The sequence below is a fragment of the Nicotiana sylvestris genome, chromosome 1 (genome assembly GCF_000393655.2).
Source record: "Nicotiana sylvestris chromosome 1, ASM39365v2, whole genome shotgun sequence".
Classification (NCBI taxonomy): Eukaryota; Viridiplantae; Streptophyta; class Magnoliopsida; order Solanales; family Solanaceae; genus Nicotiana; species Nicotiana sylvestris.
In genome coordinates, this window is record NC_091057.1 from 170,809,387 (window position 1) to 170,941,746 (window position 132,360).

A 132,360-nucleotide genomic window follows, 5' to 3' on the forward strand; every position below is an offset into this window, starting at 1 on the left:
AAAAATATCAAACATAATATATAATTATTTGATCATTTTTATTTGGTCATAGGCAATTGGTTACAAAGTTATAATCTATATCTATATTATATTAAAGGAGAGCATATAAATATTATTAAAAGAATAATCTATTTGTTGGATTCTATTTACTTAAATTTTGAAAAATATTATTAATAAATATTTTGTTTAATTTATGGTAAAAGTACTATTTTAAATCGTAAGATACAATATTATATTATAGAATTCTCTAACAAAACTTTAACCCAATGTTAAGAAAAAACCACTTTGCACTTTTAGAATAAAATCTAAAAATAGTTTTAATAAATTCAATTTATATATTTATATATCAATATCTATAGATATATAGACCCACTCATCATTTTATCTTCTGTATTCACTAGAAATATTGATGTGACATATCAAATACAAAATTATAATATAAAAAATAAAAATTAAAGAAAGATGTTGATTAAGAATACTTATGATTATGTGTACTTTGGGGTAAGTTACAATATAAAATAAAGTAAATTAATTTATTTAACATTTTAAAGATTTGATGACTTTGAAAATTTTAAAATTTGCAAGCAACAAAACAAAATCTTAAATAAAATATCTATATTATAGAAATAATGTGAGAATATTTTAGTAATACTCAAAAATATGACTACTTTAAATAAATACCTGAATATTTTTAGCAATAAAATTACAGCGAATAAATTAAATTTTCAGGAGTAGAAAAATTGTATTATACTTTTTTATATTTAACAAGGATATTTTACCAAATGGTAAATTATTAAAATATCACATGAAAATGTAAAAATAGTAAATAGTGAATAATGCAATAATGACAAGTAGTAATAAAAAAAGAGAAAAAAAATAAAACAAATATAGAAGGAAGAGACTTATTTAAATTTCAGATGAGGAAGCGTCTTTCCAATTATGATAAGAAACGTCATGTAATAGATAATAGCACATAACTGAAATATTCATAAACTCAATATCGAAAAATATTTAACAGTGAAAGTATTTCAAGCAACGAGTAAATAAGCGCACTCACAAAAAAAATTATAAATATATAAAGTTAAGATTTATTTGAATTTGAGATGAGAAAGCATCTTTTGAATTATGATGAGAAAATTCATAACTAAAATCATAATAGATAAATTCAAAAAAAAAAAATAGAACAATGAAAGAAGTGGAAAGCCGTTGGAGATACTAGCAAAGCCAAATGCGTTGGTTGATTTTTCGCTTGATGAAAAAAATTTAATTTTTTGAGGTTAATTGTTCTTTTTCTCTAGCAATAATTTTATATAGACAACTCGATTAAATTTATTTATTAATTTTTTAGTTTAATTCTTTTGATGCGATTGCTAAATTTAATATGCAATATATATATATTTTTTATTAATTCTCTCCGCTCTTTTTTTATATTTAAAAGATTTGCGTATCGCGCGGGTACATATACGAGTGTTTGTTGTACTAAAAAGAAAAAGAAACTGTCATCCATTTAACTGGGAGTCGGATTTCCTCGTTCAGTTACTTTTCCTTTGCGTCTGCTGCTATTGTTGATTTCTATGAGATAATAAACCATGGAATCCACATCATTTTCACATATAATTTAAGCCTCAATTATTTGTGGATTGCTGAAACCGATAGCAACATAAATCTGGATGCATTTGCTGAAGGCAGAATCTGATAAGCAAAGCTCGTGCAACTTCCTGCCATTTCTCACTTCACGAAGGGAGAAGAAGAGGGAAGGAAAATGAGTAAAATTGTAATCTAATACAATATTTTGTATATAAAATGATAAATTATAAATGTTATTGTAATTAAGTGATTATCTCTCTAGCAGGGGTAAATAAGTTTATAATATAATATAGATGGGTAAATGTTCCTTGAGCTCTTGCTAAATGTACAAAAATATATACTGATTTTGTATAAAACATGTGTATTTTATGTATCTTATATATTAATATTAAAAAAAAAATTGTGGGTATTTTAGGGGACGGCGATACTGTATAACAATCTTTTTTTTTTTAATTGACGTTATTCTCTTCCCATTCAATTTTACTTATTTTATGAATGGTTAATTATATCCCAATTATAATAAGAGTGAGTTTTGGTTATAGAATATAAATATTTTCTGTTACACAGTTGTAATATTGGGATTTAGGCTAAAAATTTGTAATCTTTGTTTAGAATTTGTGTAGTTACGAAAGTTTTTGTGATGTTTTAGAAACAAATTCAGTGTTCCGAGGCCTAAAAAAACCTCCCTTTTACCTCATCTGGATTTGCATGCATGGTCCGGAATTAAATTCGGAAAACCTTATATGTGAAAAGATGAGAAATAGAAAATGTCTAGAGTTAAAAATTTGATTTTGGTTGACTTTGGTCAATATTTTCAGCAAACAGACCCGAATCCGTGTTCCGACGATCCCGGGAGGTCCGAGTAAAATATGGGACTTGGGCGTATGCCCGGAAATGAATTCCGAGGTCCCAAGCCTTAGAAATCAATTTTTGAAAGAAATTGTTTTGCTGAATTATCTAAGAAATAAAGAAAAGAATTAATGTTTGAAACCACTGGTATCGGGCCTGTATTTTGGTTCCGGAGCCCGGTACAAACTTGTTACAGTATTTGAATGATAACTGTGAAATTTGGTGAAGAATGGAATCTATTTGACGTGAGTTGAACTTCCGGTTGAAGAGTTATGAACTTTAAGTGTTCTTGATGAAAATGATGAGTTTTGAGGTTTAATTCATGGTTAAAACATGTTATTTTGATGATGTGATCGCACGAGTAGGTCCATATGATGTTTTTGAGTTAGTATGCACATTTGGTTTGAAGTCCTGAGGGCTCGGGTGAGTTTCAGGTAGGTTACAAGATGTTTTAGGCTTAAAACATAGCTGTTGCAGGTTCAGAGATGTTGCAGATCTCTGAACACGCCTTTGCGGCTGCACTATATTTAAACGGGATTTTCAGTTATTTTTCATTTTTCAAAACTCCAAAAACATAAGAGGCGATTTTTCAAACAACCTTTCTTATCCAAAACATTAGTAAGTGATTTCTAACTCATTTTCTCTACTCCTTAACTTCTTTTTACAAGATTTCATCCTAGAATTTAGGGTTTTCATGGTGGAATTGAGAATTTTGGGTAAAACTTAAGAATATTGAAATTTGGGGATTTAGACCTCAAATTGAGGTCGGATTCCAAAACCAATTATATATCCGGGCTCAAGGTTCAATGGGTAATCGGGTTTTGGTCCGAATTTCGGGTTTGGGCCAAGCAGGCCCGGCGTCGATTTTTGACATTTTGAAAACAACACTTTAGAAAACTTATTTCCAAACATTAGAATTGATTTATTAAGCATTTATTAATATAATTAAGTAACTTGTGGCTAGATACGAGTGAGTTGGTGGTGGAATCAATAGGTAAAGCGATAGTTGAGGCTTTAATTGTGTTCGTGGCATCAAGGTAAGTGTTTGGTCTAACCTTAGCTTGAGGGATTAGGAGTTGCGTCCTATTTGCTATGTGTTATTTGTTGAGTACGACGTATAGGCATGGTGACGAGTATCTATACGTTGGTGTCAATCATGCCTGTGAGTCTAATATTATGATTAATGTGACTCTGTTTGTATTGTTCATGCCTTTTGTGATGATTTCTATTATTGGGCAAGTCTCGTAGAAGTGATATTGGTATTTAACATTTATTGTTCATGCCTTTTGTGATGATTTCTATTATTGGGCAAGTCTCGTAGAAGTGATATTGGTATTTAACATTGAAGAGCATTGGCTCAAATTGTAAAATAAATTGTGGAAGTATAATTGGCAATTGAACCTTATAGAGCATTGGCTCAAGTTGTGAAGTGAGTTGTGAAGTAAATGTGAAAAGGAAAAGAGAAGAGGATTTTTTATATTGTTCCCTCGCCGGGATTCGATTGTTGTACTGTTGTTCCCTTGCCGGGATTTTATTGTGATTTCATTTATTTCCTTTCCCTTATTTCTTGTGATTATTATTTTGGTAAGAGAGTGTTAAAGCACGAAGGGTGATGTCGTGCACTTGTCCTTGATTTTCCTAAATCTTGCTGATAATTGGGTTATGTTGTCCTTTACGTTTATTTACTGATTTTCTGTTGTTACCTGATTTTATTATGATGTTATTGATTCCCTTGCCGGGATATTGTTGTTCCCTTATTGTTCCCTTGCCGGGGCTCCTTTGTGATTGATGTTGAATTGTATATTGGGATCGGGTTGCATGCCGCAACAATATTATATTTGGATCGGATTGTACGCCGCAACTATATTATATTTGGATCGGGTTGCACGCTGCAACAATATTATATTTGGATCAGGTTGCACACCGCAACAATATTATATTTCGATCGGGTTACACGCCACAACAATATTATGATTGGATCGGTTGCACGCCGCAAAAATATTATGATTGGATCAGGTTGTACGCCGCAATAATGTTTTATGATTTGGATCGAGTTGCACGCCGCAACTATGTTTTATGATTTGGATCGGGTTGCGTTCCGCAACAATAAAGGATAAAAGTGGATATTGATTTGGTTACTGTTTACTTATTCTTTCTGCTGCGAATTTTAAATTGTTCTTTATGCTTTTCTCCTGAGTTACTGTTGGTAAATGATATCCCCCACAGCATGTCCCCTTCCCCTCTTTAACTGCTAGATTCCTTTATTATTACTTGTTATATATATGCTTTAACTACACAGGTTTAGTTGGTAGTCTTTTCCTAGCCTCGTCACTACTTCGCTGAGGTTAGACTGGACACTTACCAGCACTTGGGGTCGGTTATGTTGATACTACATTATGCACTCTTTTGTGTAGATCTTCGTGCTGTAGATTTCGGACCGTAGTGAGATTGTTGTTTCTTGTTCATCAGGCGACCCGAGGTAGTCCTGCAGGCGTCCGCAGGCCTTGGCGTCTCTTTTTATCTACTATTCCTGTTTCTTTCATGTATTTCCAGAGGCAGTGTTGTATTTATTTATTTCAGACCTTTATTTGTAGTACTTCTTGATAGTGTGTAAAGTTGTGACACCAGTCTTGGGTAGATTTGTTATGGATTGGTATTAGTAGTATGATTAAAACTTTATAATGCATCCTTCTACTTATTCAATTATGTTGTTATCTAATTGTTGGCTCTTAACTGTTATCGGACTAAAAATGGAAACAAGGTAAATAGTTCAGTTGGTTGGCTTGCCTAGCTTTCAAAAGTAGGAGTCATCACGACTCGCGAAGGTGGGAAATACGGGGCGAGACTAGTTGATATCAGAGCCCTAGGTTACATAGGTCTCACAACTCACAGACAAGTTTAGTAGAGTATGAGGGATTGGTGTGGAGACGTCTGTATTTTTCTCCAGAGGCTACGGAGTTAGGAAAAGTTTCACTTCTATTCTTCTCTATCATGCGATTTTGTTCTCTCAATGCTAAATTGAAACCTCTACTCTTGTCCTTTCGCTAATGGTGAGTCACGTGCCACTTCTTCAGCCAAGCAGCGGCATATACCGGTGATAGATCCGCTCTGTCTTCGGAGGCTTTGTGGAGGTTGGATAAGTTTCACCAAGCTCTTCACTACCACTTTCAGCGGTGCATCTTCTGAGGATCCCTAGGATTATTTAGACAGTTGTCACGAGGTTCTTAGTAATATGGGGATAGTGGAGACCAATGGGGTCGACTTTGCTACTTTCTACTTGTTTGGATCCGCCAATACTTGTTGGAGAGATTATTGTTTGGCTAGACCAGTTGGGTCACCAACTTTGACTTGGGATCGGTTTCTTCAGCTATTTTTGGAGAAGTTTCGTCCTGTCACTCAGAGAGAGATCTATCCAAGACAGTTTGAGCGTCTCCAGCAGAGTTCTATGACTGTTACTCAGTACGAGACCAGGTTTATTGATTTGACCTGTCATGCTCTTGTTATACTTCCCACTTAGAGAGAGAGTGAGGAGGTTCATTGACGGACTCGTTCAGCCCGCTCAGCCAGCTGGAGGTGGAGGTAGAGGTATTAGAGATGGAGGTAGAGGTGGAGGTAGAGGTATTAGAGGTGGAGGTACAGGTACTGTTCTAGTTTGTAGCAGAGATGCTTCAGTTTTATTTGATCCATGATCTACATACTCCTGTATGTCATCTTATTTTGCACCGTATCTGCTCATGTCTAGTAATTCTTTGAGTGCTCATGTTTATGTGTCTACACCGGTGGGTGAGTCTATTGTGGTAGATCGAGTCCATCGTTCGTGTATAGTTGTGATTGGGGGTCTTGAGAATCGTGTAAGATTTGCTACTTCTGGACATGGTTGATTTTGATGTCATATTGGGAATGGACTGGCTATCACCTTACCACGCTATCTTGGACTGTCATGCCAAGACTTTGACCTTAGCCTTGCCGGGGTTGCCTCGTCTTGAGTTGAGAGGGACTCCTGGTCATCCTACCTGTAGTGTTATCTCTTATGTGTAGGGTCGAGAGGGGTGTTTAGCCTATTTGGCATATGTTCATGATTTTAATACCGAGGTTCCTTCTATTGATTTTGTGCCTGTTGTTTGTGAATTTCCTGAGGTATTTTCTTCAGCCCTGTCGGGTATGTCACCCGACAGAGATATTGACTTCTGCATTGATTTGGCTCCCAGCACTCAGCCCATTTCTATCCTGATGTATCGTATGGTATCACCTGAGTTGAAAGAGTTGAAGGAGCAGTTGCAAGACTTGCTTGAAAAAGGTTTCATTAGACCTAGTGTTTCGCCTTGGGGTGCACTGGTGTTGTTTGTTAAGAAGAAGGATGGATCAATGAGAATGTGTATAGATTACCGGCAGTTGAACAAGGTTAAAATCAAGAATAAGTATCTACTGCGGAGGATTGATGATTTGTTTGATCAGCTTCAGGGTGCCAAGGTATTTTCGAAGATTGTCTTAAGATCTGGCATTATGAGTTCTTGGTGACGTCATTTGGGTTGACAAATGCCCCAGCAACTTTTATGGATTTGATGAACCGAGTGTTCAGGTCTTACTTGGATTCGTTCATGATAGTCTTCTTTGATGATATTTTGATCTATTCCTGCAGCCGGGAGTAGCACAAGTATCATTTAAGAGTGGTTCTTCAGACTTTGAGAGATAGTCAGTTATATGCTAAGTTTTCGAAGTGTGAGTTCTGGCTGAGTTCAGTTGCTTTCTTGGGTCATGTTGTTTCAGCAGAGGGTATTCAGATAGATCCAAAGAAGATAGTGGCAGTCAAGGACTGGCCTAGACCCGCATCAGCTACAGAGATCCGAAGTTTCTTGGGGTTGGCAGGCTATTATCTTTGGTTTGTGGAGGGGATTTCATCTATCGTAGCCCCTATAACTAGGTTGACCTAGAAGGGTGCCCAGTTCAGGTGGTCAGACGAGTGTGAGGCAAGCTTTCAGAATCTTATGACAGCTTTAACTACGGCACCAGTATTGGTTTTCGCTACAGTTTCAGGGCCATATACAGTTTATTATGATGCATCTATTGGACTAGGTGTTGTGTTGATGCAGGATGGCAAGGTCATTGCTTATGCTTCGCGTAGGTTGAAGATTAATGAGAAGAACTATCCAATTCATTATTTGGAGTTAGAAGTCATTGTTCACGCGTTGAAGATTTGGAGACATTATTTGTATGTTGTGGCATGTGAGGTGTTCAAGGATCACAAGAGTCTGCAGTACTTGTTCAAGCAAAAGGAGCTAAACTTGAGGCAGAGAAGGTGGTTGGAGCTGTTGAAAGACTATGATATCACCATCTTATATCATCCGGGAAAGGCCAATGTGGTGGCTAATGCTTTGAGTAGGAAGTCAGTCAGCATGGGCAGTCTTGCTTATATTCCAATCGGTAAGAGACCGCTTGCTTTGGATGTTCAGGCTTTGGCCAATCAGTTCGTGAGGTTGGATGTTTCTGAGCCCAGCCGTGTATTAGCTTGCACAGTCGCTCGTTCTTCATTATTGAAGCGTATCCGAGATCGACAGTTTGATGATCCTTATTTGTGTATCCTTAGAGACACGGTGCAGCACGGAGGTGCCAAGTAGGTTACCCTAGGTGATGATGTAGTTTTGAGATTGCAGGGTCGAGTTTTTATGCTTAATGTGTATGAGCTCCGAGAGTTGATTTTAGAGGATGCACATAGTTCCAGGTACTCTATTCATTTGGGCGTCGCTAAGATGTATTAGGATTTGCGTTAACACTATTGGTGGTGGAGAATGAAGAAGGACATTGTTGCACATGTGGCTCGGTATTTGAACTGTCAGCAGGTTAAGTACGAGCATCAGAGGCCCGGTGGTTTGTTCCAGAAGATTAAGATTCCTAAATGAAAGTGGGAGCGTATAACTATGGACTTTGTTGTTGGACTCAGAGGAAGTTCGATGCAGTGTGGGTTATTGTTGATAGGCTGACCAAGTCGGCACATTTCATTTCTATGGCATTCTCATATTCATTCGAGAAGTTAACTGAGATCTATATCTGAGAGATTGTTCGTCTTCATAGTGTGCCCGTGTATATCATTTCGGATCGAGGTACGCAATTTACCTCACATTTCTGAAGAGCAGTTCAGCGAGAGTTGGGCACACGGGTTGAGTTGAGCACAACATTTCATCCTCAGATAGACGGGCAGTCCGAGCGGACCATTCATATTTTGGAGGATATGCTCTGAGTTTGTGTCACTAACTTTGGAGGCTCATGGGATCAGTTCTTGCCTTTAGTAGAGTTTGCCTACAACAACGCTACCAATCGAGTATCCAGATGGCTCCTTATGAGGCTTTTTATGGTAGGCAGTGTCGGTCGCCGGTTGGATGTTTTGAGCCGGAAGAGGCTCAGTTATTGAGTACGGATCTGGTGCAGGATGCCTTGGACAAGGTCAGGATCATTCGGGATAGGCTTCGTACAGCTCAGTCCAGGCAAAAGAGTAATGCTGACCGTAAAGCTCGTGATTTGGCATTCATGGTCGGTGAGCGGGTATTACTTTGGGTGTCTATGAAGGGCGTGATGAGATTTGGAAATAGGGGCAAGCTTAGCCCTAGGTTCATTGGCCCGTTTGAGATTCTTGATCGAGTAGGGGAGGTGGCTTACAGACTTGCATTGCCGCTGAGCTTATCAGTCGTGCATCCAGTGTTTCATGTGTCCATGCTTCGGCAGTATCACGATGATCCATCCCATGTGTTAGACTTCAGCACTGTCCAGTTGGACAAGGACTTGTCATACGAGGAGGATCCGGTAGCTATTCTAGACCAGCAGGTTCGTCAGTTGAGGTCGAAGAGTTTTCCTTCTGTTTGTGTTCAGTGGAGTGGTCAACCTGCTGAGGCATCGACCTGGGAGTCCGAGTCCGATATGTGGAGCCGTTATCCCCATCTTTTTCCCGACTAAGGTATTTCCTTCTTATGTTCGTTCGAAGACGAACAATTGTTTTAGAGGTGGAGGATGTGATGATCCAAAAGGTCAACACTTGTTTTAGAAACAAATTAAGTGTTCTGAGGCCTAAAAACCCTCCTTTTTACCTCACCTGGATTTGCGTGCATGGTCCGGACCAATATTCGGAAAGCCTTCTATGTGAAAAGATTAGAAATAGAAAATGTCTAGAGTTAAAATTTATTTTTGGTTAACTTTGGTCAATATTTTGAGCAAACGGGCCCGGATCTGTGTTCCGACAATCCCGGGAGTCCGCAGTAAAATATGGGACTTGGGCGTATGTCCAGAAATTAATTTCGAGGTCCCAAGCCTTAGAAATCAATTTTTGAAAGAAATTATTTTGCTGAATTATCTAAGAAATGAAGAAAAGAATTAATGTTTGAAACTATTGGTATCAGGCCCGAATTTTGGTTCCGGAGCCCGGTACAAACTTGTTATAGTATTTGAATGATAACTGTGAAATTTGGTGAAGAATGGAGTCTATTTGACGTGAGTTGAACTTCCGATTGAAAAGTTATGAACTTTAAGTGTTCTTGATGAAAATGATGAGTTTTGAGGTTCAATTCATGGTTACATGTTATTTTGATGATATGATCGCACGAGTAGGTCCATATGATGTTTTTGAGTTAGTATGCACATTTGGTTTGAAGTCCCGAAGGCTCGGATGAGTTTCAGGTAGGTTCCAGATGTTTTAGGCTTAAAACATAGTTGTTGCAGGTTTAGAGATGTTGCAGATCTCTGAACCCGCCTTTGCGGCCGCACTCAATTTTGTGCGGTCCGCACAGATTCACTGGTTTGACTTCGAAAGCCTCTATATCTACAAGGGATTTTGTGATGATTCAACAACGAAAGTTGTAGCCCTTCGTGTCTATTTTCCAGAAAGGTAAAGAAATTAAAATTTGGACATCTGTAGAGAAAGTTATGGCCAAAATACTAAAGCATGTTACTGCAGTCAACATTGTGAGCTCCGAGACCGCACTCCTTTTTGTGCGGTCCGCACAGAGGGTCTAAGCGGGGTATATTTAAACAGGATTTTCAGTTATTTTTCATTTTCAAAACCCCAAAAACATAAGAGGCGATTTTTTAAACAACCTTTCTTCTCCAAAACATTAGTAAGTGATTTCTAACTCATTTTCTTTACTTCTTAACTTCTTTTTACAAGATTTCATCCAAGAATCTAGGGTTTTCATGGTGGAATTGGGAATTTTGGGTAAAACCTAAAAATATTGAAATTTGGGGATTTAGACCTCAAATTGAGGTCGGATTCCAAAACCAATTATATATCCGGGCTCAGAGTGAACGGGTAATCGTGTTTTGGTCTGACTTTCGGGTTTAGACCAAGCGGGCTCGGGGTCGATTTTTGATTTTTTTGTAAAACAAACTTTAGAAAACTTATTTCCAAGGATTAGAATTGATTCATTAAGTATTTATAAATATAATTAAGTAACTTGTGGCTAGATACAAGCGAGTTGGTGATGGAATCAAGAGGTAAAGCGATAGTTGAGGCTTTAGTTGTGTTCGTGGCATCGAGGTAAGTGTTTGGTCTAACCTTAGCTTGAGGGATTAGGAGTTGCGTCCTATTTTCTACGTGTTATTTGGTAAGAGAGTGTTAAAGCATGAAGGGTGATACTGTGCACTTGTCCTTAATTTTCTTGAATCTTGCTGATAATTGAGTTATGTTGTCCTTTACGTTTATTTACTGATTTTCTGTTATTACCTAATTTTATTATGATGTTATTGATTCCCTTGCCGGGATAATGTTGTTCCCTTGTCGGGGCTCCTTTGTGATTGGTGTTGAATTGTATATTGGGATCGGGTTGCACGCCGCAACAATATTATATTTAGATCGGGTTGCATGCCGCAATAATATTATATTTAGATCGGGTTGCACGCCGCAATAATATTATATTTGGATCGGGTTGCATGACGCAACAATATTATATTTGTATCGGGTTGCACGCTGCAACAATATTATATTTGGATCGGGTTGCACGCCGCAACAATATTATATTTGGATTGGGTTACACGCCGCAACAATATTATGATTGGATCGGTTGCACGCCGCAAAAATATTATGATTGGATCAGGTTGCACGCCGCAATAATGTTTTATGATTTGGATCGAGTTGCACGCCGCAACTATGTTTTATGATTTGGATCGGGTCGCGTTCCGCAACAATAAAGGATAAAAGTGGATATTGATTTGGTTACTGTTTACTTATTCTTTCTGCTGCGAATTTTAAATTGTTCTTTATGCTTTTCTCCTGAGTTACTGTTGGTAAATGATATCCCCCATAGCATGTCCCCTTTCCCTCTTTAACTGCTAGATTTCTTTATTATTACTTGTTATATATATGCTTTAATTGCACAGGTTTAGTTGGTAGTCTTTCCTAGCCTCGTCACTACTTCGTCGAGGTTAGGCTAGGCACTTACCAGCACATGGGGTCGGTTATGTTGATACTACATTCTGCACTCTTTTGTGTAGATCTTCGTGCTGTAGATTTCGGACCATAGTGAGATTGTTGTTTTTGTTCATCAAGCGACCTGAGGAAGTCCTGCAGGCGTCCGCAGGCCTTGGCGTCTCTTTCTATCTACTATTCCTATTTCTTTCATGTATTTCCAGAGGCAGTGTTGTATTTATTTATTTCAGACCTTTATTTGTAGTACTCCTTGATAGTGTGTGATGTTGTGACACCAGTCTTGGGTAGATTTGTTATGGATTGGTATTAGTAGTATGATTAAAACTTTACAATGCATCCTTCTGCTTATTCAATTCTGTTGTTATCTAATTGTTGGCTCTTAACTGTTATCGGACTAAAAATGGAAACAAGGTAAATAGTTCAGTTTGTTGGCTTGTCTAGCTTTCAAAAGTAGGAGCCATCACGACTCGCGAGGGTGGGAAATACGGGTCGAGACTAGTTGATATCAGAGCCCTAGGTTACGTAGGTCTCACAACTCACAGACAAGTTTAGTAGAGTATGAGGGATCGGTACGGAGACGTCTATATTTTTCCCAGAGGCTACGGAGTTAGGAAAAGTTTCACTTCTATTCTTCTCTATCTTGCGATTTTGTTCTCTCAATGCTAAATTGAAACCTCTACTCTTGTCCTTTCGCTAATGGAGAGGTAACGTGCCGCTTCTTCACCCGAGCAGCGGCACATACCGGTGATAGATCAGCTTTGTCTTCGGAGGCTTTGTGGAGGTTGGATAAGTTTCACCATGCTTTTCACTACCACTTTTAGCGGTGCATCTTCTGAGGATCCCTAGGATTATATAGACAGTTGTCACGAGGTTCTTAGGAATATGGGGATAGTGGAGACCAATGGGGTCGACTTTGCTACTTTCTACTTGTTTGGATCCGCCAAGACTTGTTGGAGAGATTATTTTTTGGCTAGACCAGTTGGGTCACCAGCTTTGACTTGGGATCGGTTTCTTCAGCTATTTTTGGAGAAGTTTCGTCCTGTCACTCAGAGAGAGATCTATCCAAGGCAGTTTGAGCGTCTCCAACAGAGTTCTATGACTGTTACTCAGTACGAGACCAGGTTTATTGATTTGACCTGTCATGCTCTTGTTATACTTCCCACTTAGAGAGAGAATGAGGAGGTTCATTGACAGACTCGTTCAGCCCGCTCAGCCAGCTAGAGGTGGAGGTAAAGGTATTAGAGATGGAGGTAGAGGTGGAGGTAGAGGTACAGGTACTGTTCTAGTTTGTAGAAGAGATGCTTCAGTTTTATTTGATCCATGATCTACAAACTCCTATATATCATCTTATTTTGCATCGTATCTGCTCATGTCTAGTAATTCTTTGAGTGTTCATGTTTATGTGTCTACACCTGTGGCTGATTCTATTGTGGTAGATTGAGTCCATCGTTCGTGTATAGTTATGATTGGGGGTCTTGAGAATCGTGTAAGATTTGTTACTTCTAGACATGGTTGATTTTGATGTCATATTGGGAATGGACTGGCTATCACCTTACCACGCTATCTTGGACTGTCATGCCAAGACTGTGACCTTAGCCTTGTCGGGGTTGCCTCGTCTTGAGTTGAGAGGGACTCCTGGTCATCCTACTCGTACTGTTATCTCTTATGTGAAGGCTCGGTGTAGGGTCGAGAGGGGTGTTTAGCCTATTTGCCATATGATCACGATTCTAATACCGAGGTTCCTTATATTGATTTTGTGCCTGTTATTTGTGAATTTCCTGAGGTATTTCCTTCAGACCTGTTGGGTATGCCACCCGACATGGATATTGACTTCTGCATTGATTTGGCTCCCGACACTCAGCCCATTTCTATCATGCCGTATCATATGGTATCACCTAAGTTGAAAGAGTTGAAGGAGCAGTTGCAAGACTTGCTTGAAAAAGGTTTCATTAGACCTAGTGTTTCGCCTTGGGGTGCACTGGTGTTGTTTGTTAAGAAGAAGGATGGATCGATGCGAATGTGTATAGATTACCAACAGTTGAACAAGGTTACAATCAAGAATAAGTATCTACTACCAAGGATTGATGATTTGTTTGATCAGCTTCAGGGTGCCAAGGTATTTTCGAAGATTGACTTAAGATCTGGCTACCATCAGTTGAGGATTAGGGTATCCGATGTCCTTAATACAGCTTTCAGCACTCGGTACGGGCATTATGAGTTCTTGGTGACGTCATTTGGGTTGACAAATACCCCAATAGCTTTTATGGATTTGATGAACCGAGTGTTCAGGTCTTACATAGATTCGTTCGTGATAGTCTTCTTTGATGATATTTTGATCTATTCCCGCAGCCAGGAGTAGCACTAGTATTATTTGAGAGTGGTTCTTCAGACTTTGACAGATAGTTAGTTATATGCTAAGTTTTCGAAGTGTGAGTTCTGGCTGAGTTCAGTTGCTTTCAAAGGTCATGTTGTTTCAACAGAGGGTATTCAGATAGATACAAAGAAGATAGAGGCAGTCAAGGACTGGCCTAGACCCGCATTAGCTACAGAGATCCGGAGTTTCTTGGGGTTGGCAGGCTATTATCTTTGGTTTGTGGAGGGGTTTTCATCTATTGTAGCCCCTATAACTAGGTTGAACTAGAAGGGTGCCCCGTTCAAGTGGTCAGACGAGTGTGAGGCAAGCTTTCAGAATCTTATGACAGCTTTGACTATGGCACCAGTATTGGTTTTGCCTACAGATTCAGGGCCATATACAGTTTATTATGATGCATCTATTGGACTAGGTGTTATGTTGATGCAGGATGGCAAGGTCATTGCTTATGCTTCGTGGCGGTTGAAGATTCATGAGAAGAACTATCCAATTCATGATTTGGAGTTAGCAGCCATTGTTCACGCGTTGAAGATTTGGAGACATTATCTGTATGTCGTGGCATGTGAAGTGTTCACGGATCACAAGAGTCTGTAGTATTTGTTCAAGCAGAAGGAGCTAAACTTGAGGCGGAGAAGGTGGATAGAGCTGTTGAAAGACTATGATATCACCATCTTATATCATCCGGGAAAGGCCAATGTGGTGGCTGATGCTTTGAGTAGGAAGTCAGCCAGTATGGGCAGTCTTGCTTATATTCCGGTCGGTGAGAGACCGCTTGCTTTGGATTTTAGGCTTTGGCCAACCAGTTCGTGCGGTTGGATGTTTCTGAGACTAGCCATGTATTAGCTTGCACAGTCGCACGTTCTTCATTATTGAAGCATATCCGAGATCGACAGTTTGATGATCCTTATTTGTGTGTCCTTAGAGACACGGTGCAGCACGGAGGTGCCAAGTAGGTTACCCTAGGTGATGATGGAGTTTTGAGATTGCAGGGTCGAGTTTGTATAGTTAATGTGGATGAGCTCCGAGAGTTGATTTTAGAGGATGCCCATAGTTCCAGGTACACTATTCATTTGGGCGCCGCTAAGATGTATCAGGATTTGCGTTAACACTATTGGTGGCGGAGAATGAAGAAGGACATTATAACTATGGACTTTGTTGTTGGACTCCCACAGACTCAGAGGAAGTTTGATGTAGTGTGGGTTATTTTTGATAGGCTGACCAAGTCAGCACATTTCATTTCTATGGCATTCTCATATTCATTCGAGAAGTTAACTGAGATCTATATCTGAGAGATTGTTCGTCTTCATAGTGTGCCCGTGTATATCATTTCGGATCGAGGTACGTAGTTTACCTCACATTTCTGAAGAGCAGTTCAGCGAGAGTTGGGCACATGGGTTGAGTTGAGCACAACATTTCATCCTCAGACGGACGGGCAGTCCGAGCGGACCATTCATATTTTGGAGGATATGCTCCGAGTTTGTGTCACTGACTTTGGAGGCTTATGGGATCAGTTCTTGCCTTTAGTAGAGTTTGCCTATAACAACAGCTACCAATCGAGTATCCAGATGGCTCCTTATGAGGCTTTGTATGGTAGGCAGTGTCGGTCGCCGGTTGGATGGTTTGAGCCGGAAGAGGCTCAGTTATTGAGTACGGATATGGTGCAGGATGCCTTGGACAAGGTCACGATCATTCAGGATAGGCTTCGTACAGCTCAGTCCAGGAAAAAGAGTAATGCCGACCGTAAGGCTCGTGATTTGGCATTCATGGTCGGTGAGCGGGTATTACTTCGGGGGTCTATGAAGGGCATGATGAGATTTGGAAATAGGGGCAAGCTTAGCCCTAGGTTCATTGTCCCGTTTGAGATTCTTGATCGAGTAGGGGAGGTGGCTTATAGACTTGCATTGCCGCCGAGCTTATCAGCTGTGCATCCAGTGTTTTATGTGTCCATGCTTCGGCAGTATCACGATGATCCATCCCATGTGTTAGACTTCAGCACTGTCCAGTTGGACAAGGACTTGTCATACGAGGAGGATCATGTAGCTATTCTAGACCGGTAGGTTCATCAGTTGAGGTCGAAGAGTTTTCCTTCTGTTCGTGTTCAGTAGAGAGGTCAGCTTGCTGAGGCATCGACCTGGGAGTCCGAGTCCGATATGTGGAGCCGTTATCCCCATCTTTTTCCCGACTCATGTACTTCCTTCTTATGTTCGTTCGAAGATGAACAATTGTTTTAGAGGTGAAGGATGTGATGACCCAAAAGGTCAACACTTCTTTTAGAAACAAATTCAGTGTTTTGAGGCCTAAAACACCTCCTTTTTACCTCACCTGGATTTGCGTGCATGGTCCGGACCAATATTCGGAAAGCCTTCTATGTGAAAAGATGAGAAATAGAAAATGTCTAGAGTTAAAAATTTATTTTTGGTTAACTTTGGTCAACATTTTGAGCAAACGGACCCGGATCTGTGTTCCGACAATCCCGGGAGGTCCGCAGTAAAATATGGGACTTGGGCGTATGCTCAGAAATGAATTTCGAGGTCCCAAGCCTTAGAAATCAATTTTTGAAAGAAATTATTTTGCTGAATTATCTAAGAAATAAAGAAAAGAATTAATGTTTGAAACCATTGGTATCGGACCCGAATTTTGGTTCCGGAGCCTGGTACAAACTTGTTATAGTATTTGAATGATAACTGTGAAATTTGGTGAAGAATGGAGTCTATTTGACGTAAGTTGAACTTCCGGTTGAAGAGTTATGAAAATGATGAGTTTTGAGGTTTAATTCATGGTTACATGTTAATTTGATGATATGATCGCACGAGAAGGTCCATATGATGTTTTTGAGTTAGTATGCACATTTGGTTTGAAGTCCCGAAGGCTCGGGTGAGTTTCAGGTAGGTTCCAGATGTTTAAGGCTTAAAACATAGTTGTTGCAGGTTCAGAGATGTTGCAGATCTCTGAACCCGCCTTTGCGGCCGCACTCAATTTTGTGCGGTCCGCACAGATTCACTGGTCTGACTTCGAAAGCCTCTAGATCTACAAGGGATTTTGAGATGATTCAACAACAAAAGTTGTAGCCCTTCGTGTCTATTTTCTAGAAAGGTAAAGAAATTAAAATTTGGACATCTGTAGAGAAAGTTATGGCCAAAATACTAAAGCATATCACTGCAGTCAATATTGTGAGCTCCGCGGCCGCACTCCTTTTTGTGCGGTCTGCACAGAGGGTCTAAGCGGGGTATATTTAAATGAGATTTTCAGTTATTTTTCATTTTCAAAACCCCAAAAACATAAGAGGCGATTTTTTAAACAACCTTTCTTCTCCAAAACATTAGTAAGTGATTTCTAACTCATTTTCTTTACTCCTTAACTTCTTTTTATAAGATTTCATCCAAGAATCTAGGGTTTTCGTGGTGGAATTGGGAATTTTGGGTAAAACCTAAAAATATTGAAATTTGGGGATTTAGACCTCAAATTGAGGTCGGATTCCAAAACTAATTATATATCCGGGCTCGGGGTGAACAGGTAATCGGTTTTTTGTCTGAATTTCGGGTTTAGACCAAGCGGGCTCGGGGTCGATTTTTGATTTTTTTGGAAAACAAACTTTAGAAAACTTATTTCCAAGCATTAGAATTGATTCATTAAGTATTTATTAATATAATTAAGTAACTTGTGGCTAGATACAAGCGAGTTGTTGATGGAATCAAGAGGTAAAGCGATAGTTGAGGCTTTAGTTGTGTTCGTGGCTTCGAGGTAAGTGTTTGGTCTAACCTTAGCTTGAGGGATTAGGAGTTGCGTCATATTTGCTATGTGTTATTTGTTGAGTACGAAGTATAAAGCATGGTGACGAGTATCTATACGTTGGTGTCAAGCATGCCCGTGAGGCTTATATTATGATTAATGCGACTCCGTTTGTATTGTTCATGCCTTTTGTGATGATTTCTATTGTTGAGCAATTCACTTGGAAGTGATATTGGTATTTGAACATTGAAGAGTATTGGCTCAAGTTGTAAAATGAATTGTGGAAGTATAATTGGCAATTGAACCTTATAGAGCATTTGCTCAAGTTGTGAAGTAAATGTGAAAAGGAAAAGAGAAGAGGATTTTTGATATTGTTCCCTCGTCGATATTCGATTGTTCTACTGTTGTTCCCTTGCTGGGATTTTATTGTTGTGAGCACGAGATTTTTGCCCTATACGAGAATTACACCCAAAAAATTCAAAATAAAATAATTTTCTTTTGTGTGCAATGTTGGAATTTTCGTGGCACTTTTGGATAATTATTTGTATTTTTGTCAGTGCATGTTAATGTGTTAAAATTAATAACAATAAAAATATATATATAAAAATATGTTGCATTTGCATTTGATATTTAATTAAGTTTGTTTTACAAAATGAAAAAAATTCATAAAAATAATGTACGTTGCATTTTTAGCATTTAATGTCCAAATTTTGTGATTTTATCGTTAATCGCTATTTAATTGTGTGTTAATTGTTATTAAGAGTTAATTAGTATTTCCAGATAATTTTGGGATTTATAATTTATTCTTAGCATTTTAGCTTTATTATTTAGGAAATTGAATAAATAGAAAAGGACAAAAATAGAAGAGATCGGATTGGGCCTTTTCTTCAATTTTAAGTCACAGGCCCAAAGATAACCAACCTTCCCCTACGACCCGGTTCATTTCAAAATGGGTCGACCCAGTTCATAACCCAAAACCACACCCCACCCTTTCTATTTTCATTCTTGAACAAAAAAACAAAACCCTAAAGCTACCCGCCCCCCCCCCTCTCTTCTTCTTTTCCAAGCTTCACCAAGAACCCCTCCCATAGCTGCCTTCCCCCCGTCTTCCTCATTAAACCACGACTACCCCTTCACCACCTTCATCACCACGCTGCCATGGCTGCCCCCCCCCCTCGTGCTTCATCGTCCAACTCCACCACGATAAGCATCCATCGTTGTTGTTTCGCCTTCGTCGACGTCCAGCTCTTCTAGCAACGGACTGCCCAGCGTCACCACCTGCTGGTGCCATTGCTTCATCATCTTTCTTCGGCACCAGCGAACCAGTCCAAACGACGAGCAGTTCCGTCAAACTAAAATAGTCCATCGTCGACGACCATCCTCGCACCATGGACGACCCAACAGCCAGCTCGCTTCTGCTGCTTCTGCTACGTCCAACCATGGACAACCACCAAACGACCCTCAGTAACGTCAACCAGCAGCTTCCTCGACATCCATGGCTTCTCTACTGCTTCGCCTTCTTAATCGCACATCACCCTCACCTATCGTCCTCACTAAACAAGATCTTCCAGTCATGAATCGTCCGTTCGTGGTCGTCTTCGTCGTCGAATTATTTTTGGTGCGATAATTGTTTCCGGGCAGATTTGTTTTCGTTCGAGTTCATCGTCGTTCCGATCCGGTTAGCGGGTTTAAGTTTCGTTTCTGTCCGTATTTTGTTTGATATTCTGGAATTTGAAATTAGTAGATGTTTGATTCTTGTTTTTGTTCGTGTTTATCGTTTCTTGATTATTGCTTCAGGTTGTTTCATTTGTTCTAGTTTATTTTAAATATAGAAATTGTTAGTTTAATTATAATATTGTTAGATTTAAGTTGAAGTTCAATTAATTATTTCTTTAGTTTGTTTTTATTCATTTAAAAGGATTTAGTTTTAATATAGAAATATGCTAGTTTGATAACTTGAATCCTTCATCTTGACTCTAATATTGTTAGATTCAGTTTGAGGTTCAATTGGTTATTTAGTTCAGTGATTTGAATTTGTTATTTGTTCCATTTAAGTTTAATTTGAATTTGAACTCAGTAATTTGAATATGATTGTTTGATATTGTTGTTGAATCTGAAAGTAGGCTTGTTGTTTAAAGATATTGTTTAGTCAAAATAATTCCAGTTATTTTTTTGTTGTTCATCATTTAGTTTGAATTTGTTGATTGAATTTAATTAAGAATTTGTTATAGTTGCTATATTTTGGTTAATTGATTAGGTGAATTGGTTATAGCTGTTAATTTGATTTTAGTTCTTAGATAATTTTTGAAGTTTGAATAGATTTTTGAATCAGGCCAGTAACAGTAGTTTTAGGGGTAATACGGGAATTAATCAATTGTAGATTTATTTAATTTGAAGTGCTCCGTCCACTATGCTTAATAATATTAAAATGTTATAGTGATGGACAAGACAAAATGATGTAAAGCAAAAAGAGGGGGTTAATGATGATGTCTTCTTTGACCATTCAAAAAGGAGGAACCATGGGGTCCGTGTTGACTACTTTTACTTAAATAAAAATCAGAAATAGTATAGGTAATAATAAAAAGTTAAAAGTTATACATAGTAGAAGAATATTGGGAAAAAAATAGAGAGGTAAAAAAGAAAAAGGGAGTCTTGCTTTGGGTATAAGAGGACTCATTTAACACTTAGAAAAAAGAAGAAGAAAAATGGAAGAAAAGGACTGAATTTGGAGATAGAAATTTCAGAACCGAAAAGAGATAAAAACAAACTTTTAATCTTGAGAGTGTTCGACTTCGAATCTTAAAAGAACAAAAATCAGAATTATCCCAGAGCCTCTTCGGTCTTTTTGGGTTGATTCTATCTTGTCTGTGAAAGTTATTGAGATTTTCGGGTCTTTGCTTGGTTTTCCTAAGTCTTGTTGGTTTTTGGGTTACTGCTCCACCGGTTTGCAAACTCTGTTCCTGGGCTATTACTGTTGCTAGACTGTTGTTGTGTTGTATTGTTACTACTGCTGTTGATTCTCATCTTCCTCTTCTCTTGTATTCAATACCAGGTACATGGCTGTAACCTTGTCGATATTGTAAGCTAAAAATGTGAAAGCATCAATACATATGAAGAATGGAGCTTTGAAGTTTTAATTTTTCTTTTTCTTCGTTTCTTTTACTGATTGTATTTAGGCTATTTCATGTATTACTATTTAATAATTGGAATAAGAGAAAAATAACATAAGTTGGTCTTTAGTGAATCAGCTTGGCAAAATGGGTTAATTCACTAGCTATGAAGGTTTTAATATGGTCAACAGTAGGTTAATCATGAATGGGTAGCTAAATTTAGTAGGATCCCTAGTAGGAACGCTTATCTGCATCATGTGCATTTTTGACTTAGGGTACTCAACACAGGGGTTGGGTCCGTCTAGGAATAGCAACCTGAAACAGAAAAGACCATCCTGATGCATCCTACTTACACTCTGTGCATTTATTTGTTTCGAACCCGCATGTTGACCGGCTTCTGAATCTAGGGGAATGTTAGAAAATTTTGGGAAAAAAAATTGAGAAAAAGAGAAAAATAGTAAGTGGAGAGTTAGATGATTAATTTAGAAAAACCAGTGTCCAAGTACTGTCAGAACTCTGCCAAAATTTTGAAAAAAAAATAGTTTACTTCTAAAAATTGTTTGTTTACCCAAAAAGCAGAAGTGTGTAGGAAAGAGTCCTTTATTTTAGTTTGCTTTGTTTTCAAAAAAAACGGAAAGAAAAAATAGTTTCTTCTGCTATAAAAGAAAAAGGAAAAAATATGTTTGTTTTCAAAAATTAGTTAGTTTATTTGCCCAAACTACGTCGGTTTAATTCTCACCGGATGTGAGATACGTAGGCAACCCTCATCGGGTCCAACTTCCCCTTTTTGCAAAAGATAAGCCGAAAATATCGAAAAATGTTATTATAAGTCGGGCGACGCCGTTATTGTCAAAAATAGCCAGGTTGTCCCGAAAGGGACTCCAAAAGGTTGACTTTTGCATAAACGGCCACTTTGGGTCATCTTTTGAATTTTAACTAGTTAGCCCATACAGCCTTATAACCCTCGTCCTCGAGGCTCTGTAGGGCCGTATTTTCAAATGACGGGATGATATTTTGGGAAAAATGGGAAAAAAGCCTTAAAAATAATCGGGTGATGCTATTTTGTTAAGAGTAGCCAAATGTTCCCAAAAGGGGCGCCGGAAGGCTAAAATTTACATCAAGCGGTCATTTTTGTTTTTTTGAATTTTTCTGACCAGTCAACCCTCACAGCCTTGAAATCTTTGTTCATGAAGCACTGAAAGGCCGTGCTCGGAAAACCAGTCTTTCTTTTTCTTTAAAATTGGAAAAAATGGAAAAGAAGTTTTGTTTTATATTTGAGTCAAATATAGGTTTTCCCTTTTGTCTAAATCACCTTAATAAATGTGCAGGATGAGCACGACCGAAAATAAACCCTTCACGGCCCTTAAAGACATCCCTCTGCAGCTCCACATGTGGTGGAATGATATAGAAGCCGATAGCAGAAAGGCAGTGATAAAAATTTTAGGTGGACTCGTCGGTTTATTGGATGTTGAGCCGAAGGTGGATGTTATTGAGGCGCTGGTACCTTTTTGGGATCCTAGACACAACATATTCCGGTTTTCTGATTTTGAACTTACACCCACCTTGGAGGAAATAGCGGGTTATGCAGGTCTCAGCCCAAATTTCAGAACTCTTTATCCTTTGGCACCAAGGCCGGTAATGCCACACAAATTCTTGGACTTGTTAAGTATCAGCCGGAGTGCCTAGGAAGAGAAGTTAGCAGCCGGGTATTGCGCATTTCAGTTTTTGTATCGGCGCTATGGTAACCCTCGAGGCTTTGAAGAGCCCAAACTTAGTTTGACTCACGCTGGAAACAAAGACAAATGGGAGGCCAGGCGGGTTCTGGCTTTTATGGTAACTTTCATGGGAGTTGTGGTTTGTCCTCTGGAAGACGGTCACATAGATATCGGCCTTGCTGGAATGTTGGATGTTGCGACCAAACGAGTCAATGGCAGAGTGGTTCCTTTAATCGTAGCTGAAATCTATCGAGCTTTAACTATATGCCGAGAGGGAGGGAAGTTCTTTCAAGGTTGCAACTTGTTGCTGCAATTGTGGATGAAGGAACACCTTTGCCATCGAGTTGGGTACATAAATTATGGACTGACGGGATTGAGCTGTATTGAAAAATTTGGGACTCAGTTAACAGGCATTGAGTTCCCCGAAGGAACAGAGGCTTGGCTATCGCTTTTGAGATCATTAACTGCTGACAAAATCGAGTGGACCTTAGGGTGGCTTCCTGATACAGAAATTATATATACTTCAGTTGAAGTTCCCTACATCCTCTTAATGGGAGTTCGAAGTATCCAACCTTATGCCCCTTACAGGGTCTTGCGTCAACTGGGAAGGTTTCAAACTATGCACAATGACGAAAATCTAAGCAAGCAAGTGATTGAACTAGGCCCAAAAGATGTCTTTCTTGAAGGAAAAATCCGTGAAATCCGGAATCGATGTAGGTTCCTCGAGCCCAAAACCATAGTGCGAGATCGGGCTAAGGACGAGGTAGACCCTAAGTATAATGCTTGGTTTGGAAAAAGGTTCTTGATTCCGTAGAGGCCTGCCAAAAGGCCCCACGTCCAAGATTTCACTGAATCATCTCAAGCACAATGGGATTGGCTGGCAAGAGAAGAAGGTTATCGAGCAGAAATTAGTAAGTTGAAGCAACAGGTTGAAAGTCTAAAATTCGAGAACGGCACGCAAATTGATGAGGATCGGGGTGAAAAAAATAGATTGACCCGGGAAAATGAAACACTTAGGGCCCAAATCTGGAAATCTAGAATGGCCGTTGATAAACGACCGAGGAGTCGATCAGATGAGCAATTGATAAAAGGGCTAAAAAATGAAGTCAGGGGATACCGGGATAGGTTGGAAAGGTCTAAAAATGTCAGGGCAGAACTCAAAGCACAGTGGGCTATGAGAGCACGTAAACGTTTCCGATACTTGAATCAATTGAAACGGGACCACGAGAAAACTGTTGCCAATATGGAGAGAAAGGTGGCTACACTTGAGGGTAAAGCAGTTAAGCAGGCTGAGGATTATCAAATGGAGAGCGGACACTGTTACAACCTGTTGGCCCAAATGGAAGTAGAAGTGCAGCAACTACAGAATCAGCATATGTAGGATTCTCAGGCGTTAAAGACATGCAGTAATCAGATAAAACGTTTGCTTATAGAAAAGAAGCAAGCAAGGGACAGGATTGGAGTCATTGCTCGCGCCATTTTCAGAAGATGTCGAGCTTGTGAGGACATGACCCCTACTACTTTTGTCTCAGCAGTGCTAATCTATGTGAAGTGGACCATGAATGAATTAGAGCAACTCAAAAAGGATTTGGAACCGAGGCCCGCGGCGAGGTCGAGCGATGCCCCGCGGACACCCATATTTGAAACTTTAGAGTATGCGTAGTTCGTGTCTGTATTTCTCTAAATTTGTTTTAGCCTGTGGTTTGTCTGTCCGTTGTCTTTTCGCGCCAAAGTATTTCTGTAGTATTGGAACTTGTATTTGACCTTAGTTTGTATTTGTTATTTTCTTTCTGCAAAAAGGGTTTTAGTTTGTAATAGTTTGTTTTAAGTAATGAAAAAAATTTCTTGCACGAACTACGCCTGGTCTGATTCGTGCGGGGTCACAATACGTAGGCAATCTCTATAGGATTCGACCGTAATTGAAAAAAGGGAGAGAGAGAAGAATAAAAGAGAGGTCTCTGAAACACTCGAGAGAAGCACAAATAAAATAAGCCGGGATGATGCATGCGGTCAGAGCAAAAGCATATTAGAAATGGTTAACTGCCTAAGAACATTGCATCCCCCAACGTGCAATTATAATATCTGTTAAGACTCTAACACTGACAAGTTTCTTGTTTTTCCAATCAATACCAGTTAGTTTGTTAAAGTTTACTGGCACCGTACCATTATCAAACAAGATCAAAAGGGCCCATACCAGAAAGCATGACTGGCTCAGACAACAGTGTTGAGTCGTAAAAGACGACAAATCAGGTGTTGAAGGAGGCCACGGAAAAAATGGAAAAGATGAGGCTGGAAATGAATGAAATGCAGATAGTCTTAGCTAGAGAACAAAAGGGGCATGAACTACCCGTTACTCCTACTCTCCTACCAGGACACACGCCGGAATACCCCTCCACCGGCCCTTCAACGAGTTTCCAAGCCATCACTACTATAAGCGAAGAGAGGCCTATGATCCCCAAGTTCCACCACCCAATCAGAATCCTCCTCCACCAAATGTTCCCGTCTTTATGGCGCCTGCCCCAGCCCTATTGCATAGATCGTCTAGTGAGTCATTGTTTCAGGCTCACGATACACAATATTACCCCCCTGAACTCACATTCAAAGCACCCGAGCCAAATACCTATAATCCCCACATTGAAGTCCTGGCGGAGATTGAAAAGCCAGCTAAGAGCCCAGAGCAGGACGAGGTGATGCGGAAATTTAAAAGCCTGGAACAGTCCTTCAGGAACATGCACGGGTTAGGCAACCAGGTCAGCGTGGCTTACAAGGATCTATGCCCTTTCCCTGACGTCCAATTACAAGCAGGGTTCAAAATTCCCAAATTCGATTTATACGAAGGGCATGGCGATCCTATGCCACATCTACGGGCTTTTGTAGCAATATGAGGGGATCGAGGGCAAAGATGAGCTACTAATAGCTTGCTTTGGCCAGAGTTTGAGCGGGTCGGCACTGGAGTGGTATACAAGACAAGATCCGAGCAGGTGGTACACCTGGGATGATCTGGCACAGGCTTTCGCAGGACACTTCCAATACAACCTTGAGATAGTCCCAGACCGTCTCACATTGCTAAAGCTTGAGAAGAAACCCGGGGAGAGCTTCCGGGAATTTGGGTTCCGATGGAGAGAACAGGCAGCCAGAGTTGATCCTCCAATGAGAGAGGGAGAAATGGTAGATTACTTTATACAAACTCTAGAGCCAACTTACTTCGGTCAATTGGTGACGTTAGTTGGCAAATCCTTCAACGAAGTGGTGAAAATGGGAGGTATAATAGAAGAGGGACTTAAGTCCAATAAGATCCTGAGTTACTCGGCAATTAAGGCAACAACTCAGGCCATTCAGAGCGGCACAGGAGGTGCGCTCGGAAAGAAAAGGAGAGAAGAGGTCACGACAATAGAGGCAAGCAATTGGTCCAGATCTAGAGGTCCTTCCCCTCGTTACCAACCCAAACCCCATCATCCAAACTACCCACACATTCCAAATTACCATCCACAACCCTACTACCCACCACAAGAACAACACTTCTCTGTAATGGCGCTTGCCAGCTCCCCACAATACATACCCACCACCTCAAAACACCTATCCACCTCCAAGAGCCTACAGGAACCCTCCAACGACGGGTTTCAAGGGAAATCCATCTTCCAGAAATGAAAGACTGCAGAGGCAAAGAACCTTTACTAAGTTGGGAGTAACCTATACTTCCTTGTTCCACAAATTAAGGCAGTTGGGTTTATTAAATCCTGTTGAGCCTAGGTTGCCAAATCCCTTACCCCAAAATATGGATCACTCGGTAAGATGTGAATATTGTTCGGGAGCTCCCGGACATGATACTGAGAAATGTTGGAGGTTGAAACATGCGATACAAAATCTTATTGATGCCAACAAGATCGAGGTACAGGCACCGTAGGCACCCAACATTAACCAGAACCCATTGCCAGCGCACCACGAAGCCCACATGATCGAGCTTGTGCACGAAGGAGGGAAGCCAAAGAAACCCTCACAGATAGTGATGATGATCCGTGCCACTCCGAAAGAAAAATCGATCGGTGGGGAAGCAGGGGTACAGTTGAAGGGGGAAGATGTCAAGCCAGTGGTGATATTAGGGAAGAATTCATCCACCGCTACAAAGAAACCAGAGCCAGCCAAATTGGTAGTATCGGGAGCATCATCTGCACCCATAGTTGTTGTGAAAGGGGTCTGCAGGGAACCGGTCATCATAAAGCCGGTAGTCAAATTGCCAGTGATTGATAACAAGGTCGTGCCTTGGAAGTATGAAAAATTAGTGGTAATGTACAAGGGAAAGCAAGTGGAGGAGGATAGTTGTGAGGCGCAGGGACTGACTCGATCGGGACGGTGTTTTACTCCCATGGAATTGAGAAGGTCCAACCCAGTAGTAACAAAGAAACCCGTGTCAGAAGAAGAGGTGGAGGAATTCCTGAAAAAGATGAAAGTGCAGGATTACTCCGTTGTCGAACAATTGAAGAAAACACCGGCCCAGATCTCGTTGTTATCACTATTGATCCATTCGGATGAGCATCGTCGGGCCCTGATGAAGATACTAAATGAAGCTCATGTGCCCAATGAGATTTCAGTGAACCACCTTGAAACGATTTCCAACAAAATTTGTGAGGTAAACAGGGTAACATTCTCTGATGACGATTTGCCAATGGAGGGCACGGAACATAATGAAGCTCTCTACTTGACTGTCAAATATGAAGATTCGGCAGTTACTCGAGCGTTGGTGGATAACGGTTCAAGTGCCAATATTTGTCCATTATCCACACTGAACCAGTTAAAGATTGACGATGATAGGATCCACAAAAATAGCGTTTGCGTCCGAGGATTTGACGGAAGTGGAACAGACACCGTGGGGGATATACTCGAGTTGACCATCAGCCCGGTCGAGTTTACTATGGAGTTCCAGGTATTGGATGTCGCGGTATCTTATAACCTTTTGTTGGGACAACCGTGGATCCACGCGGCAAAAGCAGTGCCATCCACATTGCATCAAATGGTCAAGTTTGAATGGGACAGACAAGATGTCGTACTGCATGGGGAAGACACTGCGTGCACCATGGGAGGTGCCGTTGTGCCATTCATAGAAACTAACGATGACAAAGGTCTCTAGGTTTACTAGGTTTTTGATGCAGTGTCAGCAAACAAGATTCCCGAGGGTAAAAGCATTGCACAGCCCAGGATAGCTTCCGCAACCGTCATGATAGTTTCAGAGATGCTAAGTAATGGGTTCGTGCCAGGAAAAGGTCTGGGGGCTGAGCTCCAGGGAATTGTTCAACCTGTTTCTTTGCCCAAGAATTTAGAGACTTTCGGATTGGGATTCAAACCAACTGCAGCAGATGTAAAGCAGGCTCGAAAAATGAAGAAGAAAGTTTGGGTTCTTCCTAAGCCAATCCCACGCCTGTCCAGATCATTCGTCAAAGCAGGGTGCAGAAAGTTGCCAGTACCGGAAGTTCTTGGACCCTTGATCGGGCCAGATGGAGATTTGAATGAGGGTTTAGAAAGAATGTTCGTAGACGTCAACACAATAGAAGCTGGAGAGGGTTCCAGTAAGGCAGACATACAGTTTGTGGGGCCTAGGGCCAATGTCAACAATTGGACAACTACTCCTCTTCCTACTCGGAGGGAGTCCTGGTAGTTGGCTCTGATTTTCTTTTTTGTTTTCTGGATTATTCCAGGTTTGTAATCCAGATTCCTTTTTATTTCTATTACTGCTCAACAAAGTGTGAAACCTTGTTATCCCATAATTCAATAAAACGAAAAAGTTTCTTCTTTATTCCTTATTTTATATGTTATTTTTTAATTTTGTTTCCTTCATTTCTTTTTCTGGACAGTTCTTTTCATACTGGTTCTAACGATATGGCATGCACAACGGATCTTTAACCTAGTCTAAAAGATCAATCTGATTCCGAACTAACTATACAAGAGGTCGATTATGATAATGCATCGGAATACGATGAGGATGAAACCTTCGAGGAGATAAACAGGGAGTTAAGCCAGTTTGAAGAAAAATCCAAGCCCAACTTAAATAACACAGAAGCCATCAATTTAGGGGATGCAGGCGATATCAGGGAAACTAAAATAAGCATCCACGTTGCACCAAATATCAGGGAGGAATTGATCAAAGCACTTATTGAATTCAAAGATGTTTTTGCATGGTCATATGATGACATGCCGGGGTTAAGCACGGATTTAGTAGTTCATAAATTACCTACCGACCCGGCATGCCCTCCCGTTAAGCATAAATTGAGGAAGTTCAAAACGGATATGAGTGTGAAGATTAAAGAAGAAGTAACCAAGAAGCTGCAAGCAAAGGTTATTCGTGTCACTCGATATCCTGATTGGTTGGCTAATGTGGTGCCGGTGCCGAAGAAAGATGGGAAGATCATAGTGTGTGTCGATTACCGCAATCTGAACAGGGCGAGTCCAAAGGACAACTTTCCTTTACCCAACATCCATATCTTGATCGACAATTGTGTCAAACGTGAGATTGGATGTTTTGTAGATTGCTATGCTGGGTATCATCAGATTCAGATGGATGAATAAGATGCGGAAAAGACGGCATTCATTACGCCATGGGGAACTTATTGCTACCGGGTAATGCCATTTGGTTTGAAAAATGCTGGGGCAACATACATGAGAGCGATGACCACTATGTTTTATGACATGATCCACAAATAAATTGAGGTATACATGGACGATGTGATCATAAAATCCAAGCATCAGGAAAATCACGTAGCAGACTTGAGGAAGTTTTTTCAAAGACTTTGAAGGTATGATATTAAGCTCAACCCAGCCAAATGTGCATTTGGTGTTCCATCTGCGAAGCTTTTGGGATTCATCGCCAGTCGGCGAGGTATTGAGTTGGACCCGTCAAAGATCAAATCTATCCAAGATTTGCCACCGCCGAAGAACAAGACAGAAGTAATGAGTCTGTTGGGAAGGTTGAACTACATCAGCAGATTTATTGCTCAACTCACAGCGACTTGTGAACCCATCTTTCGACTACTGAAGAAAGATGCTGCGATAGAATGAATGGCAGAATGTCAGAAGGCATTTGACCAGATCAAAGGATATTTATCAAATCCACCTGTGTTGGTTCCACCTGAGCCGGGGAGACCATTAATCCTTTATCTAACGGTCTTGGAGAATTCGTTTGGCTGCGTATTGGGGCAACACGACATCACAAGAAGGAAAGAGGAAGCCATCTATTATCTCAGCAAGAAGTTTACAGTCTATGAGGTTAAGTACACTCAACTTGAGAAGACATGTTGTGCTCTAACTTGGGTAGCACAGAAGTTTAAGCATTATCTGTCGTCACATACTACTTAACTTATTTCACGCCTGGATCCATTGAAGTATATTTTCCAGAAGCCTATGCCCACAGGAAGATTGGCAAAATGGCAGATACTACTCACAGAGTTCGACATTGTCTATGTGACGAGGACGGCCATAAAAGCCCAAGCATTGGCCGATCACTTGGCTGAGAATCCTATTGATGAAGAATACGAGCCTTTGAGGACGTATTTTACAGATGAAGAAGTGATACATATAGAGGAGTTAGAACTGACTGAGGAACCAGGGTGGAAGCTTTTCTTCGATGGGGCTGCGAATGCGAAAGGAGTTGGAATAGGAGCGGTACTTATTTCTGAAACAGGACATCACTATCCTGTTATAGCTCAGCTACGTTTCTATTGTACCAACAACATGGTTGAGTATGAGGCATGCATTCTGGGCTTACGTTTAGCTGCGGACATGGATGTCCAGGACGTCTTGGTCTTAGAAGACTCGGACCTTTTGGTACATCAGATCCAGGGTGAATGGGAAACACGGGATTTAAAACTCATACCATATCGGCAATTCTTGCACGATCTGAGCAAGCGATTTCGATCAGTGGAGTTCAGACACATCCCAAGAATTCACAATGAGGTTGCCGATGCTTTGGCCACTTTAGCATAAATGTTACACCATCCAGACAAGATCCATGTTGACATGTTGCATATTCAGGTTCGTGATCAACATGCCTATTACAACATGATAGAGGAAGAAATGGATGGCGAACCATGGTTTTATGATGTCAAGGAATACCTCAGGATGGGGATATATCCGGAGCAGGCAACCGGAGATCAAACGAGAGCCATTAGATGATTGGCAAATGCATTTTTCCTCAGTGGAGGAGCATTGTACAAAAGAACCCCAGATCTGGGATTATTGAGGTGTATAGATGCGGGTCAAGCCACGATAGTGATGACAGAGGTACATGCTAGAGTCTGTGGGGCCCATATGAGCGGATATGTATTGGCAAAGAAGATTCTATGAGCGGGATATTATTGGCTCACCATGGAACATGATTGTATCAGTTTCGTGTAAAAATGCCATCAGTGTCAGATACACGGAGATCTGATTCATTCTCCACCAACGGAATTGCACACAATGTCAGCACCATGGCCATTTGTGGCATGGGGCATGGATGTCATTGGGCCTATTGAGCCGGCAGCTTCAAACGGTCACAGGTTCATTCTGGTAACCATCGATTATTTCACCAAATGGGTGGAGGCCAAGACTTTCAAGTCAGTGACCAAAAAGGCGGTGGTGGATTTTGTCCATTCCCATATCATCTGTAGATTTAGGATCCCGAAAGTGATCATCACGGACAACGGTGCTAATCTTAACAGCAGTTTAATGAAGGAAGTATGTCAACAGTTCAAGATTACACATCGTAATTCCACCCCGTATCGTCCCAAGGCGAATGGTGCAGTTGAGGCAGCCAACAAGAACATAAAAAAGATTTTGAGGAAGATGGTAGAAGGGTCCAGACAGTGGCATGAAAAGCTACCGTTTGCATTGTTGGGTTATCGCACTACTGTTTGTACATCAGTAGGTGTCACTCCTTATTTGCTGGTATACGGAACTGAAGCAGTGATACCAGCAGAAGTTGAAATTCCATCCCTTTGGATTGTCGTTGAGGCCGGGATTGATGATGATGAATGGGTCAAAGCCCGACTGGAGCAGTTGAGCTTAATTGATGAAAAATGATTGGCAGCAGTATGCCATGGCCAGTTATATCAGAAGAGAATGGCAAGAGCATACAATAAGAAGGTGCGCCCTAGGAAATTTGAAGTAGGGCAGCAAGTATTGAAACGGATCCTCCCACATCAGATTGAGGCAAAAGGCAAGTTCGCCCCGAATTGGCAAGGGTCGTATATTGTGACCAGAGTATTATCCAACGGCGCTTTACGTCTGACAGATGTCGAAGGAAGATGCATCGACATGGCTATCAATTCTGATGCAGTCAAGAGATATTATGTGTAATTTCTTTTGTTGTTTATTTGTTTGTTTGTACTTGGTGCTTATCGGATAATGAAATGACGGAGGAAATTCTCTCTTCTATCCAAACACTTTTAACCTTTGCTTTACCCCTTTGAGCCTTACTTATTCTTTTATACGCCTCTCTTGGAATCATTAATGAAAAAGGAAAAATGAAAAAGAGAAAAAAAAAAGAAGGTCGCAAGAAAAACAAAGGAATCAAGTGAACTACGTTCGACCTGATTCCTCAAAGAGGATATGTAGGCGCCTCACGGCTCGGTCATAATGTAACAAAAATCAAAAATTCCCCAAGCAAGAAAACTGGGGCAGGAGTTATGTTTTTAAATTTTGAAAAAAAAAGGGTTTGATTCCAAGAGTTGTAATGTTGTACCCATCAAAGTTATTTTGAATTTTTATATCCTTTTCTTTTAAGCCCCACATAAAACCCATATTGATGTCCAAAAAAGACCTCCCGATCAGTGTCCGAGAGGTGCCAAGATAGGCAAATGAAAGCCGAGAATAACACGCTGGTCCGCGACTGAATGAGGATCATGAGCTGAAAGAATTGATAGCCATAAGAATTCCCAGCAGAGATAATCTTACCGGTAACATTCCAATCCCCAGCGGAGAAAATAAGATGAGAGAGTCTTATCGGTGAAAACCTTCACAGGCACCATAAGGCAACGTAAGCTGAGAGAAGCAAAATGAGAGAGTCTTATCGGTGAAAACCTTCACAAGCGCCATGAGACGACGTAAGCTGAGAGAAGCAAAATGAGAGAGTCTTATCGGTGAAAACCTTCACAGGCACCCAAAGACGACGAGAACTGAGAGAAATGAGAGAGTCTTATTAGTGAAAACCCCGCGAATGACACTATGAGGCGACAAGATAGATTGGCGGAAAGGATTTGCATGTTGCGAAGAGGTGGGCACCTATTTATCCCCAGCAAGTGAAGACATCAGAAAGATTGATCGACACAAATAGACTGGGTTGATAAATCCGGAATGCACGACATGATCGTTGGAATCGGTTATACCACCCAGATAAGTTCATTCCTTTTCTTTTCCCCAGCATTTGTTCAGAAAGATTTTCTTTTTTTCCATATTTTCATTTCTTTGTTTAAAAGACTTTTTCCAGAAATTTATTTTTGAGAAAGGTCTTTCAGAGCTTACTACCAGTTGCCAAAAATGGTACAACACAAAATGTGAAGAGGACAGGCCAGAGACAAGGCAATAAGACAAAAGACGTTAGTTGCAAGGCCGAATAATATTGGTCTAAAATGGCAAGGAAAGTACAGGGAAGAACCCGAAAAACAGCATGTTGAGGAAATTGTGGGCCAAGTTCCAAGAGGATCCCCAGCAGAACCCCGACCGATTATCGACCAAGTTTCGAGGTGGTCGGACAACACAGAATGGGAAAGGAAGAAAGGAAAATCCATCTTCAGCAAAATGACCCCCAGCAAGTTTTGAGACACAGAATGGGGAAGGGATAAATGGAAAAACCATCCCCAGCAGAATAGCAAATAACGTCATCCCCAACAGGTTTTGGGAACGCCAAACAGGAATAAGGGGAAGGGAACAATCATCCCCCATCAGGAGTGACATGACCACTCGCCATATTTTAAAAAAACTAACTAAATTTTCTTTGATTTGAACAGGAAAATAAAGTGTTGATGATGGCCGAAAGACACGCCATAAGAAAGATCGCCAGAACTGGGGCAGAAAATTTTCTGCCACAGTTGAAAATTTTCTCGGAGAATCGAGGAAATAAATTCAAGTTATTATCTAGCAAATAGGCGCCCACCTGTATAACAAGGGAATACTTTTCATGTCTTTACCAATTAGGCGCCCACATGTATAAGAAGGGAATACATTTCATGTCTTTACCAATTAGGCGCCCACCTGTATAACAAGGGAATACTTTTCATGTTTTTAGCAATTAGGCGCCCACCTGTATAACAAGGGAATACATTTCATGTCTTTACCAATTAGGCGCCCACCTGTATAACAAGGGAATACTTTTCAGTCTTAGCATTAGGCGCCCACCTGTATAACAAGGGAATACATTTCATGTCTTTACCAATTAGGCGCCCACCTGTATAACAAGGGAATAGATTTCATGTCTTTAGCAATTAGGCGCCCAACTGTATAACAAGGGAATATATTTCATGTCTTTACCAATTAGGCGCCCACCTATATAACAAGGAAATACTTTTCAGTCTTAGCATTAGGCGCCCACCTATATAACAAGGGAATACATTTCATTTCTTTAGCAATTAGGCGCCCACCTGTATAACAAGGGAATACATTTCATGTCTTAGCATTAGGCATCCACCTGTATAACAAGGGAATACATTTCATGTCTTTACCAATTAGGCGCCCACCTGTATAACAAGGGAATACATTTCATATCTATACCAATTAGGCGCCCACCTGTATAACAAGGGAATACATTTCATGTCTTTACCAATTAGGCGCCCACCTGTATAACAATGGAATACTTTTCATGTCTTTAGCAATTAGGCACCTACCTGTATAACAAGGGAATACATTTCATGTCTTTACCAATTAGGCGTCCACCTGTATAACAAGGGAATACATTTCATGTCTTTACCAATTAGGCGCCCACCTGCATAGCAAGGGAATACATTTCATGTCTTTACCAATTAGGCGCCCACCTGTATAACAAGGGAATACATTTCATGTATTTACCATTAGGCGCCCACCTGTATAACAAGGGAATACTTTCATGTCTTTAGCAGTTAGGCGTCCACCTGTATAACGAGGGAATATTTTTCATGTCTTAGCATTAGGCTCCCACCTGTATAACGAGGTAATATTTTTTTAGTCTTTACATTTCAGGTCTTGAAATCCGTAACCCACCGAAAGCCAGAAGGTTACAACAAAAGATCCACATCATAATGCAGGAAGTCGCATCCTCAAGCGGACAGAATAAAATGATGCAAATTGGTGTTCAGGAAAGCAAGAGGCCGGTGTCATCCCCGTCATTTCTCGTAAGAAAGAAGCACCGGGATAGACGCAAGCCGACAAGAAAGCAGGGCATCAAGAACAAATGGAAGATAGATGGGATCTTGTAATCCGTAGTCTAGCCTAGACTCTTGATTTTTCTTTTAATCACGGTGTAATAAGGAGATCGGTAAGTAGTAATAACAGCATGCAGCAACAGTAACAACAAATTGCAGTCTCCTGGTAGTCCCAGCTACCAAAACTTTCCGAACTACATTAACCTGATTCCTCTTTAGCCAGGGATATGTAGGAAGCCTTCGAAGCAAAGGTTCGGTTAAATCTTTCAAAAATGCTTCACACGGAGTACCCAAACGGGCAAAAATCGCTCGTATCCGCTCACTTTATCTTTGCATGAAAACTCTTTGTGTTTTCGGGCAAAGAGGGGCAGCTGTGAGCACGTGATTTTTTCCCCTATACGAGAATTACTCCCAAAAAATTCAAAATAAAACAATTTTCCTTTGTGTGCAATGTTGGAATTTTCGTGGCACATTTGTATAATTATTTGTATTTTTGCCTGTCCATGTTAATGTGTTAAAATTAATAATAAAAATATATATATAAAAATATGCCGCATTTGCATTTGATATTTAATTAAGTTTATTTTATAAAATGAAAAACAAATCATAAAAATAATGTACGTTGCATTTTTAGCATTTAATGTCCAAATTGTGTGATTTTATCGTTAATCATTATTTAATTGTGTGTTAATTGTTATTAAGAGTTAATTAGTATTTCCATATAATTTTGGGATTTATAATTTAATCTTAGCATTTTAGCTTTATTATTTAGGAAATTGAATAAATAGAAAAGGACAAAAATAGAAGAGATCGGATTGGGCCTTTTCTTCAATTTTAAGTCACAGGCCCAAAGATAACCAACCTTCCCCTACGACCCGGTTCATTTCAAAACGGGTCAACCCAGTCCATAACCCAAAACCACACCCCACCCTTTCTATTTTCATTCTTGAACAAAAAAACAAAATCCTAAAGCTACCCCCCCCCTCTCTTCTTCTTCTCCGAGCTTCACCAAGAACCCCTCCTATGGCTGCCTTCCCCCCGTCTTCCTCCTTCAACCACGACCACCCCTTCACCACCTTCATCACCACGTTGCCATAGCTGCCCCCCCCCCCATCATGCTTCATCGTCCAACTCCACCACGACAAGCAGTCATCGTTGTTGCTTCGCCTTCGTCAACGTCCAGCTCTTCCAGCAACAGACTGCCCAACGTCACCACCTGCTGTTGCCGTTGCTTCGTAATCTTTCTTCGGCACCAGCGAACCAGTCCAAACGACGAGCAGTTCTGTTAAACTAAAACAGTCCATCGTCGACGACCATCCCCGCACCATGGACGACCCAACAGCCAGCTCGCTTCTGCTGCTTCTGCTACATCCAGCCATGGACAACCACCAAACGACCCTCAGTAACGTCGACCAGCAGCTTCCTCGACATCCATGGCTACTCTACTGCTTCGCCTTCTTCATCGCACATCACCCTCACCTATCGTCCTCACTAGACGAGATCTTCCAGTCATGAATCGTCCGTTCGTGGTCGTCTTCGTCGTCGAATTATTTTTGGTGCGATAATTGTTTCTGGGCAGATTTGTTTTCGTTCGAGTTCATCGTCGTTCTGATCCGGTTAGTGGGTTTAAGTTTCGTTTCTGTCCGTATTTTGTTTGATATTCTCTTATTTGAAATTAGTAGATGTTTGATTCTTGTTTTTGTTCGTGTTTATCATTTCTTGATTATTGTTTCAGGTTGTTTCATTTGTTCTAGTTTATTTTTAATATAGAAATTATTAGTTTAATTATAATATTGTTAGATTTAAGTTGAAGTTCAATTAATTATTTCTTTAGTTTGTTTTTATTCATTTAAAAGGATTTAGTTTTAATATAAAAATATGTTAGTTTGATAACTTGAATCCTTCATCTTGACTCTAATATTATTAGATTCAGTTTGAGGTTCAATTGGTTATTTAGTTCAGTGATTTGAATTTGTTTATTTGTTCCGTTTAAGCTTAATTTTAATTTGAACTCAGTAATTTGAATATGATTGTTTGATATTGTTGTTGAATCTGAAAGTAGGCTTGTTGTTTAAAGATATTGTTTAGTCAAAATAATTCCAATTATTTCTTTGTTGTTCATCATTTAGTTTGAATTTGTTGATTGAATTTGATTAAGAATTTGTTATAGTTGCTATATTTTGGTTAATTGATTAGGTGAATTGGTTATAGCTGTTAATTTGATTTTAGTTCTTAGATAATTTTTGAAGTTTGAATAGATTTTTGAATCAGGCCAGTAACAGTAGTTTTAGGGGTAATACGGGAATTAATCAATTGTAGATTTATTTAATTTGAAGTGCTCCGTCCACTAGGCTTAATAATATTAAAATGTTATAGTGATGGACAAGACAAAATGATGTAAAGCAAAAAGAGGGGGTTAATGATGATGTCTTCTTTGACCATTCAAAAAGGAGGAACCATGGGGTCCGTGTTGACTACTTTTACTTAAATAAAAATCAGAAATAGTATAGGTAATAATAAAAAGTTAAAAGTTATACATAGTAGAAGAATATTGGGGGAAAAGTAGAGAGGTAAAAAGAAAAAGGGAGTCTTGTTTTGGGTATAAGAGGACTCATTTAACACTTAGAAAAAAAGAAGAAGGAAAAAGGAAGAAAATGACTGAATTTGGAGATAGAAATTTCAGAACCAAAAAGAGATAAAAACAGACTTTTAATCTTGAGAGTGTTCGACTGCGAATCTTAAATGAACAAAAATCAGAATTATCTCAGAACCTCTTCGGTCTTTTTGGGTTGATTCTATCTTGTCTGTGAAAGTTATTGAGATTTTCGGGTCTTTACTTGGTTTTCCTAAGTCTGGTTGGTTTTTGGGTTACTGCTCCACCGGTTTGCAAACTCTGTTCCTGGCTATTACTGTTGCTAGACTGTTGTTGTTGTGCTGTATTGTTACTACTGCTGCTGATTCTCATCTTCCTTTTCTCTTGTATTCAATATCAGGTACATGGCTGTAACCTTGTCGATATTGTAAACTAAAAATGTGAAAGCATCAATACATATGAAGAATGGAGCTTTGAAGTTTTAATTTTGCTTTTTCTTCGTTTCTTTTACTGATTGTATTTAGGTTATTTCATGTATTACTGTTTAATAATTGGAATAAGAGAAAAATAACATAAGTTGGTCTTTAGTGAATCAGCTTGGCAAAATGGGTTAATTCACTAGCTATGAAGGTTTTAATATGGTCAACAGTAGGTTAATCATGAATGGGTAGCTAAATTTAGTTAAGGCCAAACAAGACTAGATAATGTTTAAGTTTAATAAACTTTCTAATAAGCTTTAGTAATTATGGTTAAATCTAGTTTCAAATGGTTGTGAATAATTAATTCCAATAGTTTTTTTATATATAACAATGCGAGCTTCAATCTAGCTATATTTGATTTCTTTTGAATATTAGTTGTCGAATTTCTTATTTTATTTATAATTTTGATTTTTTTTTAATAAAATTCCTTTCCATTAATATTTGTCTTAATCTAGCAATTAGTATGTTACGATTTTCTTAATTTATTAAAAGCTCCTAATTAATTAGGATTTTTTTCTTTATTTTAGAGACTAATTTTAATAGAAAAATGTAGTCATTTTAGGATTGTCCATTTAAAAAATAAATGAGATGAGCCTCGCCTAGCAAAACGTATAGATTGTGGGACCCTCACAAATGTATGTATTAATTACTTAGAACTCGGGATCGGCCGCTTAGCGAAATTCACGGCTTTTTCCAAAAAATAACCACGCGCTAGTCGTTTTAGGCACGCATTCTAATAATCTTACCTTCTTAAACTCGGGTGTGCATTTCATGCGACCCAAATCCAAATCCCAAAACATTGAATAAAATGTGTTCCGGATTGCGGGTGCATTTCATGTGACGCAATCCAAAGACATGTTTTAAACGATGTTCACATTCTAAAATAATAATAATGCTAAAAGTTAAAATTTGCACATAAGTTCATAATCGTATAAAAACCAGATATTTAAGCCAAATATGACAGTGGAGCGACCGTGCTAGAACCACGGAACTTGGGAATGCCTAACACCTTCTCCCAGGTTAACAGAATTCCTTATCCGAATTTCTGGTTCGCAGACTGTTAACAGAGTCATTCTTTTCCTCGATTCGGGATTAAATCGGTGACTTGGGACACCATAAATCTCCCAAGTGGCGACTCTGAATTAAATAAATAAATCCCGTTTCGATTGTCCTTTAATCGGAAAAACTCCCTCTGCACCCTTGCGGCGCGGGTAAAAAGGAGGTGTGACAATTGTGATTTTATTTATTTCCTTGCCCTTATTTCTTGTGATTATTGTTTTGATAAGAGAGTGTTAAAGCATGAAGGGTGATATTGTGCACTTGTTCTTGATTTTCTTGAATCTTGCTGATAATTGAGTTATGTTGTCCTTTACGTTTATTTACTGATTTTCTGATGTTACCTGATTTTATTATGATGTTATTGATTCCCTTGTCGGGATATTGTTGTTCCCTTATTGTTCCCTTGTCGGGGCTCCTTTGTGATTGGTGTTGAATTGTATATTGGGATCGGGTTGCACGCCACAACAATATTATATTTGGATAGGGTTGCACGCCGCAATAATATTATATTTGGATCGGGTTGCATGCCGCAGCAATATTATATTTGGATCGGGTAGCACGCCGCAACAATATTATGATTGGATCGGGTTGCACGCCGCAAAAATATTATGATTGGATCGGGTTGCACGACGCAACAGTGTTTTATGATTTGGATCGGGTTGCACGCTGCAACAGTGTTTTATGATTTGGATCGGGTTGCGCGCCGCAACAATAAAGGATAAAAGTGGATATTGATTTGGTTACTGTTTCCTATTTCTTTCTGCTGTGAATTTTAAATTGCTCTTTATACTTTTCTCCTGAGTTACTGTTGGTAAATGATATCCCTCCACAGCATGTCCCCTACCCCTCTTTAACTGCTAGTTTCCTTTATTATTACTTGCTATATATATGTTTTAACTGCATAGGTTTAGTTGGTAGTTTTGTCCTAGCCTCGTTACTAGCTCGCCGAGGTTAGGCTAGGCACTTACCAGCACATGGGGTCGTTTGTGTTGATACTATACTCTGTACTCTTTTGTGCAGATTCATGTGTTGTAGACTTCGGACCGCAGTGAGATTGTTGTTTCTTGTTCACCAGGCGACCCGATGTAGTCTTGCAGGCGTCCGCAGGCCTTGGCGTCTCTTTCTATCTACTATTCATGTTTCTTTCATGTATTTCTAGAGGCAATGTTGTATTTATTTCTTTCAGACCTTTATTTGTAGTACTTCTAGATAGTCTGTGAAGTTGTGACACCAATCTTGGGTAAATTTGTTATGGATTGGTATTAGTAGTATGATTAAAACTTTACAATGCAGCCTTCCGCTTATTCAATTCTGTTGTTATCTAATTGTTGGATCTTACCTGTTATCGGACTAAAAATAGAAACAAGGTAAATAGTTCAGTTAGTTGGCTTGCCTAGCTTTCACTAGTAGGCGCCATCACGACTCCCGAGGATAGAAAATCCGGATCGTGACAGTTTCCGTGTAGTATATATTGGTCTAAGAAAGAGAGTTGTGAGCGGATCAACACGCGTATTGGTTGCTTTTTGTAAATTTCTCCATTGATATATAACAGATTTTAAACAAAATATACTTTAATGGGACTAAACAAAAACTTTACAAAGAAAATGAAAATACAAATTACTGTACAAAGGGAAAAGCAAAAAAGGATGAATCGGATTAAGTTGCACCAAACTTCATTAATTAGGGTGTTTTTTTTTATCATTATTAAATTCCATAGGATAAACCAAAGTAAACAGAAGAGAAACCTCAGGCCTCATTTCATTTTTCTAAGAGTAGAGTAAATCACAACAGTAAAAGTTACTGATACAAGGTATTTGCACCAATCCAATGAATATTAACACATTCATCACAGATATGATTATTATTAAATTATAGTTGATTAATACACATTGTCACCTCAGTTTATAAAGTAATTTTGGTGGGTGGTCATTCAAAATAATACGCAAAAAGTTATTTTTTCTTCTTTTTGTTACGTAAAAATCATTTAATTTTGTATTCATCACCCAAAAATTATTATTTTTCCGTTTGTTACACAAAAATTATTTTACTTTTCGTTATTTATCATAAAAGTCATTTTGGCCAAATTTTATAATACGTTTACTTGATAAGTCTATTATGCCCTTGACATTATAAATTCTCTCATTTATGTAATACCCTCTATATTATATACTATATAATATATTCTTATCTAAGTATTTTACTTATAACTAAAATAACTTTATAAGTATCATTTTATTTATTTTTTGATATATCCATACATTTAGTCTTTCCATGATACTTAATTTTATTAATCATATTCAAACATGAACATATTTTAAATATAAAAATAATAAAAAATATTTATTTTTAATATTTATTTGAAATAATAAAAATATATTTATTTAACAAATGATATTTTAGTAGCCAATAAAAATTTTAAAAGAAGTTTCAAAGATATTTGTGTTTAATATTAAGTTTTTTAAAACTTTATCTGTTAATATTATTTATTTAAAGTATTAATCTGATATGTCATTTTGCTAAATGTGGGTATTTTACTTATTGGATTAATGGGTATGGCTTGGCAGATAAATTAATGAGCTTTGATTTTATAATTTCCATTAGAAATATTTCATTAAGCATAGATAAGAATGTGGACTTGATATTTGTTCATGGTAATGTTACCAATAAATTTAATAATTCTACTTATATATCTTGAAATTAACGTAAAGAAAAAAAAATGTGCGAATTTATTATAATTTAATAAATAAAATATTATTAAATTATTTTAATTGTAAGTAAAATACCCAGATAAAAGTATATTATATAGCATATAATATAGAAGATCTTACATAAATAGGAGGATTTATAATGCCAGGGACATAATAAACATTTCAGGTGAAAGGTTGTAAAATCTGATCAAAGTGACTAATGTGATAACTAGATCATAGTAAAATGATTTTGGCGTGACAAAAGAAAAAAAAGTAATTTTTGGGTAATGAACACAAAGTTAAATGATCGCATATGAATGAACACAAAGTTAAATGATAGTCCAGTAAATTTACTCCAATTTGTAGTATACTTTAGTGTAAACGTTACATGTGGTTCCAATGGGAACATAGGAGGGATTAGATTCCCGAAAATGACATCCATTTTCCACTAATCACGAGGTCCTTTATTACAAAGCAAATGCACCTCCTATTTTCATACCCTTTCGTCTTCTTAATTTTCCTCTTCAAAGGCCGTCTAAGTTCTGGCTGATCACATAATAAAAATTTCAATAAACTTCACAACAACTCAAAGCTGCGAAAATTGAAGGAATATAAATAAAGAAAAAAGAAAGATTTTCTCAAATGGGTCTTGTCACTCTAACTCTTCAATGCATGGATTTTCTAGCTTGGTAATTCATTCTTCTTAATTTCTCCATGCTTTTTGTTGTTGCTTCAGAAATTGAAACTGAGCATACAAAATCTTATAAATTAAGTTGGAAATAAGAAGGGAATTTTTCAAGTACATGTTGCGTGTATAGTATACAAGTATGTATTTTGCATCTATCTTTGATTGCATATATACTCATAGTCTTTACTTCGTTTTTTCCTGCTTTTAATTTTTTGCAGGCCGATACTTGCTCTAGGATATCCTCTGTAAGACTCGAAATTCTTCATTACAACAATTGATTTTTCTTTTCTTCTCGATATACCAATTTGCGCAATACCCACAATTTTTTAACGATTAAATTAAGCTGTGCACTTTTCGGTAATGTTAACAAATCTTTTGTGTGGTACTATTTCAGATATGTGTCTATTCGAACCATTGAGACTGGCTCCAACTATGACTTGAAGAAGCTAGTAACATATTGGATCATCTTTTCTTTTATTTATCTGTTCGAGCAAGTTTTTGAGAATCTTATTAAATGGTAAGTTGGTTTACTCTATATATAGCTAGTAATATATAATAAAAAAAAAGAATTAAATTTATTCTATAAATCGTACTCTATATATTTCCGCAATTATATATACACTAACAATATAAAGAATTTACATTACAAGTGGCCATATACTGATGTTTCTTATCTGCCATTGCAGGGTGCCTCTGTGGCCATATATAAGATTAGTTGCTATCTTTTGGTTGGTGATACCTCAGTTCAATGGGGCATTCTACATTTACCAAAATATTATTCTTCCATGTTCGAAAGTAAAACTGCTTGATGTCAACCTATATAATGTCACTGAATGGTTTAATGAGCTAAAGAAAGATTCATTTATCAAGAAAGAGAAGTTTCTGGCTGCAGCAGACAGGTCTTTTGAAGAGAATGAATCTGAACGTCTGGCAAAACTTACTGCAAGCAAGGTGATTTATGTTATATACATTGACATTATAGAGAATTATTACAACTTTGTGTACTTTGACCGGTAACGTGTCTCATTTTCTAGGTTACTAATCTCACTTATTAATGCTTACGGATCCTTTGCACTGTAAGCTTAGTGCTATTTGGTAAGAAAAGTCGGTTCATTGTCAAATCAGATATTCATTTGTTCTAATAAGTACATTAACTGGCTAATTTATTTGACAAGTGAGATTGCCAATAACTTTCAGTTATCAAAAATTGGACTCTTTCTGGTGCAGATTTTAAAAATACACATATGTAAATATATCTCCTGGGAGACGAATTAGGAACTTTCAACTTGTATTCAGTATATAATATACTCGTAGCGATGATTTTCTCTTTAATTAGCAGTCCAAGTACAAGATTTTTGACTTTTTGCTTTGGTTAGATCATACATCATTCTTTTACTTTGTGAATACGAATTTTTCTGTCTGCGTATACATACAATCCTGAAAATCCACCAACTAATAATCTTATGGCCTATACAGCCCGAGTGCAATGGGGATGGCCTGGTTTTGGGAGAGATCGAGGTAATGGAGTGCACAGCAAAAGGTGATGCAGCTGAACCAAACCAGGTTATGTTTTTTAATCCTTTGAAGAAATCCCCAAGTTTAATTTGATACTCCCTTATTTTCCTCAAGCTCTCTCTCATTAGATTCCAGATTTCTTATCGCTATTTTTGTTCATAAACCGAGCATGTAATCAGCAACTTGGTGATTAACATGTCCACTGCAAAATTGCAGGTTGGAACTATGGTTGAAAAACTAGTTCAGATTGAGAAGAAAGCAAGTTTAGCTATACAGGTCTATGAACCAACCATTCCAGTAAGTGCTGAATTGATCAAAATCCCAGAGACTCCTTTTGTACAAAAATTCCAGGATAAGTGGACTTGTGCAATATGTCAAGTGACAACCAGCTCTGTGTTTACACTACAATCTCATATTCGTGGGAGAAGACATCGAGCTGAGGCTAAGCTATGGTGCCATTTCTGTAACTTGAGGTGCTCTGGAGAGATTGATATGATTGCACATCTTAAGGGGAGGAAGCACTTGGCAAAAATTCAAGAAACTTTTGCTGGTGCTAATGCAGGAGCTTCTTAGAGTATTTCCTTATTTGGCTTTTGGTTCAAATTAGGGCATGCCTATAGACAGATTTGTTCTGGTGGTCTATGTCAATAGGTGACATATCAATTTAGTATATGGATCAGTTATATTCACTGACAGTTTAAGAATTTTACACCATCAATATAATATAACTAGCTGACTATAGCTAGTTATTACTACTATATTTTCAAGATAGTGGTCATAGCAGGTTTGCTATGAAAAGTTACCTATTGTCATAGGTAGACTTAATCTATGATGGTGAAAAAATTCCAAACTGTCAGTGCATAGAACTCAAGCTTTTAATATGTATTATCTGGTAGCATCTAAAGCTTCTTAATGCTACTTAGTCAGCCTTCTGTTATTCTATTTCAGTTTTATTTTATCAACTTTTATGCATCTGAAAACTGTTGAAATGTGCAACCAGCCCTTATAAGTCTCAAAAGCCTCCAAGTTGCTCACTAATTAATCTCCATGTGTTTTGAGAGAATCACGTGGCTTATGGAGAATTTGAGTGTTAAAAGAGTTATTTACATATAAACTCACACCTTGACTATTTCTCTGGGGTACCTATTACCTCCCACCAGCACTGATACTGAGAAAATTATGCCTACCAAGGCTTCGACAGAAAAAATTGGTCTGCATTGTTTGTCTCTACCGGATCTAAACCCTGATCTCCTGTAGTTGGTGTTCTGATTGTATCCCTTTCTAAGGGCATCACACAAACATACAAAAGGGGAGGAGAGGGAAACTGAGCACTTTCAGCCGGAGGAATTGAAAATCCGGTAACAGAAAATAACACAGGGGACATGAGGGGGCTAGTTTGAGAGAGAGAATATCGGTAAAAGTTTTTTTATTGCACTCTAGAAAAGGTATTCTGAAGTTAATCAATACATTTTTTATTACTTCTGAGAAGTTGGCATTGCTAGAGAGACACCAGAGCCAGCTGGCAAATCCTTCCATTGCTGTGTTATTGTCTTAATCTGCGTGTAAAACTGAACTCCAGCCTTGCCTACAATGCACATCCCAAACAATAAAATGAAATTGAGTACCATTTCCTGAGCAGGACGCGGATACATATAAAGACTAGAATGAATATCTTTGTTCCTTACCATAGAAATTGAGGTCACCAGCGAAAGAAGCCTTAGATCCGGTAAAGGAGAAGAATGGTAGTGGAACTGGAATAGGAACATTGATCCCAACCTTCAAAAGGAAGCACAAGAAAAACACAACAATTTTATCAGCAAGCAGAAACACACAAAAACTACACGACGGACATGTTGCTTTATTGCATTATGCAACACCTAAAATGGTATGTCAAATGATACATAAATGGATTACAGACAGGCAGAAACAGAGTGAAGCACAATTCTCTATCCAATAATTCTTACGTTTTTAAGTGAGGATTTTATCACCATAGTTGTTTTTTCTTTCCAAATAGGTTACCAAGTTTATGCAGCGAAATATCATACCTGGCCAGCCTCAATCTCTGTTTGGAACTTCCTTGCTGCTACACCAGAAGTAGTAAAGATAGCAGCACCATTACCCCACCTGCAAAAGCAGGATGACATTGGTATAGGACGCAAACACACTTCAACGGAACATGAGTTTGAGGGTGGGAGGGAAAGAAAGCAGAACAGGGTACAGGACTTACTTATTCTTGTTAACAATGTTAATGGCCTCGTCTAAGCTGTTGGCCTGAGAGCAGCACAATGACAATTCTAGCTTAGTACATCACTTGATAAGTATTGGTAATGCGACATGGAGAATGGTTAACAACTAACCTGCATGCAAATAAGAACTGGGCCAAAGATCTCCTCCTACAAAAAAGGCATATACTCTCTGTGGTTAATATGCCATAATCTGAAATTCAAGAGGGAGATTGGAGAATGTAGGACGGCTACCTTGTAACATTCCATATCAGGAGTGACATCAGACAAGATTGTGGGACCAACAAAATTGCCTTTTTCATATCCCGGGACCTATTAGGCATCAGGGTGAAACAAGTTAAACTTTACAGACACAGCTCATGTCATAATGAAAAACAGAAACTGCTACTGATTAGGGGTGGCAAAATGGTTAAGAGAAAACAGTTAACCACTCATATTATCCACTAAAAAATGGGTCGGATAATGAACTTTTTCAAAATGGGTCAAATATGGGTAAGAACCATATTATCCATTTAGAAAATGGATAACCAATGGGTCTTAACTTTTACATTTGTAAACCTCAAATTGGGGGTTCCTCAAGTTAGGGAGACTAAGAATCCTCCCAAGAAGTCATGGATAATATGGTATCGGTTAACCCGTTTTTTATCAGTATTAAAAATGAATCGGGTCGGATAATTTATCCGATTTTTCATTACTCGTGTTCGACCCGAACCACATCCGACCCGCCCGTTTGCCACTCCTACTAATGATGCAAGAAAAAGAAGCTATTTTTTCTTTTCTTGTTTGACAACTAACTTCTTTTTTGCTGATAAGTAGTAATTTTTTTCCCTTTATATCAGGGCATAAAGGGACTGTACTCAATATTTAGCTAAAATGCAGTTTAATTCCAAATCAACCTATCCTATCAAGTATCAACTTTGCCATGTCGATCAGTTTTGGGGACATAGCATAATGCACCTCCTCGTTGCTTTGCCTTATGTCAGATTTATAACTCAAACACGTCTTATGCAAATAAATCCAAAAGTAGCACAAGAATAAGATCAATTTTGCTGAACGGAATAAAGGGCATTGAAATAGGATTGGACTTGCCAAACATTACCCCGTTTGATTGTTAAGAAGCTCCATTACTTCTAAAATTATGATGACTATCTGAATATTGAACTCCAGCAACCATTTGAACTAATAAACTGATTAACTTACACACTGAATTTAAGCGGATATTGACAAATGTCCGATATGTATTTCAGATATTCATTTCTCCTACTTTTATCATTTTCAAGTAATTATTTCCTAGAGCCTCTTTATCATTGATTATTCACCCCTTTGCACACATCCATATGAAAAAGAACATCTCAATGGAAATTTGGGTGCTATCAGAACACAAATAAGAAGACAAACAGGATAAAAGCAGATACCACAATATCTCTTCCATCAAGCAACAATCTCGCTCCACTATCAACGCCGCTTTGAACCAATCGGCATACTCGTTCTTTAGCCTGTGGTCTCCGAAAAATCCAGAATCATAAACATGGAAATTTGCAAGCAGCAGAAGTCATTGTGTAACATGTTTGTGCAATCTTGAACCATGCACCCACCTGCTTGCTAATTACTGGACCTAAGTCTGCATCAGGTTCTGTTCCACCACTGACCTTTAGGGCTTTTGCACGTTCCAACAACTTTTCTTCCCTGCAAGATAAAATAGTAATACCATACCTCAAAGGTGTCAATGGTAAACTAAAAGATAAAAGAGAAGTAGAGTACTAATAAGCAAGGTGAAACGTATTACCAAGGTTTTGAGTCCCCAACAAAGACCACTGTGCTTAATGCCATGCATCTTTGTCCTGCTGCACCAAAACCAGCCGCCACTAGAGCATTTATCGTGGAATCTATGTTTGCATCAGGCATGACAACGCCATGGTTTTTGGCTCCCATATTGGACTAAGGCATTTTCAGATGGTTAGTCATGTCTTTAACCAAATAAGTGAGAGGGGTTTGGTAATATTGCACTAACCTGAACACGTTTTCCTTTAGCTGATGCTCTAGCATATATATGCATACCAGCCTGGGAGGTAATAGTAAAGCACGGAATGCTCAATATACCACATGGTGAACAAGATAATACAAAATAGATGAAAAATCTATTGACAACTGATTTCATTCGAAAAAGAAACCAGGATTTCATTCATTGATGTGTTAAACTTTTAGTATAGACAACCATCCACCCTGGCCTTTGTGATGTGTCAAAACCTTACTGATGACCTACGGGTGAAAGCCATAAGAGGCAGAGACAAATGGGAGAGACTTGACCAACCAACTATAAAGCATAAAAACTAAGCATGAGACATCAGACAACTACCAAAATATTAAGCGTAAAAGAAAATGTAGAATTCCACTAAGCGAATCTTTAAAGATAAAATATGGAGCATCTAGGGCATGTTTGGGATGACGGAAAACATTTTTTAGAGAATAAGTCATTTCCTGGCACCAAACACCAGAAAATATTTTCCATTAAAAGGGGCAAACTTTCTTTGCTCATGTTCCCTGATAAATGATAACGCGTTTGAAATAGTTTCTAAATTTATAGAGTAACAGCACCTTTTTGGGTATTTAACTAAAAATTCCAAAACCAGAAAACATAGATAGCGGCTGATCATGACTAGAAAAAAGCATACAGAGACAAGCTATGCTCAACCCAAAAACCAAACCAAAAAAAATATGCAAAACAAAAAAACAAAAAGAAGAAGAAAGAAGACACCCACAAATAGTTATAACAAACCAGCTACTGATCCAGCACTAGACAACATAACCAAACCAAGCTACAGAATTCAGAAGATCAAAACCATGCAAATTATAGATTCATTTGGTCTTGAGAACACTGTACTACTTAATGTCCTGTATCTGTAACTACACATAAAGCACTTAGGAATTGTGGCTTAAATTGTCAAAAAAACAATGGTACTTACTTGATTTGAGCCAACAAATGATACGGCTCTGATATCGTCATCATCACATATAGCATTAACAATGTCCTGTAAGACAGAGAGGTATCATGAATATTCATACATAAAATACACCACCAAAAGACCCAAACATATCTCAACTACTAATACCACTAAGTTGTGTTTTAAAAGGGTATGGATGTGATAGAATGTGGCCAAGAAAAATGCCTTCCTTGGAAGCATCAATATATTTTTTATCTTGTGGGATAAAAGGCAAATTCATTACATAGTTTTACTCAATCTTATGGTGTTGCTTAAGATATAGGATAAGAAGGCTATTAAGGAATTTAATACGTTTACTGGACTTTACAAAGAATCAGAAAAGACATATCACTAGCAATTATAGGAAAAGACTTACATGGGTTCCATGAACGATATTTAGAACACCATCAGGCAAGCCAGCTTCCATTGCCAACTCTGCCAACATCATGGAAGCCCCTGAAACCAAACGGTGAAACAAAATTAAGTCAAATTCAGAAGAGCATAAGTGATACTATTTTAGATGGGTCTATTATTATATAAATGACTCCAGCCAATTATTTTGGTTTCTCTTTTTATTTATTTTTTAAAGGATTTTTAAAAAATCTTACTCGAGTACACAGTTCCATTTCCACGCCTGTCTCTCTAACGGTAACACTGCCATTTCCACCGGCAAATCTCAGCGCCGGCGATTCGTCCAGGTGAACCAGGTAAGTTCGACCCTCTCTTTCTCTCTCCTCTCCTCTCCTTTCTCTCTCCTTTCTTTCTCCTTTCTCTCTGTCGGGTCTCTCTTCCTTTCCCTTTCTTTTAACCCTAGCAGCAGCTAGGCCGACGACCGGTGACCCACCGGCGCAAGCTATCTTCTGCTTTTCCGGCCCAGCCACACCACCCTTCCCTGTGTTTCCCCTTTCTTCAAACCTTGCCTCGGCGTACCTCTAGTTCTCGGGCAGGCACTGTTTTCCGGTGACCGTTCCGGTGACAGTCCTCCCCCTTTTCTTGGCCTTGGGGTTTGCTGTGTGTGTTGCAGGTAGCACATTTGGTGACTGTTTGGTGACAGGTGGGAGGTGCACGGACAAGCATAGCGGAGCAGGCCATTTGACAGTCACAAAGGGCTGAATGTCGGGTTCCAAAGCACCCAGGTTATATTTGCGGGAATTGCTGCAGCTGCCCAGGCAAGCGCGAGGCATACGGGCGAGTAGAGCGGAGCATCTCCGGGTGCATCAAGTCATATTTCCAGGTTCTTTCCATCGGGAGTTGGTACCTCCCGTTTTCTTGTCTCTTTCTCTGTGTCAGATAATTTGTGGCTATCTAGTTAGCACCATTTTAAGCGTATTTTTAGTATTTTTAGTATACTTGTAGTTGCAACCGGCTATTTTCTGGTTTGGGCCCGGGTTTGGGCCTTCCGAAGTCTGTCGTAGGTATAGTGGCCGTGGTGTGGGAGGGTAGAGTAAGGTCATGTCCTCGAGGGGTGCCGGGGGTGAGAAGGGGGGTGGGGAGCGGGTCAGGGGTTGGGACGAGAGGAAAGGAGGGTAAGGGGAAAGAGGGAGGCTGTAGATTGAGGATCGGGTCGTGGAACATAGGCACGCTGACGAGTAAGTCTATTGAGTTGGCAAAGATTCTCCAGAAGAGAAAGGTTAATATAGCTTGTGTCCAGGAGACTAGGTGGGTAGGGTCGAAGGCGAGGAATGCGGACGGGTATAAGTTGTGGTACTCTGGAGTCGTGAGGGGTAAGAATGGAGTGGGTATCTTGGTGGATAGGGATCTTAGAGAGTCTGTGGTTGAGGCTAGGCGAGTGAATGATAGGCTAATGTTTATTAAGTTGGTCATTGGTGAGTGCACCCTCAATGTAGTTAGCGCTTACGCGCCGCAAGCGGGCTTGGATGAGGAGGTTAAGAGGCGCTTTTGGGAGGGCCTGGATGAGATTGTGCGTAATATTCCTCCTACTGAAAGGTTATTTATTGGAGGGGATTTTAATCCATATCGGGGCGGCTGCTGGTAGTTATGGCGAGGTGCATGGTGGCTTTAGCCTTGGGGATAGGAACGGAGGAGGTACTTCGTTGTTAGACTTCGCTAAGGCTTTCGAGCTGGTGATTGCGAACTTAACTTTTCCGAAGAGGGAGGAGCATCTGGTTACTTTCCGAAGTTCGGCGGCGAAGACTCAGATCGATTACCTTCTCCTCAGAAGGTGTGATAGAGGGTTGTGCAAGGATTGTAAGGTTATCCCGGGAGAGACCTTCGCGACTCAGCATAGGCTCTTAGTGATGGACATTGGCATTATGATGAAGAGGAAGAAGAGGTATGCTCGTGGCCGACCAAGGATTAGATGGGGAGCTTTAACCAAGGATAAAGCCCAGGAATTGGAGGGGCGGTTATCTGCTATGGGAGCTTGGAGGAGTAGTGTAGACGCGAGCACTATGTGGTCAACTACGGCGAACTATGTAAGGAAGGCGGCGAGAGAGGTGCTAGGTGTATCGAAGGGTTTTTTTGGCAGGCACCAAGGAGACTGGTGGTGGAATGACATAGTCCAAGGTAAAGTGGAGGCGAGAAGGTAGCGTACGTGAAGTTGGCAGGGAGCTCAAGCGAGGAGGAGAGGAGAGCGAATAGAGAGAGGTACAAAGTGTCTAGGAAGGAGGCGAAGCTGGCGGTCACGGAGGCTAAGAATGCAGCGTTTAGCCGTTTATACGAGGAATTAGGGGAGAAAGGAGGGGACATGAAGTTGTTTCGGCTGGCTAAAGCGAGGGAGAGGAAGGCCCGGGATCTGGACCAAGTGAGGTGCATCAAAGATGAGGATGGTAGAGTATTGGTGGGAGATCCCCAGATTAAGCAGAGATGGCAGACGTACTTCTATGGTCTTCTAAATGAGGAGGGGGACCGGGATATAGCGGGACTTGGGGCATTCGGAGAGTCTCCGAGATTTTAGGTATTGCAGGCGCATTAGGGTCGACGAGGTCGTGGGGGCTTTGCGTAAGATGAGTAGGGGTAGAGCGACCGGGCCAGATGAAATTCCGGTTGAGTTTTGGAAGTATGTGGGTAGAGCAGGATTGGAATGGCTGACTGGGTTGTTCAATGTAATTTTTAGGACGAAAAGGATGCCGGAGGAATGGAGGTCGAGTACAATGGTACCGTTGTACAAGAACAAAGGTGATATCCAGTGTTGTAACAATTATAGGGGTCAAGTTACTTAGCCATACCATGAAAGTCTAGGAGAGGGTGGTGGAGGTGAGGGTGAGGAAGACGACGTCTATATCCGACAATCAGTTTGGGTTCATGCCGGGCCGCTCCACTACGGAAGCTATCCACCTTATCAGGAGGTTGGTGGAACAGTACAGGGATAAGAAGAAGGATCTGCATATGGTGTTTATTGACTTGGAGAAAGCGTATGACAAGGTTCCTAGGGAGGTGCTCTGGAGATGTCTTGAGGCGAAGGGCGTGTCGGTAGCCTACATAAGAGCGATCAAGGATATGTATGATGGAGCTAAGACTAAGGTTAGGACTGTGGGAGGCGACTCGGAGCATTTCCCGGTTGTTATGGGATTACACCAAGGCTCTGCGCTTAGCCCATTCTTATTTGCCTTAGTGATGGATGCTTTGACACATCATATTCAAGGGGAGGTGCCATGGTGTATGCTATTTGCTGATGACATTGTTCTAATTGACGAGACGAGGGCAGGTGTTAACGAGAGATTGGAGGTTTGGAGACAGACTCTCGAGTCTAAGGGTTTCAAATTGAGCAGGTCTAAGATAGAGTACCTGGAGTGCAAGTTTAGCACTGAGTCGAGGGATGTAGGCGGGGACGTGAGGCTTGGGTCACAGGTCATCCCCAAGAGAGATAGCTTCAAGTACCTTGGGTCGGTGATTCAGGGGGACGGAGAGATCGACGAGGACGTCACTCACCGCATAGGGGAGGGCTGGATGAAATGGAGGCTTGCATCTGGAGTCTTGTGTGACAAGAAAGTGCCACCGATACTCAAAGGTAAGTTTTATAGAGCTGTGGTTAGACCGGCAATGTTGTATGGGGCAGAGTGTTGGCCGGTTAAGAACTCCCATATCCAGAGGTTGAAAGTAGCAGAGATGCGGATGCTGAGGTGGATGTGCGGGCACACTAGGTTAGACAAGATCAGGAATGAAGATATTCGGAGGAAGGTGGGCGTCGCCCCTGTGGATGACAAGATGCGGGAAGCGAGGCTCAGATGGTTCGGGCACGTACAAAGGAGAAGCATCGATGCTCCGGTGAGGAGGTGTGAGCGGTTGGCCGTGGTGGGCACGAGAAGAGGTAGAGGGAGACCTAAGAAGTATTATGGAGAGGTGATCAGGCAGGACATGGTTCGTCTGCAGATTTCCGAGGACATGGCCCTTGATAGGAAGGCCTGGAGGACTAGCATTAGAGTTGTAGGATAGGGGTAGTGGAGCTTTCCTTACTGCATGCCGGGGGTGAGGTGGGGTTGGATTAGGGTTGATCTTAGATGGTTTGCAGTTTATGTTGAACCCACACTATTCTTGTTGTTTATCTTAGATTCCTTAGACTCTGGTTACTGTTATTGCAAGTCATTCATCTTTTGATTTTTATGCTTCTGTTACTATAATGGTTTTTACTGGAGTTACTAATGAATTCTCTTTTCTTTTCTTGTTTTTCTTTATTTTCGTCGTTCTGAGCCGAGGGTCTATCGGAAACAGCCTCTCTGTCCTACCGGGGCAGGGGTAAGGTCTGCGTACACATTACCCTCCCCAGACTCCACTATGTGAGATTTTACTAGGTAGTTGTTGTCTTTTTATTTATTTGTTTCTTTTTTTTGGGGGGGGGGGGGGGTGTTAGTTCAATATAAGCTCTTTTATTAAGTTGTAAACTCTTCGCTTTACATAACTGGTAATATACATGTACTTCTTCCCCTAAATGTCGTATGCTACAATAAGCCAATAATTGATAGATAGGAGAACAGGTACCTGGGTCCTTCTCTGAAGGCTTAAGAACGTAGGTGTTACCACAAGTAGCTGCAACAGGAAACATCTGCACCAAATTCAGATATAATTATATAAAGATACTCATATTTTCTGAAACTTAAGCTTAACCCCGTTCCCAATCCCCCCCCCCCCTCCCTTAAAAAAAAGGAAAAGAAAAGAAAAAAACAAATTCATACTAATCACAAACAAAAACTTTCTTGATCTCATAGTGTTGTTATGTGGAAATGAGAAAATGAGACTGATTCCTCAAGCAAGTTAGAAGTCAAAGAGAAGGCAACCAAGTTCGAACAGAGACTAAACAATAAAGAGATTTGAGAAATGCACTTGAAATGTATGGAAACTGCGAAAGGAGCAAAAAAAATAAGATATGCCTACCCATAAGGGAATCATTGCCGGAAAGTTGAACGGACAAATCCCAGCACAAACACCCAGAGGTTCCCTTATGCTATAGGTATCAATTCCATTTGATACATTAGACATATACTCGCCCATCTGCAAAGTCGCCATTCCGCATGCATGCTCCACCACCTCTTCATAAAACAGAAAAAAGAAATTCAAGTTCACAGTCATCATGTAGAAGATGTTTCCCTATGCCTTAGTGAGTGAAGAACCAACCAAGACCACGGAATACATCGCCTTGTGCATCTTTCAATGTCTTTCCTTGTTCAGTCGTCACATTCAAGGCAAGCTTATCCTGGAACAAACATATGATAAATGACGTGAACAGAGATCACAAGCAAAAACTGCAGAAAGATACCGGAATAGAACAAAAACAAACCATGTTCTTCCTAATAAGCTCTTGGAATTTGAGCATGACCCGTTGTCTTGTGGTTATGGGTGTGTTCCTCCATGACTGGAACGCCTCCTTGGCTGCAGAAACTGCAGATTTGAACTCCTCATTTGTGGTTAAAGGTATCTGAGAAACCACCTCTTGTGTTGCCTATAACCAAAATTCAAGCAATCAAAAATTTCCCCTAACTGGAACCAAGAACATTCTGCACCCAACATATTAGCATATAATGTAAAAATTGCAACTTTAGCGCGATTCACTTACTGGGTTTATAACATCAATGAATTCTGATGATTTTGAATCTACAAAGCTGCCACCAATTAAATTTGGAACTCTCTGATAAATAAAACCAAGAAAGTTCTTAGCTCAAAACACTGCTTCATAAAAAACTTAAATAGACTAAAAGCTGCCTCTCTAATTGAACCAAGCTATTATATAAACAGAAAGTATTAGAACAAAGCATGATTATACTAAGGCTATTTTTCATATCTGAAAGGCGGAACCTTCAACATTAATTAAGCTTCAACTCGCTTCATTTCCATTCATTTCATAGGTAAAAAAAATCAAGACTGATTAATTAAGAAAAAAAGTAGAATAAATTAAAAATGGGGTAAAGAGGTACTGACAGCAACTGAGAAGTGGTGATTAGAGAGAGCAAAAACCCTTGGAGTCAAAGACCTCAATTTCCTCACTGCAACAAATACAATATTTATGGGTTATTAATATCAATTAACAGACATGATTAATATGGAAAATAATAAAAAGGGTATTCTATAAATTGGGGAAATCTTACTTCTATGGACTGGAAACTGCATCATTGTTCCTCAGACTAACCCTGCTATATATTTGGTCCAAGAAAATGGTGTTTCTAAAAGAGCAGAGAAGAGCAATGCTATTGCAATTTTCTAACTCTTTATCGATTTCACAAATTATTTTAGAGATTATCGGATAGTTGATGATTGATGATGAAGATCATAGTCAGTGATAAGGAGTTAGGAAAAAATTGCCTCGCTGCATTTTAAAATGGAAAATTTTGGTAGGTAAATAATTTTGCCCTTTTCGAAGCTATCCAGTTTGGAGATCAGCCACATCACTTGTCATACTGTGTCGGGTATCTTTTGTTTTTTAAAAGTTAAGAACCCCTTTTTAAAATATGGAAAAGATTTTTAAAGGAGAAATAACCAATTAATTAGCTCTCTAAATATATTCCAAAAACCACTCATGATTGATGAAGTTCAGAATAGAGCACAAATTTTCAAGTCATATTAAATATTGATGAAAAGTGTTATAACATTGTTACGGGATAGGAAGACATTCACCTAAGATGAAATTCAAGTTTTTTAAGAATGTTGTAGAATTATCGATATTATATGTGAGTAAGTATTAGGTTTATAAGTCACAAATATTCGCAAGATGATCATCCCTGTGTAAATGTAGATGTCAAGTGAATGTGTGATCCTACAAAGATAGGCAATATTCGAATGATAACATCTAACGAAAACGTGCAATTAACATACGTATTTGGGATTTGATCATGTCAATCACCATCAAATGTACAATTGGAACCAGATGTATAGACAAGACCAATTAGTGGCATTTAAGATTAATCATTAGTGGCACTATACATTAAGAGGTCGTTGTTTGATAGCTGGTCAGGAGAAAAGTTATCTATGTATTGAAAGTAACATAGCGTATACAATGTTTGGTAGCCATTAGTTATTTTGTATAAAATTGGCATAACTAATATCATGTTTGGTTGTCATTTTACAGTTCTACATTAATAATATATGTATAAGTTATGAGTCAATCTGTGTATTATTTATGTGAGGTAAAAGATGGAATAACTAATACATATATTAGTAATACATGAATAAAATATTAAAGTGATAAATTACCCCTATCATTTTACATATAAAGGCTTCCTTCTATAGATTGATTTGTATTAGACCCTTTGGAGAACAAGCATGGAGATACTTATGCCTCACTGCTAGGTTCTTCCTCTTCTCAATCTATTAGAGACAAAATCAGTAAATAAGTATTTTACTTTAAAATTTATATAATGTATATCAATTTTTAATACAACAAAAAACAATTATTATAAAATAAAAAAAAAATTCCTGCATAACTAATCCATGTATTAATACCTGCATAACTCTATCCGGCAATCAATCCAAACGATTGTACAATAGTTTAGTAGAATGAAACAGATCCAAACGAATGAATTTATTTTCTTAAGGGGACTCTTACCTTTTCTACTAAGGGGAAGGAAAACAGAAAATAAGTAAGAATTCAACTGCTGTATGGGAAATTACCAAGAGTCTCAATAAACTATAAGCCTTGTTAGTTTCCTTTACCGTCCATTTGTTAAGAAACAAATCTTATCTCAGCACTTTTTGTATTCACATCTCGTCAGTCTACGTTTTCCTTTCCAACCGAAGGCAGTTTAACGGGAAAAGAAATGTAGCCACATAAAAACGCAAAATAATCATTCAACATTTTCATAGACGTTCAGATTATACTTCCATTAGCACCAACAGTATATAGCTCTCACATCAAAGATTACAACGAAATATGCACACGATTTTAACGTCAAATTCGTTGTTTCTAGCATTGGAAATTGTTTCTAGCCTACCAAGCAACCAATCTTCACATATGATCCTCGTCACTTCTTGGACCAGATTCATCAGACAAAGAAGGAACCAACAGAAATAGCTCAGCTAATCATTTCAGGAAAAGATATCGAGAAAAACAAAACCTTAAATCAATCCTTTAGCAAACAAAACTATAACTATTATTCACATTTTTCTAGTTCCAATTGAAAATAATTACTATTCAAAAGTTCAATGTCCAATGTGATCCATCAGGTACTGGTATTGTTGGGGATATACCATTACCACTTGAAATGTCCCCTGAATGTTCTCCCAGAGATTCACCATCACTACCTCCTGGGAAATCCTTTGGGTGTAAAGCCAGATGGACTCCATCTCCACTTGAGAAATCCCTTGAATGTAACGCCAGCAGTTCTCCACCACTCTGGTAATCAACAGATTGTAATCCCTCAGATACACCATCGCCACTTTGATAATCACCAGCGCCACTCTGATATTCAAAAGCTTGCAGTCCCTGAGATAATCCATCATCACTTTGGGGGTAGTTTGATGTTAAGGGTGGCAGTCCTCCTTCACTACTGAACTCCTTCCATTGCTGAGTCACTGTCTTTATTTGGGTGTAAAATTGTACACCAGCTTTGCCTACATAGCCCACAGCTCCAATTAAGACAACTAAGATGCAGGACAAATTAGTAGATAATAGGAACAAAGGCATTTATTACAAGTATGTTTACCATTGGCATTGATATCCCCAGCAAGAGACAACTCTTGAGCATGTGAGAGAGAAGAGGGGAAGAGGAGCAGGAACAGCAGCATTTATGCAAACCTGAGTTCATCAATATGCGCAAAATTATCAAATTTTCTGACACCAATTTGGATGTACAAGTTTCTCAATTTATACATTTATTATTGTTATTTTTTTTCTAATGACAATGTCTAGGTAAGCTTGTGAGCAACTTGACTACTACATTGGATACCTGCTACCTTTGACTAGCACAGGTACCGGGTAACTCTTATTTCTCATGGTTTTCACCCGCTTTATTGATTGTTAGGCCACACCCTTGGATGCCTCAGTTTCTCCATAATACAACTTACTTCAAATCTTTCCTTGTCAGACCTTTTTCGGAGTGTTGATAATTGTAGTTGTTAATTGTTACTCTTTCTGTGAGTGGACTAAATTGCCCCTCATTTATTTCAATAATAATTAAATTTGTTCACTAATTGAGGCTTCTTCTTCTTACAGAAGGCTATTTCTTCTCGTTAGGTTAAATAACACAGGTGGTTTTAAGTTGTACTTAAAATATACTTTTTATATTCTTGACCTTTTAAAATTTAGTGTTTATTTTGTATCAGTTCTGAATTGAAAACTTTAATCAGAATGTATTTTCTCATATTCCTGAACTTCACCATTCCTTCTCCTTCATAAAGATGCAACCTGAATAAAATCTATCAAAAATATCCCACCAATTTTTACTCCCTATTGCAATGTCTTACCTGCCTTGTTTCGATCTCAATCTGGAATTTCCTCGCAAGTGCCCCGGAGCCCGTGAAGATAGATGTTCCATTGCAATATTTTCTTCATAAAAGCAGCATAAATGATAAGATAAAAATAAAACAGAAAACTTCACACAAAGATTTAATAAGGAAGTAATGGGAAATACTTATTTTGGTTCACTAAGTTAATGGCCTCATCTATGCTATTAGCCTGCAGTTAAAAAGACCAAGAGGTGAGAAAATTTCAGTGAATTCACAAGAAATGCAGCAAAAGAAACATATGACTAACCTGCATACAAAGAAGAACGGGACCTAGTATTTCCTCCTGCATACAAAAGGAACAATAGCACTTAGTAATACACTTTTTGCACGCGCATGAAAGTACTCAAGGAATTAGATTGAAAACTAGATACCTTGGCACATTCAATGTCTTCTGTGACATCAGATAATATTGTGGGACCAAAGAAGTTGCCCGACTCATATTTGGAAACCTATTTGTCATCCACAAATGTTTAAGAGAGAGGAAAGCAGCTTTGGTACCTTTAAGTTGCAAAAAAGAACTCCATATTAGACCACATTCCTTCTCCTATCTCTAGGAGTTTCTCAATGAAAATGCAATCACTGCCACGGAAACTGACATCCAAAAGATATATTTTAATGGTGAAAACTCTGCAACACTACCCTTTTTTTCTAGCAGAAAAAAATGATCCAAGGAATCAAACTAATAGGTTTGGTCAATCTGGAAGAAAACGCAAACAAGAATCTAATAGATTAGCCATTTAAGGAAGTTACTGCTTTCAAGACATGAAACATGACCTCAATCAAAGAAACAACAACCCAGTAAAATCCCACAAGCGGGGTCTGCGGAGGGTAGAATGTACGCAGACCTTACCCCTACCCCGGAGGGATAAGAGGCTGTTTCCGAGAGACCCTCAGCTCAAGAAGACGACAATCAAAGAAATAAGATTATGAGAAATTGACCCTGCTTATCTTCTTTAGCCCTCTTACAAGTGGAGACAAGAAAGATGACTTTATTTGACCTCCTATTGCATTCAGTTTTATTTGTATGTCTTCAGAAGAAATATTGCAACTTAGACGCAAGTATAACTCATGAGGTAGAACTATCAGGACAATCCAGTATATTATACAACTACTACAATACCAGCTGTAAGAAAAGTTCAATATTTTCTTTCAATAAGGGTTTCAAGTTCAATATTTTTCAGTCAGTTCAGGTCTCTTTCAACCTAGAGTCCCTTTTGTATCGGAGGTGGAAGGATATCTCCATCTCTGGAAACATAAAAATTGATAAAACACAAAACAAAGTGAAAGTACCGCAATCTGTCTCCCATCAAGAACTAGTCTTGCGCCACTATCAACAATTGCTTGGATTAGCTTGGATATATGTTCCCTGACCTATGGATGCCACAACAAATAATCACAATAAATTAATCCAAGAAGGTGAACTTAAAGTAGCACTAGAATTCATCAAAGAACTGAAGCTACTTGACAAAAAAGGAATAACTGCATGGTAATTTTGCAGTACAAGCTCGAGTGGCGCCAGTAACCCAACTGCAAATCTCCTATCAGAGTAGAAATTACGGTCAAAGTATGTACCTGTTTGCTGATTACTGGTCCAAGGGCTGCACCAGGTTCAGTTCCAGCATTTACTTTGAGTGCCTTTGCACGTTCTGCTAGTTTATCTTCCCTGTCAGTAATAATTAAGAAGCTCGGCATATAAATACAGCTAACATCCACTAATCAAATAACTGAGAAGCAACAACAAATGAAATGCAATCTTGTAAAGCCTGAGCCCTGAGGTAAAGATTGGAGTGGTAAAAAGTACAAGATTAACTTGAACTTGGAAAAGGATATACAAGTCCACCACTAAAATGTGAAAAATGGACAAATCATTTGCCTTGTCTTGAACCTTAATGAACTTAAACCCACCTTTTGGTTTTCTGCCCTATTTACCATCAGAAAAGGGAGAGTAAAACACCCTATAATCCAACTCCTCAAACAATTAGCAATGACTTCCTCTCCATACATTACAGACAATCAGGACATATTTAGCCTTAAATACAGAAAAAGTTTGTCATTGTATACTGCTAATACAACAATAGCCCAAATTTTAGGAGTTAGTTTCTTATTTTTGAGAAAATTTTCACTCTATCTTCCATATGTGGATTTCTTGTGCTTAGCTACTCACTACTTTGTTGAAAAGAATGTAAGGATTGCTTAGAGTTAAAGTTCTCGGCATCTTCTTTCACCATAAATTGAAGTGCTGCTATCTGTGAATAAAAAGCTCCTACTATTTGCTAGTGAAATTTGACTCAACTCTATCAAAAAACTTTTGACTTGTAAACACTCGCAATCAGTTGCTTATATTTTAAGCAAAGAATGGAGTTGTTTAATCTTTCTTTCACTTTATTAAGTCAGAAAAATTCCCATCACACTATCATAAGTCTTAAGATTCTAAATTCATTACTTTAACTATGATTGTCCACTTATCTGAAGTTCAAGTAGCATCTAAGTTTGTCTGTTATAAAAGTGCTTTAAATTGAAATGTCGAAGAAAGTTGAGGTTATATACCTATAAGATTTAAAGCATGTTAACTGTTGCAATTTTGGATGCTTTTATCCTTCCCATGCATAGCATTCGATTTCTTGGACTATTTAGAGGGGGAGGTGGAGTTTCCTTTACAAGAAGAGAGTAATACATACCAGAAAAATTGACTATCATTTTGATATCAAGAATGATCAGCAAAGAGTATGATAAGCATTCAGGTGCACTCCACATAGTACATTCTTGGTACTGATTTTAATAAAATATACTTTATCTGATCAAAACAAGAATATGATAAGCATACAGTCGACCTTCAAGTAAACTGGAAGTTCTTGCCTCAGCAACTAACGAGAGAGAAGCTGGACTAAGCAAAAACCAGAAAAGAGATTTGATCAAATGAAAAACTGGAGAATTAATATGAGTACCATGAATTTGAGCCTCCAACAAAAACCACAATGTTGATTGTTGTGCAGCGTTGGCCTGCTGCTCCGAAACCAGCAGCAACTAGAGCATTCAAAGTAGCTTCAACATTTGCATCAGGCATGACAATAGCATAATTCTTGGCTCCCGCATTGGCCTGAGGAGAACAGTTATAACAGCAAGTTGGCAACAATTGGATTATATTACATGGACTCGTTTACTGGTATGTTTGAATATGGGTATGTACAAGTATCCAAAACGTGTGCATGCAGCTTTTTCTTTTTCCTGATGTCCAGTATATTTTAAAGATCCACATAAAGTAAGCAGCTAGTTAGAGACAGAAACCCTCTTTTCTCTCTAGACTTTGCCAGCCAAATCAAGTCCAGAGCAGTACCCCGGTGATCACAGAAACTTCTATGGAAAATCTGGAGCGATCTGATTGTGCTGACTACTGAGTAATGTAAGCTTAGAATATCATGAAGAGAAATATATACGTCCCATTGCTCACTAGATTGAATGACATGAAACTGGTGAGATCCTACAGAGAGGTAGCTACCTGCCCGGCCCTATTCCTAGAAAGGATTCTAGCCAGAAAGGGAGGGATTTTTCAAGGTGTCAAGAGAAGAGACAGCATACTGAAGTTTCGAGAAACCTGCCTAGGTAGATGTTTCAATGCAGAGTAGGTTCCATTATATGATTCAACTAGGTTCCATTGGAAACATTGTAGAGGGCTGCTCAGAGTTGGTGAGTGCCTGCAGGCTTGAAAGTGTCGAGCCTGCATAGAGATGGACGGCGGACCAATTCTTGCTACTGTACCACTGGGCTTCCAGCTAGGCGCACTGATCGGGAGAAAATGAGTGGAATCTTTGCGTCAAGCCTGCTTGGTATCCCAATCACTCTCTAGTGTGTAAACTTGTACAGGCAGATAGGTGACTTGTGTGGAGATTACGCCTACTTTTGCGCATAAAGGACATGTCTAGTATGAAATCTGAAGAGAGAGAGGCAATGTTCTGATCATATTGTTGTCAAAGATGGAAGCTTCTGTTACAAAATTTGGATTTTGTTGTTGGAGATGGAGTTAGTATTTGATTCCAAAACATAGCACCACCAGAAAGTTGAATAAGATGATGAAAGAGAGGGAAAGGAAAAGCAGTTAGGGAAGACTTATCCTTTTTTGCAATTTTGGATTTTGTGGAGGGAAAGAAACAGGAAGCTTTTGAACGAATAGAAAGTTCACTAGTGAGGGTCAAGACTCAAGAGTTTTTCTTTTACTTCTTTTGTACTTAGGTGTAAAATGAAATTTGTGTAGAGAGTTGGTTAGACTTTTGGGGAGGCTTGATATATACACTACCGTCCCACAATCAGGGGAAGCTTAAAGAGTACGGTGAGAGAAGCCACTTAAAACACTTATGTAAGGATCACACCATCTGGGTGTAGTGTAAGTAAATTCTTCTGACTTATCAAATTAAAAGAAAAAAGGAATCAGCATAAAGCACCCACAGCCATATCGCACCTATTCGACGTGGTACTTCAAGACAAACGAATGATCCATGGAGCAACCATAACAAGCAAGAGTAGCTGCATTTACCTTGACACATTTACTGTTGTTCGCCAATGGTCTTCCATGCATATACAGTTGAGCCTTGATTATGACAAGAATATGTTAGTTACAGGATAAAGAAGATGCAAATTGCCAGGCTTAAATAAGTGGAACATAATCAAGAGGGGAAGGGCATGAAGCTTGTAGATTTTCACAGTTAATAGCAGCATATAGCTTGAATCCTACCACTTACCACTATAAATAAAATATTGCCTCTCCCGCAACAGGGAGGATTGAAAAATCGAACCCACAGACTTGCTTTTGCATAGTTGCTTCGATATCTTCTCACCATACTTGGTGTTGCGGTCCCTTCAAATTTTTTCCTTTTTCTAACATGGGCTCTTTCATTTCTTTCATCTTTGTTCATTCTTGGTTAAAATTGTGCAAATCACCTTTACAATAAGATCCTGCAGCTTTTCATTTTCTTTCTGTTTTCCCTTCAGTTGGGGATAGGAGGAGTATCAAAGTATGATCTGTAGCTACATAGCTACAGTTGGTTACCTTTAATGACTAAATTTCTTCTAGCAAACATTTTAATTGATTACTCCCTTCCAAACTTTCTCAGCTTATCCTCTTTTTGTTTTGATAAGTCAGTCATTATACAACAGGCACAATTAGAGTGAAGAAAAAGAACTAATTATGGAAGGGTCAAAGATCCACAGAATGAAGCACTGAATCTATACACCATTACCTTGAGGACTTTTTAAACCCCAAAGAACTTACAAAAAAAGATGCAATATTTTCAGACTATCAAAGGTGGTTATTGCGAGTGTCAAACTTACAGCATCAGAACCAACAAAAGACACAACTTCAATATCGTCATCATCACAGATGGCATTGACAATGTCCTGCACCAACAAAGTATCATGTTTATCAAAAACATGGTGCCAAGAATAAGTTCTATCACAATAGAGGATAGCAAACATTTTGATATGAGGTCAAATACAGCTTCCAAAATTTAGAGAACTGGTTTGTCAGCAAATCAAACAATTCAAGGCATGCAAGCGAAGAGTGAGACCTAGTCCAAATTAACAATCAGAAATGTGTTCTTGTCCTCAATTAAGGAAGTTAATGAGCCAACAGTGATTGTTAATCATGGAAATTGGAGCTTACATTGGTGCCATGAATAATATTTAAGACACCATTAGGCAAACCAGCTTCCAATACTAATTCTGCTAGTATCATGCAAGCTCCTGAAAGAAAGACGCTACAATCATAAGTACTGCATACATTAATCAGAACCTTCTCTAAGGTACATATCCAGATATACAGAAAGAGGAACAACTAAACAATTCTATAGATGCAAGCATGAGGATGAAATATTAGAAACACCATCGTACAAATTGAAATGGAGGGAGTATACTTTTAAACACCAAAATTAATCTACAGGAGAAAAACATAATGTGAAATCTCTTAAACTATTTCTGTTGAGATTACATTTTGAAAATTAACCTGGCTAATAATAGTCTATCAGATATTTTGCTCCTAATCACTTATGAGTATGTATGACAGAAAGAGTGCTATTAATAAGACCCTAATTTTCTCTTTTAACTCAACGATTTCAAAATGAAAAAGGGAAAAGAGGCATCAAGACCTTTTCCAAGCATTTAAAATGAAAGTATTATGGGAAGAAACTAAGAAGTTCCCCGTTGCTCTATTAGCTCAAATATTCATATTATACTGGTAAAAGGGTAAACGACGTGTGGTATTATCCACTCCCTCCGCCATGTGGCACAGTTAAGATTTGAGGTCACGAAGATTCAATTTGTACATATCTATGTCTATTATACACATTTTGAAAATAAAACTGGAAAAGTTAACTATATGAATATTTCAGCTGCTCTGATTTTCAGAAATTTTAACATATAGTTTTTGAAAACAGCTAAAATATAAAATTTGTCTTCAACGTGACATAGTGCAACAAAAATAGGGCATAAGGTAAAATATTTGACAAGACATGCAATATAAATAATGAATGTATCTTCAAATTCCCTCTCTAAGAATGTTTATATGTTGCCCTGATGCAGTGAGGTTAAATACATTGATATGGGAATGGATACTATGAGTAGTTTCAAAATTTGAATTATGGTTGTATCCTACATTTGGTGTCTACATATCATATATATCAATTGATACGCTTAAAGAAGAATTTTATTTGTAATTTACATGACCAGTACAGTTGGCACTGCATTTTCATTAAGTTATGGAAATACTAGTCATTACAGCATCCATACAGCTTCATTTATGGAAGAGAAGAAACCAACTGACACATTCTAAGCAGTCAATAACCATACTAGTTTCTTCTGATAAGATGGTCACCATAATAAAGTCACAACTCAATCAATCGAAATGGATGCCGGTTTCTTCTAAGTAATTACAGTAAAACTAACCTCCTTCAGAGCTATTCGACCTGAAATTTTCATCTAAACCATAACCAATTACCTGGAGATTTCTCAGATGGCTTTAGAATATATGTATTGCCACATGAAATCGCAACATGGAACATCTGCAAAAGAACACACCATCAAAGCCATCAATTAGTTAACATTATTGGATTACCACAACTTGCCAACCCTGAAAATTCAGAGGGAAGAAATAAATTAATTGGTATGAAGACAGAATGTGGCCGTTAAGCCCAAGCTTCTTTTGGACAAAACCTCCGCTAGACTTCTCTAAGGGCTAATTGATGATAAACAAATCAGGGTTCCTAACATCTTCGATAATCAAACGAAAAGGATCATCCAGGAGACATGGTGGATCCCGAGGATATGACATAAAAGCAGCTGTAGTGAGGCTTACCCACAATGGAATCATAGCAGGGAAGGTGAACGGGCATATTCCTGCACAAACTCCAAGAGGCTCTCTGATACTAAAAGTATCGATTCCATTTGACATGTTTGAAACAAACTCCCCTGTCTGCAGTGCTGCCCCACCACAAGCACACTCCACTATTTCTGGAAAATCAAATCCACACCACTTTAAAGCACTAGCTCAGTAGCTCTTACAGATCAGCTAGGCAAAAAACAATACATAACTAGCACCAGAAGGATTTCAAAGTTGTCCTCTCAATTTGGGAAGACAATGAAAGTTGTTCCCTCAAAATTTTGAAGTTATTAGGAGATAAAAATGGCAATACATGTTAGCTGAAGACTCATTAACAACAAACATCCTCGCAAGAAAATGTAAAAGGGAGGCCTTTTAATGTGAGGTTTTCAGAATGTTACTTTATAATTAGAAAAAATATTAAATTCAATTAGATGGCAAGAATTCAAATTCAAAAGGAATCGAGATGAGCAAGTCCCCCTTTCATTTAATCATGAATAACGCAAAGGACAATGTTAAAAGGTACTCACCTAGCCCACGTTGCACTTCGCTGTATGCATCCTTCAAAGTCTTACCCTGCTCAGTAGCTATGGCGAAAGCAAGCTTATCCTACATGATAATTGTGAACAGTTCTATAAGCAAGCCCTAATATGTATAACATATAAGAATGGCCGAAATCCCAAGATACGGACAATATCTCTCTGGATAAGTTCTTGAAGCTTGAACATGATCCGCTGACGGGTTGTAACTGGTGTGTGCTGCCACAATGGGAAAGCTCTTTTTGCTTCAAACACAGCAGCCTTAAGTTCTTCACCCGTACTTAAAGGAACTTGTGAGACCACTTGTTGTGTTGCCTGTCATTAGATTTCAGTCACAAAAAGCAAGCTAAAAGAGTTCCACCAAACAAAATTTTAGTCCATATTTGTGCAGCTGCACTAACAGGGTTTAGTACGTCAACGGATGCAGATGATTGCGAGTCAACAAATCTACCACCAATAAGATTAGGGTTCCTCTGCAAGAAAAGTTAGGAAAAAGAAACATCCATTAAACTCAAAGATTGGAACACTTATCATGCCTACATCCCAAAGAGGATTATGCACCAACTTTCAGATCCCATGAACCAATAAGAAATTAGGATTTGGAAGCAGGGATATTGAGAAGTGCAAAGCAAAAAAAAAACCTGTAAACTAAAAGAAAAAATCTTTTTCCTTAGTAGAAAGTAATATTAGCGCATGCTATCCCTTATCAATGAAGAATCATATGTGGTATCAAAAGCAGTATCCTGGAGTGATTAAGCAGTATCACATATTGACACAAACAAGATAGAAGCAGAGAGCTCATCCCTTAATTTCTTACCAAAACTACTTGTTAGACATTTCTTCTAGGTTCACACATAAGTCGATTCACACTCTCAAACTGTTTAAAAGAAAGCTGTCACTATTGGGTGTAATTTAAGAAGGGTAGGTGACCTACACCCCTAACTGAAATTGCCTACATGTTAGATGATATAATTATTTCCCTATCAAAGCTAATGCACTAGACAGCAACTACCAAAAGCGAGTGACTAGGGATGACTTTACTCTTTCACACTTTTCCTTGGTTAGAAGGAAATTGGAAGTTCAAAATGTTTCTTCTTGAGGGATATACTATATTAATTAGCTTACCAGAATAAATTTCAAAAAACCAACGCTCTCTTGAGAACAAGGAGAGGAAAAGAAAAGAAAAATAAGAGCAAGAAAAGGCAGTTACTTTTGGAATATGGTTGATTAGATTCAAGTAACCTTACCGGAGGACAGCGTTTCCTCCAAGAAGGCTCAGTAGCCATTGCGGGCTGCGTGTTCCCTTCTACAGATGTACAAGGCCTCACTGTTTTGAATCTCCTCACTAAAATAGCACCTTAGGATAATTCAGTATGTGAAAATAACAGTCACGATATACCAGTAGCTATATCAGATTTCAACTGAAGGGAATAGAAGTCTCTTATAGCAACCTGCCAAAACTTATGTAACTCAGGCAAAAACTCTTTGGCCATCAGTAATTTTTTATGCATCAAAAGCAGTACCACTCAATGGCAGCAAAATGAAAGTGATACTAGCACATAGAATTCACATGGAATCACTTAAGATGTGCAAATGTATATATATATATATATATATATATATATATATATATATATATATAAAGCAAATAAAATTTTAATACATGCTTAAGATGTGCAAACATGAATAATGGTATCCAAGTTAGCACATCCTGACAAAGTTGATACTCAAGCAAACAGTAACTCATTAATCCAGGAAATTTATGCACAATAAATCTCGTTTCTTTTTTCTTTTATTTTGATAGGTAAGCTCATATTTTTCTATGACTATGCTTATTCTAGTTGATATGTTTTTTGAGCTCATTACACAATATGTAATGGCTATACCATACATACCCCCCAGCATTACCCTCAAAGCGGCATCAATAAAAATATCTTTTACTGATCCAAGAAAAGATTCATAAGATGTATCACAAGCTCATTTTTTATAAGGAAGAAAAATAGATCACAAGTGAATTTGGTATTACTGAACTAGTACACTAAGGTCTGACATTTAATATTTGTTAATAACTAATAAGAAATGAGTTTCACATCTGTGAAATAAAAGAAGAAAAATATAAAAAAATTACTGGCAAAAAGGGGATGCAGGGAGCTGATGTGACAAAATTTGAACATCAATAATCTAATGGCTCTAACAGGCATCTAATACCGATAGCATGCCACACACGTCTGGAAAATTATTCCATGCCTGGAATATATTTAAGAATCTTCAATTTGCAGGCTCAGTTGGTTAACACTCATTCCCATGGAAAAACACCTCCTCGTCTTAAGGCAGCTGCAAGGTAGGTTGTAAATCATATGGTAGGGCCCCAAAGTACATGGTCAACCAAATATTCGAGGTATCTCCTTTCTACCTTATATTTTATAAAAGAAGTTGACAGTCAGTTGAATTAGTTAAACGAGATGGAGGCAGATGTAAAAAATTACATAAACTCTCGACGGTCTACATTGATTACAAGCATTTCAATTGAAAGGCAGCTCCCCATCTCAATGCAGCTGCAAGGTGGGTTGTAAATTATATGGTAGGGACCCCAAAGCACATTGCTAACCAAAAGTTTGAAGTATATCCTTTTCTACCTTTCAGTCTTTCATAAAGGAAGCTGACACTTAGTTGAATAAGTTATAAGAGATGGGGACAGGTGTGCTAAATTAGATAAACTGGTAATGATCTACCATAGCCTAGTAGCTGATTTTGTAATTAATTTTTTTTTTATTTTGCATGGAGGGGTCTACTGTAGGTGGCCAAGCACCATATTTTCAGCCTTCTGGTGTTAATCTCAAACCCTCTTGGGGAAAAACTTGTTTTTACTGCGACATGCCAAGAAGTTACATTATAAGAAGTCATAATTTGTTAAATTCTACAGCCTCTTGACATTTCTTGGAGAAGAACTTCAGCCTTTTGCCACAGCCCACAAGCCATGGACCATTACATCATGTGCTCATTCAGGAAAACATGAAAAGGTAAGATAACGGTAAAAGTCTAGCCGAACACTTCTTCCTTAAAGTGATTGTGATTTTGACGTTCCAAGTAAATGATGAGAAACGTTTTTTTACAAGGAAATGTAGGAAGCAAAAGAGACTGGCCAATGAGAAACGTCATATATTAAGGCATGCAAAATAAAATAGTAAGGATTTAACAAGAAAAGAGCAATGAACTATAATCACATCAAAACCAAATATGCACCCCAATAGTAATAACCAATATTAGAACGAGAGTATAGGAGATAAACAAAGTAAGCACTAGAGGATAAGGATGGTAAAGAAGGCTCAACCGTTGAGATTTCCATGCCGTAGCTTAGCTTTAACGTTGTAAACATGCTTTGGTGTCGACAAAAGATCTGGATTAGTCTGCCTAAGCCTCTTTAAAATCTGACGTGGCTTTAAACCAGCATCTGTCATCTCTTTAATTAACACTACTTCTTTCTCTGAAAAACGTCGAGCAGAGGGATGCTCCGAGATGTCCTTTAAGGCTTCATGATTGTGTGATCCATCTTTTACTGTAAGAACCCACAAGCCATCTTCCTTCTTACCCACAAGCTCAAAAGGACAATTTGTTAACCGAGATCCCATCTTCCTTTTTCGAGATTGTCCACTGGATGTCTCATCGACAGGCTTACGCCTATTCCGGTAAACACCTCCTCTATCACAGCCAAGTACTACCACTTTGTCTTTCTTAGACTGTTTGATGGTGACAACATATCCCTGGGACAGTGCAAACTCCCCAACATGATGAATGAGTTCTTCACGATCAATAAAACTCCCTGGTGGAGGTGGTAACATCTCTGGGGTTTCATTTGGATCCGTGTAAGTATTTTCCATGATTAATATTTAACAGTAAAATACCTGCACATGCAATAAGAAAAATACAGTAAGTAGCACCACAAAGCTAATAATATTGACCAAAAACTCAAACAGGTACAATTCACAGCTACATAAAAGATGCAGGCAAAGTTTATCAAATTGTTTGGTACAGTATCGGCTCTCAAGTCTTATACCAATCTTCCAGATAAATAGTAAAGAAAGTGATCAAGAAAAGAAACATAAAGTACCCATTTCCAATGATTCTATTAGAAACAAATTTCCAGTTGTCACTTATAGGGGAAAATAGTATAAACACGACCACCAAAGATTTGATGAAACACGTTTAGAAAATGTTGAAGCATTTAACTGTCGCATACTTCTAGGTTTCAGAACAATGGGTCAGAAGTATGGTAGAAAAGAGAAGATCAACATACAGGACAATTTACAACTAGCAATTTAAGGCCCCGTCTTTCTTCCTTTCTTTACCAATTAAATTTAGTTCAACTAGATGCATGGTGATAACTCCACCCATATGAGCTTTTCAAAGCATAACTGGTCTTAGACCCGGACAAGGAAGAAGGTTCCAGTAGGTTCCACCAACATAAAATAGTTTTAAGTATGAGAATCCTCTGAATACTTAATAGCGCGAAATGTATAGATGCTATAAAAAAGTTACAAGGATACATATGGTACATATAGCCTCACCATCGACCTGAATTCTCTCCAATCACACAGAGACCATGCCAAGCTGACACTTTTACACTCAAATCAATTCATTTTCCGGTATATATATTTTGACCATCATTCAGATATATATATATATATATATATATATATATATATATATATATTGACCATCATTCAGATGACTATGGTTACCTTTAATAACCTGATGATTTCAAACCAACAATAACAGTCATCAGAAGACCAAAGCAAAAAGTGAGAAAATGAACACGGAAGCTGGCTAGATAAAAGGATATATTAAGGGGAAACAAGCAAAGGGAAGAGAGACAGAACCAAGAGACTCACCACATGATCTACTATACAATGTCCTCATGGATGGGCATGCTTTAGACTTGTGAAATTTCTAACAACTGCAGAAAACATGGAACAATTTGGCATCAGATAGAGAAATTGAAGAAGCAATACATCAGTAAAAGAAAAAATATGCACAAGTAGCATGCATGCAGGCGCACTACGGAGATAGATACCGACAACCATACAGACAAATCTTATTTGAGAGAGATACAAAGCAAACTTAATTGCTCACATAATAAATAAGAAGAAGGTCCAAAGCTAGTATCCAGCACCACCTTGAACATGTTGGATGCATAGTTGGACATATAGGAGGGAGGGAGGAGTGGAAGGAGTGATGTATAGTTGGACATATAGGAGGGAGGGAGGAGGAGGAGAAGCAGAGCGCGGGATGTTGCGTCGCTAGCACTCAAGTGGTACTCTGGAGAGAAGGGAATAGGAGAGCTTTGGGAGAGGGAATCTGACTTTGTACATTTTAAGGCTTGCTTTTTGTTTTATTTTTTTCAAATATTGGAGCATCCACAAAGTTCCTGAGGGCATAGATGATTGGCTGTCTACTCTTTTTGATTGGGTGTTTGTTGTAGAGAACTATATCTTTGTCTAGGCTTTCTATTTTTTGGCATATACGGGGTTTTTTCCACTAGAAAATCAATAAACATTTCTTTCATCAACAAGTGGAACCAAGTAAAAGAACGAATATAAATAAACACAATGTATTATTTTGCAGCATCATAGACCAGTTCAGACAAATTTACTTCTGGTATTTGAATATGTATAAAGTAAAAATCATTAATCTACCCAACCAATAACCCAGAAAAACTTTAATTCGGGAAAGAAATGTTTGTTTTAAAAGAGAGAAACAAAAGAATGTTTGGAGCACTAGGAAGAACAAATAGGAATATAAGATATGAAGGATTTGGAAGCATATTGCCTCACCCTAAAGAAGAAGAAATCTTAGATAATCAGACATTTAAAGATAGCAAGACCACAAGCCTCTTTAGCATTAAGGCTAGGGGTGTCAATGGATATTTAAAAACCGACTAAACCGACCGAACCGAACCGATTTTTAGGTTTATTTTTTAAAAAAATGTAGGTTTTTATATAAATCTATAACCGTACCTATAATTAGGGTAGATTTATTATTAAATAAAAATAAACCGGAAAAATACCGAACCGTACTGAATAAATTTACATGTAAAACATATATTATAGTAAGTTTAAAAATAATAAAGCATTAAATTTTTCTTTGGGTCTTGGAATTATGAAAATGGTTACAAACCAACAAGTAACTAAACTCAAAATCCTAATTCCTATTATGCTACTTCTACTGAAACTAAATAATTTCCAGTATCTTCATTAGCAAGACACAAAGTATTTTAGCGATTACGAGTAGCAAACTACAATGTATTGAATATGTTTCTTTTCGTATAATTTAGATTTATCTTTTTGAATATTTAATCTTCTATAGACTTTATTCTTGAGTCCCAGCTTGGTTAATATCGTTCCACTCGTATGATTTATATTTTCTTTTACTTTGCTTGGTTTCTTTTACGTTGCTTTATCCATCTTTCATGTTTGTTTTTTTAGTTCATCACCCTTTAAGCAGTAAAAATGTCTAGAGAGTTTTGTTAAGTCCTATAAAAGAACGTATGTTATTGCATTCTACTTCTATTGGTGACTTTTATATGACATTTAAAAAAATACTGAAAATTAACCGAACCACACCGATACCAAAGAGAAACCAACATGATCGGGACGGTTTTGGATATTATAATTTTGGTTATCCATAATAGAATAACCGAAAAATTGGTATTATACAAATTTTATAAAATAACCGGCCAAATTGAGCCATTAACACCCCTAATTCAGGCAATCAACTTTAATTGGGATCGATTGTATGATCATTTGTATCTATTCACTCCACTCAAATCCATTTTATTCTAATACTAAACAATTTGTCTTTCAAGGCAAATAGGTTTTTCTAAAATTAGAGGATCTCTAGACTAACACTTCTCCCTATGTGGACATACAAGTCACTAGTCAATTAAAAAGCTCCTAACAAATGTTGGACCCAATAGAAGTATAATAATAGCAACTAAACCTCAATTCCAACTGGAAGGCATGGCAACCCTAATCTGCATTGGTTTTGACAGATTGTAGGTCTCATAAACCTGACTCTTCATCTCGCTCTATCAACTTTAATCATTATATTGTCGCACCTATATACCAGCATATCCGGAGATCTATGGATGACATGGTCAAACCATCTCTGGTGATTTTCTCATTCGTCCTCTATGTGTGCTACTTACCGCTCTGCCAAATATGGTTATTTCTATTCTAGCCCAATATAAAATATAAGTGTACATCCATCTTAACATTCATCTTGTAAGTATGTTGGGTCTACTAAGGCCCAATATTCAAGTTATCATGAGTACAATAGATAGAGAGGAGAAGTGGAAGAGTAAGAACGAAATGATCATCATCTACTGCTCTTCCTAGTAATGCAAGGGCAGGTAGTATGTCACTATCTTGGTGCAGATCAATAAAATAAAAAATAAAGAATGCAATGACCATCACCAATTCTAGAGGAGATACTACTACAGGATTCCATATCTCTCCCCCAAAGCTCAGATGAAAACATGCCTTCTTCTTACCACTCTACACCAAAGAGTATTATCTCCCGTGCAACACACCTTAAACATAAAATTCTTTAGTGACCGTGCACCCTTTTACATTAATCTCCAAACATACACCACCATAGGCTTTTTCTTAAAAATCAAACTAGCAACAATCATAAGCCAATTATCACAACTGGCCACATGCACCCATTGACTGGAAACTACAGGATATACAGTGACTAAAGTGGTTGTGACTAGACCAATGACGGTTTAGTGATACCAACTGCCCCTCCTTTCGCTCCACTCAAATACAATGTAGGAGCAAATAGAAGAACAAAGTGTGGACTGCACAAAACCTCTAGTTGCAAACTTTAAACATCAAAACCTACAAGAAAGAAACTACTTAAGCAATCAATTTATTTAAGAGGAAGGGAAAAAAGAACTAATCAAGCACTGCAAAATCTTGAATTCAATCTCATACGCTTAACTCTATCTTGAGCAACTGAAACCGAAACAACAAAAAGGGAATCGATTCATGAAAGAGGGATTAACTAAAACAAAGCAGAAATCTTTTCTAAATGTCTAATGAACATTGCTATTACCGGAGACGGCGATGACGCTACCGGCGAACGGAATAGGGATGCGTTAGGATTTCCGATCGTATTTCCCAGTCGGCAAGTGCGGTGAGTATCCGGTTGGTTTGTACGTTCCGTGAGAGGAAGAAGAAACCACTACTCCCTCCGTCTCATTTAAACAGATGATTTATAACGACACAAATCTTTATTTTAGTTAAAAAAATTCTTAAAATTTCGTCTTAGTTAAATAATATTAATTAAATTAAATATAAATTAAAAGAAGAGAGTAGTTTTTTGCTATACATGTGTGCTTTTGTCCTAACCTAATACCAACAATAGTTTAATATTCAACCGTGTTCTCTTTACCTATATTGGTATGAAGGATACCCTTCAAAAAAATAAGAGCACTTTATTCATCAAAATATTTCACTAAAACACTTCATTTAAAAATAAAATTAATCACTTATGTTTATAAATAGTATTGTATTCAAAGTTCATGACTATCTTTTAAAGAGATTTTAGTATTGTGTTCAAAGTTCATGTTTATCTTTTAAAGAGGTTTTAGGGTTTGTTATTTTGTGGCTAAATTACTTTTTCCCTATAAATAGAGGGATTTTATGCCATTGTAATTCATCTCAAAATTAATAGAATTTTATCTCTCTTTTTTTGCAGTATTCTTAGTTTCTTTTATTATTTTATTTTCTACCGTCCCAAGAAGCTCTCCGAGAAACTAAGGTATAATTTTTCTCCTCTATTAACAATGACTGATATTGTGAAACGAAAGTTCGTCGCCTTCGAATTTTCGGGCAAGAACTATATGTAATGGGCGTTGGATGCTGAAATCTATTTAGATGCAATGGGTCTTGAAGACGCCATTAAAGATACAAATAAAATAAGATTGTGCTAAGGTCTTGATTTTCTTGCACCATCACCTTGATGAAGGATTGAAAATAGAATATCTCGCAGTCAATGATCCGTTTTGTTTTGTGGAATGGCTCAAAGGAAAGATATAACAATCCTTCATCTTTCCTTTAAGCCATTTTGCAAAATTAAACAAGTGGATCTTTGATTGTGAGATATTCTATTTTCAATCATTCATCAAGGTAATGGCGCAAGAAAATCAAGGCCTAATTAGCACAATCTGGGGTATATGCTTTATTTTATCTTTAATAGCGTCTCCAAGACCCATTGCATCTAAATAGATTTTAGGATCCAACACCCATGATATATAGTTCTTGCCCAAAATTTTAAGGGCAATGAACTTTCGTTTCATAATATCAGTCCTAATTAAAAGAGGAGAAAAATTATATCTTAGTCTTCTCAAAGAGCTTTTTGAGACGCTAATAACGTGAAATAAAATAATTATTGAAACGCTTATAAAAAAAAGTATAACGTGTATTAACTCCAATTTGTGGTAATTTATTTTTTATTCAATATAAAAATATTAGCAGCCGGAGCCATAGACTAATTAAGTATAACTATAAATTATTTTATGATGTCTAAAAATAATGTAGTCAATATAATTTGTATTATTTTTGTCGGTTGTGAATAATTTGGTAATGCCTCTATAAATTCTGTTTATCTTTATACTTTTTTTTACCAAATAAGTAAAAATTAATTTTATAGGTCTATAATAATCATTGAACTTCTATTTTGTATTGATGGTAGTTTTATTTTGTATTTGTTTTGCAGAAGTGTTTCAATCATTCTCAAAAATAAAATAAATAGGAAAAAAAGGAAGCTTATGGCAAAGAGGCCTTTTATGTCCCTAGCTTAAAAGTTCTTCATTACTTAAAAGTTTAATTTAGAACACCGATCCCTCGGGTTGTAGTCTTTACGGAAATTCAATCTTATACAAAATTTAGATCTTGATGTATGCCTATCTTTTACTTGGATTAAAAAAATATATTCTTCAAGATCCTCATAAAGCGGTATTCAAATTAAGACTACAATTATACAAATTCAATACATGCTTCAATACTGGACCAGTCCTTGAATAGTTCTTTTTTTTTTTTTTTGAAAAGACAAGGAGTATTAAGAAGGCCATCATTAAGGAAAACAAAGCAATAGCTCGGTTAAAGGGCCGAGCCTCCCTACCGATGTATCGATCCCGCACATTTAGACCAATCCTAGCGGACATGACAAAACTTCCCTTGGAGAAAGCCAGCCTGAGGGAACTGGCTTGGTCATTTCACCATCACTCGATTATAAAGGGTTGGAGCCCTCTCTTTGAAAGCCCTCTTGATGCGATGATAAAATGGCTAGTATTCAAGGCTAGTCCCAGGAAATCAAGCTAAATGGCTATCCCGATAAGAAGATGAAGCCTGATCGGGCCAAAAATGAAACGGAAATTCAATCTTATACAAAATTTAAATAAGGAATTTTTGTATACAATTAAAATCTTATTGGATTTAAATTCCTAAATAAAAGGAGTTCCTGCAAATTCAAAGTTTTAAATATTAGAAAAATAATTAAATGACTATTTTGTCTAGTGTGAAATATATTTTTAAAGGGTGAAAAAAGCAAATAACATTTCTCTTAGGAGTTTCGTGCTTTTAATATAATATATAGAAGTATGTATAGATAGAGATATACAAATAGATATATATACACACACACACATTATTTTATAGCATTGAAAATTCGATGTGCTTATGAGTAGTGTTTTAAAAGGCGGAGGCGTGAGACGGAGCGTTTTGCTTAACATGTGGCGGTGGGTAAATTCCGAGACATGGGGCGTAAGTCCCACAAATATTTAAATTATTAATATATGAATTAATAAAATAGCAAAATAATCACAAAAAATATATAAAAGTATATTAAAAGTTCAAGAAATTAAAAAAATCACAAAAATAAAAATATCTAGTATTTAAATATAAATAATGCAATAGTGTTAAAGTTACTATAAGATAAAAATCAACTAGAACGTCTTGACTTTCAAACGATTAAAAGATAAAAATATTTTAAAAAATATTATCAAATTATATGATTTACCTCTCTAAAAGTTAATAATCAATAAATTCCATCAATAATATAATTGAAGATATTACTTCTTACGAGTAAATATAAAATTGCTTTCAGGTAGCAAAATAATAAAAGTTTAATAATTTTGAGAGATAAAACTAAAATATGAATACATATAATAAGTGAAGATGTAAATTTTGGCTATTCAAATGATATTCACTCTCAAATGTTCTCAATTAGTAAATATGTAATACTATGACTCATTATTCATATGATAAAGAAATTTGAGTATTAACAGTGCTAGTTAGGGAATTTGATGCATGATTTGCAGTAGGAACTATTAGGCGAGCCCTGAACAAAGAGCGTTAGGCATGTTTTGGGGCAACAGTTGGGTGATGGGAACGTAAGGTTTAAAGGATTAGCCCTACACATAAGCCTCGGGACGTTTTCATAGTGCCTCGCCCCGGAATAAGTCCCCAAAAAACTTTTAAAATACTGCTTATATACAATTTATTAATCTAGTTACATCATTACTATAAAAAAAAAAAGAAAATTACGGAAGAAGTAAAATAACAACACTAGGCGACGATAAAATTGATTCACAAAATAACTAACTCCATTTAAAAGCGTGGCAAAATGCAGTGTGGATTGGACAGAATTTTGATCGTCTTTCCACAGCCTCACCCTTACTCATACAGCTGCTGCTCAAAAAGTGTTCATTACCCCCCTTTCTTTGTTCGGAGTTCGAAGCTTGGATCTTTATCTTTTTACCGATTAGGAAAACCCAGAAAAGGCAACCCTTTTTCTTCCCCCATGAGAATTCTTCAGGCTTCCACCTCCTACAGTGTTGGCTTTGGCATTCTATCCATATCTACCCGCCCCAAATCTTTCACTCAGCGCCATTCCACCATAGCCGCAGGTACTAAAAAGTCTCAACTTTGAACTTGATATATTGCATAAAGTTGTTCCATTTTCATTCTATCTTTTTGCATCTTTATTTTCACTGAGTCCGTTAAGCAATTTATAGGCAGAGCTCACTCAACCTCCTTTTGTAAGTTCTAACTAGAGGTAAATCTCTATGATAAGTCGGGAACTAACTTGCTATAATAGCTTAAATTATACAGTAGTAATTTTTACACTATCAATGTGTTTAACTTAAATTCAACTAACTGATTGGGTTTTTGCCTGATTTTCTTACCATATTTGAGTTTTACTTTTTTCTCAAAGAAAAGTCAAAGTATTACCATAACTGCTTTTACTTTTCCCGAAAGGAAAATATAATTCTATGGACATCTATAAATTGAAGACGTCCTTCTCATAACTAGAACATATAATTGCTTCCACAATGTAACTTTTAAGAAAGTTTTGTTTAGGGGGAGAATTTTTTCTCTCGATAGATTTTTATTTATTTTATATTAGTAGATTGATGTAGGTCACTTGACCAAATCATAGTAAAATTTATGCAATTTTTAGTACAATTCTTATTGTTATCTGATTTATCGTGGCCAAGGTTTGCTTTGCAAGCTTCCGCATGACGCCTTGTTATTTTCGATCCCAACACTAACATACCTATCGAATTATGTACCATCTTATTTGAAAGCTTAATTTGTTAGAGAGGAAACAATTTTTGTTTGTTTATTTAGGTTCGGAAGGCCGACTGATTGAAATATGATCTGCTGATGGGTAGCAATGAGACTTGAATGCTAGGACATTTGTGATTTGATTATGAATTGTATGCACCCCCTTATTTAAAAGCTTAACCTATTGGAAAGGTGACATTTTTGTTTATGCATATATGTCATCAACATAGAAAGCTCCGTTCTCCTATGAGAAAAATTCTCATTTCTCTTTTTGGGGCTTCAACTCTCACATTAAGTTCTTGCTTCAACAATTCAAAAGTTAAAAAAGTTGGGTGGGAGTGGTTGGAAGTAAGAACTCAGAAGAAGGCAGGGCAGCGAGGTGTTTCCCTCACCAACTAGTCGGTTGGATGATTTGGTAAGAAGGTGATAGAAATGTCAACAGAGACAATACTTTCCCAAATTCATAACATTTTGCAGTGGTTCGCTTATTCTTGGAATAATGGATATCCCAAGTTGTACAGATGTTTGGATGATTTTTTGTGAGACCATTCTGATGTAGAGCATAAAGTTATATACTCATCGTATACAGGGCTCCCCTCCTTTCTTAACGACGTTTTATCTGCTCATAAGAAAAAACCCTCCAAATGTAGTTTAATATCAGCTTTGTTTGTGTTTTGGCTGTGAGCTCATAAGCTTCTTAAAGCTTAGAAGCAGAAGAAATTAGTTACATGACAATCGCATCTCACAAAACTCTTTTATGGACTGGAGTTCTATCTGACTGACGAAGAAATTGTGCTTCATGTCATAAGTGCAACAACACTAATACCGTTATGCTTATTGCAATACCTATAAAGACCCAAAAACTGACTCCTAGGATGTCAACTCAAGTTAGTTTTATTGCTTAGATGCAGAAAAAATACATGACAATTTTGAAATACTCAAAGTTGCTGAGTTTTAAGGCCAGTTATCTGTAAACAAATAAGGAGCTTATATATTTTGCTTCTGACCTTGAAATTCAATTGACTGCACGAGAGATTCTGAATAACAAGCACTATGCTAATATTTGGCGTCTGAATTTTAGAGTTCTTTGGAGATGCAATATAGTTACTAAAGAACAGGTTTTCAAGCGCCCATTACCAGAAAGCTTCCATTTGGCATTTCTTCCTTCCTTACTCATCTGTTGCCTGGGCATCTGCTTAGACTGAGGTGTTTCCCAAAACCCTCAAGGTCCAAGCTTTACATCTCCCATGCACTAATGTAAGTGATAAGGCGGTGTTTGCCTAACAGAATTGGCTTCTGTTATGAATCTTCAATTAATGGTTTGCTAGCCCCAAGTCCATGATTTCTTGTTGTCCAGTATTACTTGCAACTTTTTCTTTTGGTTCTTGGATGTGCGATTTCATATCGATAGATGTTGTTAATACTTCTCTCTTTTTGCTACAATTCTAGGACAAGCATTGGACAAACCTGTTCAGATAGCAAGAAAGTTCTCAGAGCAGCATACTTTGAAGAAGGGAGATATGGTGAAAGAAGGAACTTCAGTTGTTCTAGAGGTTTTCCCATGTCCATTTTATTTTTTAAATCTCGGGCTATTAATTTTTACAATATTATGATTAGAAGTGATACTAAATTACAGTTTGTAGCCCCTCAATTTAAAGTAATCAATTGTTTTTGACTTTTCAAAGTCATCATATAGCAAGGGTAAAAACCATTTCAACATATTGTATACAATTTAAGTATAAAAGTTTGCAAGTATTTGAAGCGTATTGTCAAAGATCTGCAATGGCCGAGTTTTTATACCCTGCCTTGGTACATAAATGATCCCATTTTACACAAATCATGGCGCTATGTGTTTCATTGTCTGTCACTATATGTTTTCTGCTAGACCATTGGTTATTTTCTGAAAGCCGTTATTATTGCACAGTTTCTCACTAGAATTTTCCGATATATAATCAGAAAAAAGATTTTGCAGTTCCAAGGAGAAAGGCGATGGCCCTGATATTCTCAAGTTTAGTGCTCTCAAATTATGAATTGCCCAAAGTTGCATATGCTCAATCTACTGAGTTCAGGGAATATATTGACACCTTTGACGGCTATTCCTTTATGTATCCTCGAAACTGGATTCAAGTGCGTGGTGCTGGTGCTGACATATTTTTCAGGGATCCTCTTGTTTTAGATGAAAATCTCTCAATGAACATATCATCTCCTTCATCGTCTGCGTACAAAAGTGTAGAAGATTTGGGCCCACCAGAAAAAGCTGGAAAGGGAGTCCTTAGACAATATTTGACTGAATTTATGTCCACCAGACTTGGTGTCAGACGTGAATCAAGTGTTCTTTCTACTTCGTCCAGGGTAGCTGATGATGGGAAGCTGTATTATGAAGTTGAGGTAAAATATTACTCCGCATTTTGCTAGTTATGAATGGTTTTCGGGTCCTTTCGCTTTCTGATGATAAAGGCGTCTAGATATACGTGACTTAGTTTTCATGCTGTTCGTACATAAGTTGTATCATGCCTATTGAGGGGAGAATAGGTCCCAGTTTTTTCTTCTCCTCCCGGTTTTAACCATTTAGTATCCAAAGCCCATTGGCCCGACTAATTCTAATTCATGCTAGGTAGGCCCGCTAAGGAGGGTATACTGCTCCATACTTGAAAGTTTTATGTTCCTAGGGTATGGTTTGGATCCTAACCAGTGGCGAAACCAGTAATTTACTCAAGGGTGTTCAAACTTGAAAGAAATGAAAAAAATTCTCCAAGAAAGAGTGCTCAATATATGTTATATACCTCTAAAATCTAATATTTTACCTATATATGCAGTGTAATTTTACGATGAAGGGTGGTCAGTTGACCATCCTTTATAACATGTAGCTTCGCCCATGATCCTAGCCATACCACCAAACCTTGGTGATTAATAGCTTCCTGTTATAGCTTCATTCTTCTTAGTTGATATGTTTTACATTTTTTTCCCAGTGTATTTCTGGATTCTAATACCAGATTCTGTCATGCTGTGATGAGTAGGTGAATATCAAGTCATATGCTAACAATAATGAGTTGGCTGTAATGCCACAAGATCGAGTTGCTCGTCTGGAATGGGATAGGCGATACCTTTCAGTTCTTGGAGTGGAAAACAACCGTTTATATGAGTTGAGAATACAAACACCTGAAAAAACCTTTGCAGATGAGGAAAGTGACATTCGTGCAATTATGGATTCCTTCCGAGTAAACAAGATTGAAGTTTGATAGACCTTTTATTCAAAAAGAAACGTTTCGACAGCCAATTATTCAAGATTCGATTTGATCACATGAGAACATTGACGCCTGTTTAGTCATTGGTTTTATTTCAGTTTCTTATTCATGGCTTTTATCTGGTTTGCTGTCTGTTGCTTCTGGTCTTTATTTTATGTCCTAACGTTACTTTTCCCTTGTCTGGGAAATCAAAGCAAAAAATATATTTTGATCCATAAATTTCATACATAAAACAGTGGATGAATATTCGCTCCAAGTGCATCAACAGAAAGGAAATAATGCCTACAATTCCACAATCCACTGCTGGGGATTCAGTTAAAGTTTGTGCCGACAGTAAAAAGACTACATAAAAGTATTACCTGAGTTAAAAGTAAAATACTTTTAATCCATTCTGCTTGAATTGTTAGAAAGAAAAGGAGAGGAAAACAGGGTGAGCAGTGATAATCTTTTGATTTTGGATTGGAGAAAAAGATGGCTGTCATTTGATAATAGGGAGTATCTGAACGGAGAATCTGTCTTCTGTTGTATTTTGGTATTTCAAAAGTTTTATCAGAAGGGGTCTCTTTTCCTTGCAGAAATACTCATTAATGGAGTATTTGTCTTGTGATCAAAGTCGTACAGTTGAAAACTAGAAAATACTATCTATGTCACCATTTTATGGTGGCTACTTTTTAAGGACAGCTCAGCACTATAGAAGCTAATCAGATTATTCATACGAAATTTTGATACAAGATAACACAAAAAGCTTTATAAAAATGAGCCTGTCCAGCATCTATTCTTTCAATTTCTTTCAAGATTGGAGGAATACTGTGACATAGAGCACGTCACGTTGCTAGAGAATAGAACGCGACAAGGTGATGAATAGACAGATTCTAAAATGATATAAGCAGCTTCAGCAATTTCCCATGGCAAAATAGGCAATTGATATCATCATCTCACGGATAAAGATAGACCGAATTAGTTTTCCCACACATATACAGAAGGAAAAAAAGAAGCTGGTGATGCCTAGAGTTCCTTAAATTCTGGGGCTATCAGTGACAACATTATGGAGCAATCTAGATACTGTTATGCACCACTTATTGATGTTGGTTAACTGGTGATGCAAACAGTGAAAATCTTGTTAACTTTATTCAAGTACTAACACTTTGCACAAAAAAAAAGACAGTCAAATATTCATGATCAGAGTAACTTTGCTTTCTAAACAGATGAATTGAGTTGCTATATTAATAATACTACTATTATTTACAAGTAAAAACTGAACATAATTCCACGACACAAAGGAGGAGCTGGTTCACTGTTCAAAGACTGAAAGACCAATTAGTTGCTTGGAGATTCATAGAGCAAGTGATAGTGGATAACCATCAAAAAGTAAAAGTATATGCACCACTTATTGATGTTGGCTAACTGGACAAGTTGATGTACTCTCCAATGATAGACATCCCCCCCCCCCAAATGTCTTGGACTCCTATGAGCTTTTGCCAAACAGTTCTTGTCTGTAATGAAGGGAAGCAAATCTACAATTTTTAGTGTTTTCCCAAGTAATAAAAAATACTTACTCTGGTGACAAATCCACGTCAAGAGAGCTAAAGAGGGTATAGTGAAAAGCATCATCCAAGTTGGTGTTGAGAGAACTATGATTTTCCTCATCTACTACTTCTGAGTGGTCCCCTTCATCATCTCTTCTCCCAAAAGACTTCAACTTTTTTCTACAACATAATTTGAGTTGGTCTTCCAAGATACTCCTTTCTGATTCATGCTTAAGTACAAGCCATTGTAATGATTGGATTACTTCTTGGTCATGTAATTGCTTCTCCTCAGCCAACCTTTTATATTGATTTGCTTCCATTTCAACCAAACTCTTTTCATTCTGTAGCCGCAAAATCATTGCCATTGTTTCCTCAGCTGCTGTTGCTGCTGCCATTCTCTCCTTCTCAAGTTCCAAAGAAGCAGCATTTGCTCTCTGCCTCTCAATCTTAACCATTTTTCTCAGTGACAAAACATCAAACAATTTATCTTCATCACAACACTCTTGTTCATCATCATTCAATTCATCGTCTGAAACACACTTCACTTTTTCCTCTTCTAATAACCCATTCTTGCAAAATTTCATCTTTGCACTGCATTTCTCATCAAAATCATTTTTTGAGCAATACCCATTTCTCAATTCACCTGATTTTCCACAAAAATCACAAAGAAAACGGTTCCAACCTTTGCAATACCAACTAAACTGCAAGACCCTTAACCCCAAACCGAACAACAAGAACAAGCCCAAAACCTTATACACTTGCCCAAACCACCCAAATACCAGAAACCCAAACCCAAAATCAGCATTCAGACACAAATGCTTCAGCCCTTCAACACAGTCCATTAAAAATAAATCCAGAAAATAACCCAGAAATCTTTTATTAAAGTCAAAGACTGCGCACAAAATGAACAAAAAACATACAAGACGCATAATCTGCATGTGGGTCTCAAAGTTTTAAATGCCACTGTTTGTATATACCAATAACCCAATCCAAAATTAAAAAAAAAAATGCAAGCGCAAAGAACTATGAATAACACTTCTTTTTTGGCTTCGAGATATGGGTTTTTGTTGCTGAATAGTATAGACTAGACTATAGAATAGAATGAGTGAAAAAAGACGAGTGTAAATTTGGGTATGGAAAGGAGGAGGAGAAGATGAGTAGATAGGAGAATGACTATTGGGAAGTGAGAAATAAAGGTGAAGAGATCGAGGGACAAGGCAGCCATCACTCAGTTTTATAAGTCAGCAACGGACTGAAAGATTGCTGAATAATGCCGCATGATACGGCCACGATGCTACGTTTCGTTGTACTTTTTCGTAATTTACTATAGCGTACCATGTCTCTGCAGTGTTGTATGCGGGGGCAATTAGAAGGTTACTATAATCCTATGTTGTTAGAATTATTTCTAGATTACCAAAATATCCATTTTAATCCGTTGTATTAGTTTTTTTCCTAATCTTTTAGATATGAATTTCATTTCATTTATTTTTTAGATATTCATTGTATTAGTTCTTCATTTCGGGATTTTTTTTTTGGATAAAGCACATTCTTCTGTGTTCTGACTTCTGGGTTCGTTGTTGTCGTCGTTGTTGTATAAAACACTATGGAGCTATTAAAACATAATAATCATGTTGTTATTTATTAAATATGATGTTAAGTCACAGATAAATATTACTCCTATGATATATCATATAAAATGTTTGAGGGACGTTTATGTTATTACAAGAAGATATCAAAATAAATAAATTTAAAAGAGGAAATTTGACATTCCTCTTCCCCATGAGTTCTCCCAAAAAAAAACTTTAATAAGCATATGTGAAGTTTGTTTTCATGAAAAAAATGAAAATGAACACGGAGATTAATTGCTTTATCTGATTTGATGAAGGAAAAAAAGCGTGAAAACATTGTTGATTATGCAAGATGGATGAAATGAAGTGACCGTTAGTTTGTTGTTTGCCTAAGCTTATAACCGTATCAAATTCATTTACACATGAAAAGAAATACAGAAATATATGCAACAGCATATTTAATTATTATAATGATAAAAACAGAATATCTGTCAGAAGTTAATATAAAATCTCTAACGGAATATCTGTCAGAAGTTAACATAGTGTCAAACATTATTGTTTGCCGGACTGGTATGCCCCAAAAAAATATTAGAGTGCTTATTTAAAGAAGAAAAAGTTTTACTGTACTTCAATTATCAAAATTGCATTCAAACTCAAATCATTGGTTATATGGTTGTTTCTGAAACTATTTAAATGAATTTCAGTCTCAAATAAATTTACTTGGATTTCACAAACTAACTTTAGGGATACTGTTAATATTATCTTTTTCTCTATATCTTTAGGTTCTTTAGAAAATTATCTTTTTTTCGTCAATAGTAGTTTGACTTGCCTTCTTCTTTTTTCTTTTAGATAATTTCGTTCTACCTTTCATTGAAAGAAGTGTAAATATTAAATTATTTGAGTGCCAAATTTGTTTAGAAGTAAGTCACAAGGGTGTGTGGAAACAATGTCCATAGCTTCGTATACACTTGAAGGACGGTAAACAAGAAATTCAGTGCCATACTATAAAAGCACGAGAAATAGGTACTTTTGAGGTTAGATCCCAAAGTTTTTTCACTACTCAAAAGTCAAAAGTTATGAGCTTCTTTAAGAGCAACTGTAAATGTTGTCATCAGAAACAAAGGCAGCTGGAATTGGGACATTCCCATGGAATAAAAGAGGTTTGATTGTTGGTGTTTTGAGCTGGATCAATTAACAACAACAATAACATACCCTGTCAGTGGCGGAGCCACGTTCAACCAAGGGGTCGACACCCCTTCGCCAAAAAATTACACTATATTAATAGATAACTTTCTTTGTTTTATGTATTATATCTAATTTTTCTATTTTGATAACCCTTTATAAAAATTCTGGCTTCGCCACTGTACCCAGTATAATCCCACAAATGGGGTCTGAGAAGGATAGTATATACAATGACCTAACCCCTACCTGAAGAGATAGAGACACTGTTTCTGATAGACCATCGGCTCAAGAAAAGTGGAAAGGAAGAGAAAGGAAGAATAAGAAGAAGAAAGAGGGGGAAGAAACAAAGAAGAGGTAGAAAAAACACAATAAGGAAAAAGGGGAGAAAAATAGCATCAAATAGTAACAATCAGGAAGCTACAATTTTCAGTAGCAATTTTCAAAAACAATGGACGTGGTTGCTAAGTACCAGATATAATAATAAACTAGAAGAAAATATCTTTCAACCAACAACAAGAATATTACTAGTACTACTAGTAAACCTGGGAGAAACTCACAACTACCTGTCAACCCACCACCTTAATCCTCGACCTCCACACCTTTCTATCGGTAGTCATGTCCTCAATTAGGTGAAGCACCGACATGTCCTGTCTAATCACCTCTTCCCAATACTTCTCTGGCCTACCCATGTCCTTCCTCAAGCCCGCCATGGTTAACCTCTCACACCTCCTGACAAGGGCATCTATATCTCTCCTCCTCACATGCCCAAACCATCGTAGGTTTGATTCCCGCAACTTGTCTTCCACGGATGCTACTCCCACATTGTCCTTAATAGTTTCATTCCTAATCTTGTCTTTTCTGGTATGTCCACACATCCATCTCAACACCCTCATTTCAGTCACGCTCATCTTCTGGACATGGGACTTCTTGATAGGCCAACACTCAGCTCCATATAACATAGCCGGGACGATGTGAACATATGTCTCGATATATCAGCCTAATAATGGAGATTGAGAAAGTGAAGGTCGACTGCCGTTGGGGGGAGGCAGTGCAAGTAGAGATTCCTTCACGCGAAGAAGACATAACCAAACACAAAACTGGTTTCCTTAGTGTGTACACATATCCTTTCATCTTAGGCCCGGTAGAAGCCTCTTTGCCATCGATAGACCCAGTGATCCTTGATTTATGTAGACAATATCGGGGGGTGACGCTGGGACAAATCTATCCATCATTCTGGCGCATCGTTTATCTGATTAGGTATCTCTCAAACATGGTCGAGGGGATGCCTTTTACCCTTGATCATCTCATTAGACTGTATAGCTCCCAACTTTATCGAGGTGGTCTGATTAAGTTAAAACGTCGATCCCCTAAGCCCTTGTTTGCTAGCTTTGACAAGGACAAGGACCGAGGGTGGATGAGCCGCTTTGTCCGAGTCAGGACCTCAGATCTGATCCTTGCTGAGAAAATGTCATTCCCCGAGGAATGAAATATAAAACGTAAGTAAACATATTTCGCTAATCGAACATCTTTTCTCGCCTTCAAATTAACTCCCTTTGATGATGCAGCTGTCGAGTGGTACCCCAGTGATGTCAATAGTCTCCCAGGCTAGGTCCGACAACTTGATTCGGTCTGCCCATGTGTGAAGCGCGTGTGGCGCGATTTGGCTAAGACCTGTTGGAAGGCCAAAAACCATGGTGAACTTTTATTTTTGCCATACTCGAGCTTCGTTAGAAAAGATATTTTTTTATAGAATTATTACCCTTTATGCTTATGCATGCCTTGGAGAGGCCGTTTTGATGAGGGAACCCCCGTCTGGGGAAGCGGATATCCTGAAGCCTGCCAAAGAGAAAAAGAGAAAAAAGAAAACACCAGCCGAGTCCTCGAAGCCGAAGAAGGCTAAAGTTCAATAGCTTAAGGTTGATTCAGCGGCCTTAACTTCGGAAGTAGCAGAGAGCCCCCAAGCTAGGGGCGAAGAGAAAGATGACTCCCCACTAGTGCCCGGGGAAGGAGGAAGCATGATAGCTTCGGATCTTGCTGAGCCGATGGCTGTTGAGCCGACGACAAATAAACCAGAAGTTGCAGATGTTGTCTAACCTCAGGCCGAGGAGGCTCTCGAGGGTGGGTCAGATGATGTCCCTAAGCCGTTCGACAGCCAAAACATTTCTCGAGCCGAGGGGTGTTTGGTAGATGATTTAGGGGAGCCCAGTTCTGAAGTTCCCCGGAGGAAAGTAAAATCCCCAATCAACCTAGCCGGAGTTATTGACGTGGGTGATTCTCCGCCGGGTCCGACATTTCCTCCGATGGAGATACGAGATACCAATAATAGAGAGACTTTCAATGCGGGGTCATCCCTCGGGGAGAATGACTTGTTTGAAGGACACTTCACTGGGGTCGGAGAAAGCCCTAAGCTTAACGCCTCGCTCATTTTCGAGGAAGCTGAGAGGCTCAGCAAATAGGTAATCATTCGTCGACTATGCTCTGAGCTCTGATCCTCATCTTCCTAATTTTATTCTTTTATGCTTTCAGGTTATAGTGCTTTACAATCAGGCCTTTGCTATGTCCCAAGCTAAGCTGGCCCACTATGAGAAAGAGTGTAGGAGGCTCTCATCAAAGGCTGACGAGTTCAGAGCTCTTTCTACCAAGAGGGAGGAAGAACTTTGTGACCTTCGGGCTCGTTTGGAGATGATGTCTCGAGAGCGGACCGGTCTTGCCGAGCAGGTAATACGGTCTTTGCATGCCTTTATTTTCATGCTTCTCCGACTTTAGCGTTTAATACCTTTGGGTTGATTTTTGTAGCTTGAGAAGAAAGATGCCCTGATGAAAGAGGGGCTTAGAGCCAAGGATACTGAGGTTCTCAGACTCAAGTAGTGTGTATACGAGATAGCCTCTGAGAGAGATACCCTCCAGGGAAAGTTGACCTTGGTTGAGCATCACCTTCAGGATACAAGGGCGGATAGTAGCAAGTATAAGGGTCTCCATGCTGACTCGATTGTCGCGCTATCCGCAGCCAAGTCCGAAGCTGATGCGCTCATATCCTCATACTGAGACGATGTTTCTGCTACCAATGCTTGAGCTAAGAAGATATCTGAAAAGGCCGAGCTTGAGTTGACCCAAGCCTTGGAGCGTGCTCGATTAAGATCTCGAAGACAGGCTCTCGAGGATGTATATGCATGGGGCATCGATTTGTCCGTTGAGATCGAGAAGGTGAAGGCCTTAGAGGAAAAGTCAGCAGCTCCGCTTACTTCTGATGAGGATTCAACTAGTGGCTCAGAGAGCAGTGAAGATGAAGAAGAAGTCCCCGAGGGGGAAGAAGCCGTTGATGACCAGGGTGCCGAGGGTCGAGCTGTCGAGGGCGCAACTCTTGAGGGAACTTTATCCGACCAAGTGACTCCGGCCGAGGAATAGGCTTTCCTTTGTTTCTGTGTAAGGGCTCTTCTGGGCCTTGTAAACATCTTTTACCAATACAAGAATTTCTTCATTTCGCCATCGATCTGTGTTGAGCCCCATTCTGACTTAGTTTGTGAAAAATTCAAGTGTATTACTCTAACGATTAGTCCGAATACTGGACCCGGAACATAACAAACCCTTAGGTTTTTAATTGATTGATATGATGCTTCTTAAAGCCCTTTGTTATCTCTTTGACTAAGCTTGGATTGATTTGATGCGAACTTAGGTCATCGGGACTTCTAAGTTCGAACTAAGTGAGAGCTGGGTCTCAATTTTTCTGAAATAATGCTAGCCTTTTTAGGCCTCGTTGATAGTCCTTGATTGAGAGTTTTCTCGAACTAGCCTTTGGACTTAGCAACCGGGAGTGTTTGCTCGATCATCTGAAAATAAGGATAGGCCTTAGGCTTTTACAAACAGTCCCCAAGTGAGAGTTTGCTCGAATGGGGTAGTCCTCGGGTGAAAATTTGTTTGAATTTGAAATAAAGATAGCCCTAAAGTATTATATACAGTCCTCGAGTGAGAATTTTCTCGAACTCAGGTAGCCTTTGGGCTTGATAGTGGAGTGAATGTTTGCTCGAACTCGAGATAAAGATAGCCCTGAGGCTTTTTAGGCTGGCCCTTAGGATCTTATGTGTTGGCCCTTAGGCTCTTTAGGCTGGCCCTTAGGCTCTTACGCATTGGCCCTTAGGCTCTTTTTTAGATTGGGTCGATGCGACCTCTAAGATGGATATAGTTTTTCCTTATTTTGGCTAAAGACTTTTGATTATGCCTTGGCATGTTTTATGTTTGTCCGACTCTTCGACGGCTCAAACGAGAACCTTGGTTATGAGTCGATATGTGACGATAGCTGAGTACCTCTGGAGGTTCACTCGAAGGCTGAATTTTCAAAGCCTTTTCATCGGAGGATGATTATTTTCGAAGCCCTTTTATTATTCGGAGCTGATATATCGAAGTTCTTTTGCTTATGCCGAGGGTAGCCTCATTAACCAGTTCTTTTCGAAGTATTTTCGAAGTATTTGGAGGCCTTTAATTTTATGGCGGCGATCGGACGTCTCCGAGCCACGTTATTACGGCTGAAGCCTTTTGAGATGACCGTAGTCTTTATGTTCAGCCGTAGTCTTTAGCCCCTGGGTGAGATGACCTTGGCATCTGTATCGAGGGTATGCCTTTTTAGGGGTCTTATTTGATATAAAGCCTCAGCCTTAATGTCGGGGTTATACCTTTCTAAGGTCTTATAAGTTTGGGCATGCCTTGTTGAAGTCTTACAGATTTGATGTTGCCTCGCTGAGGGCTTACGAGCTCGAGGTTGCCTTATTGAGGTCTTACGAATTTGAGTTTTTGATAGCTTGACGAGCTGACTGTCGATGACAGTCCCCGAGTGTTCGAGGATTTTTTGCCCTTAAGCAGTTTTGCGTGAAAGTAGTGAACTTCTTAGAGTGTTTTGATAAGAAAAGAGTCTTCCTCATTTATTTGATATATGCGTACATGTTTTTTGCTTTTGGAGGCTCGATTATTCTATATGTACATGGTTCATTGACTATTTGGCCCAATACAACATTCCCCTGTCGAGATCCTCCTAGGCATAGTTCGATTTCTTTGAGGAGGTGACCTCTCAGGATGGTGCCCCCCCAGTATTTGAGGTTGATCGGAGAGAAGCCTTGAATACTTGATGAGTTCTCCTCGGGTAGCATGTGGATGTTGCCTCATTAAAAACCTCGCTAGTAAAACCCATTTGGGATAAAACCCAATCAAGGGAAAAAAGAATGCAATACATGCTTTAAAACCCAAGGTCTTCGAGTCGAAGGGTACTTTGGTGTCTCCCATCGAACGCCTGTAAGAAATTGGTATGATGCATAAAACGAAAAAGGGAGAAGGTTATACCTTAGCAATAATAGCATTTGAGCATCGATATGTTCCAATTGCTAGGAAGTTGCTCGCATCCATGGTGCCGAGTCTATAGGACCCTTTGCCTACTACTCTGAGGACGGGGTACGGTCCTGCCCAGCTTGGGCCTAGCTTCCCTTCGTTTGGGTTTCGAGTGTCGAAGGTGATTTTCCTTAGGACTAAATCCCCGAATCCGAAGTATTGGAGGTTTGTTCTCCTGTTTTAATATCTCTCGATCCCCTATTTTTGGGCGTCCATTCGGACTAGTGCAACCTCTTGCTTTTCAGCCAGTAGTTCGAGGGCTATAGTCATGGCTTCGCTTTTTGAGTCCTCAGTGGCATGTCGGAAACTGGAGCTTGGCTCTCCGACCTCGACTGGTGTCAAGGCCTCAGACCCGTATACCAAATAGTCAACGTATTTATTCCTCTAATCCCATGTTAAACTTGCTGAGTGATCTCGGCGTGGCCTTCCTCAATTACCGACTTGGATAACTGTACAATAGCCCTAGGGAGTATGTCATCTTCTTCAACGGTCAACCTCAGGTTCGCGAGCGCATCGGCCTCGCTGTTCTGATCTTGAGGTACGTGGACCAGAGTCCACTCTTTGAAGCGATGCAATGTGACTTGGAGTTTGTTTAAGTATCTTTGCATTCTGTCTTCTCAAACCTCGAAGCTCTCGTGTACTTGATTGACTACCAGAAGGGAGTCGCATTTCACTTCGATGGCCTCTGCTCCTAGGCTCTTGGCCAGCTCGAGACCATGTTCTTCCCAAACCAACACACCGCTTACCGCTACTTCGGATACGGCCAGATATAGGTACAACGTTTCATCTTCCTTCGGGGTATGGAGCAAAGGCGGGCTCGAGAGATACCGCTTTAATTCCTCTAAAGCATGTTGGTATTCCGGAGTCCACTCAAAGCTATTTTTCATTTTGAGCGAGGAGAAGAAATGATGACTCCGATATGATGATCTCGAGATGAATTGGCCTAGGGCCTCTATCCGTCCGGTCAGCCTATGTACGACCTTCACATTGTTCACCCCTGTGATTTCTTCAATGGCCTTGATTTTGTTGGGGCTGATCTCGATCCTTCTATTCGATACCATGAAGCCTAAAAATTTTCCCGATCCTACTTCGAAGGCACATTTCTCAGGGTTGAGCTTCATGTTGTAGCTTCTAAGGATATCGAATGTTCCCCGCAAATAAGTCAAATAGCCCTCTGCGCGCAGGGACTTAACTAGCATGTCATCAATGTAAACTTCCATAGATTGGCCTATTTGATGTTCAATCATCTTATTAACTAGGCGTTGGTAAGTAGCTCCTACGTTTTTATCAATCATCTTATTAACTAGGCGTTGGTAAGTAGCTCCTACGTTTTTTAGCCCAAAGGGCATTACATTATAACAATATGTACCGTACTCCGTGATGAACGAAGTCTTTTCCTTGTCCTCTGGGTTCATTTGAATTTGATTATACTCGGAGTAGGCGTCGATAAAAGTGAGGATCTCGTGGTCGTCCGTGGTATCGATCAAGCGATCGATGTTGGGCAATGGGAATGAGTCTTTGGGGCAAACTTTATTCAAGTCTTTATAATCTGCGCACATTCTCAATTTATTTCCCTTTTTGGGAACCACCACTAGGTTAGCCAACCTATCGGGGTATTTCACCTTCTTAATTGATCCTATTTTTAGGAGTTTGTTACCTCGTCTTTGAAGAACACATATTTTACCTCGGGCTGAGGCCTCTCTTTTTGCTTAACCGGTTTGAACCTGGGATCCACACTTAGTTGATGGTTAGTTATTTCCGGTGGGATCCCTGTTATGTCTAAATAGGACTAAGCAAAGCAATCAATGTTGTTAATGAGAAATTGGATAAGTTTTTTCCTGAGTTCGGGGGTTAATCCCATTCCTAGGTATACCTTTCGATTTGGAAGATGTTCAATCAAGATGACCTGTTTGAGTTCTTCGACCGTTGATTTTGTTGCGTCCGATTCCTCGAGGGCAACGAAGGTTCAAGGAGTGAGGAAGTGTTCCTCGCCATCTTCGTTCAAATGTTCACAGACCACCTATTCCTAAGGGTTCAACTCGTTTCCTAACTCATCCTGGACGGGGAGAATCGATGTTGGTGCTATGTCGTTCACTGCGAACATCTCCTTTGCTGCATGTTGTTCCCCGTATACCATTTTTATACCATATTTTGTTGGGAGCTTTATCATCCGATGAAGAGTTGATGGTATCACCCTCATGTTGTGGATCCACATCCTCCCAAGTACGGCGTCGTACCTCATGTCACCTTTGATGACATGAAACTTGGTGTCTTGAATTGTACTAGACACGTTGATTGGGAGTCTGATCTCTCTCTTTGTTTTCTCGCTTGCCATGTTGAATCAATTGAGTATTCAATAGGTGGGTATGATCTCATCGAGCAGTCTGTGATGCTCCACCACAATCGATCTGATTATGTTGGCCGAGCTACCTGGTTCCACGAGCACACATTTAATTTGAACATTATTCCAAAGAAAAGAAATTACCATTGCATCATTATGTGGTTGAGACAAGGTCTCGATCTCCTCTTCGCTGAATGCGAGAGCATCTCTGGTATGTAACTCCGAGTTCGCTTTTCCCTAGCGATGGATATTTTCGTTCGCTTGACAAAGGGTCCTTGTGGGGCGTCGACCCCTCCAATGATCATGTGGATGATGTGTTGTGTTTTCTCTAGTTCGTTTTTTTCTTGTTCGCCTCTCTTTCCGGAAATTGATTGTTAGCTCGGTCGCCGAGGAACTCCCGAAGGTGCCCTCCATGATCAGTCGGGTTACCTCTTCTTGAAGCTATCTGCAATCCTTAGTCCTATGACCGTGAGTGCCGTGATATTTGCATACCAAGTTAGGGTTCCTTTGTGAAGGATCTGAGAGTGTGGGTTTTGGCCACATGGTATCTCTGATTTTACCTATGACCGATACGATGTCCGATACATCGATGTTGAAGTTGTACTCGATAACCAGGGTGCCTCTGCCGGTCCAGTGTCCCTATTGAATCCAGCTTTACTCATAAGTCCTTGGGAACTTTGACTTCGATCTGTCCTTTGATTGCCTCGAGGTGCATTACGCCTCGGGGCATTTATTTGATCTTCTCAATACGACTGTTATCTTTTGCTTGTTCGGTCTCGACTCTCTTTCTATAAACCTTTGTTCCATTATTAAAAGCCTGCTAGGATATACTGAGCCGGAGGGGGCTCTCGGTTGGTTGTCCTCGACCCTGCTCTTTGATTGGCATCTGTTGCGTACATCTGTCCAAGTCACAGCGGGATACTCAACCAAGTTCTGCTTTAGCTGCCTCGAAGCTATCAAGCCTCGCTCGTTCAAGCCCTGAGTGTAGGCCCGCAATGCCCAATCATCGGCGACCGACATCAATTCCATTCGCTCTATCTGGAGACGAGATACAAATTCCCTCATCATCTCGAATATTACTTGGAGGCTGACTCCTCCTTCTTCCATTCCTCGTGCTTCTTCGCCTCCAGCCTGGGCTTCCCTGCATCCATTCCTTGCGGGGTCTACGCCTGCTTCCGTTTTCAGAGCGTTGTGGGAGTTGATATCAACTGACCCTACGTTTGGCACTCCCTCAGGATTTACAGGTGGTACATTGAGCCCTATGCCACTGTTTTCTCCAAGTCCCTCGCTGTTGTGAAGGGGTGCATTTTTTGTGCTAGACATGATTAAGCCTGAAATCAAAGAATCTTTGACAAGAAAAAGTGTGAAGAGCAACGTGTGTTATGAGAAAACTAGCACCAAAACAATCACTATTATTTTTAGCTCCACGGTAGACGCCAAACTGTTTACCTTAAAAATGGTATTAACAATTATAATTAATTTGTGGTTCTAAAAGTACGTAATTTATACTAATACTAGTTGTTATGCGAATAATGCTAAGTATAAATGAACAAGAAACAATAAGCAAACTAGTGTGGTCTCAAGATCGAGAGCCTCGAGCTCAACAGTATGAGACCTCGAGGGCAGCCTTTGAAAGTTGATGATGAGTAATAAATGAAGAACAAATGAACAAATACAATAAATGAGAAGTAATAAATGAAGAACAATGTAATAAATTTGTAGAGTAATTGTTGAGTATTTTTGGCAAGAAAAGCAGAGAATGTCCTATTGTATTCAATATTCTGTGTGTTACAAAGTAAAACAGTCCCTCCTCCCCCCCAAAGAATGTTTGGGTCCCCTTTATATAGGAGGAGTGAGTCTCAGCACAATACAAGTCAAATCACGACTGGAAAATGCTATTGGTGTAGCTATATAACAGACTTGTACGGGCTTGTATTGTCTTCGTAGACTCTGTCAGCTCTAATCACACGTCATTGGGATTTTTCCGCCTTTCCATAATGGTCACCAGTTTTATACTGCCTCGAGATTGGCCATAGTGAACCTTCGATGTGCTCCATCGAGGGACGCACCTCGTGGTCACACTTCACATTCTGCTTCGAGCTTCTCGAGGTTGGGCGTGGAGTGCCACAGTAGCCCCAAAGTCGAACTCCTCGATTTTGGCCGTATACAAACTACGACACAATCCCGTATATATTCAAGGCAGAATAGCCTGGTAGACACCTCTACTTATTCCGTTTTGATATCCCGATCCCCTTATTTCATGAAGTTTCAACCAGACATTTGATCTTGTACAAATTAATTTTTTTAAACCCTTATGACCGTTGACCAAATTGATGTGACACTTGTTTTACTGAATCAGACAAAGTGTGTGATTACACGTTCCAAAAAATAAGTGATTGAGTAATTTTGATTAAAAAATATTAAATAGATAAGAAATGTAATGCCAAACAAATTTCTTTCCCTCCCCTCCCTCTTATTCCCCTGGCCCATTCGATTCTCTGTCTCCACCATAACATCAAGAGCTGCTACATTTTTTTGCTTCTCTGCCAATCAATTTACACTAGTCTCTTCTTCTCTGTTTTGTTTTCTTTTTGTGCTTGCCCATTTAGTTTATCTCAAATTTGTTTTAAAAAAAACTTTTAAACATCTGTTAACCATGGTATTTTTAACCATAGTTTCTTAGCAAATAAATCTTTTTTTCATAGCGTGTTCTTTCTCTCTTTCTGGGTGGGAGCAGGAAATGTTCATTTTAAGAGGTGGACATATTTGATATTTGTAGTATTGAGATTTGGTATTTGTGAAAGTTGGAATTTAATAGGCAAAAGAAGGGTCTCCATAGTGAGTCTCTTCCATCAAAGTCCCTCGAGATTCGAAGTGATCTCCTAGTGATGTTCGATATTTCGAGGATCTATGATGTTACTCGCTTGTCATGGACATTGACTCGTTCGATTCCTGGATTTTGAGAAGGTGACGTGAAGGTAAAGAAGATAAGAGGTGAGGTAGAGAGGCTAGCAAAGATGGTAGAGTAGACTTACAACAATGGAGAAAAATCATGACAAAAAGAAGATAAAGTGGTTTTGGTTGTGTGTTTTCAGATGGAGGACAAAAGGGTGGTGGTGTGTGCTGGTGGTTGTAGGTGGAGGAGGAAGAGATTAAATGGGGAAAAGAGAGAGGAGGAAGGTTGGGATACTTTTTTAGTTGGAGAAAAAGGAGATGAAATTGGGAATTTTATAAAAAATAATATGTTATTAAAATAAATAATGATGTGGCATTAAATAATTTGAGGTGGATATGATATGTCGTTCATGTCAGGGCGAGTGAGCAGCACACACTATAGGAGGTGTTTAAAACTTATGTTTTGGTTGAGTTCAAGTGCTTGATTAAAACTTTATAGAGTAGGACTGAGATAGGGACGGAGATATCAAAATGAAATAAGAAGAAGTCTATTAGCCTATTCTGCCTATATTCATTAAAGAATCTGCTGCAGTATGCTATTACTTGCACGACATGGTATTGCTACTTGCTATCAACTGCATCTTATAGTTACAATTGTTCAAAAACAGTCTTTCTACCTTTACAAGGCAGAGATAAGGTTTGCGTACAATTATTCTTCCTAGATCACACTTGTAGGATTATACTGAGTCTGATGTTGTTGTACTACATGGTGAGTTCTATATGGGTGGGTGGGGTGGGGTGGGGTGGGGTTAGTCAAGCATCAAAATGGTCACCCAACTCAGCTATTTAATCATAAAAACTACCACAAACTTGTGCCCCAAGAGGTCAACTATCTTGGAGCCTACGGTTTCTGCCTTTGTGGTGCTCTTTTTCTTTCAATATAAAAATCAGCAGGAACATGGAGTCAAACTCTATTTAAAGGTTCTTATTTTAGCTTCCAAAGTCACCCTTATCTGCTTCATTCCTTCCCCAAAAATGGGTCGTCAAAAGAAGAAGGAAAAGCTAGTCAAACCTCAACAAAATGTTAAAAACTTAGTCGAGCCATGGCCAAATCTCCCTCAACAACTCCTCAACTTTATTGGAAGGCAAAATCCTAACGAACCTGATCGAATGCAAAACATCAGCTTTCGCGGTGTTACTAAATCATGGAGAGCAGCATCTAAGCAATGTTTCGCCAATGCACGATTACCATGTCTTGAACTTTCTCATAGCAAAGGTTACTACCAGTCCAAGACTCAACAAGAGCATACTCTCAACATCTCATTTCGACCAGGTGAATATTGGTGGTACGGTAGAAGACCATGGGATAAACCTTGGACTCATTTTCATGGTTGTTCACACGGGTTGATTGTCGCTGGAGGAAAAAATCCAGCAGATTACAATCTCATGGTTCCAACAGCAGTAACCAGTTATTGGACTATTCCTCTTTGGGACACCACTATTCCATTCAAGTTTGCAACTCTGTCTTCAAATCCTTCAAAAAATTACAAGGACTGCTCTGTGATGGTTTTAACTGGCTGTTCCAATCCATTTTTCGTGGTTTATCAGATGGGGCGCCAATTCAAATGGATTAAACAAACAAACAGTCTTGTCGATCCAAATTGTTCAAAAAGACAACTTATGATACTTACTAATGCTATTGGCTTTGAAGGAAAGTTTTATGCATTAAGTTTGCAGGGTACTTTAGCAGTAATTGAAGAGGTTGAATATGAATTTCAAGTCACTAAGTTAAGCCGAAGCCGCGCTGTTCCAGCAGTTTTCTCAAAACACTTCACAGAGTATATTCTTGAATCCAATGGAGAGATCTTGTTGATTTTCTTGATATCAAAACAATCAACTAAGAATGTGGACAAAGTGGAAGTATACAAGCTACAGATGGATGATCTATCATTAGTAAAAGTGGATAATCTTGGAAATAGAACAATATTTGTAGGGAGTAATTCTTGTATGTCAGTTAATGCAAGTCAACTGGGCTGCAAAAGCAACTGTGTCTATTTTAATGAGGATGCGACTAATACGTGGCAATTTTATGAAATGGAAAGTGATACTATTTTGCCATGTTTTGATGAGTATGGTTGTCAAACAAGAAGTCCAGTATGGGAAGAGCCAATAGTGGAGAATAATTGCTCGTAAGAAGAAAAAATGTGTCAAACTCAGTTTTCAATTGTCAATAAAAAATGCATTCACCTTCGCACCTTCCTACCAAGGGTTATGTACTCATAAATCTGTAATCGTGTCATGTCTTGTCTGATTACCTCACCCCAATACTTCTTAAATGGTTAGGGGTTAATGTTTGAGTCCTCACTATCCTTTCTATTTATCATAGCCCTGGGGCTTAATTACTCGATATTGTTATTGCATGTCATCTATTTTATGGTTTTTATGCTTCTACTACTATTTCTATGGTTTCTGCTAACGTTGTTGATGTCTTCCTGAGTTGAGGGTCTATCAGAAATAGTCTCTCCGCCCCACCAGGTAAGGATAAGATTCCCGTACACACTACCCTCCCCAGACCCCACTTTGTGAGAATTTATTGGGTCGTTGTTGTTCTTATTGTATTACCAATAATTGCTTGTCAAAGGAACAATACGTCAAATCTAGTTTGTCACTTTGTCTTTTGTTGTACAAGTATTAGAAAAGTAACTACTTTTTAAAAATTGAAAGTTACACAACTTTTCCCAAATATAATAGAAATTTACTAAATAATTCTAATAAGCTAACTCAAGTGGAATCTTATTTTCTGAAAATCCTATTTTTTTTTTTGAAAAAAATCTTTTGCCATACCAATAAATGACATCACAATTAACCAAACAATCAATATATGCGTCTGTACTCGACAGAGATATGGAGTAAGGTACTAACATGGCTGGGAATAACAAGACAAGTTTATAGTTGGGAAGATAAAGTTGAATGGGCCACAAAAAATGTAACTGGGAAGGGAGCTAAAGCAGAACTCTACAGGTTGAGCATGGATGGTGCAGTATATAATGTATGGATTGAAAGGAACTGCAGAATTTTTCAACAAGTAAAGAGAGGAAGTGGGGATATCACAAGGCAGATTATACGTGAAGTCCATTGTCGAGGAAGTATACATAGCACATTGAAGAAAGAGCTACAATTTAGAAATTTTTACCCATAGCTTAGTTGAAGATAGGTGTTTAGAAATGATGTACTAAGTTTGAGGCCATATGTCCAAACTCAACGTTTGCTTCTGATTATACATGTAAATATTTACAAATGGTAATAAGAAGTTTCTTAATTACCAATATATATATATATATATGCGTCTTACTTTCTGGCATGCTATTTAAAATATAATATTATTTTTTATATTTAGTAATTCTTTAATTTTAATATCCTACATGGCATGTTTAAGACTATAAATGATACTTTGGTACATTATATGCATTTTTAATTTAAACTCAAGATAAAAAAGCTTTATGATTTATTAAAACCCGAACTAGTCAAACTAGTAAGACATAAATTTAAAGGAAAAGAATACTTATAATTTATGCAAATTAAATCGTTTTAAGAGCCTTAAAATATATTTAAGGCAACCTGATTACACAAATTAAATTTAATTTGCATAATCAGAATTAGGGGTGGCAAATGGGCGGGTTGGGCTAAATTTGGGCGGGTCAAGATGGGTTAGGTCAATAAATGGGTCATTGCCCAACCCAACCTAAAGTGTACTTAAGTTAAGATGGGCTAAACAATGAGTCATAACCCAATCCGCCCAACTTGACCCATGTTTTTAGAACCATGGTCATCTTGCATACAAAGTCTTTTACCTTAAAATGTGTAAGTTAAAATTTTTTTTGGGGGGTGGGGTGGGGGGAGGGGGAGTGGGGCGGGTGGGTGATGCAGAAAAATGAAAAAAAGCAGAAAATAGAAAATTAAAAATTAAAAAAAAGTAACAGAAAATAGAAAATACAAAAGAAAGGAAATTTGTTTTTGAGGGGAGGGGGTTTTGCGCGTTGGAGGAGTGGGGGGCAGGGGGCAGGGTGGAGGGGTGTTGTAGAAAAAAACAGAAAATTGAAAATACAAAAAAAGTAAAATATTTTTTTTGAGGGGGGGGGGGTTTGCCCGGATGGGGTGGTGGAAGGGTGAGGGAGTTGGTGGTGCAGAAAAGAAAAACAGAAAATTGAAAATACAAAAAATAAAGTAAAAATCTTCTTTTAAAGGGAGGAGTGCAGGGGGATGGATGATGCAGAAAAATAAAAGAACATAAAATTAAAATACAAAAAAAAAAGTAAAATTGGGGCAACTAAATAAATTTCTATATAAGTCGTGTTGAGATACCTTTTATTTTGGGTGAGTTTCATGAGTTTTATTTGGGCTGCTTAATGAGTTATAAAATATAATGGGTTAACTTGGGCTCAGCCCAAATTAACCCATAAACTAAAATTATGTAACCCAACCCATTAATTTCTTAGCGGGTTAGATGAATTTGGGCTCAAATTACCGCCCCTAATCAGAATATCTGTTCATTATACTTGGATATCAACCTAATTACTTGGTCACTACTCACCAGATTATTTTCTTTTCTAATTAATAGGAAGTTTTCTAACTTAATTTTAACACATTAGGGATCGTTATTAACACCAAAATAACATGCCGAGCTTATTCCAATAATAAAATTCTAGATTTGTCTATCATTCTTGTATAGGTTTTGCTTTCTTCTCCTGGCTTAATGGAGAATTCGAATGCGAATGGTGAATATGAAAATGAGAGGATTACTACTTGTCTATGGATGCTACCGGAGGATTGTATTGCGAAGATTTTGGCCTTTACAAGCCCTCTGGACGTTTGCCGTTTTTCTTTAGTCTCTAAACCGGTTCGACCCGCGGCTGAGTCGGATTTCGTTTGGGAAAAATTCTTACCCTCCGATTATGAGTCCATCGTTGCCGGATCAATGAGTCCGATACCCGATTTTCATTCAAAGAAGGATCTCTATGTTCATCTATGCCATCATCCCCTCTTAATTGATGCAGGTCGCAAGGTATAAAATGAAAAATGAAAAACTAGTAAAAATATGCTTCATTGATTTCTTAATTTTCGATGCTCACATCATTCGTTAGTTCTGCTATAATTGTTGATACATTAACAAAAGGATTGTAATTACACTTCTAAACATGGAAAAGAAAAAAAAGGCAACTGAATTTGTCTGCAATCCCAATCTCACGAGGTATTTTGGGTTTGGGGGTCCGAGAAGGGAAGTTAAGATTTTGAATTTTTGGTTCTGAATTTAGAAAAATCAGCTTTCTGGATAAATTATTTTTACACATTAAGTGAAATTTTTTAACACAAATATTGCCGAAAGTACTAGCTTCTACCGAACTATAAGCGGACTATTGTGAAGAGCATGGGATTGACTATGGAGGATGTCCTTAAAAATATATTACTTAATAAATTTAATAAAATAAGAAGTTTGACTCTTGAAATTCTAGTGTATTGTATAAATTGGGACAGAGGGAGCATAAAATATGTTTTTATAAAGTAAGCTTGTGATCTTTTTTTCTCACTCATGGGGTGTCAATTGTCAACTTGTAACTACTAAATTATTGCTTATAAATCCTACCATACTTGTTTCCCTTGGGTAGAAAACAAAAATTAACATGAAAACTTAAGTTGGTAGTAAAATTTCCCCCCTGTTTGCCTCAAAATTTAGTGCTTTTTATATTTATCCTTTAAGACATCTCTTGTCGTCTTGTTAATCCACTATAGGTACATGTTAAGCTTGTCGTCTTTCATTAGTTGTGCGTTTCTTATTTTATGCTATTGTTCAACAGAGTTTCTCACTGGAAAAATGGACTGGAAAGAAATGCTACTTTTTAGGTGCAAGGGATCTTAATATTGCATGGGGTGATACACCAGACTATTGGAAATGGACTTCACTACAAGAGTCCAGGTTTGCCATTTTTTAGCGGATATCTACTATCCTTTTCTTGAAACAGATAGTACATGCATTAATGACAATTGTTTGTCTAATCAGGTTTCCAGAGGTGGCTGAACTCATACTTGTTTGGTGGCTTGAAATTTGGGGCACAATAAGAGCTGGAATTCTGTCACCACAGACTTCCTATGTAGCTTACCTTGTTTACAAGTTGGAAGATGAATTCGGGTTTCATTATCGACCCTCAGAGATTTCAGTTGGAGTTTCTGGTGTTGAATTCGACAAACGATTTGCATTTTTGGTGCCAGATGGTAGACCTCAACGGCGTAATCGCTATGTGGAGTCAGATGATGATTATGAGGAGCCAGTTTATACTCCGCCCTCTGATGTGGTTAGGTGTTTGCCGGAGGATGCTTCTACTCCCTTGCAATCTGATATTCAACGTCCTAAACTTAGAGATGACGGCTGGTTTGAGATACAATTGGGTGAGTTTTTTACTGAAAATGAAGATGATTGCATATTAATGAGTATGAAAGAGGTGAATGACAGTGTATCTCAAAAAGAAGGCCTTATTGTTGAAGGAATTGAGATAAGGCCAAGAATGGGTTAATTATCACATTTTTTAGAAAATATTTTTGACATACAGCTACCATGTATTCCGAATAGAACATGTTTCTTTTTGGAGCACTCCTCCATTTCAAGTATGTTTTGGTGCTATGGTAACTGGCTTGTTGTGTATAAACCCATACTAGACTTTATTGTTTCAGAACCATAATCATATAAACAGGTTAACAAACTAGGCTTGCAATTTCCATTTCAGAAAACTGCCAATTATTAGTGAAATGCTCAGTGAATTAGATGACATGTTTGACCAATTAAAACCCACCATGTAGTAAAAAAGCATAAGTGCAGAAAATATATGAACTTCAGTTTAAACAATTGTAAGCATAAGATGCAGAAGACAAGTTATTTTTCAAGAATCATCCTTGTTTTACTGTTGAGAAGTTCATAGTTGATACTAACAAGCAATACCCAGTGGCGAAGCTAGATATTTCTCCAAGGGTGTTCAAATTTAAAAGAAATGAAAAAAATTTCCGGCAAAGGGTGTTCAATATGTGTTACATACCTCTAAAACGTAATATTTTACTATGTACACAGTGCAATTTTTGGACGAAGGGTGGTCAGCTAACCACCTTATCACCATGTGGCTTCGCCACTGTCAATACCATGCCGTGTATAGCATAATGATGCAAAATTTTTATTATGGGGGATTGAGTCATAGTTGCTTGGTTGATTGTTCATGTTGTATTGAGAGAATAATTTACATAAGAATCTGAAGAACTGTACATGTATATAGTCGTGTTAAAACAAAGTGACCATTTTCCATGCTTTGCTCCCATGGAAAATTTAAATATTATAGTGATTAATCAGGAAGAAGAAAATTACTGGTTGCTCCTGGTGATCAATTCTACATTAAAGATTCAATACCAAAAAGGTTGCTTTCAGGAGCAGGTGATATTGCTTTTGCTTGCATGTCAAACAGCCACCAGTTTCCACTTACTTGCTCAGTAAAATATATGCAATTGGTCCTGCATCCTAGCTTGCTGCCATTAATCCACATACAACATTCTTCCTCCACAAACAATGTTCTATGCCCAAGGCTTTCCATCTTAACCCACAACAGTTTTGGAATATCGAGCCTGTAAACTTCAACATCATCCACTTTTTTTATGGATCTTTTAGAGATCAAGAAAATCAGTAATATCTCCCCTTCTGATTCAACTAAAATTTCCCTGAATTGCCTTGAAATAACAGAAGGAACAGCCCTGCTTGAACTCATCTCAGAGACTCTAAGGCTAGAATCAACTTCTTCAATAACTGCAAGTGTCCCCTGCAAACTCAACGCGTAGAATTTTCTATTAAAGCCAATGGCATTTATGAACTGCAAATGTTCACCTGAGCCAAAGGGGTCAGTGAGGTTACAGTCTTGCTTCCTCCACACACGTTCTTTTCCGGCCCTCGTTTCACAGAACACAAAAGCTGGAGAAGCAGCACCTGTTAGCACCATAATCATACAAGTTTTTCCATAATCATTGAGACCTATGGGTTGAAATGTAGATAAAGTTGCAAACTTGAATGGAACGCGGGTATCCCAAGATGGAAGGTGACAGTAGGTCTCTCTGTAGGATTTCCACAATAAGATATCATCCGGACAGCGTCCAACTGCTATTAGTGAACCATGAGAGTGACCCTTGAAATATATCCAAGGGTCCTTCCATGTCCGCGATCTTCTACCATAAGGCCAGTAATATCCTATATGAAACCAGATATGAAAGCAGTGAGAATGATTCTCGTTTTTTTGAATTTCAGTGAGTTGTGGCCATAGGGATTTTCTTATTGGGATACATTTTTTAGAGTGTGCTGATCTCCATGACTTGGTGACACCACCAAAACTGATGTTTTCCATTAGACTCGGTTCATTTGAGATTAAGCTGGTGAGTTCTTTGGGAAGATTTGGCCATGGCCTTGGGCTGTTATTGGCTTCTTTCTTTGGTGAACTTTGATTCTTATCCTTCTTGACTTTTTGAACCATGCGCTTTTTTTTTTTTGTGTGCAGAAATGGGAGCTAGAGAAGGAAATGGTATGGGAATATAGCTTGAGGCAGGCTTAAAATAATCAAGATCAGATGTGGCCACCAAGTAACCGTAGACTCCAAGTTAGTTGATCTCTTGGTGCACAAGGTTAGTGGTAGTTTCTTTCAATTAAATAATTGAGTTGACCATTTAGATGCCTTATTAATATAACATCTATCTGGAACTCACTGTGAAAAAAGTAGTAGTGCAGAAAGTAATATATGGGCTCCAGTTTGAACAACTGTAATTTTGAGATGCATAAAACAAATTATTTTTCAAAGATCGTTTTAGTTCCGAAAAGTTCATAATTTGATAACAAGTAGCAGTAATCATGTCCTGCATGTAACAACATAAGACATCAATTTCTTCACTATGCTACCTACATTTCGATTCAAGGACAATCCACACTTTTTAAACATAACCTAAGTGGTCTGAATTCAATGCCATTATTTACAATTAGCTACTCATCAATAACATGGCATCATACCAATTTAGTCTTTGTTTTTGGAGTATATAAATTTAGGATCATCTTTGCTAATGAAATGTGTTAATAAAAGCATCAAGGGAGTCAACAAAAAGTTAAAACTATGGAGAATCACTCCATTCAAGGCAAGTTGGAGTAAGATTGAATATGTAAATTGCAAGTTTAGCCCCCTTTGAAGGGGAGGTGGAGGAAATGAAAACTCAGCCTATTAAAAGGAATTCCTTCAAATCACAACTTGATCTCTACTACTTGTTGTATACAACAACAACAACAACCCAGTATAATCCCACTTAGTGGGGTCTGGGGAAGGTAGTGTGTACGCAGACCTTACCCCTACCCTCGGGTAGAGAGGCTGTTTCCAAATAGACCCCCGACATCCTTCCCTCCAAGAACTTCCCACCTTGCTCTTGGGGAGACTCGAACTCTCAACCTCTTGGTTGGAAGTGGAGGTTGCTTACCATCAGAGCAACACCAGCTGTTTATTTTATTAGCCTTAGGCTCCAGGAATCAAGATAGTTGACTTCTTCATAAATTATTTTTGTATATTCATATATATCCAACTGATTAACAAAAACAAAAACAAAAAATAATTTATGAAGAAGTTAACTATCTTGATTCTTGGAGCCTAAGGCTAATAAAATAAACAGCTGGAACAGGGAGACTTAGACTATAAATGTATTTTTTGGATTGTCAGATAAGCTCCAGAATTAGTCCTTGTTTCCTTTATCCATTATCTATACATGGCTCCAAATGATAGGAGGAAACAGAAAACTTCATCTAAAGAAGAGCCTGCTTATGTGGAACCATGGCGAAATCTTCCTGAAAAGCTACTCAACTTTCTCAAAAAGCAACCAACACATTCAACTCTAGCAAAATCTATAGGTTCTGCTGGTGTTTCTAAATCATGGAGATTTGTATCCAAGAAATGTGATTCCATCGCACAATCACCATGGCTTGAGCTCTCAAATGAACCTCAATACTATTGCAAGACTCAGCAGCATTCCTTCAGCCTCTCATTTGAAGAAGCCGGTTGCTATTGGTGGCATGGTAGAAGAAGGCCGCGTTATGATCCTTGGAAGCATTTTCATTACTTCTCACCTTGGTTGAATGGAGAAAATATACCCATTGATTGCTGTTTTCTGAATACTTCCAAAGGCTATGCTCATTGGGCTACTTCCTCATCCAATGCTAGAAAATCATTTATGTTTCCCTTTCTAAATTCTTATCCTTACTACTCTCCTTTTGTTGGTAGTGGATACTGTTGCTTTCCACCATTTGTGGTTTATGAGTTAGGAAAAACCCAAAAATGGATGAAACAAGAAAGCAGTGAAAATGGAGTTATTGATCCGAATGATCCAAAGGCGCAACTGATACAATTCAGTAATGCCATTATCTTTGAAGGGAAGTTTTATGCACTAAGTTTGCAGGGGACTCTGGCAGTAATAGAAGAAAGTGATGAATCTCAGTTTCAACTTACGCGACTAAGTAGAAAACAAGCCATTCCTTCGAGCTACTCAAAGCATTTCATAGAGTGCTTTCTTGAGTCTAATGGGGAAATTTTGCTCATTTTCCTAATTTCAGAAAGATCAAACAAGATGGTGGACAAAGTAGAAGTGTTTAAGCTGCAGATTGAAGATTTGTCATGGTTAAAGCTGGACAATCTCGGAGATAGAACGCTATTTGCGGGGATTAATTGCTCTGCTTCAGTGCCTGCAAGTCAAGCTGGCTGCAGAAATAACTCTGTCTATTTTACTCATAAGGGAATTGATGGTTGGAGACAGTATGATATGAGAAGTGGTTGCATTTTGCCCTGTTATGATAGTGCTGGTTCTGAGATAAAAATTCCAGAGTGGGAGGATCCAGAAACTAAAAAATCGTTACGTCGACGTCGACGATATTGAAACATATGTTTCTGTCCAGTATCTCGTCTATGTTTTGCTATTATTATGACATGTTAGTAACTTTGTTATTGTGTGAAATAAAAGTGAACAAAAAGTCTGACTTGTTTTGAGAAGCTTTACCTATTTTGAACAGAAATTATAATTCCCATTAATCTTGGAATCTGTTGTCGAGACAAGAAAATTTTCGTGATTTATGCGCAAGTTTCAGAAAGTAATCTTGCAGCCGTATTGTTCATCCTAATCTTTATGTTTGTTTTTTATATTTTCTTTTTAAGATGATTTTTTGGGAGTGAAGAATTTATTGGTTATGAGTTGACTTACTGATATTCTTGAACTGATTAGTTGGAGTAATTAGCTATATTGGTTCTAGTTGAGATTTGCTCTTGTATTACTATTAAATTACTTAATTACCAGGAAACTTGTGTCCCAAGAAGTCAACTATTTTGGATTTTGGATGCTAAAGCAAGAAGTCGCTCAACCATATTCACAAACAAAATATAGTCGAAATTACCTGCTTATACAATAAGCGACGTACTGTTAAATAGTTCCAGGGGTATTTTTATAAGAGAATTTTTCGCAAAGCACCATCTTTTAGTCCTAATTATCAATTAATAGAAACCCTTTGCTATATTACGTCCTATAGATATCTTTTATGCAATTATATAATGTATTTAAGGTAGTGTATTTAATAATACAACAAAAATTAGCGGCGTACAAAAAGGAAATCCAGCTATTTCTGAAATGTATTTACCTGTATTCAAACGTATGTAGCGCTAAATACGTAACGTATCTGCGCAATATCTGGGTCGACGAAGATGTTAAAAACGGAAGGAAATCAAATCAATTCTGATTTCCCTAATTTTACTCAACAAACTTAAAAGTTATCCCATCAATCTGTATTCTTCTCAAAGTCAAAAATACAGAAACGTGAAAGAAGCGAAGAAACAGAGCAGCTTGCTTCTATATTGTGCGATTTTCTTCTCCTCCTTATCGATTGCGACAAATTATATACAGAATAAGGTATAACTCTTCTATATATATGGCAAGCTTGACAGTTTTGTTGCGTCATTCTGGAAAGTGGAACGATGAGGGCAATTATATCGACTTTTCAATTGAGGGAATACTGATTAAGGAGTATGCTTCCTTTAATGATCTAGTTTGTTCAATTTCTAATCAACTGGGTATAGATTTGAGCACAAATACCATTAAAATACAATACAATGTTGAAGGCAATCGCACGCCAATGGAAATACACAATGATATGGGTTACAGAGTGTATGTAAAATTGAAAAAAGAGAACAGAGAATTTGGGATGTATCCTCTGTGCATTACAACTATGGAAAAAGAGCTTATCTCTGGAGATGGTTTAAATCAAGGCGACATTGTGCAGATAGACGAAGCAGTTCAAATGTACGATTCCGATACATATTATACACTAGCTATAGAACTTGCCAATTCAGGAGAAGCGATTGGAGTGTTCGAACTCCACAAGGATTTGATAATTTCAAAAACTAATCAAAAGGAGGTTATGGCTGGACAAGTGTATAAGGATAAGGCTACATTGAAAGAGGTGATGAATAATTATGCTATAGCTCAAAGGTTTCAATTCCGTGTTGATCGGTCTAATGCTGTCAGGTTTGATATTTGTTTAACTTTGTTGTATTTAGTTGTAGTTGTGTGTTTCCTCCAGATGATGAACACCTTTGAAAATTTATATTTGTTTAGTGTTCTTAATAATATGTATTCAGGTGTATTTTACTATTGAAAAAATACAACAGTGGCTATGATTATTTTCATATTATGTCTATAATGTTACTAAGTGTTTGATTATTCATACGAATGTATTTAGTTGTATTTATTGTATTTAATCACATCTAACAATATTGGAATTCGTTAGTATACAAAATTACATATACACAGATATCAATTTGGTACTTTATGAATAGGAAGTATATATGTCAGATTCGTTAAGTTGTCTGATGTATGAACTTTTCTGTCCAGCTATGCATTAATATGTATTTCAGAAGATTGTGATTGGAGGTTTAAGGCTTCAAGCATTAACAAATCGGAATTATTCAAGGTGAGAGAATTCAATGACAACCATACATGTCCGCTGAAGGATAAAGTGTACGAGCAGCGGCAAGCTAGTAGCAGCCTTATAAGTGGTATTATAAGGACAAAGCTTACAAACCATAAGAGGAAATACACTCCGAGGGACATTATTGATGACGTGAAATCAGATCTAGGTGTTGATGTTAGCTATATGTTGGCGTGGAGGGCTAAAGAAAAGGCAATGAATTTTCTTAGAGGTGAACCGGCTGATTCATACAAAAAATTACCAGGATACTTATATACAATGGATAAGACATATCCAGGTTCTTACATAAGAATGGAAAAATCGTCAAAGAATGAATTCATGTACGTGTATATATCTTTGTATGCATTTATAAGGGTGTTTGATCATTGTAGACCAATTGTTGTAGTGGACGGAAGTCATCTAAAATCCTACTACACCGGGACATTCGTTTCTGCAAGCACGTTGGATGGGGCATGTGAGTACCTCAATAATAATACAATTTGTTAATATTTAAAGCATTGGAAAACATGTATTTAAAAACAATTATATTCAATTGTATTAAACAGGTCATATATTGCCACTAGCATACGGTGTTATTGATTCAGAGAACGATGCTGCTTGGACGTGGTTCTTTGAGCAATTCAAGATAGCGTACGGTGTAAGGGAAAACATGTGCATTGTTTCGGATAGAAATGAGAGCATCATTAAATCTGTATCGAGAGTATATCCGGATTTACCGCATTGTGCTTGCATATGGCATCTATGGAATAACGTATACAAGAAATTCAAAAAGAGTCATGCCAAGTTGAGTGAGATATATTTCTCGATGGCAAAAGCATACAGACAAACTGAATTTGATAGTCTGATGGAGAAGGTTGAGAAGGTAGATATTAGGGTGAAAGAATACTTAGAGTTAGCTGGTTACGAAAAGTGGGCTAGGTTGTATGCACCTGTTAACAGGGGATGGACAATGACGTCAAATATCGCTGAGTCAATCAATGCATCACTAGTTTCAGCAAGGAAATTGCCAATATCTGACTTCCTAGAAGAAGTTAGGAAGATGTTTGGTCGTTGGAATTGTAGTAACCGTAAAGAAGCTACTCAGACATACAAGACGCTTGGGAAAAAATACCAGGAAATGCTGGAGTTGAATGAGACCATGTGTACCCGTATGACTGTAAGTTAATTTTTTATGGCATTGTTGTATACAACTGAATACATTTTTTTAGGCAGAACTACTGGTATGCATTTTTATGAATATTTTCTTGAACTAGTAGATAATATAGATGAATACAGGTAAATACATGTTATTATTAAGACTGTATGCATGTGATAATGATTACAATGGAATTCAGGTGATTGATACAGTTTAAATTGATTGGAAATACCTGAAAACATCTGCTAAAAAAGGTTGAATACAAATGCATACAAATGCAGACTGTAGAGTAATACAGTTGAATACAGTTGCATACAGTTGCTGGAATCAACTGAATTCAACTGAAATTGAATGAAGTTGCAATTTTTGAAGTTGATAGTAACCATTTAACTCAGTAGTATATATTTGTTAATTCATGTAAATGTGTTCAAAACGTATATTTCTGTTTTTAAATGTAGGTGGTACCCTCAACTGAATACTTACATACTGTTAACGATGGTGGGAGGAATTACACAGTCTGTCTGCTCGAGAGAAAATGTGTTTGTGGGAGATTCCAAATTGATGAATTGCCATGCCCACATGCCTGGGCTGTATTGAAGAGCAAGTTTTTAATGCCTGAAGAATATTGCTCTAGCTATTACAAGCCAAGTACAATTGTAATGACATACGATGTGCCAGTGTACCCGCTACCGGACAAAAATGACTGGAATATACCAGAGCATGTTGCAGAGGAGGTTGTACTACCACCCAAATGGAAAAGACCTCCTGGAAGGCCAAATAAGAAGCGCGACAAAAATTTAAGTGAATTGTTGTTGCCGAAAAATCAACATTCATGTAGCATATGTGGGCAGGGAGGACATAACAAGCGAACTTGTAGGAATGCTCCACGTAATAAATAGTTGTATTCTGACATGTATTGGTGACTCGACATTATCAGCTATAATGAATTCTTTTTTCGAAGTAATATATTGTGGAATGACTTTCGTTAATATTTTATGAATTTATTTAGTTGAAGTATTTATATATATATAAATATATATGATTTGGCTGTGAGAGTATCTTAGTATAGTTGAATACAACTAATTCAATTCCTTAATATAGGTGAATATAACATGTAGAATAGAGTTGAATATAGGTTAATAACACAGTTTAATTCAACTGACTTTGGTGGAATACACTGTAATACAGTTGAATACGGATCTGGACATCTGGTTGAAACAATTGAATTTAACTGACATTGGATGAATATAGGTAATTCAATTGTTTAATACATTTGAATACAACATGTTCAATAATGTTGACTATAGGTTAATACTACAGTTCAATTAAATTGACTATAGCTGAATACATATGAAATCAGAGAAAAATACAGCTGAATACAGTTGAATAATACAACTAAATACAAGTTAATCAATATAACTTGTATTGTTTCTAGTCAATTCAAAGTTACATCTGAATGGATGCAGCTGAATATACTTGCATACCAACTGTAGACAACTAATAAATACACTTTAATACAACTGAATTGAACGGAATAATATAGATTAATACAATAAGCTAAACAGAATAATACAACTAAATACAATTGCTTAATACTGCAAGATAAAGCTGATCTTATGCAGCTGAATACAATTCAAAAATTGGCATTAACAAAAATCATTCAGCATACATAAAGTTTCAGAAATTTTAACTAACATGTGCGTTAGCTAAAACCTGTTCAAGCAAACTTAACCAAATTTCAGCATGTAAGTAAATAACATCTACGACCAAAACCACTACAATCAGTATCATTGTTCAAGCTAAACTCAAAAAAAAACCTAAAGCTATTCTAAAACTATCTGCATCTTTGCCTCCGACTCAGAGATTTGCCTTTCAATATTTGAAGGTGCTTCACTCTCGCTTATTGCATCAACATCTATCTTGCGCATAGCATAGTCCCATAACAGAGCACCATATCTTTGACGGAGAAGAGTGGCATCAAATGGTGTTTTTTGTGTAATCTCTCCAATAGTGCTCAGAAACTCCGCGAAGGTTGCAACATGCACTCCACAATCCCTAAACAATAATTGATTGAAACAGAATATAAATTAATTAATCCATATACTGTGTATAAAACATATAAGAATGATGATTGGATACTTACATGCTGCCCGCTTTCTGTTGAGGCAGATTTGGAACGAAGATAACTTCAAAAGGTTCGTTATGATCCTTGTTTGTGTATGCGGGATAAGCATACCAGTGAATGCCTTGACTATCTCTGTAAAAGCCACTAATTGACAGATACAGAGGTAATAGCTTAGCTAGCTTTACAATCTCAGAGACTACGTATGCATCATGACCGGAAGACGTGTACGAGTCGTACACTTTGATACATCTATCTTTGAAAGTCACAACAACCAACACCCAATGAAGTTTTTCCTTCAAGTTCACTGGTATCAAGACATTATCCACTGTATGCCAGGGTACATTAGCATGCAATCTATAGCCCCTAATGTACTCACATACAACGTCTTCTTGTTTTGCTACATTAGCATTACTATCTGTATCTTCATACCTGTCATATATTTCATCTATTCTTGTCTTGAATATACAATCAACAGTAGTAAACGTGAAGTCCCTATGCTGATTGTACTTGCCCATCTTTCGCAAATAGTAGAATATGACATCCATATGCTATAAACAAAAGAGGTTGGTAGATAGTGTGAGTTTATTTGCTTGAACTAAGAAATAATATATAAGAATACCTCAATACAGATGCTAAAAAAAAGTTGAATACAACTGAATACAGAAAATAGAGGTATTCACTGTAATACAGGTGAATACAACTGTATTCAGCTTATGGAATACAGTTGAATTCAATTGACATTGAATGAATACAACTAATTCAATTCCTTAATATAGGTGAATACAACATGTAGAATAGAGTTGAATATAGGTTAAAAACACAGTTCAATTCAACTGACTTTGGTGGAATACACTGTAATACAGTTGAATACAGATCTGGACAACTGGTTGAAAAAGTTGAATTTAACTGCCATTGGATGAATACAGGTAATTCAATTGTTCAATACAGTTGAATACCACAGTATCAATAAAGTTAATTATATGTTAATAATACAGGTGAATACAATTAACTATAGCTGAATACATATGAAATAAGAGAAAAATAAAGCTGAATAATACAACTAAATACAAGTTAATAAAACAACATGTTATTATTTAAAGATAAAATTATCATTTTTGGGAAAGACTCACATTGTCATCCCATAACTTCCCGTAAATGGATAGAAGGTAAAACCAGTTTTTGGAATCAACTTGATCAGCTCCAAAATCCAATGGAATGTGAAGTATAGACTTGTTTTTCTTGTAATGGTCGTCGAGATTACTTCTACAAGTATGATATAAAACTCATTATGTACATACCTTAAAAGAATGAAAACATAATACAATGAACGAGGGAAAACTCACTTCTGATCATGTCTTGCTAGAAGACCTTCACGAACCCACTTGTCATATTCTTGAATGAGTAACATAGGATGTGGACCCGTTATTGGATCTTCCTCAAACGGGTGTCTTTTTTCAAAGATGGGTGTCAACTTTACAGAGGAACATGCTGTAAATAATCACGATGAATGCTGTAAATAATCACGATGAATGCTGATTATTACGTTTGTAAAATCACTTACCTCTTGAGTCGAAGTTAGACTGATAAGGCGAAGAGTTCCATCTACTTGGTCGCCTATTTCGTTGAGGTTGCACTGGTGTGGCTTCATCTTTTTTTGCACTTGCGTGAACAACTATTCTAGTTTCTGGAATTTGACTGGGTAGAAATTTGTCGTCCAGTTCAAATTGAGAAACATAGAATTCTTTAGATACATCCTCTTGGTTTGTGGTAGATGGTATGATGGACGGTACCTCTGAAATAGTTTTGTGGTAGATGTATGTATCATTGTTAGCATGGTAACTTAATGTTAGAAAAAGATTAAATACATATAAGTAGCTAGTATACATTACAGAAAATGCAGATTAGCCAAGCAGAATACATGTAAATACAGTTGAAATAAAAATAAATACGGCAGTTTAAAGTGATATTACAGATTAAGTGTAACACAGTTATGAATACATTTTAAAAAATATGCTCAATATGTTAAGATTTAAAAGTCATAATACATATATATAGAGCTGAATAACAGTTAAATACATCAGTAAAATGGCTAGATTAAAACATATATGAATACAGCTAAATATATATGTTCAATATGATAACTGCTTTTATACCTCATTATTATCTCCGACATCTGTGTCAATGCCACCATCATGTCTCACTATGGGTTCAGTTTGCTGATTTTGTTGAAGTTGGTCTGAAAGCATCTTGAAGTTATCATTGATCAATGTCCTTAGAGACTTGAACTCTCCAACAACCTTAACAGTACAAAATAGTTAGAAAAATACTAAAACACATAGCTATCAAACTTTATTGATTAATCGGTGGGTAAATACTCACGTATTCTTTGAATGATTTTAGGTCTTTCCTCAAAGAAGATGGGTCCTCATTTTGGCCTTCTGGGAGCTGATGGTCATGCACAACTTTATGTCCAATGTCAGAAAGACAAACAGGAGGGACTTTGGGCTGATCTTCTGGTTCTTTTGTAGGAATTTTGGGTTGTTCCTTGACCTTCTATGTGGCGGTGATGAAGATGGACCAACACTTTCAACATGTTTCTTCTTAGATTGAAGATTGGGTGTAGGAGAAAAGTCATCTGTATCCTGTCCCGATTTGTCTGAATGCGCAGGAGTAGGTATTTTCTCAATATCGGCGCACACTTGAGGAATCTGAAAAACAGCAAGCTCTATATCTAGAGGAGTGATGTCCTTGAACACAATCTGTGAACAAAAATAAGTTATGACTTACAAAAAACATATTAATGCATAACTGTATAATGCTATATTCAGGTGTATTTAACTCTGTTGTATTCTGAATGTATTAAAATGTATTAATATGTATGCAAGTATTCATGTATATAAGCTTATGAATCCAATGAATACAACAGTAGGCTTCCCTCTAACTGAATGCAAATGTATGCAAATTATAGATGTATTTGTGTTCAATTATCTTCAGAATATTGATAACATTTGTATATTACCGTGTTTCCGGTGTCTTTGAACATGCCGTTCATCAGATAAGAAAATGTTGGCTGATTTCTGGTGGTTCTCCAATTGAGTATTCTGGGGACCACGTCGCAGACTCGGACTGCAATTTTGGAATCAACAGAAGAACAACACTCATAAAAACACACCTGCATAGCTAGGGGCATCCCAGCTATCCTGTAATACTTCTTCAAAGCATCCATCTTCTTGCTAATCGAGTTTATCAACAACTCAAATGCTTTAATACCCCAATGATATTCAGAATAGCGCCCACTCTCTACTAAGTCAAAATCTAGCCTCGGTATAGTTGCACTATTCTTCTCAGATGAAAATATAAAGGTGTGGATGAAATACAACAAAGATATCTTCAAAGCATCCTCATCATTGTCGGGGCCCCATGCCTTGTCATTGAAGCATTGTCTCAAGTGTTTCTTCTTTACAATATTAGCACTTCCAAAATAAGTCGCAATAAGCCGGTTAGGAGGAGTTTCACTAAACTCAAAATCTTCATCTTTACCTACACATTTGAGGCCAGTCACAAGCGCAAACTCCCTTAATGTGAAATGTAATTCAGTACCATTGACGTATACTGCAAATACATTGTTTGGAGTGCCGTTTAACTGTCGAGCCATGAAGCATCTGAAGAGTTGATGTTGAACATCAAATCGCTTCGTTTGAAGAAATGAGCCAAAGCATGTATTGCCGAATTGTTGGAACTGATCGGGAGTAAGCTTATCTTTTAGCTGGGATACTATATCAGTGTTAGTGTAACTACTAATATGAGGTGCTAATTTTGGCTGGTGTTTCACAAACAAATCAATTCCCTGCAATGAACATTGAAAGATACATGTTAATACAGATGAATACATTGCAAAAATACATATTAAGATTTTTTGGAATACATGTAAGACATGATACAGTGACAAAGCCAAATGCATGTCAGACAACTACAAACACTTACAGAAGACTAGATACAGTGACAAGGCTAAATATATGCTAACATACTTTGTAACATACAGATATAATACAAAATATTTCAGATAAATACAACTGAATACATATGAATGCATATGAATACATTTGAGGTCAAACTGGACAATTGAATTATCGCAAATATATATTAGCAAACGCTAAATACACATGAATACATATGAATACAGGTAAGATTACATTAAAAATGAACTGTTGGAAAAAACCAAATACATATGAATACATAAACATACTGTAGAAGAAACAGACTACACTATACAAAAAGGTACAAAAATACAAGAAGATAGATATGAATACAACAGAATACATGTAACAAATACCAATTACCTTTTGGTTTCTTGAATCTTTCATAGGTTTTTTCCTCTTTGAGTCAACTTGATTTTTGGTTTCTTTTGAAGCTTCATCAACTTGGACTTCTTTCAACTTGTCCTTGTGTATTTTACTTCTTCTTTCATTAACTTTGGATGCTGATAAACCTGCAAAATCTTTCTCCACTTGAGTCAGTTGCAACGAGAAAGAGGGCCCATCAAAATAGAGAATTTTGGTGGGTATACCTCTGGGTAGTCTGTTGAGTGGCGTTGCATCCGACATTAGAGAGAAAACTCAAAGAATCCTGGTGATTAACAATACAAATGGAAGATATATCAGAAAATTGTGTAAATTTGCTAAGAAAACTTATAGAAACAAACTAATGAAAAAGCAATTGCGAAGAAGAATTACTTACGGGGAGAAAATTTCCAAAATACAACTGTGAAGCTTGCGAAGAAGAATAGCCTTTGGGGCGATAATGGCGGAGGAGGGTTTTGGAAGTGTATGGAACGTGTGTTTGTGGGAGAAGAGAGAAAAGTGTATTGAAGAAGAGAGAGAAAAGCTGATGAGAGGAGATATACGCAAATTAGGTGAGAGAAAATAAAAAAAATGAGATTAAAAAATATTTTGTAGCATATATTAAGCCTTAATTTTAGGATGGAACTAAATTTAGATTTTTTGCTATAAACTAAAAAGGGTATTTATAGAATGTAATATTTTAAAAGGGTATTTATAGAATATAATTAGGGTACTAACCTATTCTATAGGTGCTAAAATTTCCTTTTTATAATATCGTTTCTCTTAGCTGACACATCCTTGCTCCCTAAAACCCCCAAAACGAAAACCCTGCGCATTTCAGCGGTCATTCTCTATGTTTTGAATCGTCAATCCAAATAATTGAAATCTGAAATTATATTTCTTCTTTCAGAACCCTTAAAGATTAATATATGAAAGGTCAAGTTTTGTATTACAGATTGTCTTTTCCCTAAAGCTAGAAAAGAAGAAGCATCTTAAAACGCTTTCTTCTTTTAACATCAACTCTCTTTAATTACTGATGGGAAAAGAGATCAATTTTACTTTTTAATCTATAGGAGGTAATAGGGAGATTATTTTTGTGGGGCCAAAAACGACAATGAATTGTTAAACATGGAAATGCCGGCTTTCAATAGAAAGAATGAAAAGTTAGAAACAAAAAGAATAAATAGTAGCAGTTGAGCGAATAAATAATGGAAAATCCAGTTGAGAAGGTCGTCTTATTTTTAATAGTATGTATATCTTTCTTTATCCGTCATTGTCTACCATCATCAAAAAGAAGTTATTTTGGTGTCTTGCTGGTGGCTTTATGTTTTTCTGACAAGAACAAAGAGGCAAGGGACGGATTTAAAGGTCAGCCCGGTGCACTAAGCTCCCGCTATGCGTGGGGTTCGAGGAAGAGCCGGACCATAAGGGTTTATTGTATGCAACCTTATCCTGCATTTCTGCAATATGATGTTTCCGCGACTCGAAGCCGTGACCTCCTGGTCAAATGACATCAACTTTACTAGTTACACTGGTGAGGTCTTTGGGAAGATTTGGCCATGGCCTTGGGCTATTATTGGCTTCTTTCATTGGTGAACTTTGATTCTTATCCTTCTTGACTTTTTGAAACATGCTCTTTTTTTGTGCAGAAATGAGAGCTAGAGAAGGAAATATATGGGAATATAGCTTGAGGCAGGCTTAAAATAATCAAGATCAGATGTGGCCACCAAGTAACCGTAGACTTCAAGTTAGTTGATCTATTGGAGCACAAGGTTAGTGGTAGTTTCTTTCGCTTAAATAATTGAGTTGACCATTTAGATGCCTTATTAATTTAACATCTATCTGGAACTCACTGTGAAAAAAGTAGTAGTGCAGAGAGTAATATATGGCCTCCAGTTTGGACAACTGTAATTTTGAGATGCAGAAAAATTATTTTTCAAATATCGTCTTAGTTCCGAAAAGTTCATAGTATGATAGCAAGTAGCAGTAACCATGTCCTGCATGTAACAACATAAGGCATCAATTTCTTCACTATGCTACCTACATTTCGATTCAAGGACAATCCACACGCTTTTTAAATGTAACCTAAGTGGTCTGAATTCAATGCCATTAGTTACAGTTAGCTACTCATTAATAACCTGGCATCATACCAATTTAGTCTTTGTTTTTGGAATATATATATATATAGGATCATCTTTGTTAATGAAATGTGTTAATAAAAGCATCAAGGGAGTCAACAAAAAGTTAAAACTATGGAGAATCACTCGAGTAAGATTGAATATGTAAATTGCAAGTTTAGCCCCCTTTGAAGGGGAAGTGGAGGAATTGAAAACTCAGCCTATAAAAAAGAATTCCTTTAAATCACAACTTGATCTCTACTACTTATTGTATATTTATATATATCCAACTGATAACAAAAAATAGTTTTTGAAGAAGTCAACTATCTTGATTCTTGGAGCCCAAGTCTAATAAAATAAACAGCTGGAACAGGGAGACTTAGACTATAAATGCATTTTTTGGATCGTCAGAGAAGCTCCAGAACTAGTCCTTGTTTCCTTTATCCATTATCTATACATGGCTCCGAATGATAGGAGGAAACAGAAAACTTCATCTAAAGAAGAGTCTGTTTATGTGAAACCATGGCAAAATCTTCCTGAAAAGCTAGTCATCTTTCTCCAAAAGCAACCAACACATTCAACTCTAGAAAAATCCATAGGTTCTGCTGGTATTTCTAAATCATGGAGATTTGCATCCAAGAAATGTGATTCCATCGCACAATCACCGTGGCTTGAGCTTTCAAATGAACCTCAATACTATTGCAAAACTCAGAAGCATTCCTTCAACCTCTCATTTGAAGAACCTGGTTGCTATTGGTGGCATGGTAGAAGAAGGCCGCGTTATGATCCTTGGAAGCATTTTCATTACGTCTTGCCTTCGTTGAATAGAGAAAATATACCTATTGATTGCTGTTTTCTGAATACTTCCAAAGGCTATGCTCTTTGGGGTACTTCCTTATACAATGATGGAAAATCATTTATGTCTCCCTTTCTAAATTATCATTCTCACTACTATTCTTTTGTTGGTAGCGGATATTGTTGCTTTCCACCATTTGTGGTTTATGAGTTAGGAAAAACCCAAAAATGGATGAAACAAGAAAGCAGTGAAAATGGAGTTATTGATCCGAATGATCCAAAGGCGCAACTGATACAATTCAGTAATGCCATTATCTTTGAAGGGAAGTTTTATGCACTAAGTTTGCAGGGGACTCTGGCAGTAATAGAAGAAAGTGATGAATCTCAGTTTCAACTTACGCGACTAAGTAGAAAACAAGCCATTCCTTCGAGCTACTCAAAGCATTTCATAGAGTGCTTTCTTGAGTCTAATGGGGAAATTTTGCTCATTTTCCTAATTTCAGAAAGATCAAACAAGATGGTGGACAAAGTAGAAGTGTTTAAGCTGCAGATTGAAGATTTGTCATGGTTAAAGCTGGACAATCTCGGAGATAGAACGCTATTTGCGGGGATTAATTGCTCTGCTTCAGTGCCTGCAAGTCAAGTTGGCTGCAGAAATAACTGTGTCTATTTTACTCATAAGGGAATTGATGGTTGGAGACAGTATGATATGAGAAGTGGTTGCATTTTGCCCTGTTATGATAGTGCTGGTTCTGAGATAAAAATTCCAGAGTGGGAGGATCCAGAAACTAAAAAATCGTTACGTCGACGTCGACGATATTGAAACATATGTTTCTGTCCAGTATCTCGTCTATGTTTTGCTATTATTATGACATGTTAGTAACTTTGTTATTGTGTGAAATAAAAGTGGACAAAATGTCTGACTTGTTAAATTGATGACTATTGTTTTGAGAAGCTCCACTTATTTTGAACAGAAATTGTAATTCCCATTAAGGTTGTTTTAATATTTCCTTTTTAAGATGTCTTGGGAGTGAAGAATTGTTATAGGTTATGCGTTGACTTACTGATATTCTTGAACGGATTAGTTGGAGTAATTAGCTGTATCGGTTCCTGTTGGGATGTGCTCTTGTATTTATTAAATTACGTCATTACCAGGAAACTTGTGTTCCAAGAAGTCAACTATTTTGGATTTTGGATGCTAAAGGCAAAAAGTCGCTCAATAAGTAATTGAAAACCGGTTTTGACACATTTACCCACAAAAACAAAACTATTTATTTTTTGTCTATCCATTTGTTTTCCTAACCATAAATTAATTACATTTCCTACCCATAGTAGGTTTTGTGGAGAATTTTTTCTTTATTCTCCAATCTTTTTTTATTTCTATGCTTATTTTCTTTTCTTTTCTCCTTTTCTTTTTTCTCGTTTTCTTCTTATTTTTTTTCTTTTTTCCTTTTCTAATTTCATTTAACTTCTTTTTTTATATTCTTTTCCTCTTCATAATCTAATTTCATTTACTGTTTTCACTATTTTTTTATTATTCTTTTTTTTATATTATTACTAAAGAAAAATCAAATTGTGTACCAATTAAATGTAGCTAATACAACCAAAAAAATATTAACTAACACATGATACCAGTATAGTATATAGCTATACCAACAAGGTATACAATTGTACGCAATGAGTTAAAAAAATTAATTTAATTATTAAACTAAAATAATATCAATTGTCAATAAAAAATTTAAAAAATTCTAAAAGGATCTAATTGTAAGACTATACCGTTACATCATATAGCATACTCTATTTTTTTTTTGTTGGCATTTTTAATTTGCCCCTCACGCTTGGTAAAAGCTTAAAACAAATTAAAAGGGAAAAGGCAAGTGAATTTATGGGTAATAAGTATACTATTATAGTAAATTGTATACTATTATAGCATATTGTTACATTATCTTGCATATTATTACAGTATACCATAACAATATATTGTATAGTATAATAGTATACTGTTGCAGTATAACTATATACTCCTATAGTATATTAGTATATTGTAGCGGTATACTATTTTGTAAACTATAATAGTGTACTGTTGCATTATAGCTATATACTCCTACATCATATTGTATACCGTAGCGGTATACTGTAGCTGTGTTCTTCTTCGATTTTCAATTGAAAATTTCGATCTCAATCACCTCAAATCAGGTCCAAATGCTATCAAATTTTAGTATGAACTTCTAGAAGGTACTATAAGCAATATTTAACAGTACCCACTTTGAATCAAACAAAAAATTTCAAAATAAAATTGAGTTTCAAGCCCAACAATGGTGGATATTCAAATACACACAAAAATTTAGATTTGGGATGTAATCTGCTCTTGTACTTAATGAAGTATCCAAACCATGACTTTGTAAGTTTTGTCCACATGTAATTCTGATCGCATGGTTCATGGAAACTACTCAATTAGAGAAAGGAGGAAGGGGCCAGAGCCTAGTTCAATTTTTTCAAATAACCTCGATTGCGGTTATTAGTTGGTCACCTTCTAATGTATGTTAAAATTCTCTTGTACATAACAGTGATTATTCAGAGAGAATCTGTATCCAATCTTTATTTTAGTAAAGCTTAAGCTAAGTTTTATGTGATTGAAGCCTTGACTCTGGGAACAACTAGCGGTAAATAGTTTGGGGAGTATGGGTAGGAGTAGTAAATAGTTTGGGTGTGGATATTAAAGGGTAAATAGTTGGAATTAATAGGTATAAAGTGAGATTTTTTTGACATAGTTACCCACAAAAATAAAACTATTTACCCTTGTCTACCTATTTGTTTTCCTACCCATAAACTAATTACATTTCCTACCCATAACCTAATTTTGTGGGGAATTTTTTCTTTATTCTCTAATTCTTTTTTATTTCTATGCTTCTTTTCTTTTCTTTTTTCTTTTCTCCTTTTCTTTTTTCTCGTTTTCTTCTTATTTTTTTCTTTTTTCCTTTTCTACTTTCATTTAACTTCTTTTTTTTTTATATTCTTTTTCTCTTCATAATCTAATTTCATTTACTGTTTTCACTATTTTTTTATTATTCTTTTTTTTTATATTATTACTAAAGAAAAATCAAATTGTGTACAAATTAAATGTAGCTAATACAACCAAAAAAATATTAACTAACACATGATACCAGTATAGTATATTTTGTATTTTGGATGCTAAAGGCAAAAAGTCGTTGAGTAAGTAATTAAAAACGGGTTTTGACACAGTTACCCACAAAAACAAAACTATTTATTCTTTGTCTATCCATTTGTTTTCCTACCCATAAACTAATTACATTTCCTACTCATAGTAGGTTTTGTGGGGAATTTTTTCTTTATTCTCCGATCCTTTTTTTTTATGCTTATTTTCTTTTCTTTTTTCTTTTTTTTTCTTTTCTCCTTTTCTTTTTTCTCGTTTTCTTCTTATTTTTTTCTTTTTTCCTTTTCTAATTTCATTTAACTTCTTTTTTTATATTCTTTTTCTCTTCATAATCTAATTTCATTTACTGTTTTCACTATTTTTTTATTATTCTTTTTTATATTATTACTAAAGAAAAATCAAATTGTGTACCAATTAAATGTAGCTAATACAACCAAAAAAATATTAACTAACACATGATACCAGTATAGTATATAGCTATACCAACAAGGTATACAATTGTACGCAATGAGTTAAAAAATAATAATTTAATTATTAAACTAAAATAATATCAATTGTCAATAAAAAATTTAAAAAATTCTAAAAGGATCTATTGTAAGACTATACCGTTACATCATATAACATACTCTATTTTTTTTTTGTTGCCATTTTTAATTTGCCCCTCACGCTTGGTAAAAGCTTAAAACAAATTAAAAGGGAAAAGGCAAGTAAATTTATGGGTAATAAGTATACTATTATAGTAAATTGTATACTATTATAGCATATTGTTACATTATCTTGCATATTATTACAGTATACCATAACAATATATTGTATACTATACTAGTATATTGTTGCAGTATAACTATATACTCCTATAGTATATTAGTATACTGTAGCGGTATACTATTTTGTAAACTATAATAGTGTACTATTGCATTATAGCTATATACTCCTACATCATATTGTATACCGTAGCGGTATACTGTAGCTGTGTTCTTCGATTTTCAATTAAAATTTCGATCTCAATCACCTCAAATCAGGTCCAAATGCTATCAAATTTCAGTATGAACTTCTAGAAGGTACTATAAGCAATATTTAACAGTACCCACTTTGAATCAAACAAAAAATCTTCAAAAATAAAATTGAGTTTCAAGCCCAACAATGGTGAATATTCAAATACACACAAAAATTTAGATTTGAGATGTAATCTGCTCTTGTACTTAATGAAGTATCCAAACCATGGCTTTGTAAGTTTTGTCCACATGTAATTCTGATCGCATGGTTCATGAAAACTACTCAATTAGAGAAAGGAGGAAGGGGCCAGAGCCTAGTTCAATTTTTCAAATAACCTCGATTGCAGTTATTAGTTGGTCACCTTCTAATGTATGTTAAAATTCTCTTGTACATAACAGTGATTATTCAGAGAGAATCTATATCCAATCTTTATTTTAGTAAAGCTTAAGCTAAGCTTTTTGTGATTGAAGCCTTGACTCTGGGAACAACTAGCGGTAAATAGTTCGGGGAGTATGAGTAGGAGTAGTAAATAGTTTGGGTCTGAATATTAAAGGGTAAATAGTTGGAATTAATAGGTATAAAGTGAGATTTTCTCAATTCCTATTGGGCTTGTAGTAAGCCTATTGGGCTTGATAAGCTAAGCCTATAAGATTACCAAAAATATTCGTGATCTAACAAATAAATAAAATTGTCAAAATGGTATGACATAGCTATTTTTAGAGGAATTTTCAGAAACTACTATTATTTATTGGCTATTAACTTCCTATAGCTATCATATACATAATTACTTCTTATAGCTACTATTCAGTTGTTATTGTAGTGTATTCATTGTATTTGTGCTGTTGTATTCATGAATACAACAGCAAAAAGCGCATAAAATCAGGGCAGTCCAGCTGTACATGCATGTATTCACATGTATTCGCACCATGTATTCATGAATACAGTAAAGACAATCACCTTAAAAATAGGTATGTCCATCTATCTAATAACGGAAATAATATTAATTAGCGTGATACACTCCTAATATAACTCAACAAAATCAATTACATGCCTCATTATCCACTCAATTATAATTCGATATTTTATATTCAGTATATTCAAATATATCTGTATTAACAGTATTTTAGTTACTCCTAATATATTTTATTATTGCTGTATTTAGTATATTTCATTGGTTGAATTCACTGTATTTCTATTTGTATTAAGTATATTTTACTGTATTTTAAAATTAAATGTATTCACTATTTATATTTTGTTCTATTTTAATATTTGTATTCAGTGTATTTCAATGTTTATATCTTGTATTCATTAATGCTGAAATGTACAATATGCATGAATACAAGTGTATTCAGCTGTATTAAAAAATAAAGATCTTCGTAATACATAAAATACAGGCAAAAAATATATTTATATAAAAATATAATGTGTTTGAGTGAATTTGTACAGAATACAATGTATTTGTTTCATTGTATGTGACTAAATAGCAAAGAAGAGAAGAAAGTTCGTCGGAGATTGAGTTTTCCGGCCAAGAAGAGAAAAAAGTTCGTCGGATCCGTACAACAAATTTATGATAAGAGTTCATCACATTGCTTCTTTCCATTCGAAAAATTCACTCTTTTCTGTTTCCTGGCTGCCTTCTGCTCTATTCTAATGTCTCATCGGCCATCAATAATAGGGCGTGCATCTTGAGTTGCTCGAAGAGAGAGATTCTTCTTTCTCATCGGCTATCAATATTAGGGCTTGAGTTGCTCGAAGAGAGAGATACGAAAGAGAGAGAAAGAAGAAAAAATCCGAGAGAGAATCTTTTGTTAATTGAAAGAAAGAGAGAGGAAACACATAAATAGGTATTTCATGCCTCAATAGTAGTATATACCATAAATACCTAGTTTGCTATAAAATATAAAAGGTAGCTATATAAAATAATACTATTTTAAAATAATTTTAATTTATAATAAATAGGGTGTATACCTTTGCTATAGGAGGTAAAATTTTCCTATTTTTACGGGTGGTTATGAAAAAGTGTTTGCAAAGTTATTGAAATGTAGCCACTATATAACGTGGAGATAAAATTTGGTCCAAAGTACCCAAGCAAAAACACGAAAAGTCTTAGCAATATAATAAATTCTTATATATAAACTTCTAACATATTATGAATTGCCACACATATGCTAGATTTTTTTTGGATTTTAATGATATTTTTGTTCAGATTCTATTGACGTGAAAAAGTGGCTTAAATTTTGATTAATTTTGAAATTAGAGTTAATTTTCAATTAACAATCGTAGATCAGGCTATTTCTGATAACTGCGTTCGTTTAGACAAAACAAAGCCGGCCATAGCCTATCCTTGATATTGTCGCAAAAACAAAAGGTAAAGACAAAACAAATTCACAAAACAAACATTTCCTAATCGACTGTAAACAGTGCGTAAATGAAACGACGTTGTCAAAAATTTCTTTTTAAAAAAATATATTATTTTCCTCTTGAATTATGTATACATAAACAGTCATCTGTCTGAAAGATCTTACACAATCCAAGCCATGGTTTTCAGCAAAATTTTGAACATCTTACTATTCTTAGTACTTTTTGTTATCCCTTCTTTCTATTCATTGAACTTTAACCTCTCCAGCATCAATCCTTCTGATGCTAATCGTTCTATCAATGTCACTGGAGACGCCTATATATCGAACCAAGGCATCCAAGTCACCCCTGATGAACGTAACGTGGCATTAGGTGGAAAAACTGGTCGAGCTAATTTTATTGAGCCGCTACAATTATGGAATAAGGCTACAGGAGAATTGGCAGATTTTACTACACATTTCTCCTTTGTTATTGATTCAAATGGTAACAATAGCTTTGCTGATGGACTTGCATTTTTCTTAGCTCCTGTTGGTTCCAGTATCCCAATTGGTTCAGCAGGTAACGGCCTTGGTCTTGCCAAGGCCGAGTTAGAAGGCAGCTCATCCCCTGAGCCATTTGTTGCTATTGAGTTCGATACATTTCTCAATACCTGGGACCCACCCTATTTACATGTTGGTATCAATGTAAATTCTATGGAGTCTGCTGTTACTCAAGTATGGAGGAATAACATTACACTGGGGAAGAAAAATGATGCTTGGATTAGTTACAATTCTAGTTCCCACAGTCTTGAAGTTATTTTCACTGGATTTACAAATAATAAATATTACAAGGACAAGCTTAGTTTATTGATTGATCTGAGGAATTATTTGCCTGAGAATGTTACTTTTGGCTTCTCAGCATCAACTGGACAATTGTTTCAGAAAAACAATGTCAAGTCTTGGGATTTCAATTCAAGTTTGGGTTTTGATCCTAACAAAGTTCCAGAACATGCTGAACAGCCTAGTGCAAATCCTCCTATTACTCAAGTTCAAGATTCAAAGGCTCCTCCTTCTAATCAAGAAATCAGTACCAGAAAAAAAGGAAATAAGGGACTAGTCGTTGGATCAAGTATAGGTTTACCTATTCTGGTTTTCGGATTGATTGCTGCCAGCTGCTTTTTATTGAAGAAAAAGAGGAAAAGGAATGATAAAGACCATGTCTTTACTGATCTGAGTATGGACAATGAATTTCAAAAGGGTACTGGCCCTAAGAAGTTTTCATATGGTGAATTAGCTCGTGCAACGAACAACTTTGCTGAGGGACAGAAGCTTGGAGAAGGTGGATTTGGCGAAGTTTATGAAGGTTTACTGAAGGAATGTAAATCACATGTTGCTGTTAAGAGAGTATCAAACGGTTCTAAACAAGGGATAAAGGAGTATGCATCAGAAGTGAAGATCATCAGTCGATTAAGACACAGAAATTTGGTTCAACTTATTGGTTGGTGTCACGAGAAAGGGCAGCTGCATCTTGTTTATGAATTGATGCCTAATGGAAGCTTAGATAAGCATCTTTTCAAGGAGAAGTCATTGTTGGTATGGGAAATCAGGTGGAAAATTGTTCAAGGATTGGCCTCGGCGTTGCTATATTTACACGAAGAGTGGGAACAATGTGTAGTCCATAGGGACGTAAAAGCAAGTAACGTCATGTTGGATTCAAACTTCAATGCAAAATTAGGCGATTTTGGTTTGGCTAGACTTGTCGATCATGAAAAAGGATCTCAAACAACAATGTTGGCGGGGACAGTGGGGTATATGGCGCCTGAATGTGTTATGAATGGAAAAGCTAGTAAGGAATCAGATGTCTACAGTTTTGGAATAGTAGCATTGGAAATAGCAAGTGGAAGAAGATCAATAGATATCAAAGCAGCAGAAGATCAAGTGAGATTGGTAGAATGGGTGTGGAATCTCTATGGAATGGGAAAGCTAGTTGAAGCAACTGATCCAAGATTGAATAAGATATTTAATGAGCAACAAATGGAACGTTTAATGGTTGTCGGTCTCTGGTGTGCTCATCCGGACAACAAACTCAGGCCATCGATTAGGCAAGCAATTCATGTTCTTAATTCTGAAGTTCAGTTACCTATTCTTCCCTCAAGAATGCCAGTTGCGACGTATTCTCCCCCTCCATTGAATATGTTTTCGCCTCCATTTTCACATACTTATGAAACTAAAACAGTGGGGAGTGAGCAGGAACAGACTCTGACTTACACTTATAACAGTACTAAATCCTCAAGTGTTTATACATCATCAGCTGCTTCGTCGACAAAATCCCTTTTGTAACTATGACTAGTACCTTTTTTATATTGAATTTGTTCAAGAGTTCATTTCTGTCTGTTTCACTTAGTTGAATTTTATGTAACTTTCCTCTCTTGCAATTAAGGACTTTGACGATTAACAGAACCGAATGCTTCTCATGGATGATTGAGTTATAGATTTTGTTAGAAGTTGAATTCAAATCCATTTGACAGCAAAAACAAAGGAAATTTATTTTTCATTTATGATTTTGGCTCTTTCATCTTTTGAAAGGTTGAAGTTATTGGAGGTTGTTAGTTGACCTTTTGCTAAGTAAGTTCTTGATAGAAATGGTTTATAGGCATATATAACATATTTGCTCCATTATTTATTCGCTCAACTGATACTATCTTAGTGAATCTTACAATCCAGGCTATTATTCTTTTTGTTTCTAACTTTTCATTCTTTCTGTTGAAAGCCGGTTTCATTCAAATCCATGTTTTACAATTCATTGCCGTTTTTGGCCCCACAAAAATAATCTCCCTAAATTACAAAGTAAAATTGATCTCTTTTAGAGAAAAAGGCAAGCTGTAATGCAAAACTTTTATCTGTATCATTAATCTTTAATGGTTCTGATATAATTTCAGATTTCAACTATTTGGATTGACGACTCAAAACATTGGGAATGACATCTGAAAAGGGCGGGGTTTTCGTTTTTGGGGTTTTACGAGCAAGGGTGTGTCAGCCAAGAGAAAGGATATTTCAAAAATTGCACTGGCCTAATAGCCTGTTTGGCCAAGCTGGAGAAATTACCTTATTTTGAGAATTGCTTTTGAAAAAAGTACTTTTGGAGAGAATTAGTTTATGTTTGGCTAATCAGTCTGAAAAATACTTTTAAGAAATAATTTGTGTTTGACCAAACTTTTTAGAAAGTGTTTTTAAGTGTCAAATTACGAATAAGAATATGAATAAATTTACTTATAATTAATATTATAAGTAAATAAATAATATCAAAATTTTGTTATTACATGCAATAATTAAAAAAAAATTCATTTTATTTAAGTAAAATATGAAAATAAAATTAAAAAGTACTTAATTCTTTTAATATAAGTTAAATATATTAAAATTCCTTCAACAAATATAAAAGCATTCACCCCTAAAGACACTATATATTAGAAAGTTTCCTAAAAATAAGAAGAAATATTTATAAATTAATATCCTAAGTATTAGGTTTAAGGGTTATTTTGGTATATACTATATTTTGTTAAGGGTATTTTAGGTAAGAAGAAAAGCCAAAACTGCTTCTGCTTCTGCTTTTGGAAAGAAACTACTTTTTTCTGCTTCTCTGAAACTGCTTCTTCTTCTTCTTCTTCTTCTTCCCAAAAGCACTTTTTTTCCCAAATAAGCTTGGGCAAACACCTCAAATTAGAAAAAAAGTGCTTTTGAAAAAAAAGAAGCACTTTTTTGTCTAGAGAAGCTTGGACAAACAGGCTATAAGTCGCCTATCGTTTTAGCGAGTTGCCGTTTTGAAATTTTGCTTGTGAATAGAGGTCGGGTTGGTTCAAGTTTTCTAATCACCTAACCAAATCAATTGTATCGGGTTATTAAATCTAAAGACCAAACCAAATCAATAAAAGTCGGGTTTTTCAATCTCGATTTTTCTTGGGTTTTTCAGATTTTTTTCATGTTTTTCATAAAGTCTTCATAGCACAAAATATAGAATTTGTGCTCTAAATATTTCTTTAATCCTAGTAAGATAGGACCTCTGTTTTAAAAGGCAGAATTGGGACTCGCCCTGAGGTGGAACACTCGTAAAACGCCCATGGGCTTATGTGTGGGGCTTAGTTCTGTGAGACTTGCGCCTCGGCCGTCGGGGCTTACGCCCAACGCCCAGCGTTGTACTCGACTCGCCTAATAGAACTTTATGCAATTGTGTGTAACTAATCTTGTAAATCCTCAAATTTTCTTAATAAATCGTTGATTATTCAAAATTCTTTTTTCCTTAATCACAAATCATTAAGTTGAGAGTATTTTATGTGATAATTAAAATA

General features: G+C 37.4%; 10 protein-coding genes and 1 pseudogene across 15 annotated transcripts; 6 read left to right on the plus strand and 5 right to left on the minus strand.

Annotated features, from left to right (window-relative positions):
- Window positions 1-42,439: 42,439 nt before the first annotated feature.
- Window positions 42,440-45,143, plus strand: LOC104230653 (uncharacterized). The gene is made up of 6 exons (XM_009783517.2): window positions 42,440-42,633; window positions 42,851-42,877; window positions 43,027-43,149; window positions 43,319-43,583; window positions 44,109-44,195; window positions 44,364-45,143. The coding sequence occupies exons 1-6, from the start codon at window positions 42,587-42,589 to the stop codon at window positions 44,718-44,720; spliced, it is 906 nt and encodes a 301-aa protein (XP_009781819.1). The 5' UTR covers window positions 42,440-42,586; the 3' UTR covers window positions 44,721-45,143.
- Window positions 45,144-45,558: 415 nt separating this feature from the next.
- On the minus strand, window positions 45,559-56,236 carry LOC104230654 (methylmalonate-semialdehyde dehydrogenase [acylating], mitochondrial). The gene is made up of 19 exons (XM_009783518.2): window positions 55,911-56,236; window positions 55,744-55,808; window positions 55,382-55,453; window positions 55,106-55,267; window positions 54,943-55,021; window positions 54,703-54,857; window positions 54,310-54,373; window positions 49,748-49,827; window positions 49,354-49,419; window positions 48,402-48,452; window positions 48,177-48,328; window positions 47,986-48,076; window positions 47,806-47,886; window positions 46,625-46,702; window positions 46,505-46,540; window positions 46,375-46,418; window positions 46,193-46,271; window positions 45,833-45,923; window positions 45,559-45,732 (listed from the first exon to the last, which is right to left on the minus strand). The coding sequence occupies exons 1-19, from the start codon at window positions 55,933-55,935 to the stop codon at window positions 45,623-45,625; spliced, it is 1,581 nt and encodes a 526-aa protein (XP_009781820.1). The 5' UTR covers window positions 55,936-56,236; the 3' UTR covers window positions 45,559-45,622.
- Window positions 56,237-57,588: 1,352 nt separating this feature from the next.
- LOC104230655 (methylmalonate-semialdehyde dehydrogenase [acylating], mitochondrial-like) lies at window positions 57,589-75,436 on the minus strand (annotated as a pseudogene).
- A 3,404-nt stretch (window positions 75,437-78,840) lies between these two features.
- Window positions 78,841-83,254, plus strand: LOC104230656 (psbP domain-containing protein 1, chloroplastic). 2 transcript variants are annotated; one of them, XM_009783519.2, is made up of 4 exons: window positions 78,841-79,135; window positions 81,246-81,349; window positions 81,753-82,184; window positions 82,814-83,254. In XM_009783519.2, exons 1-4 carry the CDS (start codon window positions 78,853-78,855, stop codon window positions 83,033-83,035), a joined length of 1,041 nt encoding a protein of 346 aa, XP_009781821.1. In that variant the 5' UTR covers window positions 78,841-78,852; the 3' UTR covers window positions 83,036-83,254. The 2 variants fall into 2 exon arrangements, with proteins under 2 accessions (XP_009781821.1, XP_070017074.1); XM_070160973.1 differs by lacking the exon at window positions 78,841-79,135 and having other exon boundaries at window positions 81,265-81,349; window positions 81,769-82,184.
- Window positions 83,255-84,593: 1,339 nt separating this feature from the next.
- On the minus strand, window positions 84,594-85,409 carry LOC104230659 (protein FLOURY 1-like). The gene has a single exon (XM_009783523.1). It carries the CDS (start codon window positions 85,407-85,409, stop codon window positions 84,594-84,596), a length of 816 nt encoding a protein of 271 aa, XP_009781825.1.
- Window positions 85,410-87,883: 2,474 nt separating this feature from the next.
- Window positions 87,884-88,276, minus strand: LOC138877011 (uncharacterized). The gene has a single exon (XM_070156385.1). It carries the CDS (start codon window positions 88,274-88,276, stop codon window positions 87,884-87,886), a length of 393 nt encoding a protein of 130 aa, XP_070012486.1.
- Window positions 88,277-98,961: 10,685 nt separating this feature from the next.
- LOC138877014 (putative F-box protein At3g25750) lies at window positions 98,962-100,119 on the plus strand. The gene has a single exon (XM_070156390.1). It carries the CDS (start codon window positions 98,962-98,964, stop codon window positions 100,117-100,119), a length of 1,158 nt encoding a protein of 385 aa, XP_070012491.1.
- Window positions 100,120-102,518: 2,399 nt separating this feature from the next.
- LOC104230657 (putative F-box protein PP2-B12) lies at window positions 102,519-109,013 on the plus strand. Of its 5 annotated transcripts, none has more exons than XR_011406184.1 (6): window positions 102,519-102,988; window positions 103,779-103,897; window positions 103,982-104,367; window positions 106,253-106,377; window positions 106,500-106,623; window positions 107,757-109,013. XR_011406184.1 is itself a non-coding variant. In XM_070171052.1 (5 exons), exons 1-5 carry the CDS (start codon window positions 102,680-102,682, stop codon window positions 106,551-106,553), a joined length of 993 nt encoding a protein of 330 aa, XP_070027153.1. In that variant the 5' UTR covers window positions 102,519-102,679; the 3' UTR covers window positions 106,554-109,013. The 5 variants fall into 5 exon arrangements, 2 of the variants coding, with proteins under 2 accessions (XP_070027153.1, XP_009781824.1); XR_011406185.1 differs by having other exon boundaries at window positions 108,581-109,013; XR_011406186.1 differs by lacking the exon at window positions 106,253-106,377.
- Window positions 109,014-109,939: 926 nt separating this feature from the next.
- LOC104241748 (uncharacterized) lies at window positions 109,940-113,032 on the plus strand. Its single transcript, XM_009796679.2, has 4 exons — window positions 109,940-110,535; window positions 110,902-111,452; window positions 111,544-112,154; window positions 112,592-113,032. Exons 1-4 carry the CDS (start codon window positions 109,940-109,942, stop codon window positions 113,030-113,032), a joined length of 2,199 nt encoding a protein of 732 aa, XP_009794981.2.
- Window positions 113,033-117,309: 4,277 nt separating this feature from the next.
- Window positions 117,310-118,622, minus strand: LOC138877016 (uncharacterized). Its single transcript, XM_070156396.1, has 3 exons — window positions 118,599-118,622; window positions 117,431-118,105; window positions 117,310-117,384 (listed from the first exon to the last, which is right to left on the minus strand). Exons 1-3 carry the CDS (start codon window positions 118,620-118,622, stop codon window positions 117,310-117,312), a joined length of 774 nt encoding a protein of 257 aa, XP_070012497.1.
- A 9,596-nt stretch (window positions 118,623-128,218) lies between these two features.
- On the plus strand, window positions 128,219-130,357 carry LOC104230115 (L-type lectin-domain containing receptor kinase IX.1-like). The gene has a single exon (XM_009782855.1). The coding sequence runs from the start codon at window positions 128,219-128,221 to the stop codon at window positions 130,355-130,357; it is 2,139 nt and encodes a 712-aa protein (XP_009781157.1).
- Window positions 130,358-132,360: the final 2,003 nt, after the last annotated feature.

Excerpts from the sequence above, each read along its gene's own strand:
- LOC104230657 (XM_070171052.1), top strand. The coding sequence starts at position 102,680 with ATGGAGAATTCGAATGCGAATGGTGAATATGAAAATGAGAGGATTACT. Across the intron at positions 102,989-103,778 it reads TAATTGATGCAGGTCGCAAG|AGTTTCTCACTGGAAAAATG; the intron begins GTATAAAATGAA and ends ATTGTTCAACAG. Across the intron at positions 104,368-106,252 it reads CTGGTTTGAGATACAATTGG|TGAGTTGTGGCCATAGGGAT; the intron begins GTGAGTTTTTTA and ends TTTGAATTTCAG.
- LOC104241748 (XM_009796679.2), top strand. The coding sequence starts at position 109,940 with ATGGCAAGCTTGACAGTTTTGTTGCGTCATTCTGGAAAGTGGAACGAT. Across the intron at positions 111,453-111,543 it reads AAGCACGTTGGATGGGGCAT|GTCATATATTGCCACTAGCA; the intron begins GTGAGTACCTCA and ends TGTATTAAACAG. Across the intron at positions 112,155-112,591 it reads CCATGTGTACCCGTATGACT|GTGGTACCCTCAACTGAATA; the intron begins GTAAGTTAATTT and ends TTTTAAATGTAG.
- LOC138877016 (XM_070156396.1), bottom strand. The coding sequence starts at position 118,622 with ATGAAAGATTCAAGAAACCAAAAG. Across the intron at positions 118,106-118,598 it reads AAGATTCAAGAAACCAAAAG|GGAATTGATTTGTTTGTGAA; the intron begins GTAATTGGTATT and ends TGTTCATTGCAG. Across the intron at positions 117,385-117,430 it reads GGATGCCCCTAGCTATGCAG|TCCGAGTCTGCGACGTGGTC; the intron begins GTGTGTTTTTAT and ends CCAAAATTGCAG.
- LOC104230656 (XM_009783519.2), top strand. The coding sequence starts at position 78,853 with ATGCAGTGTGGATTGGACAGAATTTTGATCGTCTTTCCACAGCCTCAC. Across the intron at positions 81,350-81,752 it reads GAACTTCAGTTGTTCTAGAG|AAAAAAGATTTTGCAGTTCC; the intron begins GTTTTCCCATGT and ends ATATATAATCAG. Across the intron at positions 82,185-82,813 it reads AGCTGTATTATGAAGTTGAG|GTGAATATCAAGTCATATGC; the intron begins GTAAAATATTAC and ends TGTGATGAGTAG.
- LOC104230115 (XM_009782855.1), top strand. The coding sequence starts at position 128,219 with ATGGTTTTCAGCAAAATTTTGAACATCTTACTATTCTTAGTACTTTTT.
- LOC104230653 (XM_009783517.2), top strand. The coding sequence starts at position 42,587 with ATGGGTCTTGTCACTCTAACTCTTCAATGCATGGATTTTCTAGCTTG. Across the intron at positions 42,634-42,850 it reads TGCATGGATTTTCTAGCTTG|GCCGATACTTGCTCTAGGAT; the intron begins GTAATTCATTCT and ends AATTTTTTGCAG. Across the intron at positions 43,150-43,318 it reads TTTGAGAATCTTATTAAATG|GGTGCCTCTGTGGCCATATA; the intron begins GTAAGTTGGTTT and ends CTGCCATTGCAG.
- LOC138877011 (XM_070156385.1), bottom strand. The coding sequence starts at position 88,276 with ATGTTATATGGAGCTGAGTGTTGGCCTATCAAGAAGTCCCATGTCCAG.
- LOC104230659 (XM_009783523.1), bottom strand. The coding sequence starts at position 85,409 with ATGGACTGTGTTGAAGGGCTGAAGCATTTGTGTCTGAATGCTGATTTT.
- LOC104230654 (XM_009783518.2), bottom strand. The coding sequence starts at position 55,935 with ATGATGCAGTTTCCAGTCCATAGAA. Across the intron at positions 49,420-49,747 it reads ATATCGTTCATGGAACCCAT|GACATTGTTAATGCTATATG; the intron begins GTAAGTCTTTTC and ends TCTGTCTTACAG. Across the intron at positions 46,272-46,374 it reads AACATTGTTAACAAGAATAA|GTGGGGTAATGGTGCTGCTA; the intron begins GTAAGTCCTGTA and ends CTGCTTTTGCAG.
- LOC138877014 (XM_070156390.1), top strand. The coding sequence starts at position 98,962 with ATGGGTCGTCAAAAGAAGAAGGAAAAGCTAGTCAAACCTCAACAAAAT.